This window comes from Microtus oregoni, unplaced genomic scaffold (assembly GCF_018167655.1).
Source record: "Microtus oregoni isolate MIOR12 unplaced genomic scaffold, Mior012 000006F_ref0000085, whole genome shotgun sequence".
NCBI classification, from domain to species: Eukaryota; Metazoa; Chordata; class Mammalia; order Rodentia; family Cricetidae; genus Microtus; species Microtus oregoni.
Window position 1 is genome coordinate 11,947,352 of NW_024543065.1, and position 144,179 is coordinate 12,091,530.

Below are 144,179 nucleotides of genomic sequence, written 5' to 3' on the forward strand. Positions count from 1 at the left end.
CTTTTTTCTCTGTTTCCCCTCCTTACAGAGTTGGGGGACCAGCCCATCCTAAGACAGGAGGCTTTGGAGAACACTTTGAGACACAAACATTTAGCTTTGACTTTGGGGGACAACCCTGTAACATAGAGGGCCAGGTCTGCTTGTTGTTGTTTTTTGTCCTGCCCAATACCCCCAGCTGTTTAGTCCCAGAGAAAAATCACACAAAGATCTCTGTAAGTTATAAAGCTGATTGGCCCATTGGCTCTAGCCTCTCACTGGCTAACTCTCACAACTTGATTAACCCATTTTTTTTTTATCTATGTTAGCCATGTGGCTCAGTACCTTTTTTTAGTGGGGCAGATCACATCCTGCTGCTTCGGTGATCTGGGCAGGAGTGGGAGTAATCAACTTCCTCCTTCCCAGAATTCTTTTGTTCTCATTACATCATTTCTACTTCCTGTCTGGTTTTCCCACCTATACTTCCTGCCTGACCAATCAGCGTTTATTTAAAACATGATTGACAGAATACAGACAATTCTTCCGCACCACCCTGCTTCTAGACCCAGCTTCCCAGTAAGCTCAAAAAAGCACATGACTGAAGCGTGATTAATAAAATCTCAGAGAGAGAAAATTGGGGTTCAACCTGAAGCTCCAAAAAGCAAAACAGCCAGCCTCTAGGTCTTAACTCAACCCCAGTCTGAAATGGTGATCCTGTCTCCAGAAATCTCAGAATGAGACTATCCCTGACAGCCGTCTTTCCCTGTCCTATATTCCTCTCTAGGTCTTGCATTAAAAGAGTACACCACTGGGATTAAAGGCATGCACCACCCAATTTCTACAGCAACTAGTGTAGCTACTGGGATTAAAGGTGTGTGTTATTATGGCTACAAGGATTAAAGGTGTGTATCATTGTGGCTACTGGGATTAAAGGTGTGTGTCACCATAACCTGGTCTATAAAACTGACCAGTGGGACTGTTTTACTCTCAGATCTTCAGTCAGTCTTTATTTCTTAAAATACAAGTGAAATGCCACTACACACAACAATTTGTCAAAAATAATGTACACTACAGTGCCTATTACACAGTAAATGGGTGTGTGAAAATTACCCCCTTAAGTCTCATCCCACCTCTTAAATACCTATCTGACTCTTTAACCTCTACTGCTTTTACGAAAACGTCATAACAAATGTAATTAATGTACCTCATTGTTGCCTAAGTCTCAACATTCCCATGCATCTCTTCATTAGCACTGCTCTATCCTTTGTGGCACTTATAACCTTATCTTGAAAGTAATAAATTTCTTCCCATCTTTATTTGTATGTTATGGAGTTTATTTTCCGATTTATTGTTCCATTTTGTTAATAATCTGCTCTCTTACATAAGAGGTCTCAATATTAGCACTATCTAAAAGATTTCTATACACTTGAGAAATACTGTACATTAGCATTAATAATCTTCCCTTTACTAGGATTCTTGCTTGAGAGTAGAATTTGAGAAAGAAAAACATTACCCTTTTAGAAAATAAATGAAAAAGACCAAAAAGGGAAAGCACATAGATACACAGTTTGAAAATACCACCAGGTGGTTGAGAATTCTGCCCCTAGAACAGTCTGTTTCCTCCCCATTACCTTCCTCCTCGTTGGGATCCATTCTAAAATTAGCATCTCTACCAATACTGGGAGCAAACAGATGTTTGCTGATTAACTAATCAGGAACAGCCAGGTTTCCCATGATGCTTACCACATTGCAATGTTGAAATATGTAGAGATCATTTTGCTTCTAGCCATATTGGAGGGATATAACCATTGCCACTCAAAGCACACACAGGCTGGCCACTTCGATATCATCTAGGAGTTTGATATAGATTCAAAATCTCTGTTCCCTACTCAACTTGCCAGACCAGAATCAATGGGTTGACAGATCCCTGATGATAGACCAAACACCCCCTCACATATATCAAATTTGAGGTGTAGTGGCATAAGGTAAAACAATGCAAGTAGCAAAATTCTAAACCAGACAAGGCTGTTAGTCAAGCCATCTGGACTAAATGTAAGTCATGGAACAGAGCTTCAGTAGAGGTAACAAGGGACCATCCAGTGAATTGCACTTTTCTAAGTTATTACTGAACATTGTTTTAAGATTTTAGTTTTAATTATGTATATATGTATCTGTGTGTGGTTAGTTTTTGCATATTTACTTCTTTGTTTTGTTGATTTTTTATTTTTTACTTTTTATTGATTCTTTGTGGATTTCACATCATGCATTCTGATCCACTCATTGCCCCATCCTCTTGCTTTTTCTATCTGCCCTTGCAACATCCCCAACAAAACAAACAAACAAAAATAAAACAGGAAAAATCTCGGTGTGGAAGCTGTAGTGTGGCTCAGTGAACCACACAGTATATCCTTTATTCCATACATCTTTACTTGCAAGTGTTCATTGAAATGCTCACTGGTCTTATTCGAGGCCTCTGGCTTCTGCTATTCCCTGGATACTGGGCCCTCACTGGCTCTACTCTTGGATATCCCATTGTTGCCTTGTGTCATAGAGATCCTGCAGCTCTGGATCTGCAGGTTGGTCCACATCACACACCTCAGAAGTTCATAGATGAGTTGGATGTTGGGCTGGTCTACCTCACGTCCTGGTTCTCAGCCTGGGTGGTAGCTAGGTTGGTCAGCCTGCCAGTTTTCTCTCATCACCATTACCTGGGCAGGCTCTCCAACCATGGCTTGCTCACCCCATGTAGCAGACAACAAGGAGCAGACTGGTTCTCTGCTCTCACACCCTCGGGTCTTGCTCACTCACACTCACAACACTAAGGCCAGTCCTACTGTTTTCCACTCTTTTGTCCAAGCCAGGTGCGAGGCCCTCTCTCTGGATTTTTTGTTTTTTGCACTTAGTGAAGGGTAGAGTTAGCTCAGTTATTCTGTTCTAGGCCACTCTTCTGTCATAGGTGGCAAGTAGTGGGGAAAGACATATTTCCATTATTCTTCCTACACTATGGCGTATGAGAGATAGAGGCAAGACAGCTCTCCTGCTCTCAGCCACACAGGTCAGCTCACCTGCCCCATCACCAACATCAATACAGACTCTAGCTATGGTTGTACCATGGACACAGACGTGGTCCTTGGCATCAGCCCTGGTCCAAATGTCACCATGGTCCCAGTTGAAAGTGCAGGTTACTCAGATCAGCACAGACTCAGCAGGAGCATGGCCCTTTAACTCCCACATGGTTCCTGGTGTGGACCCAAACACTGAGGATCTGTACAGGCTTCAGTGGCAATAGGAACCTCGGACATGAGGGCAGACCCTAACTGCAGCAGGGTCACAGAATCAGACATGGCTCCAGCAGTCGCTCAAACCCATAGAATCCCTGGCCCCAAGTAGCAGCACATGTCATTCAGGTCTGTATGGGCCTGACAGCAGCACAGCTTTTGGGTACCAGGAATGCCAGAGATGAAGGCCCAGATCCTGAGCATCAGTGTGGCCTTTGGTCACAACACAGACCATGGACATTAGCACAGCCTCGGGTTGCAGTAGGACCATGGGATTCAGGGAGGGTCCCATGTTTCTTGGCAACAGCCCACACATGGATGTCACTGTGGTCCTAGTTGGCATTGTAGATCACCCATCAGCATAGTCCCAATGGTGGTGTGGCTTCCAAATGCCAGCATGTCCCCAGGTGGCAGCCCAGACTTCAGGCGTAGGCTCGGCCTTTGAGAATAACAGGAGCCAAGGACATCAACACAGACCCCCGACTGCAGCAGGGCTACAGAACCAGACGTGGCCCAAAAGTCATAGTTTAGAGGACACTATGCCCTCCAGGCGGCAGTGTGGGGCACCCTGGTATGGCCCCAGTGGCAACTTGACTCTCTAAGACCAACATGGCCTCAGGTAACAGCCTGGTCTCCTGGCCTCTGCATAGCCATCAGTGACAAGAGCCACAGACATGAACTCAGAATCCTGCCATGGCAAGACGATGGACCCAGACATAACCCCCAAGAAGACTGGAAGAGGGCATAAGATCCCCAGGAAATGGAGTTACAGGCAGTTTTGAGCCACTTAACCTGGGTGCTGGGAACAAAACCCTGGTCTTCTGCAAGACCAGTAAGTGTTCTTCTCCATTGAGCTATCTCTCTAGCCCCTAGCCTGTAAATTTTAAGAGGCGGAATTCTCAACTGAAATGAATCTTTGAAAGAACAGCTGTGGCCAGTATTACTAAGATTACATTTATGTAACAGAACACCTATAATATGGCAAAGGGATCTTTGGTGACAAGATCTTTGAGAAGGTATCAATTGTCCTGGATGGAGGCTCTTACATATGTATGCATAGTTGAGTCTGTCAGATATATGTGTCTCTGAGATTTCCTCCATCTGCCTATTCGTCTGTCCCACCCCTACCTCCAACATGTGCTCTACAATTCCACCATTTAACAGGTACCCTCCAGTTCCTCTTGCCGAGAAGAATCAAAGAATGTTCAAATGAGTGATACTGTTTCTGTCTAAATTTTGTAACACTCAAGGAAAATGTATAGATGTTTCCTAGATCAAAACACAATTTAATTGGAGGTTATAAAAGTCAAAATTGTATAAAAAGTTATTTTGCTTTGATTTCCTTGGAAGAAGTTTTCTTTAACAGATTGGTCTCTGTTGTCCGTCTCTGGCACACAAACATGATTGCTAAGATTGGGTAATTGACAGGGAAATGAACTTTATCAGCAGGAATCATGAGCCTATGGTCACTGTCTTCCCAACCCCCAGTGAAGACTATGCACTCCTTCTACTCATGGCAGAAAACAGACAGACAAGACCACACCAAAGACAACCTTGGTTTAGGACTAATCCAAACCCTGGAGGGTAAGAATTTATTTGTTCTTACCACAAAAAGGCATGAATTTTTTTTCCAAGGGCAGAGCCTTCCAAAAGCAAACACCCCCTTAAAGATCTCACCAATGACATTATGGCACTGGGAACCAAGGTTAAGTTCCAGTTTTGGTGAGAATGAGCACACTCAAATCATAATACTCTCTAAACTGTAAAGATACGTTTGTAAAGTGAGACAATCAATTAGCATTTGATCCTTCTAGAAATGTTTAAATTGGGATTTGTTGGGTGATATTTTGATCACATTCTGTCAATAAAGTTTGCTTTGATTCAGAGGACAGAGCTAGCTACTACCTGATCAAAATTGGCCATAGAGCTTTTGAAGGACTGAGAATAGATAGAGAGATAGGAATTAGGAGGGCAGGGCATAGCGAGGATCTCAGCCTTTTGGATGGAGGAACAACAGAGATGGGAGGTCACTGGTCACTTCTGTACCACTTCTCTGACCACTCTGGTTCTCTCCCCGTACCTGACGCCCAATTTTTCATTGATAAAGAATAATTAGATAAATGTACCAGTGAGTGGTAACACAGACTGTGATCTCAGCATTTGAGAGACTGTGGCAGGAGGATCATGTGTTAAATGCCAGCTGGAGCTGCAAACATGACTCTTTCTCATAAGATGAATGGATACAGGGACATCTATATCACTTTACAACACCTGTCCCTTTAAGGCTCAAGAAACATCACAGAGGAGGGAGGGAAAATATGGACAGAGCTAAATGCTGGGGAGTTTGAGGATGGAAAAGTGACTTTGGGGCGTGACGGGGCCGTTGTACACATGAACTCATGGAAACTATGGTTGCCTACATAAGACCTACACAAAATTAAACCAGTGAACATTCCAACATGGCTGACTGAAGCGCATGTGAGTCCTACCCCTAGCTGGGGAACTGCTGACAGTTAGTTGATGGGTTCCAGAGGTGGGAAGTCATTTCTTTAGAATGAGGTCTCTGGTTGGTTGACAATGCTTCAGTGAATAGCCCCAAACCCACGTGTGTGTGGGCAGCACTAAGATTCAGTGGGCTCTTTTTAAAATAAAATGCTAAATAGGAAATGAAGCTGAGAGGAGTACACGAAGAGGGGGATCTGTGAGGAGATGGAAGTGGAGAAGGAGGATGAATGTGAGCAAATGCATTGCGTGCATGGACAACATTCTCAAAGAGTAAGTTTAAAATGGTGTATGATAAAAAAAATGTATTTGCAAAGTCAGTAAATAAGCAAATAAAAAATGCTTTCTAATCTGTTGCTTCATGGATATGTAAAAAATAAATAAATGAGTAGGTTTTCTTATTGCGTTTCCTCTCTCTACACACTTATTTCAACCGTATGCATCTGTTCACGGGCAACTCAACATCTGAATACACTTAAAATACATCATTGGTTGCAATCGTAAAAGAGTTTCCATCATTCGTTTAAAAATAATATATATCAAGCAGACTTTCTGGGTTGGAGATGCTTCTGATTTTTTGAAAGGCTACTTATGTTAAAGAGAACCTAAAGATATAAATGTTTTATAACAAACATTAGCAAATCCTGTTTTATCACTAATCTTGTCAGGAAACCAGTTTTTTTAAGTAACTGGTCCTAAGCAAGCTCACTACTAACCTATAGGTCAGCAAGAACTAATTCTGCTGTAGGCAAAGCTACAGTGTCTTATATTTTGTGCATTTGTTAGTACACAGTGTCCCACAATGTCGGAATAAATTTTCTGACAACCACAAAGAATTATATAACTCATTTCTATCAACATTGAAGGAAAGGAAATTTGTCCATCCCAGAACAAGTTTAGGCTTTTGCCAGCCAGCCTGTTGTACTGCGTTATACTTGGCCTATGAAGCCAAGACCCGGTAGAGAGGAACAGACATAGCAACAGAAATGGAAATGCTGAGCTGAACTTTCTACCCTATCACCACCCAAGGAAAGGACCAGAGCTAAATGGACTTACATAACAAAGTACTCCGTGATGGCAGGCTAATTCCAAAGACACGTTCCTTCTGCTATGTGTATCCTTTTCTCCACAGTTGTAAGAGAAGATCACAGCCTAACCACAGAATCTGGTCCAGAATTCTCTTATCAAACTGGCAAGCACTGCAACTCCCAGATGGAGACTTTGCCACTTCTTTCACACCTACACACAGTAACAGCTGTGGTGATGTAGTCAGCACCTGCTGCAGTTCTGGAGAAGATTCAGAGGAAGGCCAGAGACGAGTGGGCTAGAGCTAGCTGGTTCAAAAGAAATACGAATGCCCATTTTTATTAACATTAATGATATTATAATGAATACGCTTATACATATAGCTTTCCACCTCCATACCAAATGTAGTATTGAGAAATTGGCAAAAATACAGAATCCTAAGCTTTTCAGATACATCAGTATGGGTTGGTTCCAAGGGAATCTTTTTATATAATGCAATTTGTTTTCATTGCCCAAGTACAGGATTACACTCAGTGGTGACCAGGATTTGCTAAGGTAACAAGACAGTTTCCTACATTTGGAGGTCTCAGATGGAAGGTAACCCCTTTACTCATTGTGGTGGCTAATTTTCATTGTCAATTTGGAAGGATCTAGAATCAACTTGGAGAGCTAATCACTGGGCTTGTCTGTGAAGCAGTGGCTGCTGCTGCTGCTGCTGCTGCTGCTTTCTTTTCAGATTTGGTTGACTGAGGTAGAAAGTATCACTGTAAATGTGGGTGACACCGTCCCCTGGGCTTGGGCCCTATACTGGATAAAAAGAACAAATTTAGCTGATTGGCAGCAGCCATTGCTTCCTGCTTCCTAGATATAGTGTGAGCAGTTGCTACAAGCTCTTGTCTTCATGTCTTTTGCCCTATAGTGGACTGTATCCTCAAACTGGGATCCAAATTAAACTTTTCTTTCTTTAATTTGCTTTTGCCTATAATTCTGTAATAGTAACACGATAAGAAAGTAATATACTCTCTCTATTCATTGTTTTCTGGTGTTTTTTACATTGTACATGAAACACTCTGCATGTTAGAGAAAGTTCAAGGCTTTCCAAACCTTGAAAGATGTCTTGAAGATAAGTCCTATGTCATTCAAGGCAGGTAACTTTCAAGGTTCACTACAGAATGAAAATGTGGAGCCCTTCTTTGAAAACTCACAAAATCAAAACAATGTCAACAAAGAAGTAACCCCTGAAATCAAGCTTGGGGTCTTCTTAATTTAGGGCCCAGTAAAGTTACACTACCCAGTACAGGGAGTAGGGCTGGTCACGTTTTCACCCAGTGGGTATCTTCCATGATTACTTAGCCACCCAGGGTCACTCATCAGTTTAATTTCTCAGAAAGACATACTCTTGCTAAAAAGCAGGCAGTATTTTTTATGAAACTACCAGAGTAACTATTTTATATATGCCATTAACTGCATCCCAACACACTTTCCTTACTCTCCACAAAGGGGGAGAATATCCTTCAAAAGAATGATTTCATCATCTGACAGCAAAGAGTTTAAAATCCCAATAAACACACTTAACCCTACAATGATGAAGATCCACAAAAGTCTCATTGAAACACAAGCCTCATTCATTATTGCTGTTTTTCCAAATCCCACAACTTTCTCTATATGTCTAAGTGTTTGTTTAAAATAAAAATATGATATACTTTCATTTTTACAAGTTCTTTTTTAGTTAAAAGGGATCTGTGGCTTATGTGTTGACACTAAATTAAAACAATCAACATACAACTGAAGGAAGTCAAGCAACATGCTAACATTCAACAACCAAAATACATTCTATGTTCACTGCCTCCTTTTTCTATTACTTTTGGCTAGTTTTCATAAAAATGTATATTTGCTGCAATACAAAACCTTTTATGCTTCTAGCTACAGAGGAAAAGTAGAAACAAATATACATAAGATTAAGATAAATGAGTTCATTTAAGCTATAAGAGCCAGTTAGGAACAAGTCTATAAAGCTGAGCTTTCATAACTTATAATAGTCTCTTTTTCATTATTTGGGAGCTGGTAGCCCAAAGAAAAATCAAACTACATTTGGCTCCAATGTGCTGCAAGTATACAAAGCCCACTGCTCACAGCTCATTTAAGAGGTCCTGTGACTTGTTTAAGTGGCCCCACTATGAGCAGCCAATGTGCTAAATCTGCAGTGGGAGACTAGATAAAATCTCTTGCCACAGCACGGACCCAGCAGCTTTCCAGAGTTGTGATGGTTAGATGTAGTTGAGATAGTTAGGAGGATCCAAAGGGGACACAGTCAGCCACCAGCACCACAATCCAAAACCGCACAGCAGAGGGCCTAGCCAAACAGTTTAAGATTTTCTCACATGGTCAGAGAACACTTTAGGAGCTTAGTAAAGTCAAGTCCAGACCGAGAAAAAGAAATCCTTTTTTAATATATAGTCTGTTTGAATAGGCTTAGGTGCTGAAGGGGGAAAAAAGAAAGAAAATTGGTATAGATAGTCACAGAAAAAAATAATTTAAAAATAATAAACTCTCAAAATAAAAAAAATCTAAAAGAATAATCCATTAAAGATGGAAAATACACAAGGTATCTGAATCCTGCGTGGTGTTTATTTATTTTAAATTTTTAAATGTTAATGAATAAAAGCCAATCGCTGCTGAGAGACACTGGATTATGAAAATTGTCGGGGTCTGATGCCCCACCATAAAACTACTTTTCCCTAACTGGACCTGTGCAGAGGCTCAGGGGGTGGGGTGGGGAGGAATAAGACACAGTTCACACAGCAATAGGTAGGTGGAGTAGACAGAACAGAATGCTGGGAGAAAGAAGCCAAGCCAGTCAGTTGCCATGATTCTCCCACCTGACACAGACACAGGTTAAAAAAAAAACAAAAAACAAAAACAAGATCTTCCCTGGTAAGCCACCTCATGGTGCTACACACATTATTAGAAATGGGTTAAAGCAAGATGTGAGAGTTAGCCAGTAAGAGGCTAAAACTAATGGGCCAAGCAGTATTTAAAAGAATGCAATTTCTGTGTAATTATTTCGGGTAAAGTTAGCTGTTCAGGAGCCGGGCGGCGGGAACGCAGCCTGCCGCTATTACTACAAATGAGATGGTCCAGTCTCACAGATTATCTAGCCAAGACTTCAGGTAAGCCCTACACTTTCACATCACACAGAGACTAAACAAAAAAATACAGCTAGCTCTCCCAGGACTTGACCATTATCTCAATTTTCTCAAGCTCCCCTAAAGATGTCATCATCCCCAGACAATAGAAAGCAGTCTAGAGGGCATAATCCTCACAGCCATTGGAGGCAACAGGAGCCATAGGTGTCAACCCAGTCTCTGGCCACTATAGGGCCATGGATCCTGGCATGGGCCTTGACAGCAGTCTGGACCGCAGTCTGGATCCTGGAGCACCAAGGGCTCCCCTATCTATATGGCCCCAGCTGCAGACTCCAAGCAGGCAGCAGGTTGTGGCCCTGACCCAATGGCCTTCGTGTGGGCCCTAGTGGCAACATGCACCATGGACTTCAACACAGACCCTGGCTGTAGTAGGATCACAAACCCGGACATGGTCCTCTTCAGCAGCCTGGGCCTCCATGTCACAGTGGCCCCAGGTGGTGATGAAGGCCACCCAGGTCACAACATGGTCACAGGTGACCACCCAAACCGGGAAGTCAGCACGGCCCTCAATGGTAACAGGAGTCATGAACATCAACACAGACCATGGCTGCAGTTGGGCCATGTCATAATGCTTTCTTTGGACAAGTATTTTTAACCTCTCTTGATTTTTGCTTATCCATTATGGTTCACATATTTTTAATGGGTTTTATTGGGTGGGGTTTTTTTTTTGGCTTCTTTGTTTTTCTGTTCTTGCTTTGTTTTTTCTCTTACTTTTATCTATTTGTTTTGTTTTATTCTGGTTTGTTTGGTTTCTTATTAGTCTGGTTGTTTTCTAAAGAAATAGTTAAGTAGAGGTTGAGTTGGATGAGTTGGGAGATGTGGAGGGTTAGGAGAAAAAAAAGGGAAGGGAAACTGGGATCTGCATATGCTTCTTAAAATGTTATTTTTCAATTGAATAAAAAAGTGTGGTTCTGCCCCATGGCAGTCTAAAATATTCTTTGCAAGTAAAATTTACTCCAGGATATGAGTAAATTAATCTAAATTAGGCAGAAAAAAAATGCTTACATTAGCAACGAAAAGACCAGTATTAACGTTGGCCTTAGATTATTTAGTAATCAAATTTTGGTATAATTAAGCAGCTCTTTATTGGCTACCTACTCTATACTACAAACTGTGATATAGACAAGGGCTACCTCAGAATTTAGGATTATCCATTTCTGTGTCTTACCAAACACTTAAGCAATGTTAAAATTATCTGACAGTCAGCAAACATTTGCAAGGTGTCTTCTCAGGAATGGACTCCGGAGACCACAAAGACAAGCATAAATAAGTGAGATTTCTTCTGCATGGAATAAATTGGAAAGACTGGGAGATCAGAGCAGTAATTATAAAAGTGACCTCCAATGAAGTAGGACCAGGCTCCATGGAAGAGGCAGTTAAGTCTCCAAAGGTATATTCCACACAATCCAGTGAAGAATATGAAAGTACCCTAAATTCAATTATAACCATAAAAAACAATGACAACAAGAAAAGAAGCAGTAACATAGATGATACAAACACAGTAGACATTGAGGAGAATCATGGAGAAGACAAGAGAGTGGAAGACCAAAGTTAAGAGAGGCTACAACAGTGGTTGGGAATTTAGCTCGCTGGTGAAATACAAGCTAATAAGTACAAGACCCTGGGTTCATATCTAACACCAAAGGAAACTAGAAAACAAGTAGCAAGGACAGAAAGAAAATGAGCATAAGGAAAACATACAGAAGAAGGACAGAGAAAAAAGAATAAAAAGGTGTACAGCTATAAACTATATTGACGAACTAAAGAAATTATCAAGATCAAACGCCTAAAGAAAGTAAGCAATGGGGAAACATAAATGTCTCTGTGAGATGTCATTCTCACAAAAACAGGACAGCAGGCTTATTCAATAATTTCCTGGGACCATGGCTGAAAGAATCAGGACTAATTCAGGTGGGAAGGACATCTGTGGGAATGCTGTCTTTCTTGGATGACAGTGTTCCCTCAGGAATTGTGTAGGATGATGGAGCAGACAGAAGGCAGGATATACAATAGGAAGAGAACATCCGTTGTAACAATCAACCTGCCCTTTCAATATATATTTGACCTATTCCTCGAGAATTTCATAGATGTATACATTTTGCTCATATCCAACACCCCTCTTCCCAACCTCTAACTCCTCCCATATGATGCCAAGAAATCTCCCTCCAAATTTCATGTCTTTTCAAGAAAATTAGCATCCAATTTTTATGTCTATTTTATCTAATGAAAGTAATTTTTCAGTTATTTAGAATAAAATATGAATCAATTTTTATTACTAGATGGAAATCTCAACCATCAGTATGTAAGATCAAGGGTCAGTATTCAAAAACATTTATGATGAACCTTTTCATAGCCATCCAGGATATAAAGAAGCACTTGTCCATGGACCAAGTAAGTTTCCAAGGAGACTGAATCAATAAACATATCACTTGCTAAGGATGCCAGAATTTCTTATGGAACACGACATTGGCAGGCAGTTCATTTTGAATTATAACTTCATTGCATTTAAATCCATGTGAACAGACAGATCTCAACAGTGTCTGTGTAAACATTCTCTACCCTAAGTGCTTTGAGAATACATGCTCATGCAATCATCTACAACTACCAATAAAGAGAGCTACTCCAGTCAGAAGAATCAGGCCAGGCAACAATGAGTCTGCCTTCAGAAATATTTGTTAAACTAGAATGAAGATGTTGACACCAAATGCCAGTGTTTCATCAGTTCGTGTCATCTACCAGTGAACTTACAGCAAGATATAAATGCTAGAGATGATAATGTAGTACATTTTCTTTTAACTTTGTGTGTTAAAACAACATTGCTAGTCTCCAGATGAGTGTTAGGTAAACTAAGAACAGGGAATGTTCTAGAAATTGTAGCCTAGTACTCAGTGGGTTATGTTTGCTACTTACAATGGCCATGCACATACCCCTTCTACCACTGCTGCTGCCAAAACCAATGCCACCATCACCACCCTGTGTTGATTTCAGTTTCGCTTTGGTTTGCAGCCAAACAGCTTCCCACATTATACATTCATGACCATAACTGTTTAAACTGAAATAAGTTTTTCTTTTTTGCTCACCTAAATACTGTGTTTTATAAGACTAGTACTTTGAAACTGACATCAGGACCCCTGGCTGAATCTGACATATGTAAACTCTGAAGCATCTTCAAATTACACCAAGTTAAGAGTTGGAAGTAGTTTGGAGACCAGTGAGATGGTCAGATGGGTGAAAATGTTTGCCATACAGGCAGGCCTAGCGGCCTGAGTTTAAACTCTGAAACTTTCAGAAAGAAGGAGAAAGAGCATTAACTCTACAGGGTTGCACTCTTACCCTCACATCCATGCTGTGCCTTTCACGTTCCTGCACTCACACACACATACACACACAACAGTCATTTTTGAAGAGGTGAACTGAGGGGCTAGTTTTAACTATGCTTATCACATTTCTTGGAGATTGTATTATTTCAATTTTGAACAGAAATAAGATTGGGTTCTTTTCTACATAATGATGATAATTTATAGCATTAACCAACAATGTTGTATTTTGGAAAATATCCATAGGGTTGCTGGGAAATGCTCTAGGGAAGGAGCAGCTATTTTGACTCTCTCTCCACACTTAGTGCACCAAGTTTTCATGTCATCCTCACAAGATGCTTTTTCTGAATTTCTGTGGCAGCCTTTCAGGCAGAGAGAAAGGGTTTTTGTAAACTGAGATTAACTAAACAGTGTGGTCTAATCCCGTCTAGTTGGTGTTTATGCATGTTTCACTGTGGGACTTAGAGTCTTAGCTCCTGGAAAGACAGAAGAGCTGTAGTGAACACAAAGAACCAGGCTTTGCATTTCTGGAATGAGGATCAGGTTCAGGTGGGAAGCCATTGGGAGATCCAGCTGATAACAAGCTGTAGAAATGGAGAAAGAACAAATCTAAATTACTTGCTTTTCTGAAAGCCTGTTTAAAAGTCACCTCAGAAAAAGGGATAGGAGCACTCTGGAATACAGTCTCTATAGAGATGGACGTACTAACTGCTTTGCTCTATGGATGGGACGTCTTAGCCTTTTTTCCCTACAGCGGTTTCCTCCTTTTACGAGCGTTAGTTCCTATGCACAGAAATGCCGTGGCAGCATTAAATGTCTTCCTCTTTTTGCTTGTTTCTGTTTTGTTTTTTGACTCTTCAATGAATCTCAAATACTTATGTCCCATCAGGCTTGTCAATGAAGAGAGGATAGTAATTGACAGAAGGGCAATGGCTGTGTCCTGAAAGGTTAAGACCAGAATGCAAGCAATGTCTAAAATGCTCCCATCAAGTCCACGCTGCCTTATTAAGGTGATTCAAAGACTGCATTCATTCTCTCCACCCCAGATCAAGTTAACTGATAAGCAACGTTTATTATTTCTTCTCACCTGGATAAGAAAAGGTCTTCTTGTTCTGAGAGGTTCTTTTGTCAGATGGCATATGTCCTTTGAGCTCATGTTTTTCTTTGGTCTGTCATTGCCTTCTGGGTTTTACCAATTTTCCCTTCGGGAGAGCTAAGGGCAGCTAGCACGGGCCTTTGAAACCTTCCTCTATGTAAAGTCTGTAGAATGCATTGCTCAAAGGACAGCAGCGATAAGGAGAAGCCCTACATGTTGTAGTCTGAGTTCCATTCCCTCGCCTTCAATCATCATGTTGTTGAATAAACAAAACTTTTGTGGAAGAAAAGAAAAAGGAACGTTCCTTTTTGTTTAGTGTTATGAAAACAAATGATGAAATGTCTGATAAATGTACAGAAATCTTTCTGGATTTTGACCACCTAGCAATCAGAAATTATACTAACAACTTTCTGTAATGTGACATATAAAGTAACCATTAGACTATGTAATGGTCAACGATATTCAACAATGTGAGAAGATAGCCCTGATAGAGGATTAATTTAAAATATACTTTTAAGATATTTTCAACCTCTGGGTCACATGACAGACAGAAGAAAGCATCTCTGTGAAATCTGAAATCTCAAATTCCAGCAATATTTTCCCCTAGGGAATTAACCCAGAGTATGTACAATATAAGGCAAAACATCATTTTAACAGCTAGAGACAAACCGTTGTCTGAGTAGAGCAGAGGAGGAATAGTCATCAGCTGCAGAAAGAGTGACAAGGATGACCTACTTTGTTTAAATGTGTGGGTATTATATGTAACCCTTGTAATTAATGAAGAGGTCATAAAGATGAGAGAGGGTGAGGGGGACATGGGAAGAATTGGAGGAGAGAAAGGGAGGCACTAAAAAACATTTTAAAACTTTAAAAATACATAGATAGATAGATAGATAGATAGATAGATAGATAGATAGATAGATAGATGACAGAGATAGATAGATAGATAATTAGATAGATATAAGATAGATAGATAGATAGATAGATAGATAGATAGATAGATAGATAGATAGATAGATAAATAGATAGACTAGACAGACAATGCCTGGATATACTGAAACAAGGATAGACAAATAAGTAGATAGATAAACAGATCATGCTTGACAGTTTTGTACACATATGCAATATATTATGATGATGTTATGCTCTCCTATCACCCTATGTTCCTGCTAACCCAGCTAGTTTTTCTCCTACTTTTTTTTCATCTTTCTGTCTGCTAGAGAAAGTATGAAGGAGAGCAAGACAAAGAACCAATGTGTTTAATTGTGTTTATTTACCATAATTCCTGTATCACTGGGGATAAAAAGATACTCCCTCCCTGGTACCATTAACTGCCAACAGCTTTTTCAGGAAGCAGAGGTGTTGTGAAATATTATTTTAACTATGTAAAAGTGTGTTACATTTGTTTGATTATGTAAAGATGTGTTACATTCATTTATGCTGTATTTGTTTAGCACTGTAAAGATGTGTTGCTTTGCCTGTCTAAGGCACTGGATTAGTCTAATAAAAAGCAGAATTGCCAACAGCTAGGCAGTAAAAGGATAGGCAGGGCTGGCAGGCAGAAAGAATAAGTAGGAGGAAGAAGGAAGAGGAGAAAAGAGAGGATGAGGGAGAATTAGGGGAGATGCTTAGGACCAGGCAGGCAGCCAGCAGCCAGCCAGTCACAGAATAGGACATACAGAATGAAAGAAAGGTAAAAAGCCCTGAGGCAAAACATAGATGAAGAGAAACAGGTTAAATAAGTGACGAGGGGTAGCAAGAAACAAGCATAAAAGACTGAGTGTTCTTAACAATAATAAGTCTCCACATAATGATTTGGGAGATGGTTAGTGGTCCAAAAGAAAACCAGCTACACATCAGAATCTCATGAGTCCAGATAAATGATGGAAGGTTGACTGGATGATTTTATGCATGACTTTTATAGGAACCCACATTAGTCATGCGTATATAATTGCTGTGACCGCACCATATCCAGACGAGAGCATTTCATAGCACTCATTCAATTTTTTCTGTCCCTGCTTCCATGGTGTTCCCTAGGTCTTGAAGAGGGTGACATAGATTCGTTCTTTAGGGTTGAGTACTTGACCATCACAGATTCTTTGTCCTGAGGTGAGTTATGAGTCTACACTAACAGTCACTCACTGTCAAAAGCTTTTCTCCATCCCAAGTCTATGGCTACAATGTGAAAATTACAAAGGTAGTTTGGTTATGTGTACATTTAGCAATCCAACAGAAGTTGACTTCCTGCTGAGGTCTGTGACCTTCCTAGCAATAGGCTTTTGACTAACTTCATAATATGGAACCTGTGTGTTCTCCACTGGAGAAAGCCTGGGTGGAAAAGAAAGGACTAGAACCCCACAAAATATGGCACAGCTATACTTCCCTGGCCTTTAGTAAAAAAGCTATTTAGTTTCCAGTCTTCCATAAGATTTGTTGGAAAGCTGTGGTGGTTTGCATTGGAATTCCCTATATAGTCTCGAGCATTTGAACACTTGGACCCATTGGCAGTACTGTTTGGGGAAGCAAATTTGAATAGAATCTCAGAATACTTGGATTTTTACTTTCAAAAAACTGCATGATATTTTTTGCCTTTCTAATAGGCACAGGTATAAAGTGATGCCACACCCAGTCTTTTTGAAGATTTGGAATATTTGAAATTGTGCACCCAAGAGAAGAAAGAAGCACATTTCTGCTCATGAAACCAGTTGCAGTGGCAAATCAATCGGGTCAAGCTTGTAAAGACATAGTTTTGTATTCAAACTTAGCTAAAGCTCCTTAAAAGTCAGCACACAGGAGTTCTGATCCCTTTTTTTCCTGGCAAATCTCGTAATAGAGAGCTTTGACGCTCGTCATTGTTCTGATGACTTTCAAATTGCATTCAAAATTAAGGACATTTTTCTTAAGAAACTTCATTGCCTATTTGATGTTTCACAAGCCCTTTGAATGGGAATTATGGGCAGAGGGACATTTTCCATGGCTATTTCTTCAATTTTCCCTTGTTATAAAATCTCACACACACGCATACACACACACACACACACACACACACACACACACACACACACACATAAAGTTGGAAATTAAGCCAACTGCATGACCAGGCCTTTTATGAGTCGAGATAGATGCCACTTGCCAAGCTTGCCGTTCTACATGTTTTATTACTTTGCCCTACTGTTCTTTTTCTCTGAAATGGTCTCTCCTTTCTGCACTAATGGACTCTCACCTCCTTTAGGGCATAATGTGCTTCTCTTTCCCACCCAAGTTTTTGAAGTGTTCTACAGGCTCTGATATTTCCACTACAGCACTGTTCATCTGTATATTGTATAAATATTGGTCTCTCCAGTTTGTGACCAGCTCTTTCAAAGAAAAGACCAAGTCTTTGGTGTCTGTGTGGGTTCATTGTCTCTCAAAGTGTCTTGTACAGTGATTGTTCAGTGAGTGAGGGAATTAATGCCATAAGCAATTCACACAAATGTCCCAGGCTCTTGTTGATGAGGGGAACCTTCTCTTCATCATTTCTTAGGTGACATCCACATTTCTTCTTCACTCTCTTTCTCTCCGCATTATTGAATCTCTTGCCTCAACTGAAATCCCTCTTAACAGGCCTGTTTCCATGAAAAGCAATTGCCATCTCCAAAGCAATTAGTCTCTTTGTTTCCCTCCTCGGGCTATAGGTACAGAGAGAAATAGAAAAGCACAATTGTGTATCACATAGCATCACAGTCAGCAATGGACACCATGCAAGTTCTATAGCGCAGACACACGGTCATTACCGTGATTTGGGTAAGTATACTCTGGTGTTTACACAATGACATGAAGCAAGCAGTTCTCAGTAAATGTTGTTCAGGAATGTATAGCTGCCTGTCAGTGTAAAGATGAAGCAAATTAGAAAAACTAAGCCATTGTTTGCATAGTTTAAAAAATTCATAAAAGAGCAACGAATAGAGTTTGGGCTTGTTTGCATGCAAATACAAAAGCTGGTCATAGTAGTTCCTATTAATGCCATTTCCCAGAGATACACCCGACTTTGTGAATTACTTTTGAAATTGCTAACCTCACTTAACCCTAAACTATTAAATATTCTTTTATAAAAAAGAAAATTTATAGAACAAGGTTGGCATTCTGGTAAAACTTTACCAAGTCACTGCTTCTTAGTTGCCTGTAACCAATCAGTCTTGAACCTTAATCAAATGGTAAAAGCTTCTTCCTGGGATGAAGTTTCTTTCTCCAGATCTCAGTGGCTGAAATGCCCTCTGACAGGCTGCCTGTCTCGAAGCTATAGACAAACTTGCTCAGTCATGTGGGCCTTCTGCTCAGTTGACATTGACTAATGCTTTTATACCAATCAAAGGAAATTTTTAATTAATAAGAGTTTCAATTTAAGGAACACCTGAAATCTATGAAGCACTGTCCTGGACACTAAAATCTCAGCAAACTTTAGTAATGCTGATGGTATCATTGCTACAAAGAAACAAGGTCCTCCGAAGGAAAGCGCTTGGCCTAAACTTAACCAAGTAGTAAATGAGAGACCTACGCTGAGGTCTTTCTGACCCACCAAAGTGCACCATCAACCAAAACACCTTTTCAAGCTTTGGACACTCAAAGGCTGTTTTATGTTTTTGTGTGAAATGAACCAAAAAAATTACAAATCCCATAACACACACATCAAATATAAGGATCTACAACTTCTAAGAATTCATGACTGTTTTTCTGTTATTGCTTTCTATTTTTGCCTTTTTAAAGGTATCACACAGAGTAATGGGATTCACAAAGACATACATGCATTCATACAAGATTGTCCTTGATTCCTAGACAACCTCTCTCCCACTGTTTTCTCCAACCCCCTGTCCCTTGCTGCTGGTCCCCCTCCCTCCACCTTCTTTCAATCCGTTCATGTTTCATTATTAACTTCCTCCAGACAGAAAAGCAAGCTGACGTGGACACAACAGCTAGATTCAGTTAGTGTGTTGCCTCAGCTGTAATGTGTGCTCTTGACTTAATGAAAACTTCCTGGTAGGAAATTCAATCAGCTGTCAGGGTGATTTTGAAATTAGTTATAGATTAATACATGTGTCCAAGCGTCAAGAAAATGTGGCAGACTTAGCAGGGCTTCAATTTATAAATCTGTCTTCATGTTCCTTCAAGGCATGAACTTTGTTTCTTCCATTATGAATTCTAAATACATAATTGTTAGGTAAATTTATAAATGAATAAAAATTTCTGAGGTAATTTTATCCCACGAATTAAATCACTTTTAACGGAACTGAACACAAAGACAAGCTTTAAGCTCATTTCACAAGAGGACTGAAAGAACCCCTGCTTCTTTATATCCGCGCCACATTTGGGGATTGTCGGGCTTTTTTATTCTAGCCATCCTAGTGGATATAAAATGATAACTCATTATGACTTCAATTTATATTTTCCTGATTACCAGTGATGCTGAATTTCTTCTCATTTACACTTTAATATTCTTTTGTGGATTGTGCACTTAATTCTTTTGTCTATTTCTTATTTGTACGTCTCCATCGGTGGGAAATCTGCGTATTCGATGAGCCCTTTCTCAGCCATTTGTGCTCAGAATTGTTCCCCCAAATCTACAATGCGTTTGCCAGTTCTTCTTGTCCTTGCCCGAGATGTCTTGGCACACAAGTTCTTTCTGCTAAAGGAATTTATCGTGTGATATTTTATTTCCATAACCCATTCTTTTTACCCTAAGAAATCTGTGCTCAACCCTTTTCCCAGTTCAGTTTGTTAAATGCAAGGTTATGATGTGTTTCAAATTGATGTCTATTTGTATTAAATTAAAATTATGATAATTTTACTTATATCAGAGGTTCGAGTTCTTCAATAAATTTCCACTGCCTGGGTACTTCAATAAAAAAATATGGTTGTATATCTTTGATTATTTCTAGGGTCTGTTAGATTTTATTGATCTTCTTAATTTGGTTTGAATATTTGTAACCTAATAATAGACCCTAAAATAAGGCACTGAACAGCTTTACACTTGGCTTTTTCAAGACTGATTTGACTGTGTTTAATTCTTTGTATCTTAACTTAAATTTCAGAGTTTGTTAATTTCTTCAAAAGAGTTTAGGGATTGGGTTAGGTTAAGAGTTTATTGCTGGGTCTGGAGAGATGACCCAGTGGTTAAAAGCACTGACTGCTCTTCCAGAGGACCCAGGTTCAATTCTCAGCACCCACTTGGCCGTTCACAACTATCTATAACTCCAAGATCTGCCATCCTCACACAGACATACATGCAGGCATAACATCAATGCACATTTAATTAATTAATTATTTAATTAATTAATAGTTTATGGTTGGGTGAAGGATATGTATTTCCTGAGTAGAACACTTTTCTAACATGTACAAGGCCTTGAGTTCAATTTCTAATGCCACATATACACAAAAATAAATTCACTAGGCATATGACTGACATTCTTTTGAATATGGTGACAATTTACTATTGAGTTAAAGCTGCCTAGAACTCATTACATAGACCAACACACATTCTACCTCACTGAAATTCTCCTCTCTCTGTGTCTCAAGTACTTAGATTACAGGCATAACACCAAGCTGCTACATCTTAACAATATTGAATCTACCAATACACATGTATTACTTTTGTTTTTCTTATCAACTGTTTATAATTTTTTGTAAAAATACCAATGTTTTGTTTAAAAAAGTGCAACTTGCACATTTTTCATTTGCCTCATTCTTAGGTATTTGAGTTTTTTTAGTGTGATCCCAAAGAATATTTCTCAGTTTCTTATCCGTGTTTTTGTCAGGTTAAGGACATTTCATTCCTTATTTGCAGAGAAAATTTTGATAAAGAATAGGTAAGCGACTTTTACAATAAGTGGATAAATGGTTATTGCTATTTTTAGTCTTAAGACTCAATATCCAAGGTCATGATTGTTCACCCAGTACTTTGTGTGCTCTTCTAACAAGGAAACAAAAGATCATGAGGAACAATCGGAATCAAAGACCTTAATACAGAATTTGGAACTGTGCAAGAATAAATACCATGGCAAAAGTGATTAAAAATTAAGATATCTCTGGATAATATTGAGCAAAATTCTTACATAGGCAGTGAGAATCTAGCAAGCAATGTGAGTGAGATGTGAGATTTCCAACTCTGTCTAAGTGAAGCAGTTTTCTTCCAAGTAACTTTCCACTGGAACTTATCACTGTAAAACTCTATTTTATTGTCACCACAAAAACATCAAACTCTTTTTTGTCCAAAATTCATTGTCTAGTCATAATTTTTACTTCAATTCCCCACTTTTTGAGTTATACATTTCCAGAAATTCAATTAACCTATTTAATCAAATGATTTTGAAGTTTTACCTATAGACAAATGGGTACCATGCCTCTCCATAGCTTAACTAAAGGGAAAAGTGATTTATCTCAATGAAATGGATTTTGATTATTCTCTGCCCAAGCTCCACATGACTTTATCATTCACACCAAAATGGACAGAGTGGCTTTTCCCTGACCTATTAAAACTGCATTATGTTATTTGGCAAGTTATCAAAATCCTTTGTGAGCTCAAAGAAAGGTCAAAACTCTTATAATTGAAATACTTAGAATTAAAATATTTCTTCCTGAAGAATGTAAAATGCACATGACAGGTAGAAAATGTATTAATTTCTGAAGCTATAATCTAACTTTGTGACTTTTTCTACTATTTAATTATCAATTAACATACCAAAGGAGACAGAAAACAATAGAATAAAAGAATATGAGATGGAAATTAATAAAAGAATATGAGATGGAAATGATGAACAGGACAAGTTTTTAAATTAGAAAAATGTATGGAGGAACCAGGATCTAGGACATGCAGAGGGAGGCGGCTCCTCACCACATTCCTCCTTACATCCGAGAATGGGTGGAGGGTCCATAAAAGGAGCCTGAAGAGCCCAGAGGCTCCTGTTTGTCTCTTGAGGAAGACTGTAGGAGAAAGATAAACTTTATGCCTGTAAAAGCTGACCTAAACAGGTCACATTGTCTGTTCTCTTCACTAACAAATCATCATGACCAAATTAGTGTTTCAACATAGGGCTAAGGTATTTGAAGGTCATTTTGAATAGAGAAATAAAGTAACTTATTTCTAGAGGACTTCATGAAAACACCCTCATATTCCCCTGTTGTATTTTCTCTTATTGCTGACCTTTAATAGCTATATTCGAATTGTTTCTTTGAGTTTGAATATTCTCCGGTCTTTAATGATCCATGAAGAATGAAATGGTCTCCACCCCCCCCATAAAATGAATATGATTTTTATCTGAAGCTACTTGAATGTGTGCACATATTAGCCAGGTGTGAGACTATTGTACTTACAGCTCACAAAATTAAAGCTAAATAATTTCATAATCTAAATTAAGTGAAATTACCAGACAATAAAATAAAATTTATACAATTGATATAAGCAGATAGACATTAATTTGAAGCCAGAAAAACCACAGGGCAGAGACTTTCAGGCAAGTTCATTTGAGCTCAGTGTGCCTGAAGCACTGACAATGAATAATGTCTTAGCTTTCTTCTTGCTTTTCTCTGAAAGGGTTGTAAAATTGTCTTTAGAAAATATGTACCCCAATTTGTAATTTCAATTATGTTACAATTTATCATTTTAATTTTTCTTGAATTACCTTCAGACTTTAAGTTCCCATTCAATCAGGCTGGCAGCAGAAATCGAACCTTGATCTTCCAGAATATCAGCCCCCTCGGTGGTGGTAAAGGACAGTCCCTTGGGCAAAGGCCTCAGGAGAGCAGGGTGATGGACCCAGCTCTCAAATGTCAGTTGTCCCTGAAATGTTTGTCATTCCTTTCAGCTTGATGCCAAGCAGGCTGTTATCCTTGCCTCATGTTTTCGGACAGATGAATCCTTTGGGAGGCAGGCTTTGACTCTATTTCTGCCAAGTGACTTCCCAGCCCCTCTCCTTAGGGACACACTTCACAGCAATGCTGCCATAAAACCAGACACAGGGTCCCCTACTAGGGAAACCAAAGAACCTTCCTGTGGCATCTACTGGACCTGCAATATTCAGCTGCTGTTCATCATCTCAGGGATCCCAAAGGGTCCAAGGCTTAGGCCCAAAGCTGTACCCTGAAGGGAAGATCAAGAGTAAAACACAGGGAGAGGAAAGACCAAGGCTTATACTAAACAGATGGAAAGAAAAGGTCAGACAGAAAAAACTTCCATTCTGTGACATGGAGCCTCTACCCACACTCCACCTCCTTTCTTTGGTGGCATGACTGGCCAATCTGAATTCCTAGTTCCTCATTTTAAAATTAATTTTAAAATTAACCTTCTTAAACAAATAATTAGAGTAATACAAGTATTCGTCTCGACACCATATAAAATTCCAACTACTGGAGATTTCAACTGTTGTCATTATTGTTCTCTGGATTTGAAGGTAAGAGCATTGTTGCCGACAGTTCCTTTTAAAGCTAATATTTAGCCAGTCAGTCAGCAGAATCTACTAAGAAATGCAGAGTTGGAAACAAAACATGGCATTCCCTCTTTGCCTTCAGATTTGAGAGGTGTAGAATGAACCCAAAATTAAAAAGACCTGGATTGTTGCCCTGGTTTCCACAATGTGTGAGCTGTCCTTCAGAACACGTGACCCCTGAGTATCACAGCATGCCTCCATAAAGCACTGATACTGTTTTCTGTCAGGCTTATCTCAAGGGTAACCATAAAGTCAATTACTAGATTTTAGAACACCAATAAACATATCATATAATTAATGATTTTCAATATCAAAAAAGCATCTCATCCAATTCTGTCATTTGACCGATAGCAAAACATGATCCCAGGGTCTTTATCATGTGGTCCAGCAGCAAACAGTCCAAGCTGGGAACTGTGATAAGCAACTCCATCCAAGACGAAGGGTGGCATTTTGCTTCCTTCCCAGAGTCCCTCGTGCTATAAAAGGACCAAGCACCCTGAAGCACTCCTGCTAACCTTGTATTCTTGCTGAGAAGGTGGCAAGTTCATAAGGTAACCAGGGTTTACTGTCAGGAAAGGTTTCCTAAAAATGAACTCCCGGAGTAGGTACTCTACAGACAACAGCACCCCCTTTTTAGTCCCCTGCCTGGTCCCATTGTTATGAGGACAGCAATAAAGTCACAAGCACTTAGCACTTCTTAGGATCTCCTTAAAGGGCTCCCCACCCTCCAAAGCAGCCTAACAAGTCTAATTAGTGATTCAATCTTAGACCCTTCACTACAAGTCTTCAGAGAGCCAGGCACTTTATGACTGGACCAGTTGTTTCCTGCTTTTTATGGGGTGGATTATTTTCATCAGGACAATACCCCAAACACCTCTGCCCACTCTGGACAGTTCCACCCTGGCTCATCTGCAGACTCTGTTTACAGGAGAAAGTTTTACCCTTGGTCTCTTCGACTCGGAGCACATTTTGGAAAGCCTTGGCTCATAAAAAGTTCTCCAGTTCTTCTTGGCCTTATCATGACCTGAACATTTTGTTAACAAAGCACCCTGCTAATGTTTTGACCACAAGAACTAATGTGCTTAGGCTTGACAGTGTTGCCAGAGCGGCCCTTGCTCCTAAAAAGGGAAAGTTTTAATTCTATTTTCAAAATAAGTCATCTTACCCTGCTATATTAGGAAATGTCATCAATCAGTCCAAGACGCCTGCACTGTGTGGGTGTGAAAGTGTGGAAGCTAGGGGGAAAGGGTGTGTGAATTCTCTTGCTATTCCAGTTTCCTGGAGTCACAAATATCGCTACCCGGTAGGGGACAAGTGAAGCTCTTTATACGTGGGGTACAACAGCCCCAGTTGAAATGGTTCTGTTTTCGTTGTTGTTGTAATTATCAGTTTGCTTGCTGAGGATTGAACCCAGGACTTCAAATAGGCTAGGCAGCGCTCTACCATCAAGTTACATCCCCAGCCCAGACACTGGCTTTTTAATCATAGAAAACATAAATGCAATCTCAAAGGGTGCAACCAACAAGATACTCAGTGATGAGGTAGAAGCTGCAAAATGAATAAGGAGACATGAGGGTAAACGACAGGGTCTATTCTTTTCTTGGCAAAGCTGTCTTCGGCACAGAACACCACGATACAGATGGAGTCCAAAACCTGATTCCACTAAGAGGGAATTTTCAAAGCCATCTTCCTACCTTCACCAAGGATGAAGGCAATGATTCTCCATCCAAGGGAAAGTATTCTCTTTTGTCAACCCAGGGTGGTCAAAGAAGGAGGTTGGAAAATTCAGGGCGGGCTTAGGAAGCCACAGACCCCACAAACAAAGATGACACAAAGAAAATGCTAAAAACAAAACAACAGCAACAAAACCGTTGAGGGCTTCACCAATTAAACCTCATTACACAGAGCACAGCCATCCTGTGCTGGATTCTGAGCAGTGGGAAGAGTACTAATCCCAACAGAAAAGGCTACCAGGAAATTTCCTGAGCGTGAGATCTGTCTACCTCTGCTTGCTTTTCAACTTCTCCTCTTACCCTGAATCCTCTGTTAAAGTGGATGGCTGTCCGGAGATATGATTTGCTATGTTTTTAGCAGATCATATTCCTCATCCCTGAGTGTTGACCAAAAAAGTTATTACAATAAAGGGATCCGTAAAAGAAATAAAAGGTAATGAGCACTCTGGTTCAGGAAGCTGTTCCAACTGTCTCAGTTCTGAGAAACAGGTCGGGTCTAAGAACACATCGAGCTGGCAGGATGCTAGCATCCTCCCCAGTCTTGGGAAACACCTTCTTCCCACCCCAGAACCAGCATGACTGACACTCTCCCAGCCTTGCCTGAACAATGGTACTCTTCTCTAGTAGGTCAGAGTTCAGTCAGGCAACTTACATTCCTGACCTTCTAAAGTAAATGCTTCTCACTCCCCATCCAACCATTAAACTCCTTGGCAAGCAAGAATTTACAGTGCGGTGGAAACAGAGGCTAAAGGAAACTAAGCCGCCTAAATTGGACATGTCACCATCCCTGGAAGTATCCTAATGGGGGCTGGGCACACAATACTAGTGAGGATATCTTTCTTTGTCATGTGTACTTCCAAATATTATGGTTCGTGGCTACGGGAGGGGAAACAGATTTTCCAGGCAGATACTTCTACCAGCTCTATCACTAAGCAATAAGGGAATTCCACCCAGACAATGAATCCTAAATAAAAGCAATAGTTACAGGTGATATTTATACAGGAACCTCAAGGTGTCTTTGAAAACAGTAAATCCTTCCTCAGCTCTGGCGTTTAGCTTGAGAGGGTAGATTCCCAGAAACTCCATGATCCCCAAAGCCAACCAAGCCAGTGGCCTTCTGGCTCTTGTCTTGATAGTTCAAGGTGCTCTTTGGAAAGAAGTACTTTTTTATAGGCAACTTAAGAAAAAGAGAGAAGACAGAGAGGCTATGTATTGGGGGAGGGGGGCATTCTAGGAAGTGGGAGACCATTGAGCACCACTACCTTAGAGTTAATAAGGCTTTTCTCAAGAAAAGAAGGGGGAGATGAGCTGGTCAGTCCAGTTCCCGCTCCAGGTCTGGTGGTGTGGTGCATTTTCAGGCCTGTTATCAGGATAATTTCCTGGAAAAGGGCACTTTACTGCCTTAGGGGAACTGAGATAAGGAAAAACCAGGCTCCTTTCTGGCATCTCCACCCTCCAGCCATGAGGAACCAGAGACATTTTCAGTTCAAACACTTCTGGCATCTCTGGCCTTCTGCAAAGATGAGGCTGACTCCAGGCCCATTGAACATTTCTGGCATTAAGCCCCAAACAGAAAGCCATCGCTCTTCTTTGGGGTCTTTTTGTCCTAAACTGCCTAGCCAGTCCCTTCCTCCTATTTTCATTAATGTCATTTCTGTTACTAACCTTAAAGAAAGGACTGGACAAATAACCTACAACAAGATTCCAACATCAAGCAGTAAATGCTTTATGTGTTTACAGCCAGAGGTAATCACTAAAATATTCCTTAAGGAGAAAGAAAAACCTTGGTCTTCCAAATCTGTGTCCTATTTATGGAACAATGAGGAGCTCAAATGTTGAAAAAATTGTATTCTTGTAAATACTTATTACGTAAATAATAAAACATAAAGTAAAATATAATTTGTTTGAAAATTTCTAAACAAAAGATTTTAATGTTCAGGGAATACCCTTTGCGTTTTACACTATTAAATTAAGTTCTGTAATTAGTTGGGCTTTGTCATGCGAGTCATGTTCCTATTACGTGAAAAGACAATGGGACAGAACTTTAGCAGTCAGATTAAAACAAGCAAGTCCCAGAACTCATAAACTCTGGAACAGTGTGGCCAAAGACCGGAGCATCAGATCTGGCTCAGGCTCTTCTCACTGCATTAATATGTGAATGTTGAATAAAAATAGGCACTTGGTAATTTTGCAATTTTGTTATATATATCAGCCTCACTTCCATAAATTACAGTTCTGACCCAGACTTACCAGGATTTTTATATTAACCAATTAAATAAATATATACTGCTATGGCTTAGACCTTAAGAAAAAGTTATTGGTTCATTGTGCATAATATTCACCCATCTGAGCTAAATTCTGGTGTGAGTGCTATAAGACGTATGCGTGTATGTGTGTATTCATGTGCTTGAATGCAGAGGCCAGAGATCAATCACTGATGTCATTTCTCAGAACTTGTCCACTTTTTTTCTTTGGACACAGGGTCTTCCACTGTCCTGGAGCTCACTGATAAGGGGGTCTGGCTGGTCAAGGAGCTCCACATATCCATCTGTCTCTGTCTCCCCAGCATGAAGATTGTATACAAATGCCCCTGGGTCCAGCTTTTTCTCAGATGTGGATCTGGGGATTAAACTTAGGTTCTCACGTTTTCCAGGAATGTGTAAGTCGTCTAGGAAGATCATCCAAGAGCATCAAATAAAATATTTGCAAAATATAACTTCCTAGATCAGTGATCAAAAAAGCAATTAATTTCATTATCTCTCTTCTAAAAGTTTTTTTCTCAATCATTAAAAGAAATCAAATTATACTTAAATTTGACTGTTTTTTCCATACTTCATGAAAAAACCTATTCAGTTGTTAATTGCTTGAGTTTTGAGTGGCTTTGAGAGGTTTGTTTCTTCCATAAACTATCTTATAACTCATTACCCTTTGCAATGGATAAAATCTGGCATTTAGTATTCCAATTTTTCATCTAAGCACATCTACTCTGATGCTTCACTGTCATATTTTGATCTTTTATTACAGATAATTTGTTTGGGAAGAAATGAAAGTTTAAAAATCACACGGTGAAATGAAAAGCCAGTCAAACAGGAAGAAAACTGGCAAATATAAGGTGTTAGGAGTCAATGAAAGGTGGTCTAAAAAGAGGACCGATTGAACATTGTCACCTGCTGCTGACATGACACTGGTATCTTCAAATGTGTTCAAGCAAAGCATGGGTGTGTGTTTCTCTTTCAAATTCCATTTAAACAATAATAATAAAATTTTAAAAGCTATGGATATACACGATCAAAGAGAAAAGAGGCTGGGAACACTGCAGGTAAGCCACTTCAGTAAAATTACAAAAATTAAAATATTGTATATCTCACGTAGTGAGAAAAGTTAGTTCCAGTAATTCACAGTGGGATGAGAGATTGCACAAGAAACAACAATCTTTACCGTGGAGCTGTAAAAGGAACCATTACTTCAAGGGCAGTTCAAAGGGGGAGGAAGCTGATGAAACAAGAGTGCTAGAAAATCTGCATGAGGACAAATAAGATGCTCCTGGTCCTTTCACAGTCCACACGCCCAGGTTACCCTCCTGGTCCTTTCACAGACCTACACACCTAGGCTACCCTCCTGGTCCTTTCACAGTCCACACGCCCAGGTTACCCTCTTGGTGGTTTCACAGAACCGCATGTACCAGGTTACTCCCCTGGTCATTTCACAGAACTACATGCCCTAGGTTACCCTTACATCCATACTAATACTGAGCTTTTTAAATTATTTCTACTCACAGTCCTTTTCTCCTGGTTAATTTTTACCCATGTGGATGATATAAAAAAGTATACAAGAACCAACATATATAGATATATTAAATAGGTACACAAGTCAGACATTTAATGAAGACAAATACCTTTATTTTAAAACAATTATTTGGAATACATATAATTTTACCATTTACAAAAGATTAAAGAAAACCTGTGAATCTGTGATGATTGCGTGGATTTACCTATTTATTCTTATATAAAGAAGTAAATCTCTGCTGAATATTTGATACTGCAAGACACGTTTTCCAGAGTTTTTTAATATTTTATTTTATGATCATTAAGAGAGTTAAGAAAACTTCTTTGAATAAATATAGAGTACAAATGGCAGAGGTAAGCTTGCCAGGGTCATTTCAGAAACTGTTGTCAATTCTGTCCCAATCTTACCTCAAAATCTATACAATTGATTTTTGAAAATTCAAGTCAACAACTTAAAATAATTTTTAAAACCAGCAATCTAATACAATACAATGGAAAGATCAGATGATATATATGATAGACATGCTGAGAGACGATAGTAGAACATTACATTTTTGCTTTCCATGATTAAATAATTGGGTTTCCATATGAGCAGAAAAGCTGGCGCACTAAAAGTACTGTGGTTCAAAACATATACCTTTATCATGAGCAAAATTGCTTAAGAACTGATGCGTCGGTGACCCGTAGCATGGTGGTCTGTGCAGTGCAATGTGCTTAAGGTGTACTCACAACCCAGGCTGTAGTGAAGTCACAGGACACAACACAGGCAAGTGCTGTCAGAAGCACCTCAGAGTTACTGTGTGCTTGATTTTGAGTTAAGTTTTGGTTGTTGTGTGTTCGGAAATCTTTTAATGTTACCAAAAATTTATATGAGCCTCATATCTCGTCTCAGGACCCTATATAGGGACATAACACACAATCTCTGAAGCTTTGCCCTACTGAAAATAATAGTAAAGAGGATTTTGGAAATTATTTGAAACAGAGCCAAACAGATTGTTCCAGGTAGAAGTGAAACTGAGGGTGCCGTTCCACACTTAACGCACATTAAAATATTTATGGTGCCAGTAGACTGTTTAGCCCTTTCCCCCAATGACATCACAGAAAGCTGCTAATGAGGCTTATTCTCACCACCTAAGGAGAATGGTCTGAGCCATGGGGAAAGATCTGCCAGAGAAACAATCGGTTTCCTCTGCTTTTCCACCTTGGGATTAAAAAACAAATCAAAACATCAACAAAATGCATTCCCAGTACATGTTATTTTCAAATAAGGTCAGTTAGAAAGCCTTGAACAGAAATTGGATTCTAAAATAAACAAAGTAAGTACAGTTTAGAAGAAGCAGATATACTATATATAGAAAAACATCACAGTTTTGATTGCCGAAGACACACACCCTGAAATTGATTTGAGTGTACAAAGTGTTTACTGGGACACTTCTTTAGAAGAGACAAAAGCAAGATTGAGAAAATCAAGAAAAAAGCCAAATACCAATCTAAAGTCATAACAGCCTCAGTTTCCATCTCAGTCTCCAGAACAGCTCTTCAGTAAGACTCAGACCAAGTTGGCCCAAGATGGCTGAGGACTCAGAATCCTTGCATCTTTAGATACAGGTATCACCGAAAGGGGGCGGTCATGGGAGAGAAGTTCTTCAGTAACAGATAAGCTGAAGTGTACACCAAGTGTCTACCAAAACCCTTTAAAAAAAACTAACGTATAACTCCAGAGGACCAAAGGTGTTATTGCATTCAGTGAAACAAGGAAAGACCTAATGCTAGTGTTTTAATGTGGAGAATTCCAAGAATGAAGCAGGGCTCTTGAAACTTAAAAACGTGATAATTGAATTTTTAAATTTTACAGAGGAGGCAGAAGACACATAAACCATAATGCTAAATGAGAGATTTAGGGGGGGACAGCTTGAGCAATTCTTCTCAGCGAGGAAGATGTCTAACCAGTGAGAGCTTTAGCAAGAAAGGCAGGTAAAATGAAGGGAATATAGTATCATGTGACTAACATAAGAAAAAACACATACAATAATCATAGACAACCTTGTGTTGTGGGTTGAAAAGTTCCATTAAGTCTCGAATATAGTAAAGAACATATTGGGAATAAAATTTAAAACTCTGGAAATAAAGAGATCCTGGAAGCTCCCAAAGGGAAAGGGGGAAAACCCACATGCAGGATTAGCACTGAAAATACCCTTGGACTTTCAAAAGAGCAAAAATGAGAGTAAGGTGACATCTTTAAAATCCTTAGGGAAAATGGTTTCCAACCAAAGAACTGTACCTAAGAAAGCCTACATACACAGTGAAGGGAGAAAAGACTTGGTCTCCTACTTAGCTTTCATAAAAGGAAACTGAAGGACAAATAAAGGAGAAAAGAAGAAGAGGAGGAGAAAACCAAAAACTAAGTTCAAAAAGAAAAAAGAAAAAAAAACAGCCAAAGATGAAGAAAACCCTACTTTTCTCATTGGAGAGAAGACTTGAATGAAAAGATTAGCAGTGGGCATTTAGAATGACCTGTTTAACATAGGGCAAGCTAAAGATGACAAGTATGTCTAAAAGTTGAGGAAATAGGAAGTGTTTGCCAATGGCTTAAAAGGAGTCATTGAGACTGGGGAGGGTCGCTTATTTGAAAGAGAAAGTGACCGAATATGTCTGAAGCTTTATCACAGACATGTAAGAAAGAGCAGCGTGTACCTTCTTTTTGGTCTTTTTAGAAGTTTTATCAAGACAGAAGAAATAGCCAAACAAAAAGTTAATATGTTCACAACAAGGGTTGGGGGAGGCTAAACCATGCAACTGGACTGTTGTCTCTCACATGAATACTACAGTTCTATTTTCCTCTACTCTATGCCTTCATTGAGTTAATAAAAATAATGCATGAACATTTTATAATAATGGTTGCATCCAGTCCCTTTGAAGCATTTGCTTTCAGAATGCTATAATTTATTCTTCTTATTCATGTCTGCTTTATAATACCTGGGAAATAAAAAGATGTAAGTCAATGGTGCTTACACTAAGGTCTTCTTTAATGACTCAATTCCATGTTTTAATAGTAACTGATTTTCTGGTCTCTAATAAATACAATAACTTTAATCACTTTCACCATTTTACTTTCAGTCTCGTCTCGTGTTTCTTTGGTGACCATTAAAACAAGAAGCAGGAGCTTCTAGCATCAAGATAAAAGTCACTTTAGCTTCTATTTCCTTGTGAGTTCTACATCTAACCTGGATGTATGGATTCAGGGTTGAAGGATCATCATGTCCTCCCGCTGTAATTGATGCTGATTGCAGCAAGTGTATATTCCCCATACATCAGGCTGTCACGCATTGACACTTTTGCCAAGTAAACAATTAAAAGGAAGGACTTTTACAGTCTCTTTAGCAGGCTTCTTGTTCATTCATTTTATAGAAAGAAACTAAAGCTGAGTTGTGAAAATAAACCATCGACACTCTTTTAAAGTGATTTATCAAGGAGCCCATTGAGAGGGGTTCCTTTTATTTTAGTAAGGAAACAAGAGAAATCCACATGAAGAAAAGGCTCTTGTCTGAGTTCCTGAGATGTCTTTATACCCACAGATCACATGAGATTTTCAAAAACAAAAATTGAACATTTTTTTAAAGATAACACATCATCTCCCTTAAGTAGTCAATTGGATGACTTGCTTGTTTCCAGAACTGAGTTGTAGGGTTTTTTTGTTGTTGTTGTTGTTGTTTGTTTGTTTAACATGAAGGTCAGAAAAGTAAAAAGTGAAAAAGTGAAACAGCCAGCCACGGGCTCTTACCTCTACCTCAGTCCAAAATAGCGATCCTGCCTCCAGGAATCTCAGAAGGAAACTGCCTGAGAACTGTCTCCTCCCGTCTTACATTCCTCTCTAGTTCTGGGATTAAAGGCGTGCACCACTACTGCCTGGTCTCTGTAGTAAACTAGTGTGACTACTGGGGTTAAAGGTATGTGTTTTTGCTGCCTGGTCTGTACAGATGTGTACAATGTCTGCTGAATCAGATTCTGATTGCATTAACGAATCTATCAGCCTTAGTGGTGAAGGGATTGATTACATAGAGTGGCGCTGTATTTTGCTAGCCTTTGAACCCAGAACCTGGTATGTGCACAGCGATTGTTTGGCTGCTGAGCTACAGCCCCAGCTCTGGAGGCTGCTTTTCTTTTTGAAATATTTGCTTTTATTATTTTCAATTACGTGTGTGTCGATGGGGGTGGTAGATGGGAGGGGTCCAGTGAGGACAGAGGTGTCACAACCCCACAGAGCTGGAGTTATCCTATGGCTGGTTGTGAGTAGCCTAAACTAGTTACTGGGATGCTGTTCTCAGATCTTCTTCAATATAATATGTTCTCTTAATGTCTGAGCCATCTCTCCAGCCTCCCAGGGTCTGCTTCTCAGATGAGCAGTGAGCATTGTCAGAATTATGTATAGTTAGAGAGATTTTCTTTAGAGCATTCCATCCCAAAATTTCATTTCAATAGACACTTAGAAAAGTCAGCTTTAAGTCACCAAGGTGAACTTTAGTTCTAATTGTTTCCAGAGTAAACTATACCAACAAGGACATCTGTAGAGTATTAACTTAAATAAAGACAGAGGCGGAGCGGCAGCGGCCAGACGCACAGAGGCGGAGCGGCGGCGGCCAGACGCACAGAGGCGGAGCGGCGGCGGCCAGACGCACAGAGGCGGAGCGGCGGCGGCCAGACGCGGCGGAGCAACACCGCATACAGGAAGAGGCTTTCGGGGACCGGCGCAGAGGCAGACCCAAGCGGCGGGAACAGGCGTGCAATAAGGAGAGCAGATCGCCCTACTACAATCGAATCAAAGAGGTAGGCCTTTGGTTGGCCAGGTCACTGGCACAAGGGGAGCCTGGTCCTGTCCTGAAGATCCTTCAGAGGGGTGAGAGGGTTCTTGGCCTGCAGCAGGAACCACGAAAGAGAGTGAGGGCATTTTGTAAGCTGAGCCCTTGGCCAGCAGGGAAACCTGATCCGGTTTTTAAAGGACCCATTGGATAGGATCAATAGGAGGAGATGGGCAGGCGCCAAGGCAAGAATTCTCCCAATAATCCGAAAAACAACATGAAAACATCAGAACCCAATGATCTTACAACAGAAGTACTTGAACAACCTAACACAGAAGAAATGGAAAAAATCGACTTTATGAAGATAATAGAGTCCCTTAAACAACATGTAAAAAATGCCCTTATAGAAATGGATGAGAAGTATAACAAAAAGTTTGAAGAAATGAGTAAATACGTACATGATACCCTGGGAAACCAAGAAAAAACCATCAAACAGGTAATGGAAACAGTTCAAGAATTGAAAACTGAAATGAAGGCAAAGAAGAAAATACAAACTGAGGACCAGCTGGATATGGAAAATCTAGGCCAACGAGCAGAGTCTACAGAAACAAGCATAATCAATAGAATACAAGAGCTAGAAGAAAGACTCTCAGATGCTGAGGACACCATAGAGAAAATAAACGAACAGATCAAAGAAAACAGCAAAGCCAACAAATTCTCAACACAAAACATTCAGGAACTATGGGACACAATAAAAAAACCAAACCTAAGAATAATAGGAATAGAAGAAGGAGAAGAGTCACAGCTCAAAGGCCCAGAAAATATTTTCAACAAAATTATGGAAGAAAACTTTCCCAACTTAAAGAAAGATATTCACTTAAATATTCAAGAAGCATACAGAACACCAAACAGACTGGATCAAAGAAAAACATCTCCTCGCCATATAATAATCAAAACACAAAATATACAGGTTAAAGAAAAAATATTAAGAGCTGCAAAAGAAAAAGGGCAAGTAACTTATAAAGGTAAACCGATCAGACTTACACCTGACTTCTCGATGGAAACTATGAAAGCCAGAAGGTCCTGGATAGAGGTTCTGCAGAAGCTAAGAGACCATGGATGCAAACCCAAACTACTATACCCAGCCAAGCTATCATTCATTATCAATGGAGAAAACAAAACATTCCAGGATAAGAACAAATTTAAACAATACGTAGCCACAAATCCAGCCCTACAGAAAGTAATAGAAGGAAAATCGCAACCCAAGGAATCCAACACTGCCAACACTGCCTACAATAACCCAGGCATCTAATGACCCTTCACGAGCACATCTCAAAGAAGGGAGACAATCTCTACTACCAAAAGCAATAAGAATAACCGGAGTAAACAACCACTGGTCATTAATATCACTTAATATTAATGGGCTCAATTCACCTATAAAAAGGCACAGGCTAAAAGATTGGATACGAAAACAGGATCCAACATTCTGCTGTTTGCAAGAAACACATCTCAACCACAAAGACAGGCACCTACTCAGAGTAAAGGGTTGGGAAAAGGTGTTTCAAGCAAATGGTCCTAAGAAAAAAGCAGGTGTGGCCATACTAATTTCTAACAAAACTGACTTCAAACTAAAATCAATCAGAAGAGACAGAGACGGTCACTTTATACTCATAACAGGAACATTTCATCAGGAGGAGGTCTCAATCCTGAATATATACGCCCCCAATATAAAAGCACCTACTTATGTAAAAGAAATATTACTAGAACTCAAGGCAGACATCAAACCACACACACTAGTAGTAGGAGACTTCAACACACCTCTCTCTCCAAGGGACAGGTCAATCAGACAGAAACCTAATAGAGAATTAAGAGAATTATTGGAGGTAATGAAGCAAATGGACTTAACAGACATCTATAGAACATTCCACCCAAATAGGAAAGAATATACCTTCTTCTCTGCAGCTCATGGAACCTTCTCAAAAATTGACCACATACTCGGAAACAAAGGAAACCTCCACAGATACAAAAAAATATCAGTGTCCACCTGTGTCTTATCAGATCATCACGGATTAAAATTAGAAGGCAACAACCACGCTGCCCCCAAAAAACCGACAAACTCATGGAAACTGAACAGTCAACTACTGAACCACACCTGGGTCAAGGAAGAAATCAAGAAAGAAATTAAAGTCTTCCTTGAATTTAATGAAAATAAAGGGACAACATACTCAAACCTATGGGACACAATGAAAGCAGTGCTAAGAGGAAAGTTCATAGCACTAAGTGCCCACTTAAAGAAAACGGAGAATGCATACATTGGGGACTTAACAACACACCTGAAAGCTCTAGAAAAAAAAGAAGCAGACGCGCCCAGGAGAAGTAGAAGACTGGAAATAATAAAACTGAGGGCTGAAATCAACAAAATAGAAACACAGAAAACAGTCCAAAGAATCAATGAAACAAAAAGCTGGTTCTTGGAGAAAATCAACAAGATCGACAAACCCCTATCCAAACTAATTAAACGACAGAGAGAGAACACGCAAATAAATAAGATCAGAAATGAAAAGGGGGACATAACCACAGACACAGAGGAAATTCAGAGAATCATTAGATCTTACTACAAAAGCCTGTATGCCACAAAACTGGAAAATACAAAAGAAATGGACATTTTTTTAAATAAGTACCACATACCAAAGCTAAACCAAGACCAGGTGAATGATCTAAATAGACCGGTTTCTCGCGAAGAATTAGAAATGGTTATCAAAAATCTCCCTTCGAAAAAAAGCCCAGGACCAGATGGTTTCAATGCAGAATTCTACCAGAACTTCCAAGAAGAACTAATACCTATACTCCTTAATGTATTTCACAATATAGAATCAGAAGAGTCATTGCCAAATTCCTTTTATGAAGCTACAGTTACCCTGATACCAAAACCACAAAAAGACCCAACCAAGAAAGAGAATTACAGACCGATCTCACTCATGAACATCGACGCAAAAATTTTCAATAAAATACTGGCAAACCGAATCCAAGAACACATAAGAAAAATTATCCATTATGATCAAGTAGGCTTCATCCCAGAGATGCAGGGCTGGTTCAACATACGCAAATCTATCAATGTAATCCACCATATAAATAAACTGAAAGAAAAAAACCATATGATCATTTCACTAGATGCTGAAAAAGCATTCGACAAAATTCAACACCCCTTTATGATAAAGGTCTTGGAGAGAATAGGGATACAAGGGTCCTACCTAAATATAATAAAAGCTATTTACAGCAAGCCAACAGCTAACATTAAATTAAACGGAGAAAAACTCAAAGCCATCCCACTTAAATCAGGAACACGACAAGGATGTCCACTCTCTCCATACCTCTTCAATATAGTGCTTGAAATTCTAGCAATAGCAATAAGACAACATAAGGAGATCAAGGGGATTCGTATTGGAAAGGAAGAAGTTAAGCTTTCGTTATTTGCAGATGATATGATAGTGTACATAAGCGATCCCAAAAATTCTACCAAAGAACTCCTACAGCTGATAAACAGCTTTAGTAATGTGGCAGGATACAAGATCAACTCCAAAAAATCAGTTGCCTTCCTATACACTAAGGATAAGGAAGCAGAGAGGGAAATCAGAGAAGCATCACCTTTCACGATAGCCACAAATAGCATAAAATACCTTGGGGTAACCCTAACCAAGGAAGTGAAAGATCTACTTGACAAGAACTATAAGTCTTTGAAGAAAGAAATTGAAGAAGACACCAGAAAATGGAAAGACCTCCCTTGCTCTTGGATTGGGAGGATCAACATAGTAAAAATGGCAATTCTACCAAAAGCAATCTATAGATTAAATGCAATCCCCATCAAAATCCCATCAAAATTCTTCACAGATCTGGAGAAGACAATAATCAACTTTATATGGAAAAACAAAAAACCCAGGATAGCCAAAACAATCTTATACAATAAAGGATTGTCTGGAGGCATTACCATCCCTGACTTCAAACTCTATTACAGAGCTACAGTATTGAAAACAGCTTGGTATTGGCATAAAAACAGAGAAGTCGACCAATGGAATCGAATAGAAGACCCTGACATTAACCCACAAACCTATGAACACCTGATCTTCGATAAAGGAGCTAAAAGTATACAATGGAAAAAAGAGAGCATCTTCAACAAATGGTGCTGGCAAAACTGGATGTCAATCTGTAGAAGAATGAAAATAGATCCATATCTATCACCATGCACAAAACTCAAATCCAAATGGATTAAAGACCTCAATATCAGTCCGAACACACTGAACCTGATAGAAGAGAAAGTGGGAAGTACTCTACAGCACATGGGCACAGGAGACCACTTCCTATGTATAACCCCAGCAGCACAGACACTAAGGGCATCATTGAATAAATGGGACTCCCTGAGGCTGAGAAGCTTCTGTAAAGCAAAGGACACTGTCACTAAGACAAAAAGACAACCCACTGACTGGGAGAAGATCTTCACCAACCCTGCTACTGACAAAGGTTTGATCTCCAAAATATATAAAGAACTCAAGAAACTAGACCGTAAAAGGCTAATCAACCCAATTATAAAGTGGGGCACTGATCTGAACAGAGAATTCTCAACAGAAGAACTTCAAATGGCCAAAAGACACTTAAGGTCATGCTCAACTTCCTTAGCGATCAGGGAAATGCAAATCAAGACAACTTTAAGATACCACCTTACACCTGTCAGAATGGCGAAAATAAAAAACACCAATGATAGCCTTTGCTGGAGAGGTTGTGGAGAAAGGGGTACACTCACCCATTGCTGGTGGGAATGCAAACTTGTGCAACCACTCTGGAAAGCAGTGTTTCGGTTTCTCAGGAAATTTGGGATCAACCTACCCCTGGATCCAGCAATACCACTCTTGGGAATATACCCAAGAGAGGCCCTATCATACAACAAAAGTATATGCTCAACTATGTTCATGGCAGCATTGTTTGTAATAGCCAGAACCTGGAAACAACCTAGATGCCCTTCAACGGAAGAATGGATGAAGAAAGTATGGAATATATACATATTAGAGTATTACTCAGCAGTAAAAAACAAGGACTTTTTGAATTTTGCATACAAATGGATGGAAATAGAAAACACTATCCTGAGTGAGGTAAGCCAGACCCAAAAAGAGGAACATGGGATGTACTCACTCATATTTGGTTTCTAGCCATAAATAAAGGACATTGAGCTTATAATTCATGTTCCTAGAGAAGCTAAATAAGAAGGTGAATCCAAAGACAAACACATAGGCATCCTCAGGAATATTAACCTTCATCAGGCGATGAAAGGAGACAGAGACAGAGACCCACACGGGAGCACCGGACAGAAATCTCAAGGTCCAAATCAGGAGCAGAAGGAGACGGAGCACGAGCAAGGAACTCAGGACCACGAGGGGTGCACCCACACACTGAGACAATGGGGATGTTCTATTGGGATCTCACCAAGGCCAGCTGGCCTAGGTCTGAAAAAACATGGGATAAATCCGGACTAGCTGAACATAGCGGACAATGAGGAATACTGAGAATTCAAGAACAATTGCAGTGGGTTTTTGATCCTACTGCACGTACTAGCTTTGTGGGAGCCTAGGCAGTTTGGATGCTCACCTTACGAGACCTGGATAGAGGTGGGCAGTCCTTGGGCTTCCCACAGGTCAGGGAACCCTGATTGCTCTTCGAGCAGATGAGGGAGGGGGAATTGATCGGGGGAGGGGGAGGGAAATGGGAAGCGGTTGTGGGGACGAGGCAGAAATCCTTAATAAATAAATAAATTTAAAAAAAAAAAAAAAAACTTAAATAAAAACATATCCACTGATGTTCATGCTTTAACGGTAACATCTTCTCCTTGCGCGTTGTGTGTGTTGGATGTGCATGTGGTGGGGTGGAGATGAGCACATCCATGTGGAGGGCAGGGCATGATATCAGGTGTGTTTTGCCTCTTCTCTCCCCATTTCCTGAAACTGGGTCCTCACTGAACCTGGAACTCATCCATTGAGCTAGACTATCTGGGCAGCCGGACCCTGAAATCCTCTTGTCTCCGCCTCCCAGTACTGGGATCACATCTGAGCACCACACATAGCTGTTACACGTGGGTGCTCAGAATTTGAACTCGGGTTCACATGTTTACACACACAGCAAGTACTTTATTTAGCCATTGAACCATCTGCCCGGCAATATACAATCCCTTCTGTGTCCCGTTCACTCCTCAGGCTACTGGAAAGATTAAGGGAACTGAACCTCACACCAGCGTCAGAGCAAAACACAATCTAATGGAACTTTGTTGGTTTTAATTGTCTAAATAGTGTACACCTAAGGTTCTCAAGCTGATTTAAATAATCAGCTAAATCAGATATCTGGAGAATATTTTTTAGCTTTCCCCTTCCCCTCCCAGTCCCAATCACAAGATAAACTAATTCTTATACAAAAATAGCCTCTCTGGTATTTTGGCTACACAACTGACTTCCCAATGAAGCCAAACCTCTAGGAATAAAAAAAAAAAAAAAACAAAAGAAAGTCCTCAAATGCATACAAAACTTCATAAACCTCTGAGCCACAAAGGTTTAGGCTGTTGATTACTCTAACCCCCAAACAGATGAAATGACAGCAGAAGCTCATTCCTTTACATTCTAATCTACTTCTAAATATTACCAATCTCTCTTAACAGGGTTACTTGGGTTTAATTAGTGCTCAGTGCTAAAGTTCGTAGGCAGTAGGATTGTAGCTAATATAAAATATTTAGATACTTGTGTTCTATTGGCTAAAGACAATATGCTGATATTACAAGTGGGCTATTTAAAGTGACTTGGGACAGCCACCTCAACCACACATACAAAGGAATCCTTTTGATGTCACATCATTTAAGAGACCACTAATCTCCATAGTAGTTATGATCAACATGAGAAAACGTGGTTGAGCCTGAAGAGCAGGGCCATTCAAGCCTTAGATGTACAGGGCGGAAGAAGTCCTTTCAGCTACATCAAACATTAATGACATCTTTTTATTCTTCTCAAGAGATCTGTGATATTCAATGGGTCTTAATATTGTTTCTATTTTACAAGATAGGAAACTTAATTTATATTAGCATTCAGGGAGCCAATATCTTGGTTTACTTTCTGTGTGTAACATGCTATATAGGAAAGTGTGGTTAAGAGCTGCATTGCTTTGGGGATCTGGGACTGAGACAGACGTAGTTTTCCTCATTATACGGGTAGAACGCCATAATGAAATTTCCACATTTTGCTAAATTGAAGGTCATGGCAGCCAAACAGATGTCAAACAGTGCAGATTCAAACATCACACCCCAAAACGTCTAGAGCTTCATGTGAGGTTTGCAGTACTTAGCCAGCAGAGAATACAGATGTGTCTAAGATGAGACGGTTCTTCTGTTTTCACTGACTAAGACTGCATTTGAAATGCTAATTTAGATTAGAAGAACTAGATGTTGCATCCTGTCTCTTCTCCCAGCCCTCTTCTAAAGCTGTTCTTGAGGGTAACCTACCAGATACCCGTGACTGGAGTAAGCAACAACGGAACTGCGGGGAAGAAAAATGTGTTTCCCAGATCAGTGCTCCAAATTACAGAGGCTGGTCTCTGACACCCTGGAATCTGCATATCCAGCCAGTAGCAAGGAGACTAGACAAGGTTTCCTTATTCTTTTTATAGAGAAACAACAGTTCCCATCTACTTCCTTCAATGTTTATACTCTTAGATTCCCAGATATTCTGCTGGTCCAACACAGTGGTGACAAGATACACCACAGGAAATTCTGCCAGGACTCAAAACAAACATCTGAAGACAAAAGACAAACAGCATTCTTCAGTTCGCGGTGTGAGGCCATAGTTGCCCTAACACATTGGCAACCGCTGAGTTACTTTGGTCTCCATGAAAATAGCCACTGACAGTAGCTGTGTATTTAGAGTAGGATTTTAAAATCCACTCACGGCCCATTTGTCTTAAAGAAGCAAATCATGGGGCTGATTTTCCATGTGCTCCTCATCTCTGGGCCTACTCACCAATTGATTTCTTACTGTTTTTTCAGGATAGATGACATTCAAGATTCCTTGGTAACCAAAGCTGGAGAGCCTCTCCCATGTCCCAATAACCTCCTCATTCCGTTCATGTTCAAAGAATGAAAAGGGAGGCCAGATAGGCATGTGAGGATGAATAACAGCCAGAACCATAATGTCTGTGATCTGACAGAAAGGTGCAAACAAAGAGGGTATTCCATGTTACTCAGGGTTTTTTCCAACATGCTACTCTCTCTTCAAGAAGATTTGCCAAGAGAAATCATATATTTTTCACATGAACCTCTCTCATTTGTACTTTTTGATATAAACAGACTCCCTAAACATAACAAGGACAGGAGAACTCCCTGGTTCTAAGTTCAGTACTAACTTCTCAAAGCCAAGAATTGTGGTCAGGATCAGTAAATGCCTGTAGGTAGCTAGCAAACCCACAATATTAATGAAGGCACAGGGAGTCCTCATGACACTCTGATGAACCCCCTTCATCCTTATATGCTTCTTATACAGCATTCTTTCCAGGCCTGTTCTGTTTTAATAGTTCTTTTTCTGCCTGATTTGCTCTCTCCCTGCTATCCCAATAACGCTTCCTTGTGCCTTTCTCTTGCCTTCTTCTGACTTGCATGTGTCACAGACAAATTTTCACACAAGCGTAGGAAATGCACAAGTCATGACACTATTCTAGGAGTTCTAACCACAGCCACAGGGGGCTCATTCACATTCAGTGAGCAAACTTTATTTGAGGGCTGGGAACATCCATTCATTCCTTGCTTTCCCATTTCCAGGCTCAGAGCCACTTCCAGCGCTATAAGAAGTCCCTGTTATAGGTAATGGCATGTGATTATTCTGTGATGTGTTCACACATGAAATGATTAAGAATCACTCATCCTAGAAATGATTCTTTGTGGGTATAGCCAGGTATCCCATTTCTCATCTACTGAGGTCTGACATCTTTTTGCCGTTGGCCAATGTTCTTGGACCTTCCTCCTTACTCCAGAAGCAAGACAGATTTCTGCCTCCCCCTATTACAGGGCTCTCTGGGAAAGCAAAGTCATTGAAAAATGATAACAACAAAAAATAATAAATTAGTCACAGTGGCAATAAAATTCTTGGCCTTCCCGGGTGCCTGTTTCACATTACAAATGATTGCAGTAGAAGGAGGGGCGTTAAAGATGGGACATATGCGTCTCCTGGAAGAGGGAAACTTACTGTTGCTGCTCTCACTATCTTCAAGGATTATTAGGAAGTGCAGGTGGGTTAGCTTTTCTTCCCCATATGGCAGACTCCTGAAGATGGCCCCCTCTAACACAGGTTAATACACATGCTAAGATTCTGATTTGAGCAGTCTCTGGTTCCTTGATGGTGTGACTCAAACTTCAGGCCATTATAAGTTGTCATCAGTGTTTTTTATCTTGGCTACTTATGCTGGAGAGGTTGTGGGGTAAAGGGAACACTTCTGCATTGCTGGTGGGAGTGCAAGCTGGTACAGCTCCTTTGGATGTCAGTGTGGCAATTTGTCAGAAAGTTAGGAAACAACGTTCCTCAAGATCCAGTAATACTACTTTTGGGTATATTCAATGTATGCTCAATCGTGCCAGAAGGGCATGTGCTCAACTATGTTCATAGAAGCATTGTTTGTCATAGCCAGAACCTGGGAACAACCTAAATGCCCCTCAAACAAATAATGGATAAGGAAAATGTGGTACATTTACACAGTGGAGTACTACACAGCAGAAAAAAATAACAACATCTTGAATTTTTCAGAAAAATGGATAGAGCTAGAAAGAATCATTTTGAGTGAGGCAACCCAGACCCAGAAAGATAAGTATCACATGTACTCACTCATAAGTGGTTTTTAAACATAAAGCAAAGAAAACCAGCCTACAAATCACAATCCCAGAGAACTTAGACAACAATGAGGACACTAAAAGAGACATACATAGATCTAATCTACATGGGAAGCAGAGAAAGACAAGATCCCCTGAGTAAATTGGAAGCATGGGGACCTTGGGGGAGGGTTGGAGGGGAGGAGAAGGAAGGCGGAGAGAAAAATGTAGAGCTCAGTAAAAATCAATTTTAAAAAAGTTCTGACCATTGTTTCCACCCCTCTTATGCCAGTGGTGCAGAAAAGACAAATATTTGAGAGGCAGGGGGAAAAATATAAGCCACCCATCTCAAATGTTGGACCCTTTATTGCATATTTCTCTCTTAAGCCTGAAAGTAGTGGAAAAATTCCATTAGCCAGGGGGAAACCTTATGAACTAGAATAGTGACTGAAGTTTTCTTTAACCCACTGCAAATTTCAAATGCTCTCAGGAGAAATTACATTTGAACGAGTACCAAGTCTATTGTTGTTCTTTAAATTTTCCACAGTATTACAGAGTACTAGAGCATTCACAAGGCCAGAGCATGTTCTAAGGCAACCTAGCAGCATCCTTAGGAAAGACGAAACAGCGGAAGTCACTCGTGTCCCTCTGGATTGTAGAACTGGCTCGCTAGTTCAAGCTTATTACTATGGCTATCCCAGGAAAACAGACTGACTCAAACACCAGATATATGTATATATATATATATATATATATATATATATATATATATATATTTAGAGAGTGTCACCAAGTTAGAATCTAAAAGATTCCAGACCCATAAAAATAACATTTATAAAATCAATCTTATTTTTGTAACTGAAGATTGATTCTATGAAAAATGGAGGTATTTGCCTTTTTATAAAAACAGCTAAATTTTCACATCACAAAAACATGCTTTGGCTTCAAAGATTTAGAAAAAAATGTGGAAGACCTTAAAGATCAAAGTAATGGGAGATGATGATGGGCGTGCGTGATGTCAACGTTTAAGCCTTGTATTTAGAACACTGTGCCACAACTGTCAACAGTATCCTTTCCTCTATGCAAACGGAACCCTGGGAAACATGCCTTCCATTTGGAAATTTCTAGAAACTGGAAAAACTTTATCTTATCTATAGGATTATTTTATCTTAGGACTATTAAGATGGCTCACCAAGTACAGCCCCTTGCCACCAGGACTGACAATTGGAGTTTAGCTCCAAACCCCACAGAGTGGAAGGAGAGAATAAACTCCCTTGGCTTCTCCTCTGACCTCTATATAACACACATGAACTCACACCCAAACACAAATACACAAACTAAATAAATAAGAACATTAAAAACAATAAATTTCATTTTAAGTTCTTTTCTTTCAAAATGAGAGATGACTCAAGAAATATACTGGATCGCCCCCCCCCCAAAAAAAAGAAAGAAAACTAGCCAAGCTGTTGTAATCTAAATCAAGTTTTGATTTGTACTTTAACTTTTTTTTCTTTAAAACGGGGTGGAGAAAACTCAGGAGAAACAAATCTATCACATAATATAAAAGCAAGAGTGTGTGAATGACAAAAAGATGTCAACTTTGTTATAGCTTTGTCCAAATAAATGGGGAGTGGTAACCTAGTATCTGGAGAAGCTGAAGACTCTACTTGTAAACAGGTCCCACGGTGGCAGAAATGATGAATGCAGGGGGACACGGAGAGCTGTCTGCAAGTAAAGAAACTGTACTCAAATATTTTCTACTTTTGACTAGAACTCGATTAAATTGAAGAGGACATAGGTGCTCAGGTTTTATGTGATGCCCAGCAGTCTGTGAGGCATGACTCACATAACTACCAGAAACTCTCTTTAGATTTTGACAAAAGATTCTGCTTGGGGGTTCTGCCCCTGATGGGAAAGACAGATGGCCTACAAAATTAGTGTTCCTCTGTCACATAACTCCTGGAGTAACACTCAAGAGTAGACCAGCAAGCCATTAGTCTAAGGATCTCTTTTTGTCAATGTGACAAACCTTAGGAACACTCCTGCCCCCGGCACAATGACGGAAGCTTAGCTCCTCAGCTAAATTTAATGAAGGAGAAGTAATTAAGAGTCTGAAAACCGAGAAAAGAAGGTGCTAACTAAACAAAAACCACTTACCCATATTTTTTCCTTAATTTTGATCAAGCAATTCACTCACTCCAGGAATGTCGTCATCTACTTTAATGTCTCGCTGAGTACTACTGGAAAACATTTGAACTTTCAGAACAATAAATTGAAGACAAGGTTCCTCACGGCCTGATTGGAAAGACTACAACATAAAAGAATCTCCACTTAATAGCATTGTCATTCCCTGTACTCTTGTGTCAAGCTATTTTATGACTATCCCTTCCCTGTTTCTCACATTAAAGACTATAATGGCAAGCTAAAAAAAAAAAAAAAGAAAGAAAGAAAGAAATCTGTTTGTTTCAGTTTTCCTTAAATCAACTGCAATTTAACAACATGAAACAATTAAAAATCGGGCACTTAATCTTCAGTAACCCATCAACATCAGCAACAAGTTATAATGAAATGAAACCATTCTGCCACTGTCTCCACCCCAGCCTGCAGTTCTATGGGATTTCTGTGCCATGTCCTTCACTCACCTTGTGTTGATACCCTCCTTTAGCACAAACACCCCACTGTTAGAAAGTATCTGAGAAAATTGGAAGAGAACAGATTTGACATAAGCCTGGATTTCTGCTCCTTTGTAGCTATCTAAAAATACCTACAATGTTTTTCAATGATGATCTCCCTTTCTGTCCCCAGAACCACTCTCTTGAACTTAAGCAGATTGTTTTAAAGAAGATTGGCAGTTCTCTTGCCATAGGAATTACAAGCCTGAACAAGCAGCACGGATGGCTGGGAAGGAGGTAAGAGTTCCAAGGCTTACTGCAGTGGAAGGCAGCCTGCTAGGGAAAACTACCTACAGCATCAGAACATCCCCAGAGGGAAGAGTCCGTTGTTTGGAAAGGACACCCATCAGCATTACGTCAGAGCTTTCCACGCAATTCCACTGCAACTCTTTTTTTTCAATGTTTCCATTCAAAAATTTCCACTTCCTCGCCTCCTCCCATTCCCCTCTGACTCCCCCACTCCCCCTTTTCCCACCCCCTCCAGTCTCAAGAGAGGGCAGAGTATCTTGCCCTGTGGGAAGTTCAAGGCCTTCCCCCCTCCATCCAGGCCTAGGAAGGTGTGCATCCAAACAGACTAGGGTCCCAAAAAGCCAGTACATGCAGTAGAAACAAGTCCCAGTGCCATTATCAATGGCTTCTCAGTCAGCCCCCATTGTCAGCCACATTCAGAGAGTCCAGTTTGATCACATGCTCGTTCAGTCCAGGTCTAGCTGGATTTGGTAAGCTCCCATTAGATCAGGCACACTGTCTCAGTGGGTGGACCAACCCCTAGCGGTCCTGACTTCCTTGCTCAACTTCTCCCTCCTTCTGCTCTTCAACTGGACCTTGGGAGCTCAGTCCAGTGCTCTGATGTGGAAATTCACTGCAACTCTTACAAAGAAGTTTGCACAATTTTTTTTCATGTTGCAAATTATTTCATCCATTTCTCTTGTTAAAATAGGTTTACATTAATCATTAAAGCCAACACTGAAAGAACTGTGGAAGAGTATCTAATTTGTGCTTCTTCAACTTCCTTGAACACAAAATTCACTTCAGGATCTTGTTTTAAAAAAGAAGAAGTCAGTTTTGAGTCAGGAAGTTCTGGAAGAAGGGAGTCCTGACTTCCGTGGTTAGTTGAGGACACACTTTTGACTTGCCCTGTTGACTTTAAGGGATGAAGACTCTAGTAATTAAGTAGACAGCATGACTTCCTTAAGAGAACACAGTGGACAAAGGAGCAAATGTGATCTGAACCCAGAACAAGAACTCTGGTCTCAAGGTCAGCAGACAACCACTGCCACGTGAAAAGAACAATTTCTACTTTTGTTGAAAACAATTAATAAATCTAATTTTCCATAGAAAGTTTTGAAGGAAACTAAGTTATAATGGGATTTGGCAACGTAGAGTCTAAAAATTGATTTACAGTGTAGAGTTATTATAAGAATCCATTTTTGTGGGTTTTTTGTTGTTGTCTTGATGTATAATGTATGGTGAAAGGCTTTACAAACTGAAGAGCAGAGAGAAATAAGTCAACTGTACAATAACCCATGAAAGGGGTACCAAGAGAGAAATGAAACAACAATACTTGGAAAATAATAGACCCCGGGCTGACAAAGGAAAATAAGAATAAAGGAGAGAGCTGGAAAATTAAACACAGCTTCTAGAATAAAAGGAAAATGCAGTAGCATGGAAGGAAAAGCTAATGGGATGGAAGGATTCCTGGAAAAGGACCATACACGAGAGAACAGAAAGCCTGGGAAGACGGAGCACTAAGGAGACATGTGAATAGGTGTAACAATTTTCTGTCTGATTCAGTAGTAAAAATCCAGGAAAGGGGCTGTGCTCCATTTATCATGAGTTTTCATCATACAGTTTCTTAGGTTAAAAATTCTCATTCCTCCCTTCTCACTCAAACATAAAATGCTGGCATTCATAGGAGAAGAAGCAAAAGCTTTTGAGTCTACCATCTCCCTGAGACAAGAGAACAAGGTTCAGCAGAAAACAAAGGTCTTTCATTTTTCTTGTCCAGTGAAAATGATCAAGAGACTCAGAGGTGCTTCCCCAGCTGGGTGGCCATGTTCCGCTGCAGCCTGAAGCACAGGTTCTTTTGAAGCCAGGGATTCAGCTTAGCAATCTTTTCCAGACAAACAGCGCCCAAAAGAGTGACTTTCTGGGAAGGCATTTTTCCTTGAAACACATTTATGGAGGCTGAATGTGTACTGATGACCTAGTTCTGGCCATTCCTGAGCTGTGGCTCATTTCCTACTTTTACAAAACATAATCTCTAGGAAGCTGAAAAGAATGTGGTTGATGTTTTCTCACTATAGGTCAGACCTTGGCCATGCAAACCTTTGCAAAGCTAGCTCACGTCATGGAAATGGGTAACGCAGGCTTGAGAAGAGCTGACTTCACCTTCTCAGCTGCAATCAGCCATGTGCTATTCCTCCATGATGCTATCACTAGCACCAACTTCCCAATGATTCAAGAAATGCAACTTGTCATGTGCAGTCTCCGTGAAGTTTCTGGTTAGCTACATCACGTGTGTGGTTTTTGCAATCTGTATTTAGATCCTGAATTTTCTTCAAAGAAGTTGGTAAGATTAGGAGGTCAATACTTAGAAGATCAAAAGATAAGAGAGCAGAAGTAATGGTTGGTACAGAAAGCTCCATCACAAGTAATGCTCATTCATAAAAAGGCAAGAGTGATTCATATATTTGTGAGAAATCTCTGAAGGTGGAAGATAACAATTCTTACATCACGACCCGAGTAATTAGTAGGGACTACCTAGCAAGAAATCAGCCTCACTTCTGGCTGTTTTTCCCAAAGCTCTATCTATTAGAAACACTTGCTTAACTTCCACCAGTACACGCAATCATTCATAAATGTGTTTGGTTGCTGGATTTTAGCTTGGACTCTTCTGCAAGGTTCCTTTGGACCCTGGGTCAAAGGCTGAAAGAAGTCACAGAGGATAACTCACCCAGGCATTGATTCTGATTCTGCAGAAGCTGAGAGGACTGAGGCTCCAGTGTAAGGGACTTTCTGTAGCCTCGTTGTCCAGCATCAACGTTCACTGATAAAGAAAAGTGTTCTTTAACATGATAACCTCCCCTTAGGTCTCCTTTCCTGAGCCTCCATGGCTGCCTTTGAGAAGGTGTGTATCAGTCTTCTGAAACCATCCGGGTCACACTCCACTATACATGGGAGGCTCTGTCCCAAGTCCAAACACAAACAAAAATCCAAAGCCTCCTTTCTTTTCATCACGGGCTTCTGAATAATGGGTTTAGATTGGACAATGTTGTAGTTCTTCCAGATGGAATTAGAAACCGAAGTCACAGGGAGGACCTCCGCTTCCTGTAGACATCAGCAAGCCTAGCCTGAAACCATTTGAGGTGGAAGAGAAAAGGCAGCCTGAGTGGACAAACATCAGGAAACACATTTCTGCAAGGTACTGCTTGTATGCATTCGAGAAACATCCATGACTAAAGACAAATTTGTATGTAAGTACCAAGAATAGTCACTTGTAAGCTACCTCCTTGTAGTCATCCGTCCTCAAATTTACTTTTTTCAGGCTCACTACACAATAACACATTAATGTGTTTAGAACCAAAATAATGGATTTACCAGGTAGTCGTGGTCAGTGCCTTGCACAGATTGAGTCCTTTTCAATGAATAAGTTCTGTCTCAGCTTCTTTTCCTGTTGCTGTGATAAAATACTCTGATCAAAACCAAAACCACTCACATGATTATTGTAGCTTCCTGTTCAAGGCATGGCCCATCACAGTGGGGAGGTCAAGGTATCAGGAGTGTGGCTAGGAGCAGGCATCACATCCACAGTGAGGAAACTGACAGGGATGTGCCTCTCAGTTTCCTTTCTCCACTTCTGAGAGTCCAAGGTGCCTCTTAGAAAACGATGCCACCCACTGTGGCTGACTCTTCAGACCTCAGTTAATATGGTCAAAATAACCTCCTATAAGTATAGCGAGAGGCTCAGTACTCTGATGATTCTAGATCCTGACAAGATAACAATTAAAACGAATCATCACATGCTCTGAAAATAGAACTCCATTGAAAGAAGAACAAATGTATGAAAAAGAAGTTTTTCCAACATCAGTGAGGTCCAGCCTGCTATTAATGTAACCATTGTCTACTAGGTTTAAGTAATGCACAAACACCCCTCCCCCACAATGGGCAGTCACTTCTGCAAAGTGAATTGCATCCCACAAAAAAGATATGTTGGAGTCCTAAACCTTGCACTGGGAATGTGGTCTCACAGTGAAATAGGGTCTTTGCAGAAGTAATTAAAATGTAAATGAAGATGAGGTCATTCCAGAGTGTGCTGGTCACTTAATCCAATATGACAACGGAAGCCTCTGGACTGGAAGAAATTACATTGTCTCCTCCATGCAGAGTTATAGAAGTTAGCAGCACACTTAAAAGACAGTCTCAGGATGGGATCAGGAGAGCCCAAATGCTTCTTGGCCAAAACCAACAGGAATGAGAAAGACAGCCAAAAGCAGAGTCATGCCCGGGCAAGACAGCCAAAATTATAGACGGCCTTCATTCATTCTCGCTATCAGATGCCATGGAAGAAAACTGCCAGCCTTTGAAATGAAGTTACTAGATACTTCATTTTTGTCTAAAATTCAAGTGGATCAAATTATGACAGGGTGAATTTCAAGAGTAAAACTGAGATCAAATCTAAAAAACATATTTCTGCTTACATTGTGATAGATAAACTTCTACCAGCCACAGTATATTAAAGACTTTACTGCCATCACATGTTGGAAAAAAAATCATTTCTCCTATTCTTTAAACGTCATTCCATGTGTGTGTCTCTCTGTTTCTGTGTGCGTTTCTGTCTGTCTCTTTGTCTCTATCTATCTATCTATCTATCTATCTCTTTTGTCTCTCTTTCTCTGTCTCTGTCTCCCTCTGTCTGTCTGTCTATCTCTGTCTCTCTGTTTCCTTTTGTCTCTGTCTGTTTCTGTCTCTCTGTCTTTTTGTCTCTCTCTATCATTTTTGCCTCTCTCTGTCTATGTGTGTGTCTGTCTCTCTGTCTCTGTCTCTCTCTAGCTGGTTGTCTCTCTGTCTCTCTCTGTCTCCCTTTGTCTCTGTCTGTTTCTGTCTGTCTCTGTGTGTATCTGTTTCTCTCTGTCTTTCTCTGTGTGCCTCTGTGTGAGTGTGTCTGTCTCTCTGTCTCTCTTTATCTCCCTCTGTCTCCGTCTCTCTCTCTTTCTTATCACAGACAAACGTTTTCACATAATACAATCACAAAAATTACTAAGAAATCTTAAGTACCACAACTAATGAAATTTTCAGCCTCATAATGTTATAATTTATGTTTTCATTAATCAGCTCATTAGATAAGTGAGGGGGAACAAATTTTGTTCCTTTTGAAACTAAGAGGCTTCTATAAAGTGAAAGGCATGCATGGAACGTTCTGAACTGTTAGTAACCAGGGAGCAGCACATGTCCTTCTGAACTCCAGCACCAATGTGGAGGAAAGATGCCTGGCACCTGAATAACTGGCTCCAACACAGAAGCCCACACATGGGGACTTCCATGTTGATGCAGAAACACTGATTCACCCACAGTCTCCTCCCAGCCTTAGGTCTCATATCAGGTCTTTTCAGCCACATCAGCATACATGGTGAATAATCGTTAGCACATCACTTCAAAATACAGTGTGTAAGACACACAATGTGGAGCGCATTGCCTACAAGTTAAATCAGATGTTAGTAAGACTGAGGCGGTGAGTGGATGCAGACTGACAGTTTGAGTGGTCTTTTCCCACTTTATCATCTGTGATGTGGTTGTGTGCAGATTGGGTTTAATGAGTTTATAAGCAAATCAATCTGCCTTTGGTAACTATGAGATTAATCCAGCTAAATAAGGAATGTGTAACCCACTAAAAATGGTTCTTCGTGTTTTTTGAAGAAAGTTTAAAGTGACAGCGTCTTCAGAGTTCTGTAGTTACATTTTACATTATCATTTGAATTGTAAAATGTACATTTTACCCTTGGGATTTAAGGAAATGACGCAAAACAAAGCTAATGAGAAAATCTCCTTTCAATTTCCTCCATTGTCAAAAGTTATACCCAACAATCCCCATGAATTTGCAATATTTGGACTGAAACACACAGGGAAGTATTTAACTACTGCAAATTCATTTCAAATAAACGGCTACCAGACGTTTAAGTATAACATCTACTCTCCCAAGAACACAGGTTAGTAATGCCATCTACGGGACAGCAATCTTAAAGGGTCCCCTTTAAGTTCATGGACTTCTCTCTGATGTTTCTACGCTGTATTACCATTGATCAATAGATTCACAGCACTTTCAGTCAACATCCTTGCAGATATTTGAGGGGTAGCTACATTTTTAGAAGCATGTAGGATTATGAGAATTGTGTAGCATCATTGCCTCAGTGTTGCAAGTGAAAAATATCTGAGTCTGAGAAATTCAGTCACATGAATGAAAAGACCAGCACACAAGACCTTTCACCTTTGTCGTAACCTCACCAGAGCCATCCATCCCTTCTCCTCAGTACTTTAAATGTAACAATGGTAATCGTGAGAAATAAAACACACTTGCATTAAAATAGTGAACATAACTCAGTGATACAATGATTTCCAAGCATGCACAAGGCCCATGAGAGCTGAATTGATCAATTAATTAAATAAAATAATAAATCAAGGTTGACCTACCATACAATAGCCAAGCCATCATGACGCAACTTTGCTTTCCATGATGCATAGCTTGAGGAATAGAGAGTCAGATTTGGAAAAAATCATTTAAAACCGGACTTAGCACTGATTCCCACTTAGCCTGATGAACAATTGTTTCTATTTGCTCTGTAACTTGTTCTTCAACCTTAAAAAGCCAGTTATAATTATCTATCTATTAAGTTTCATTGTTTTATTAGTGCTCATTGTCTTCTTGAAGGGTAACGTAAGTAACTGCCAGCAATTTCTCTACCTGGGGCCTTAATATTCTCTCTCCTGTATGACAACTATTCTTGATCCCATCAGAACTCAGGACAATGGCTCTCGAATCACCATCCTGTCCACCTTGCAAGTACATTCTCAAGTTAAAGACAAATTTTTGCTTCTGTGGAGATTACAGTATTTTTGTGTCACTGCCCCTTTCTTCACCATTTCTTTGAAAGCTTTGAAAAATGACAGAATTGTGTTTATTCAGTTGGGGTTTTGGTGTGCGCATTTTGTTTTGTTTTTTGGGTTAATCTGGGGTTTTTGCTTCTCAAAAAAATTGCATCATTCACAATGAGTCAGCATACTTATTTTCTTTTCGGAAAGTTGTGAAGTTTCACTAGGTGACAGCTTCAAGCCCCTTGGCACAAGGGAGCATGTTCTATGATCATATTTACCCTGACCACTGCCAAAATGAGAAAAGAACCAAATAGAACAAAATAAGAAAATAAGTCACCTCTAACAGAATAACAACAACAAAATACAAGGACTGTGAGTAGATGGGCTCACAGGAGTGTGCAAGAAGGCTAGGAGGTGACAGCCTTTCCTGCCCAGCACTTGAAGGACAGGCTGGACATTCTGCTCTGCAGTCAATTCTAGGCCATCTGAGCGAAATGGTGAGAGCCATTTAAGAAAGAAGGGAAGGGAGGAAGGAAGAAGGGAGGGAGAGAGAGGGAGAAAGAGAGAAAACAAATGAGAGAGAGTACTAAGAAGTTAGGAAGAATAATGGCTAGATAAGAGAGACAAGGTTCAAAAAGCTCACCTGCACCTTATCCTGAGTCCCAAGGTAAAGGCAAAGATAATAGGAAGAAAATAAACAACTCCAACAAGAGCAAAGGGGAGCCATGATAATGATGAATGACTAATAATCTAGGCTATTTAACTCTTCCATTAGAGCCTCTATGCACATCTTTAATTACTAGGGCTTCCTACTGAAGGCTCATAAATAAAGGAAGGAAAAGTGTGTCATTCTTTCTCAAATGGCTTTGTGGTGTTTTAGTTCATAATTGGAAACTGTTGTTACCAATATTAAGAATGTCCCATTCAATAGTAATCCATAGGCTAGACTTGATGGCTCAGGTCTCTAATCCCAGCATTCAATCCTCAGATACAAAGGAATAGAAATTGAAGGCTAACCTAGGCTTCCAACCACCAGCTTTATAAAAATAAGAAAAGTCATCTATACATTAATTAATTATTAATATGTGTTTGAAGGATAAAAATGAAAAATGTCCATGATGTACATACCAATTCACAAGGAAAAATAAATAAGAATATCTAATAACTAATAGCTCAGAAATGAGAACTAGCAATGTGTGTCATTAGGAAGTCTGGCATGGTGTTCTCGCTCTGGCCGGCCATTTAGAAAACAGAGCACAGCTCTAGAAGGAACTCAGCCACCAAGGAATAGAGAAAAAGCTGGACTACAACGTGAAGGAACAGAATATAAACAATCTTAGGAAGCATCCAGGGCCCCAGCCATATGCCAGCAGCAGGGCTTTCCTTTCCAACACGTGCCTGGGCATCTACAAGGGCTCTGAACCACAGGGTTATCTGTAACTCAGAAAATGAGGAACAAAAAAGCTGAGTATAAGACACGGCAAACTCATGTTTTAAAGCTCGCATCCTGACTGTGACAGATAAGAAGAACCTAAGACAATGGGGATGTTCTATTGGGATCTCACCAAGGCCAGCTGGCCTAGGTCTGAAAAAGCATGGGATAAATCCGGACTAGCTGAACATAGCAGACAATGAGGAATACTGAGAATTCAAGAACAATTGCAGTGGGTTTTTGATCCTACTGCACGTACTGGCTTTGTGGGAGCCTAGGCAGTTAGGATGCTCACCTTACGAGACCTGGATAGAGGTGGGCAGTCCTTGGGCTTCCCACAGGTCAGGGAACCCTGATTGCTCTTCGAGCAGATGAGGGAGGGGGACTTGATCGGGGGAGGGGGAGGGAAATGGGAAGCGGTTGTGGGGACGAGGCAGAAATCCTTAATAAATAAATAAATTAAAAAAAAAAAGATAAGAAGAACCTACCCACCCACCACCTCCCAGTATTAACAGTGTTACCTGAATACCTATACTAACCCAACGCTATGCTGGATACTGCAAAAACAGAGGCTACGTGGGCTTCTCCTTCTCCGTCTCCTTCTCCTCCTCCTCCTCCTCCTCCTCCTCCTCCTCCTCCTCCTCTTATTCTTCCATTTTTATTATTGTTAAGAAAGGCAAACAGACTCCAAGGTTGTGATCCTCCTGCCTCCAACTCCAAATATTGAGATTATAGGCATGCACTACTATAAATGACTTCCCACATTATCCTGTGAGATATGAAATACAGCAATTTAACTGTTTCTATAACAGTTACTTAAAATATACAAACAAGACCTCCAAGTAGAAATTGGGGATGTGCATATTAGGTTTTCCTACATTATTGGAAGCAGTCAAGTGAAATCTCAATATATCACATTAGCATAGGCATAGCCCACTCAGAAGCAGGAGAAAATATTAGTGCCCTTCCAAAATGAGACCTTTCAGTTTTGTAACCTTGAGTATTACAGAATATTTGGCATCCACGATTCCTGGCAACAAATCCAGAAGCATCTTTTAATCCAGTGGTTCTCAACCTTCCTAATGCTTCAATCCTTTGATACAATTTCTCATATGGTGGTGAACCCCATAAAATTATTTTTGTTGCTACTTCATAACTGTAATTTTGCTCATATTATGAATTATAATATAAATATCTGATATGCAAATAGTTTTAGGCAACCCCGGTGAAAGGGCTGCTCATCCCCAGAAAGGTCACGACCCACAGGAAGAGAACCATTGCTAACCCAAGTACTTTACTGATGAATATCCCTTGACCCCTTTCAAGTACTCCTTAGAGTAGTGCTTCTCGGTCTTCCTAATTAACTTTTTAATTCAGCTCCTCATGTTGTGATGACCCCCATTATAAAATTATTTTCAGTGTTACTTCATAACTGTAACTTTGCTAGTCATGAATCATAATGTAAATATCTGTATTTCCAATGGTTTTAGGCAGCCCCTGTAAAAGGGTCGTTTTACCTCCACAGGTTGAGAATCATTGTCTTTGGGGCAATGTTGATCTACAATGAGGGCACGCCTCTTGTATGCTTTCTCTACACTTCTGCTAAAGAACTAATATAGCCTGCATATCAAGGTAATTGGAAGAGTTCATGTTTGACTCCAAAGCAATAAGAGTTCCAATCTCAAGTACCCAGGGGATATTGGAGATGATACTGAGCCTCAGTTTTTCCACCTGTAACTATGGGTGCTAATGATGCTCCAGAGGATGGACATATTAAAGAGCATAGGTAAGCACATCTCAGGAGGTTTCTAATTCAGGGAAGATGCCCGGTGAGGTTATCCTAATGGTACATAAGAGGAAGAAAGAATCTTCACATCAAAGCAACCCTCCAAGAGAAGAACGATTCATTCTGTGTAATCCAGCATCAGGTGTGATAACACAGAGGTTGCAACACTAAAGCTGAATGGCTTTACCAGATACAGGAAACTGAATGAAAATTGCTCAGCTAGCCAACTGGACAAAGCTTTCTACCTCATCAGCAACTATGCTTGCTCTCCAGAAACTCCAGCCCTAACCCTCTGAAGATTAGCACTCATCAAGGGAGTGTCTTGCAGACTCTGGTGGTAAAACTGAGGCCGGGGGTGCCATAGATACTACCTACTGACTTTTTCTTTTGCAATGACAATCATCTCACTGTCCATAAAGCAGAACCACACCCAGCAGCATATTTAATTCCCATACAAAACCTGCACTGCATGTGCCTCCGGCACCTAGATATACATGATATCACCCTCAGGTTAGAGACAAGAAGAAATACCAATGCTTGCTTAAGCAAGGACTATAATGTCTACAATGGTAACTAAATGAGGAATTTGAACACCAATCTTTATATGTATTATATAACTATTCATGTTGCCATACCATTGTTCATATTCACTATTGCTATCAGTTCCTATTATCAATTACATTTGGTGATGATTCACTATAAACTGTTCTATTAATTGATTTAAATAACGTTTAATGTTTATTTTGAGAAACAGCTTTGTGATAAATACTGTCATCTTCCTTACTTTACATGGACAGAAGCAAGTTGAAAGGACTTAGAGAAACTGCCCCAAAGACTACAACCCATGAGTAACAGAGACAGAGCTCCAGCCCACATTAGCTGAGTTCCCAACACACTATGCTGCATTGCATCTCAAATATGCTTCCAAGTGATGCCCAGATCCATCAGGAAACCTTTCAGGACAAGAACTTTCATGGAAAACAGAATGCTTTTGGCAAAGAATGCATGTAATTAAGTAAGTCACATCAGCTGTCCCTCTGTTTAATTAAGAAGAAGAAACCCACAGTGCATGCTTAATATTTACATTCACTTGAGTGAGTGCATGAGTGAGTGGCACTGGAGGACATCAAAGTAGCTTGGCCAGGTGAGGAGGCATCTGGTAAGAATCTTATTGTCCAGACTCAGGCCGTGAATCAGTCTGAAAAGCCAACAGGTTATGTTAACATAAACACTTTGATACCATGCCCAATGGTTATTATTAATATAAACAAGCTAGCAAAGGCTGCACTTACTACTAACTTGCCAAGTATATATGAGTTGTCATTTTGATATCACAGAGTTCTATGAGGTCAATTATTGTTATTTATATCATTAAATACACGGGGGGGAAATGATAACTCAGTCAGTAAAATGTTTGCCTTGCAAGCATGAGAACTGAGTTCAACCCTTCAGAGTCCATATAAGAAAAACTGTAGTCCCTGTGCTAAGGAAACAGAGACAGGCTGGAGCTATGGCAGCCAGTCTAGCCTACTTGGTGAGTCCAGGCCAGTGAGACAGCCTGTCAAATACACACACACACACACACACACACACACACACACACACACAGTAGATGGTACCTGGGAGGCAGCACCCAAAGCTGTCCTCTAACCTACACACACACACACACACACACACACACACACACACACGCACTATAGCACACACATGAGAATCTCACAAAAACATACACACACACCCCCAAACAAAATTAAAAAAAATAAAATGGAGGAAGGAAAATCACAGTTAGATTGGTTTGGTAGAGAAATGAGATGAAACAAACCTACTCATTCTTCCATTTCTTTTTCATCTGAAGCAAGTAGACTTCTGTACTGTGCAAAACACTTCTCAGGATGATGGTGTGTTGTGTCTTTATTGGAGCTGAACAAATTCTGCTTGTTAGAGTGGAAATTTCCAAAGTGATGGGCAGAAATGAAGCAAAATTCAGATGAACAATAAACTAGTGTGCTATCCTTCATTTTGGAAAACTATCAAAATTCAAAATTATCCCAAAGGCCACTGGACTGATGCAATTGTGCCATCTCTTAAGTCAGGACTTAGTCACTGCCTCCTAAAAATACAGCTCTTTGTCCTTCTGAACAGTTAGGCTTTCCAGGATTTGAAAGGAGGTATATTTGTACATCTCATTAAAGAGGATGCATGGAATATAATCACATGGGATATCTACTGCTGCAATATATTACAACTGTAAAGATGACACATTAAAATGAAGCGTTGGTCAGATTAAAGATTCACGTTGAAAAGATCAAAAGATGTTGAACTTCAGAGAGGAAATGAGTGAAACAAAAACCAGTAATATCTTAAAAAGTCATCAGAAGATGCGCTTAAACAAAGCTCTTAAAAAGACCGAACTTGGCTAAAATGAGGCAATAGAGGGTGAGGGGTAAAATGTATTGGAATCTGAACGAGAGAAGTAAACACTCTGAGATAGGAGAACCATGATCAGATCTACAACAGTGGCTTGTGATGACCGGAGTCCACAAGTGGGCTGTGCCTGACTTTACCACCACCCTGCACTTTCTCCTCAAACTCCTCCTTTGTCCCTACTGATGGAAACTTAACACTGGACAGCAAGAGGCCAGGAAGCCAAGATGCAGAAGTCAAGACCACAAGGACAAACTTCCTTTTCCTTAGTGGGTACCTGAAACTAAATGGAATGCTGACGTGGCATATCCTGGCTTTCCCTCACTGGAGCCTTCCTCCACTGCAAGTCCAGCATTCTCTACACTCTGGGAGCTTGACATAGGCGTCTTACCTTCCACCATTCTGTTTTACTCTCTGCTGTGACAAGAGGGGCAGTCTGGGGGACAGGCTAGAGTAGAAGTTCTCAACCTGTGAGTTGAACAGCCCTTCCACAGGTATCACATGAGACCCTCAGAAACATAGATATTTAGATTACAATTAATAACAATAGCAAAATTACAGTTATTAAGTAATAGCACAAATAATGTTGTGGCTGGAGTCATCACAACATGGGGACTGTGTTAAAGGGTCTCGGCATTAGGAAAGGTGAGAGCCACAGCTCTAGAGAGACTTAGGTCCCTAGCACTATCTACTCAAGATCTAACATGTGAATGAACAGCCAGTATAACAAGAATCTAGTTTGTATTCTAAAGTCTGGGGATGTGCATCGAAAGTCAGTTCTCCTTTTTTCCCATTTCCATTTTCTCAAAGTACATATTCCATGGTACTTATTTCATCATCCACTGTTTGCAGTTTGCATGGAATTGCTTCTTGTAGCCACCCAAAAGTAATCAGAACTGCAGAGAGAGAAATTTTCTTGTGTAATCTTTACAAATCATGATTGACAAGCCTAAGAATTGTGAGAATTTGCCTGATTTACTTTTTTTCATCGTCTTGAAATTTTTTTAAATTGCATGCATAACTTGATTGACCAAGAAGAATAAAAGAATGAATGTTATGCCTTTAAGACCTTCTTTGGGGATGCTGGAAAGAGGAAGTCAGACCAAAAGAACCTCTGGGTGGCAATGTCAGGAACTGGTGACAATTTGAGGCTGAATGGGTCACAGTATCATTGCAAAGCAATAGAAGAAAATTACCATTTACTTTAGGGGGAAAGTTTTTCAGTCCTCACAGCAGCTTCATCCATAGAAAGACTCCTTACTTAGAGGTTTCTAAATAACTCCCTTACTCCACACAGTCCCACCACAACAAACCAACACAAAAAGAAAGGGAAGAGTCTGAGTTAACACTAACTCCAGTCTTCACAGGGAACGGGGCCCGGTTTCATGTGCGGTGAGTTCACTAAGAACCTATTTGGACGTCAGTCTGTGGAAGTGATAATAACCCCATGGAATTCCCAACAGGAAACAGCTATAGAAATGAAAGGAAAACACCACCACTGTGTTTAAAGCTGAAGAACACAGAAAGACTGGGTCGAGCCTTACAAAGCGGAACAATAGGCCAAGGAAGACCAAAACTGTGGGAGCGCCAGACCGTGAAATGGAGAAACAATGGACGCTGAAGTGGGACTGGACACTCAAAAGCAGCTATTAATCCAGGCAAGATCAAAACAGAAATCGATCTACCCGTGTGACTTCCAGAAGATCATTAAAAACTAATTACTTTCTGTCTACCTCAATCACTTTGTTGCCGTAACTGGTACTGGGTGCTCTCTCTAGATTCTAAAGAGAGGAAAAAAAAACCCTGTTTTGCAGCTCAGACCATGGCATCGCATGTCCCTATCCCAGCGCCTAAACACTAACTCCCAAGTGCTTCTCAACACTCCTCTTAACCAGCATAAAGCTTATGTGTGTGACTAAGGACAGCTAATTACATAAAGCAAGATCATGAGTCATTCCACTTTCAGAAAAATGGAAAATAAAAATCAAAGTTTATGAGAAACATGCTGGAATTTCTCATACTTTTGTATATAACTGAATTGAGGGCAGGGAAATAACATACTTTGCAAAGAGGCAAGGAGTTTCTTTTTAGAACAATCTATGGTCAGTGAGTTAGAATGCGTCTTCTGCATTAGAAACTTCATTCTATTGTTTAGAAAGAGAACAATGATAGCAGGGTGATCCTTATTTCTTTCCCGTATCTGCTGCAAATATCAAAAATAAAACAGAAACAAAAAAAATTTACCATTCAAGCAAATATGTCCTGTTAAACTGCATTTTTAAGACACGTATTATCATTAAAAAATAATTTCTAGTGATGATTGCTATATATTATTTAATCCTGGCAAATAATTTTATTTTTCTTTAAACCTATAAATTTTCACTCATTTTCATTAAAATAAATTTCAGTCTTGTCTTTGTCATTATGTGGATATATTTTCTACAGTGTTCCAACAGTTCTACCTTGTTTCTTAGGATGCTAGGCGTTTTCTAGCGATACATGATTACATTTATAAAAGAACAAATGCTAACACTTGGAAAGAAATACCTTTTCAGAATCCATTTGTACAGTGTCATATTAAAATGACTGAGGATAAATGTGTAGAAAGTGGTTGAGGTATCTATTGGGAAATATTAAGAAACCATTCTCTGAAATGATTATTCTGTTTGCAAGGCAAAATAATACTATGCAATATTAGTGTCTAAATTAGTATCTTCTTAAAAATCTCCCTCCAGCTTATGTTTCTTTTTTGTAATTTTTTAGGTATATGCTTAGTCTTTTCTCATTGAATAGGCATAAAATTTCTTTAGGACAGATGTTTCAGTTAGGCAATAACTTCAATATCTTCCACAGTTAGGAAAACCAAGACCCGGATACTGGGGATGACTCAACAGTGAAAACATTAACCCTACAAGTGTGAGGAACAGAGTGCACACTTCCTGAACCTACAGAAAAGCCACACAAGTGTGATAGTCCACATGTGATTCTAGTATGGAAATGGCAGAACATGGGGATTCCCCAGAGCTAACTGGCTGGCAGCTAGCCTTCTCAGCAAGCTCTGGAATTACAGAAGAGCCCCTCAATGAGCACAGTATAGAGTGATTGAGGAAGACTCCTAATGCCAGCTTTGGATCTTCACTGGCATATATATACATACATATGGCCAGAAACCCAGGAACATACACATAAACTCTGACACATACACACATATCTGTGCATATGCATACCTACATATATGTACATGTATTAGAGCAAAAGAAAAAACTATTATGAAAACTACCATAAACGCTTTTGAAGAAATAGAACCTAGATCAGAACATGAGTGTCTCTGCTTGCAGAGCTGTCGATTTGACTATTAAGGAAAAGAGGAACAAGCCAGTATTGAATGAAGGTCATTACGCACCCAGCATCTTGCTACTGTTTTACAAAGTACATCTCATTTGACCCTTGCTGTAGTCTGGTGAGATGTCTATCACCATCTGTGTGGAATTCACTACTGAAATTCATCATTTGATAAATTTAACTATTTCTTCCAAGTGAAATGTACAGATCTAGGATTCTAAGATGGATATTTGAAATTAAAATCCTTGTCCTTCCTCTTAGGCCATGATGTTAGTCCTATCTACATTTGCTACATAAGATTTATGCTTTGCCCCACCCACTGATTTAAAAATAAAGCAGGTGGTATTGATAGTCAGAAATCAAAACAATACCAACACAATCAAGCGCAAATGTCATACCCAAAACAGGCAACATTTATGCCCCTTCTGATAGAAGCCTCTCTTAAAGATGTATCATGACTGGGCTGAAAGTCTGCCTCCTATTCAATAATGAAAATATAACTTTCTTAAGCCCTCTTCTTTCTCTAATTTACTATTTCTTCTCTCTGTGGGTCACCCCATTCTTTTACAGAGGTAAGGGGTTGAGATATAACCCACACACACATAGAGAGAGAGAGAAAGTCAAACTTTATAACCCAGCCCATATTTTGTTGTTGGTAGTGGTGTCTTCTGTGTGTGTGGTGTGTGTGCACGCGCGTGCGTGAACACAACATGACACGGTGAATGTGTGAAGGACATAGGACATCTTGTGGGAGTTGGTACAACCCAAGATGATGTTTGGGCTCTCAGTATCTGCAGCAAACACCATTACCGGTTGAGCCAATTTTCCAGACACACTTTGAATTTCTCGAGGAGATAAGAAAGAAGATTAATAGGGGGAAACCTCTCAAATCTTTGAATCTGTGTTTTAGATCTGATTTTAGAGTAAGCCAATATGAAGACAGTCAAGGCAGTAATAATCCTCACTGTGAGCAGTGAAAAAACAGTTCTGTAACTCCTCAAGATAGAAGACATTTGTCTTGTTATGTGCAGAAGTTGATAACCCAAGACTCAATACATGTGACATATCTGATTCTCTATTGTGATCTATTTCTGTTGTTAATGACATACCCTGATCCCCATAGAAGAGCTGCTCCTGATTCTTGACTTCATTTCCTGTTCTCACACTGCCTTCTCTGAAATTCTGGACTTCAGAGATAGAAACAGAACTTCTCTCTCTAATGAATTAACTTCAACAATAGCAGAAATATCTGCAGGTACATATCTGAGCAGTGTTTCAGACTTGCTGCTTACACAGAATCACTGAAAAACAGTCAAGTGATTTACATGTAAGTGAAAACACGAATATCTTTGGCTACTTCACTTTCATGGTTGATTATATTAATTAAAAACATAATTAACAACAGCAAAGGGGTGCACAAACCTTTTGTGTGGTTGGTTGGGTGGTTTACTGTAAGCTTAATAGTTGGCTTATGTTCTACTCTGCTACTTGATTTAAATTATTAGGCAATAACCAAATCCTCACATTCAGTTCTAATTATGTGAAAAAGAAAACTCTTATGACAATACATAGATTAGTATGCTAAGGGCAGTTCCTGTAAGTAAACTATCTAGATTGCAAAAGCACTCACCTCCACTCTACTCCTAAAAAGCAGCGTATTCTCATGTTAGCTACACACGTAGTGAGGGATAAAGATATCACACATAGAGACATAAAAGGACAGCATATAGGGTCAGTTCCTTCCTTCCACCATGTGGATTCCCAGGATCTACTGGGACAAGCTCCTTTACCCACCGAGCCATTTCATCTACTCATAAATGTCTACAATGAATGAAAAAGGTGATAATTCACCTAGTCCTTTTTGAAAATATAGAATTGTTATTAAGTAAGACAAAACAACACAGAACTAGATCACAGACTAATAACATTTACAAATAAAAATATATACCAATAAATTCAATACTCAGAGAACAGTAGATGAAATTTAAGCTAATAAGATCAAAGATTAAAAAGATCACATACTTATAAATACACATACGTAAGTATTTAACTTTTCCTACAACTTTATAATAATGAAATAATAAAGTGACCATAAATTCAGGATAATGAAACAGCTTTGTTTTAAAATAAATATATTGAAGTCACCTCAGTGCTAGAGTTACAGTTGTGTGCCACCAAATTCGAATTTTTTTAGACAAGTTCTTACATGTAATCCTGGCTGGCCTAGAACTCACAGAGTTCCATTCACATTTATCTTGTGAGGAAAGACAGGCACCACCAAGCCCAGGTAAGTTCCACCTTTGACGTGAATGTTGCAGATGGGAATGAGGTCCTTATGCTTGCAACACAAGTAATTTACTGATTGAGCCATCTTCCCAGCCCTTCTTTCTCTATTCTTTTCCTCCCTCTCCCCCACGTGCCTTCCCAGTCTCTCCTTTCCCTGATACTCTGCAGAGTTATGGGTGATGACTCTAGAGCCTTTAGTAGACTTCTAGTGGGATTGTGAAATCATTTTCAAGAAGTTTTGAATCTCAGCAAATTTCTGGAAAGAATGAAAATGGATGAACTTAAGTAGAGTATACATAGACAACATCTCTGAAGGGTTGGGAGGTAGTAAACAAAGAAAACAAACAAAACAGACCTTCAAATGAGCAATGACCTAAAGTTATAGCTTTGTTATCTTAAAAAAGAATTGTGCATTTCTACAAATTTTACCTACCAACTGAACCTCAATATATATGAAAAGAATAACTATTTCTCAACCAATCATTTTTTATAGCTGAAATTGACCTCTGTATCCCAGAACTCCTTGAACAAAATTTCTAGAGTCAGTTAAAGTTCTTGACATTTTCCTTTTCTTCTCATTCAAGTGGACACAAGAATAGAAATCTACTGGAGCGAGGCTGAAGAGATAGCTCAAAGGTTGGTCAAGGGTGATTGGTCCAGAGTGCTTGCTGCTCTTCCAGATGACTAGAACTTAGTTCCATCAATTAGGTCCAGTGGCCCAAAACTATCTGTAACTCCACGACCAGGGAATCTAATAGTCTCTTCTGGCCTCCATAGGCACCGTCCTCTTCTGAACCAATCCACACACATACACAAATAATATAAAAATAAAAACTAAAATATTTTTGAAATCGGTTTGAATTATGGAAAATGAGAGTGAAAGCAAACTTAGTTTTCAATTCACAGAAAACATAAAATCATGTCTGATGCTTGGCCAGGTGACATAAATAAAACTCTCCAGTCTTCATAGTCTGAGCAGAAAGAATAGCGTTTTCCTATAGGAAATCAGGTGTGTTTTATGTACATTTTACATCTCCCTTTTAGAAAAAGCATGTGTTTGTTCTTTCAGCATTGCATGGAGAACAGGCATCTTGTGAAGTATCCATTGTGGCTAATGACAACAGTCAAGTGTTGTAGATTCTAAAAATACCTACAATGAAGCCACTACCACCCATTTCAGAAATTTTCCTGATATTTAAATATCTTTTCTGGGAGCAGAGGTCTAATATTCTCAACATTTTTGGGCTTTTAGTGAGTTCCCAAAGGAAGCTGTTACTAGACTCCACCTCTGAGAGGCAGAGTTGGTGATGCAGGAAACTCTTGAAAAGGCAATCGTAAGAACACTGTTCTAATAATCTTGATTAAGGGTTTTTAATTTTTTGAGATAGGGTCTTGCTCTGTAGCACTGACTGGTATTTGTCACGAGGACCAGGCTGGTCTCAAAATCACAGCAATCCTGCTTCACCCCCCAAGTGCCATGAATACAAGGAATAAATATATGGGGCTTTCTGGCCAGCAAGTCTAGCTAATCTATGAGCTCTAAAGAGAGTCCCTGCCTCAAAAAATAAAAAATGTGAAATATGACTGACGAAGTCACCTAACATGGACTTCTGGCCTCCACATGTGCACGCATACATACCTGTACAAGAAAACATGAACACACACAGAGAGACAGAAAGAGAGAGAGAGAGAGAGAGAGAGGAAGCAAGAAGGCTCTAGAAATTCTGAGGTTGTAGCCAGAGTGAGCAAAACAGTTGTACCAGAAGCACCTGGGACAGTGCTTCCAAGAACAGGCCAGGCAGAGGTTCTCGTGGAAAGTTAGTAGGGAGAGAAAAGGCATCTTCGAGTTTCAAAAGCATAACTTGACATTAACCTCAAAAGGAGCTTGGCACTCACTCCTAGTGCATGCTTTTTATGTTTTGACTTTGATTTTATGCATAATGCTAAAGATATTTTGGGAAACAAACATTCAGACGTTCCACTGTAACATAAAAATGTAAAGGATGATCAAATATAGCATCTCAGGCAAAGCATATTAGTATTTAGAAGTAACTTTAAAAATTGCAAGAGAAGAATGTGTTCTTCAAAGTTAAGTTTAGCGGCTCTCAAAAAAAAAAGAACCTTGTACATTCTCAATTTGCATCCGAACCTAATTATTTTGTGGGTTCAATGTCTGTTTCCAGCAAAACACAACTTCGTAGTAGTGAGGGAGAAAAAGACTTATAAAATAGATTTCGTGGAGCTCAAGTAACTCTTAAAAACAATATCTTGATGAGTTAAGTGTAAATGAGCCAAAACATATGGATTAAATGTCCCTCTAAATACACATGGCTTTAAAAATTAAGGGAAAAAAGGTTTTGGTAAAATGTGTTTCAGATTTGGTTGAAAGAAAACATTTGAAAGAAATAGTTTGAAGGACTGGACTAACCCAAAACATACCTGAGTTCCTCTAACCTATGCAGCACAACCAACTCTAAAGCATATGTATTTTATGCTATAATTCCCTGACCACGCCCACCCTAAGTTCTGAGTTCTAAGTTTTTCTCCCAGTGTTGGAAGTCATTAAATACTGTCATGGTGTCATTACTGTTCTGGAGACAGCATATTCTAGTACTGTGATCAGTTTCAGTCACACAGAGGGAATGGCTTATTGATCATAATGCTACAAAACTGACAATAATTTTTATTTCAAGCCTTTAATTCATACTTCCACCCACTGGATGCTAGCATAGCATCGGAGACATGCATCAAGGTAGGTATTAGGTCTAGTCAGAAAACCAAGTGATAAGACACCATGCTGTGGCTCTCTACCAAACAGAAGCCAGGTAACAGACAAAAGATCAATAGAAGACCACAGGATAGTCTGAATAAAGCCAAGACATTTCTCCCTGTTCAAAACGCATGTGTTCTATATAAGAGAAAATAAAAGTGAACAATTCAGAAGTGAGTCCACAGGATCAATTCTAGGACTAGGGACACCTAATCCTTATGTATGTTTTCAAGTTGCCACCTTACACACACATTGAAAATGTATAGCTTTAATCTCTGCTGCCTAGGAAATTTACACTTTTAATATCGTATTTTATTATTTTTTTGAGAATAGAACATATTTTATTTGTGTTCGGCTCTGTACTTTTTTCTCCTTAACTTTATGGAGGCCCACCCCCTCCCAACTTTGTGGTGTCTTTTTGTCCTTTTAATAACCTACCAAGTCCAATTTTTGTTCCTATGTATTCATGGCTATGGGACTATCCACTGGAGTGATTGACCTACCAACGACCACACCCTTAAAGAAAGATTCTCCCTCCCTCAGACGCCACCAATTAGTCATAGCTCCTCAGTTAGATGTGGAACCTCCTGAGATACCCCACTACCTCTATCCCATGCTGGAATGTTGATTGGCTTGATATCCTGCAGGTCTTGTCCAGGTAACCACAGTTGAGTTCATGACTGCATCCAGAAGATGCTGCTCGATTCTGCTTTTTCCCAACCCCTGGCTCTTATAATCCGTTTCTTCCATGATGGTCCCTAAGTCTTGGAGGTAGGGGTGATATAGATACCCTAGCTATGGTTGGGCACTTTGGAGATAGTTATTTTCTGCACTTTTATCAGCTCTGTGTTAAACACTGTCCATTGAGAAGAGACACTTTTAATGTGGAGAAAACCAAATCTCTGGGCAGTGGGTAGATTATTGTTAGCTTTGCACATTTAAAAAAAAAAAGTGGTACATTTATACAATGGAGTACTACACAGCAGAAAAAAATAATGACAGCCTGAATTTTGCAGGCAAATGGATGGAGCTAGAACACATCATTTTGAGTGAGGTAACCCAGACCCGAAAGACAATTATCACATGTACTCACTCAAAAGTGGTTTTTAAATGTAAAGCAAAGAAAACCAGCCCACAAATAACAATCACAGAGAATCTAGGCAACAATGTGGACCCTAAGAGAAACATACATAGATTTATTCAACATGGGAAGTAGAAAAAAACAAGCTCTCCTGAGTGAATTGGGAGCATGGGAACCTTGGGAGAGAATTGAAGGGGAGGGGAGAGGCAGGGAGGGGAGCAGAGAAAAATGTAGAGCTCAATAAAAATCAATTAAAGAGTCTGCTTGTGGCTATATCATTTTTTAATTTTTGTTTAGATATTTTTAATTTTATTTTATGTGCATGAGTGTTTTTCCTGTGTGTGCGTAGCAGACAGCATGTTGTATGCCCAGTGCTCAGAGAGGTCAGCAAAAGTAATCAGATCCCCTGGGACTGGGTTTGTGCTCATAAGCCACCATGTAGATGCTGAAAACTAAGCCCCGTTCCTTTGCAAGAGCAACAAGTACTTTAACTGCAGCAGCATTTTTTTTTCAGCCTTCCTTTACCAGTTTCATTCTTTTTCAGTTAAACCCATTGACTTTTATTCCTTCTATTGAGGAAGGTAATGTGCCTTCTTATCTAAGCATTTTAGTAAATATGTCTCCAATGCACAGTCACTTTTTTTTGATAAGTCCTATTTATACTTACCAAATAAAATCTACCCAATCACCATCACTGAAAACTTTAAGGCAAAAAAAAAAACAGAAATGATAAGTTTTTTGAAATTACTTGAGAATCATTTCAACTTTAGACAATTATAAGTATCTATATAAATATTCAAATCATTATTTGTTTGGGGTCTAAAAGAAAAATAGAGTTTGACACTGATGTGGCAGTGGAAAAACTAAGAGGACCATGGACTCAACCAAAAAAAAAAAAATGAGAGTATCTCAGAAGTGACTACAATAGACTGCCAGGTCAAATGAAGAGTTGAAGGGTGGATTTGTCTCCAGGAGGCTTGTTCTGGCCTGGCTCCCCTGTGCTAATTTCCTTTTGAAGGAGTGGTGGAACTGCAGCTTTCTGCGCTGAGTTGAGGATTTACTTGAAATACACTTAGACATACTGCTTCTACACGGGGGAATTGATGCACGTTCCAAAGATTCCTGCAGTCCTCTCTTTAGGGAGCAAACACTCTATCGCTAAATCCCATAATGTACCACCTTGCCAATACTGCTAAACCCCAGCTCAGTTATCTCGTCTGTGGCCTGAGCTCTGTCGGGGGCGAGGTTCCAAACTTAAGAATTTTCAGAGTCTGACAAGGTCGAAATTTGCTGTAACAGCAATTCTCTTGTCCAACATAAAATAATTCCTTTATATTTTATGCCTGTCTGTTGTCTCCAGACATGGAAGCTATTATTATTCCTTCTGTGGTAAATTTTTTTTTGAATTTAGTCTGCCTTGCTTTTCCACAAAGTATTTTTCAAAACTGTGTTTGCACATGTCTGCCTAGTGAAATAAATATAAATATCAATAAGTATTGATACAAGTAAACTTCACTCCAAGAACTAGCACTTCCCCCTGCAGGCTCAGTAATTATAGAATTTCTCCTGCAATCTAATAAGTAGTGACCAATATCGTCCAGCTATTATATTTCAAACTTGTTCATGGGGAATGCTGTGGTGGTGGCTTCCTCCTGCACGGGAGCAAAGCTTCTGAGTCCCTCATTTGTCACCGCTAATGTTTTCCCACCGAGTTGGTTGAATGTGGGGGGAAGATCCCTTGTTCCTTCTAGAAGAATCCTGAATGTCGGCTGCTGTGCGGTTAGCTGGGAGGTTGTGGCAAGAACCACCATCTCATAATCATATGCTTGGAGCTTTAAATCATGGCTGTTGAGAATTCAAAGCTGGAAAATTGTGGATCACATTGGAGAAGCAGAAATACTTTTCAGCCTAATAATAAAATCAAGGGAGCAAGCAAAAGAACTCTGCATTTCACCCAACATACCTGTGGTAAAACATAGTCTCACAGTATCCAGTTTAAAGACATTGGCACATGTACCCCAGGCCCATAATCAGAAGACCTCTATGACTTCTTCTCATCAACAAGCTGCGACTTGTCACTCAGGCTTTCTAAATTCAGTTGACTTTTTAAATTTGAAAAGAAAAGTTAAATAAGGAACTAGAGAGATGGGTAAGCAGTTAAGAGCACTTGTTCTTCCTAAGGACCTGATGCTCAGGTCCCAGCACCCACATTTGTTGATTCACAACACCCTGTAACTCCATCTCCAGGGAATCTGACGTTCTTTTCTATCTTCTGTGGGCACCCACACACATGTGCACATATTCAAATATAGACACACGCATATACATAAATAAAAATGAAATATTTTAAATGAAATGATATTGCTGGTGGATTAATGGGTATCATATATGAACAGAAGTTTGCATGCAATCAATCATTATCTTCCAAGCATTTTACTCTCAAAATCCCTAAACCATAACAAGCAATTGTAATGCAACTTCCTTGAGACTAAAGATCCATTATTTTTCTCTTCCCATTCTACTCTCAACTACCTCTAGTGGGACAAATATTCTCATACATACACAACTAAATCAGTACTTGACATAGATAAAATTCACAATATATCTTATTAAACTAAAGCACAGAATTGAACTGGTGGAGTTCACAGTTATGTCAATACCATACACACATCCTAAGCAAGGTAGAGAGGTTCTGGAAGATGAGCTGTTTTTAACTGTGCCTTTCACTGGACTATCAGATTTGGATATCTGAGAGACCACTTCTCTGTGTATAATTTTCCTTGTTAGTTTACTTGTGAGCTTTATGGGTATAAGGATGAAGAGTTTCTCCATGATCTCTGAACACGAGACAACACTGCAGAAGTCAAAGATTAGTCATGCCTAAACAAACACTGAGTAAGGGATAAAGATGTCACATTGTGACTAAGTGGGTGATCAGAGGTATTCTGTGACCTAATACAAATACAATTTCACATGTGTTTCTTGAAATAAGTATTAAAAAGAAAATGACATGGGGAACCTTGTTGTAGGCTGCTTGTTGTTTCCCGGCCGCCCAGACTTGAAATACCCACACAGAAACTGTATTAATTAAATCAGTGCTTGGCCTATTAGCTCTATCTTCTTATTGGCTAGTTCTTGCATCTTTATTTACCCATTTTTATTAATTTGTGTATTGCCACATGTCTGTGGCTTACCGGCAAGGTTTCGTCCCACACTCTGTCTCTGGCTGAGCTGCATGGCTTCTCTGGACTCCGCCTTTTTTCTCCCAGCATTTAGGTTAGTTTTCCCTGCCTACCTCTATTTTGCCCTGTGCAGGCCCAAGACGGTCCTTTATTAACCAATGGTATTCACAGCATACAGAGAACCTATATCCCATACATTACCTATACCAGGTACCATGTCAAGAACCATTCAAAAAAATTATTATTATTATTACTATTACAAATTTTCACCTTCTCCCCTCCCCCTGCCTCTCCAGTCCAAACAACAGTCAGGGTTCCCTGCCCTGTGGGAAGACCAAGGTCTTCCCCCATCCATCCAGGTCTAGGAAGGTGAGGATCCAAACAGAGTAGACTCCCACAAAGCCAGTATATGGAGTAGAATCAAAACCCAGTGCCATTGTCCTTGGTTTCTCAGTCGGCCCTCCTTGTCAGCCACGTTCAGAGAGTCCAGTTTGATCACATGCTCCATCAGTCAATTGGAGATGGACTAATGAATTTTCAACAATGCAAACAAAGTAAATGAGTTAATATTGTGATCGGTGTGTATTCCACATCAGACCTTGCTCCAAAACTCCACATTTACTAACATATTTAACACCAATCACAACCTTATAAAATACATAGCTCTCATTTTCTAAGTTAGAAAGCTGAGTCACACAAAGATTAAGTTACTTATCTGAAGCTGTACACGTAGTCAAGAGTAGAAAGGAAAAGGACAATGACATAGAAGGTGAGAACCTCTCAACTTAGTAAAGTCAAAGATTATTAGAGTGAGTGGGTTCTATAATTCTCCCCATGGATGAGGAAAGTAAGATCAAAATGTTTGATGTTTAGATTAGCATAACATTGCTAGTAGGTGGAAAACTAAAAAAGAACCATATTTCCTGTCTGATATATATATATATATATATATATATATATATATATATATATATATATATATATCTGCACATAAGCCCTGGAAAGAGTTGTTGCAAGCCACAAACATAAAGACTTGGATGTGGGAACATGCTACACACCTCTTCTTCCCATCATGATCCTATATGTTCAGAACTATCATCATCATCTTCTGGCATAGTGATAGTCATCTATAAAAGCTAAAAACAATGTCATCTACTCTCGAAAGGGACATATGATCCTTAATATTCTAGTCACACTGGGGTACACAGGACATAAGTAATTGAGTTTATGATAAAAAGTCATTTCAAACCACAAACATCTATTGAGCATCACTCCATGCTGAGAAGGACAACTGGTGTTGTGGGCATCACAGACATGTGCAGGACAGATTCGCCTTTGCCATGCCGTGGGAGAAAGAGATGTATTCACAAAGAAGCATGCTCCAGTCAAAACATAGTAAGTGGCCCAGGGACTGGGGAGAAAATTAAGAGAACGCAGATGGAGGACATTAGAAAAGGCTTTGGAGAGAAAAATTAATAAAGCTCAATTTCAACCCATATGAAAGAAATGAGGCTAAATCATTTAATTACAGATCCTCTTAACTGAATTTTCCAGATTTAGCATATTCTTGATTTTAAGTGATAGTGGGAAGGGGGTATTTATAGCTTCCCCTCTGAATTTATCAGGATATCAAGAAGCAAATAAGTAAATATTATTAGGGATTAGCCGACATTTAGGGTAAATGACTTCTGTGTGATTAATTTATACAAGCAGTAAAATGTGTTCTAATAATCTATAGATATTGTGATCTAGCAAGGAGATATATTTTACCTGTATGTGTCAGACTCAAACAGATTTATTTGCCTATTAGCAATGTTAGAATCTCATTATTACAACTATAAAAAAATAAAAGCCACACCTAGAGTATCTAAAAACACACACAACATTGTAACTTCAAGTTTCAAACATACAAGAATCTCTGTTAGAGCACATGCAAGCTCCCAGTCTCAGACTAGAGGGAACTCTATGTGGTCATCTGCTGTAATTACCCATCAGTGAGCCCATCCCTGCTACAACACCCCCACCAAGTGGTCACCCATTTTATTCTTGGTTGTCTAGAGGTCCAGAATCTTCTCCATGGGCAGAAAATTCCAACTTTGATTTATTCCCCCTTAAAAAGAAATAGTAGGACAGTGAGAAGAAGAAATGAGAAGTAGGTGGCAAAAACAGGTTTTTTAAAGCCCTCCCTTGTATTCCTAATGTATTCTGTGTCAGCTTCAGTCCTTGAGAGTCATCTGCTCACTCGTTCTCCTCTGAAAGCGTCTGTGCTCCCCAGCTTCTCTCAAACAACTCCCCAATCTTAACTCTCCCATGCTTGCTTGTCCCAGATTTTTTAGCCTTTACTTACATGATTATTTTTATTCTGGAGGCTGTCTTCAGAACAGCCCTAATATAGAAAGACAGATAGCCATAGATATGAATATAGCTATTTCTGTTCTTTGGTAGTGAACAGCACCAGGTTCAGTAAGTACAGAGAACCCTGCTGAAAACAGTCAGTGTTCTCCTTGTAATATTAGCCTTCTGCTATACATTTGCAATATCACATATGCTGAAGAAATTTAACAAAAGTAAATTGAGTAAGGACAATGAGTCTGAAGTATGAAGACAGACAGACAGACACACACACACACACACACACACACACACACGCATGCATGCACACTTCAAGGAGGGAAATAAAGCAAGTAAAAAATAAAAATAAATAAAACAAATAAAAAAAAGTCTTCATGGACTTTCTATAAAGAAAGCTCAACTGTTTGAGTCTATCTTAATATCTCCAGAGTGCTCTCCTTAACCTGATAACCATCATAGTACTCTGGGGTTAAATGATGTCTGAACTTCTCTTTTTAATCTTGAGAAGGGAGAGATAACCAAAACCACACACACACACACACACACACACACACACACACACACACATAGCTGAAGTACAGAGATAGGGAACAGTCTGTTGGAATACAAAAGTTAATGGAAGACTTTAAAGGACTGGAACAATGAGCTCCATGCTGGCTATAGCCCAAGGACCAGGGAGAAAACACAAATATGGTTTCTAGCAGAATGTGGCATTGCGTAAACAGGGTCACAGGTTCAGAGGTGAAAAACTCCAGTGCCTAAAGGCAGAGAGTGTGAATGTATAAAATAGGCATGTACACTACAGAAGGAACTCCATGAAATGTGCAAATAGTTTAGCCACAATACCTATATCAGACAAACAAAGCAAATTGCACATTGCTTTCATCTCTTCATATCACAAAATCTGGTTCTTAGTGTCTTATTCAAGGATAACACTCCATTCCTACAGCGTAGAACATTCACATAACAGAAGCAGGAATTCCATCACAAAGCAAGTCTACTCTGCCATCAGGGACTTCCCCTGTTTATTTGTGTGAACAGCAACATTGGAGTGGGGGTAGTGTCCAGGGCTATCAAGGTTGCAGCATGTCTTAGGCTGATCCATCACTTCCCTTTTTTGCTGCCGACTGTGTTAAAGTCTGTCTGTGGTGCATTCTTTATCTCATTGGCATCTGGTAACTTGTTTAGCGCCTCTGTGTCCCTTGACTAGTGCTGTGAACAAATCCAGGTCACTAAAAGACACAGTCTCCAAATCATGCACGCTTCCTCCCTCAAAGGATGGCACATGCTCTACAGAGGGAATTGCATTCACTTACTAGAATATGATGACTCTACCAAATACTTTAAGAACTCAAGCCTTTAAACCAAATTCCTAGAACTATGGTTGGTTTTGCTGACTGCTTGCCCTACTCCAAGCTCTATTTTGGGCAGTTAGTGAACATTAGCTCACCAATACTCTTTAAGCAAGTCACCAAGGTAAGGTATTTTTATAATCCCACATAATAAAGAACACCAGCAATAGAAAGGCTAAGTATAGCCTCAGGGTTGCTTTTGGTCATTGTTTTGATTTGTTTCTAACATGTATTCTTTTCTCTTATATTAGGTCCAGAAGTCTCCCACCACTCCTCCCATTTCCTCCTCCCATCTCCCCTCTCCCATAGATCAACTCCTCCTCTGTTTCAAAAAAAAATGGCCTCCTAGGAATATCTACTAAATATGGCCTATCAAGATACAATAAGACCCACTAAAGAATCTTGCCTGGAAGTCTTTTGTATAAATACTATATATATATGTATAAGACTGTGTGTATTTGTAGATTATATACTGATGGGGAAATAGACTTTTGTTGGAAAGACTGAATATTCCAGTTTTCATTCCTTTAACATTTTCAAAGAAACTGTTTGAGTGTAGGGAAGTTTAGTATGAGAGGAATAGATTTGTGGTTTAAGAAGATTGGGTCCAGAAATTAGTTGGCCTGAAAAGTCAAAGGAGCATAATGCTGATTAAGAATATTGTCAGTAAGATATGATGAATGCTTATAATCTCAAGGAATATAATGAAGACTCTTTGTAATCCCAGAGCTTTGCAGGCTAAGTCAGATGGGTCAAAAATAGAAAACCACTGGGCTTAGGAGAGATTTGATCTCAAAAAGACAAACAAAGGAATGTTGATGGCTTTAGATGCAGTGGACCTTCCGTCTGCACAAGGAAACAGACCTTCTCTGTTGGCCAAGGTTCACACCCAGTTATTTCTCATGCTGAAGTCCAGCCAGCTCTTTTCTTCTCTGTAAGGACAATAAATCCACATGGAGTCCTAAATTGAGTTGACGGCTCTGTGTTCCCTCATTTCAGCCCAGAGTCTAGAAAGATACTCTACTGAGAAAATTCGAAAACTTCCTTGTGGTGATTTTTGAGAGTCAACAGATGGGATCAGATGGAAATTGTGTGAAGTAGGGAAGTCAGGTTTTGGGCCAGTCAAACTACCTGATTTCTGAGAGAGAGAAAAATCAGTTCTAAGATGTACCAGGTATGAAGAGTCAAGTTGAATTCTTATGCATAGAAATTGCACAGTTTAGTACAGTCTTTAAAAAAACAACACCAAAAGCATGTGCGAAAAACATTCAAAATAATAAGTGATCACCTTCCTTTGGGGTAATGATAAAGCCTCAAAGAACTTACTTAACATAGGACAAAATATCCTGAAGAAAGAGAAGTATGTGATGTACGCTGGGTAGAGAAAGGGGACAGGCCCACTCTCTACACATGACAGACAGAACTGAAACACTGAAAGCAAAATGAACATGAGAATAGACACAATCTAACAGAGCTTACACCTGCGTTTAGCAAACACTAAAACTGTTACCTATACATCTGAGCCTAAAAGGATGTAATTTCACATGCTCCCCTGACTTCTTAGATGTTTCTGTCCTTGTCCAGTTCTAAGAAAAAAGCTGAGAAATATTTCTTTATACTAATTTCCACACAAATTGTGGGTTTTTTTATTATCTCAAATTTATCAACAGTGAGCTACAGCTTTACCCAAAAATGAAACATCTGGTACCAGATTTCTTACTACATAGCTAATGTTTTATAGAGACTTGCTGGTCATGAACATAAAGGACCCAGACATAAGGGCAGAGCTTACAGCTCTTCAGTGACTCTCTGGGAATTGGCTGTCCAGCTATAGTCAGTCTCATCAAAGGACACACGTTTTTTAGGTTTATAATTTTTACACAAACACTTCCTCTTATAGGAATTTTTAATATCATGTTTTACTATATTTAAAAGTAGTAAATGGCCATTGTGGAAAAATTTTTAAATATAAAAGGAAATAAAGAAATACAAGTAGCATCCATGAATAATCATTACTAAAATTCCTCTATGTCTGCACATGGGTTCTACATTCTGGATATCACAGTGCTAACATATTTCATAAACTGTTTTAGCCACTTTTACTTCATAAATTTATTTCCATAGTATTGATTCCCTATAATAAATGTTTGATTTGTTCTAATGCTTTTACTATTATAAGTAATGTCCAAGTGAACATCTTTGAGCTAAAAATCTATTCATTATTTTTTATGATAAACCTCTACAATTATGATTATTGTTTCTAAGTATGCAGATGTTCTTTATCCCCTTGGTAAATATTTCCAACTTGTTTTTCTAGAAAGATTCTAATATATATATATATATATATATATATATATATATATATATATATACTTAGCCAATGGTCATGTGAGTCTTTGAAAAAATTAACATCATTCCAGGTATACTGAATCCTCACTGATAAATTCAAGACATGTAATAGGCTGACTCACCCCAGTCCCTCTGTATTTCATTTTCCTCTTCATGAATCATTTTGCTTCTTTCAACACATTCTTCCTGTTAGCCATTTTCTTTCCCATCTTCTTCTTTTCTCTGTCAAAAGGATAACAGTATTATAAAACCACACATACTACAATATCAAAATTTTCCCAGAGGAGATGTTGGAGAGAGAGAGAGAGAGAGAGAGAGAGAGAGAGAGAGAGAGAGAGAGAGAAATAAGAATGACGTAGAAAAGCCTCTTGTAACCCCTGGGAGTAGTACACTGTGGGACATAGAACTCCAAGAGAAAAAGTGCTTGAGACAAAATGCTCAAAGTCCCTTGAATCACACCAGAGTCAGCCACATGCTTTTAAAGGACAGCCAGCTTGCTTTTGCCAGAAGAGACAAGTTCTGTTTGAAGAGCTTTCAATGTGCAATTCTCCATATTCACAGGCTTATCTAGTGACTAATGGCCATGCAGAAAGTCTCCACAGAAAGGACTATCTGGGACCAGCCTTCAGAGAGATGAGAAAGCTAATTCTAGGAAATGGGTGGCATATATTTTGACCTGGGGATTTAGATGTAGAACACTGTGAAAATAAATAAAGCAAAAGGCCATATCTGCAAACTTGACCCTTTGGGAAAGGGCATAAAACCCTACTTATCTAAGGAAGTTTTTATAAAAGAAGCTTGGCAGCTCAAATAGTTGTCACACTACTCAGTAATGAATAGGTGTGTGCAAGCAAGCTTTAAGAAAAGAGGTGAACAGCTGTTGTGGTATTATAAAGAGGCCTTCCTTTGAGCTTTGTCTCCTAAACAAAGTACTTTCTGCGATTTTTCATTGGTAACTTCCTTATAACAAAGTGTTTATGATCAAGGGAGAGGAAAGTTGATTTCCAAACTGTTCTTAAAGAATCAAAAATTTATGTGTATGTAGGTGTATGTATGTGTATACACACATATAGAAATAAATCCAGAAAATAGCACGTTGGAATTAAGTCAATTTCAAGAAGTGCAAGAACATAAATTAAGGGGTTCACTTCCTAAACTGCCTCTTTATCGGCACTTTACCCCACACCTGGCAGATAGACACATGGGGAAGGGAGTCCTCTACCTCATTCAGATGACAAGGGCTCATTTGGTCCCTATTTGTTTGGTTTTGTTTAGTGGATTCTGTTGTCCTCGTGAAAGAATATATGGTTTGTTTTTCCCCAGGAGCCTTTTAGAATTCTCAGGAGATAAGACAACATCCCCTGAAGTACTGGAAATGACTAAGGTCTGACAGCCTCCTAGAGCGTTATCATGTTCTGAGAGGGCCCGCCGCTGGTTTTGTGGGCACTATCTGTACAGTAGCCGGCACTTAGTCGCTCAATGTTATTTGAAGAGACTTAAGAGGCACTACAGCTGCTGCGTCTCTGGCTTCTATTTTTATTGGGATGAACTTAACATGGGCCTGAATCTCTTCAAGAGAGAGACTCTCGGGAAGCGTTTATGGTAAATCTACTAACAGCAGAAGAAAAGGAAGATAACTCAATAGTGCAACCCTCTGAGGATGAAGTACTTCTCCAGTAAGTCAGCCTAACCAGATGGGTTGGAGGAATTTCCCAAGTGGTAAGAGTGGGTTTATGCATAGCATCCTGTGTTTGGAATTACAAAAGGGGACTAAGCTGCCGAGAACTTAAGTGACATGACTGTGACCACACCGTCCATAAGCAGTAATGCTTTCACTACAGTCCACACTTCCTGATTTCGTTTACAGTGACATTTCTAGGCTCAGTGCCTTTTAGTGGCATAGAAGCTAAAAGAGTTTATTGCCTTATTTGTTTGATTTTCCCCATCATATGTCATAGTTACAGCTAAGTATTCTTATTCTTGTTATGGTAGTAGATATATGTGGGGTCCCATTGTGCAATCAGGGAGTCACAAGGAAAGTCTCATTGAAGGTCAAGGTAACACAAAGACACTCTGACATAACCAACCCCAACTAGAGTTAACAAGTCAATACTGGAAATAGGGTTTAACCTATCAGTTTAAGGTCAAAGACAATGGTGGTAAGGAAGCTTTTTCAGGCTGCTAAATGGAAAGTGACTCTCTGAGAAAGAGTGTAAAAACTGCCTCAACAAATTAATGTTTATTCACAGGGAAAAATTTAAAACTCAGACAAGAAAATTTATGAGTTTGTAGTTAATGTTTTCAGATTTTTTTAAAGTTTTATTTTGTATTGCAAAGATTTTATCTACGTGTATATATCTATACCACATGTGTGTCTTGTGTCTGAAGATGTCAGGAGATGGCATCAGATCCCCCAGGAACTTTAGTAACAGATGGTCGTGAGCCATTGTATGGGTGCTGCTAACCAAACTCAGGTCCCCTACAAGAGCAACAAGTGCCCTTACCCACTGAGCCAACTCTCTATATCCCAGAAGAGAAACTTTGAACTAGGAAAGTAGAGCTGCAGCATAGGTTGGTCAAAGTCACAGATTCTAAAAGAGTAACGTAAAGAATTAAGAACTCTTTGGAGACTCAAGAGTTGTAGGACTTATCAAAGGAAATTCAGGTGTATAAATTTCCCATGAATATCCTGAGTAATAACCATCATACTTCTTTAATACAGACTTAAAATGTAGCACAGGATCTCAAAGGCGGACTTTCAGTAAAGCACATAACACATGTCCTGTGTTAATATTTATGATTTCTATTACTTATTAATAACCCCCAAAGGTCCACTTATATATTTCGTAGACCAGGTTTGTCTATGAACTGGATTTGAATCCCCAAATTAATCCTAAACAGTAATCCCAAACACTGTATCTCAGCAAGATACACTTTTCCTTACATTACTGCATATAAAAGTGCATAACATTTTTTTCCCCTGAGACAGAGTTTCTGTGAGAGACAGTCCTGCTGTCCTAGAACTTTCTATGTAGACCAGGCTGACCTTGAACCCACAGAGATCTGCCTGCCTCTGCCTCCTGAGTGCTGGGAGTACGACATGAGCCACCACCTGTGTAACATTTTTAAGCATAAATAACTCCACATGTCAAGTTAATAATGGTGAAGCCCTAACGAATGCATGCAATCTCTCAAAGTTGCAACCTATGAAACCACACAGAATACACATCTAGATTTCTCCATGACAAACATTTGCTTTCATTTTCACACTGAAGTTAAACTGTGAAGAATAACTTTAACCAATTCCTTCTACAAGCTACTACCCTCAGAAAATGTGCAGAGGATCTAGGAATATAAAACTGAGATTTCTGTGCTTTTCACAGATATTGCTGCTAGTCAATTCCTTAAGATTTATTTTAAAACTCAAAAGACTGGTGAAGAATCTGAAGATCCCGATTGTTGAAACTGTTCCCTTAGAATATTTTCCATTTCTCATTGTTTGGTATAATGAGAAAAAATACAAGTACTATTTACTGTTAGTGGAAAGTAGAAACCACTCCCCAAGAACCTACTCTACGGTGTACATCATTCAAGCAAGACAACGAAAGAATTCCTCAGATATAAACATGTAACCATCACACCAAATTAAATTAATCACATGTGTGGGATTTGGCTTATCAATAAGAAGGCCATATAATTTATCACTGCTGCTGGATAGTTTTATGTCAACTTGACACAAGCTAGAGTCATTTTGGAAGAGGGAACCTCAACTGAGAAAATGTTACTACTAGGATGGTTTGTGAGCAAGCCTGTGTACACTTTCTTAATTAATGATTGAAGTGGGAGGATCCATCCCATTATGAATGATGCCACCCCTGGGAGGTTGGTCCTGAAGTATTTAGGAAAGCAGGATGCACAAGCCATGGGGACCAAGCTAGCTCTTTTACAAGACCTCAACATCAGTTCCTTCCTCCAAGTTACTACCCTGCTTGGATTCCCTCCTTGACTTCCCTCAGTGACAGAGTGTGATCTGAGGGTTGTAAGCTAGAATAAACCCTTTCCTCCTCAAGCTGATGTTGGTCTTGGTGTTTTACCACAGCAATAGAAACCCTGACTAAGATATAATTCCAGTAATTACCTCAAGAGTAAAAGAAGACCCTCTCAACTACTCAGACTGTCCAGAAACCAAGACACAGAGTTTCTTTAGATTTCAAAATGCTGTAACAAGCTACCAACCAATATGGAGGTGGCAGCCACAGTCCGCAAATAACATTGTTTATACTTTTGTTAATGGTACTTGGCACATTACATAGTGACTGCTTGTTGAAATGCCTAACTTCTCAGCTGGAATGCAATTGCCTGAGTAAGGATGGGCTGTCGGTTTCACTGGTAACAAATGAGGAAATGCTGGGAAATAGAGCCTAGCTATGCCTGGCATTATTGCCAAAATGCAGAATAATTAATAAGGCACACGTTTTCCAAGAACCCATTCTACACCCAATGTTTATTATTTCTGTAAGAACTGATCATGGCAGATGGCAGAACTGGATGATCTGTAACTCTGAAAAGTGTCCTGAGGGTGTTCTTGGCTGGCATCTAGCTAGGTTTTGCGAGAGGAGTTAAGCTTAGTATCTCCGTTGTGTCAGAGCTGAACCAGCTGAATGAGAAGAAGTAGCATTCAGAGACCCATTTAAAAAAAAAAAGAGAGAAGAGAGAGTACAAATTTAAAGGTAGATACAACCACAAAAGTTACTTCACAGATCTTAAGAGGCAGACCCATTCCTAGTAGACATTAGCAAAGGATGGTGTGGTTGAGAGTTTATTCAAGTCCTGTGCTGAGGTGCAAAGATGAATATCACTGAACAAATAAAATCATTCCCTCATAGCATCATTCACTCATCAAGGAAGGAAGAAAAGAAGAGTGAACACTGAGCAAGAGCAGCTGAGCTAAGACATCAAATCCTCCTGCAGGATATGGATTAGTTTGGTTTCTCTCCCACCGTGTGTGTGCCTGTGTGTGCATGCACACACAGTTGCAAGTGCACTTGTGTTTGTGCAGAAACCAGAGGACAATGTAGGTATCATCGCTCTTCAGTAGCTATCCACCTTATTCTTTTTTTTTGTTTGTTTGTTGGTTTTTCTTTTTTTTCTTTTATTTTTTTCTTTATTTTATTTTATTTTTTTTATTGAGAAAGGAAGAAAAAAAACATAAACAAAAAAAAAACAAGTTTCCACCTCCTCCCAGCCTCCCATTTCCCTGCCCCTCCTCCCACCCCTCTCCCCCTCCTCCCACCCTTCTCCTCCTGCCCCCACTCCTCTCCCCCTTCCTCTCCAGTCCACAGAGCAGTCCGGGTTCCCTGCCCTGTGGTAAGTCCTAGGTCCTCCCCCCTCCGTCCATATCTAGGAAGGTGAACATCCAAACTGGCTAGGCTCCCACAAAGCCAGCACATTAAGTAGGATCAGAACCCCGTGCCATTGTCCTTGGCGTCTCATCAGCCCTCATTGTTCGCCATGTTCAGAGAGTCCGGTTTTATCCCATGCTTTTTCGGTCACAGTCCAGCTGGCCTTGGTGAGGTCCCAGTAGATCAGCTCCACTGTCTCAGTGGGTGGGTGCACGCCTCGTGGTCCCGACTTCTTTGCTCATGTTCTCCCTCCTTCTGCTCCTCATTGGAGCCTTGGGAGCTCAGTCCAGTGCTCCTGTGTGGGTCTCTGTTTCTATCTCTATCCATCACCAGATGAAGGTTCTATGGTGATATGCAAGATATTCGTCAGTATTGCTCTAGGATAGGGTCACAGACCTCAATATCAGCCCGAACACACTGAACCTGATAGAAGAGAAAGTGGGAAATACCCTACAACAAATGGGCACAGGAGATCGCTTCCTATGTATAACCCCAGAAGCACAGACATTAAGGGCAACATTGAATAAATGGGACCTACTTAAACTGAGAAGCTTCTGTAAAGCAAAGGACATTGTCACTAAGACACAAAGGCAACCTACTTACTGGGAGAAGATCTTCACCAACCCTGCAACAGACAAAGGTCTGATCTCCAAAATATATAGAGAACTCAAGAAACTAGACTTTAAAATGCTAATTAACCCAATTAAAAAATGGGGCACTGAACTGAACAGAGAATTCTCAACAGAAGAACTTCAAATGGCCGAAAGACACTTAAGGTCGTGCTCAACTTCCTTAGCAATCAGGGAAATGCAAATCAAAACAACTTTGAGATATCATCTTACACCTGTCAGAATGGCTAAAGTCAAAAACACCAAGGATAACCTTTGCTGGAGAGGCTGTGGAGGAACGGGTACCCTCATCCATTGCTGGTGGGAATGCAATCTTGTGCAACCACTGTGGAAGTCAGTGTTTCGGTTCCTCAGGAAATTCGGGATCAACTTACCTCTGGACCCAGCAATACCACTCCTGGGAATATACCCAAGAGATGCTCTATCATATGACAAAAGCATTTGTTCAACTATGTTCATAGCAGTATTATTTGTAATAGCCAGAACCTGGAAACAACCTAGATGCCCTTCAATGGAAGAATGGATGAAGAAAGTATGGAATATATACACGCTAGAGTACTACGCTGCGGTAAAAAACAATGACTTCTCGAATTTTGCACCTTATTCTTTGAGGCAGGCTCTGTCACCGACCTGGGGGTCAGTAGATGAACCTCGCTTACCTGTAAACCTCTGGGATCCACCTGTCTCCATGTCCCCAGTGCTAGGATTTTAAGTGCGCATCACCACATGTGGCTTTTCTTATGAGGGTTCTGGTGATCAAACTCAGTTTCTCGGCTTGCACTAACCCATAGTACATAACTTCCATGCCTTACTGGATGAGAAGTCTGAAAGAAGTTGAAGAAGACAGGAAATAAACTAAGAGCCATCATCAATTAACAACAGATAGTATGGCAAGCATATCATCTCACTTAGAATTTAACCATATTTGTAAGTGGGCATCATTGAGGGAACAGAGGGGGCAGAAGTGCATGAGCCAAAACTAAGGATGTATTTCAAACTTTATGGAAACTAAGTACTTTGCAAGCTAATTAAAACATAGAATTCCAAGAAGAAAATAAAGGAGGGGCATGGAGTTCAGGTACCCTGAGTGAGTGGACAATGCTTTCTAAAAAGACAGTGGTTTATTAAATAAACATCTCCAAGCCAGGATTAGATACCTCATTACAAACTCATTGTTGATCGGGGCCTAGAACCCCCCCCCAAAAGAACAATGCAGGATGTTGTCATTGCTTTTGGTTGCCCACCAGAATAATGTGGTAAGACATTATTGCTGAAGACATAACACACTTTGGTTACAGGATGTAACGGCGTAAACGAATGCAGACAGATTGTAAATATATATATATATATATATATATATATATATATATATATATCTTTAATGTAGAAATAGACTTACAGAACCATCATTCCCGCGGAGACCAGGAAAGCAGAAGCAGCTGCTGGGAGCATGCTCGCCAAATTTATAGGCAGACATTAGCCCGAGGCGAACAAGCCCCCCAAGGGGCGGGACTTATCTCTACATCTCCCCTTTTTGTCTAAATAAGACAGAACCAAACCAAATACAACTATATACAATAACAACAAATAATAAATATAACAAACAATATTGAGAACAAAAGTTTTGCTAAACATTCTATCTCAAGGAGTCCAAATAATGTAGAGAGTAACTACAATTATATAATCTTCAACTCCGTCAAAGACCTGAGAAGGGAATAAACACTACTCAACAAACGAGATATATCCAAAATGTGCAACAATTGACAGAGACAACTGACTACCTGGGCAATCACCCAAAGTCTCGTTTGCAACGTTGAGTCAACCAACATTGGCTAAGGCCTAACATAACTGACATACCATTATTAAAGGCAAGGAACTTTTCAAAACTATCTTACCCTGTCTTGGCAGGATTTGACAGTCCTGTTTTATCCATTGATGCACGCTCTGTATCTCTGTCAGTGGTTGAGGTATGGGCATTTCTTTGCCCAAAGGCCAGTTCTGCCAAATAGAAAGGCTCCAGGTGGAGTGTCTTTGGTGCTCAACATTCTCTTGGGAATAGAGTGGTGTTGCCAGGAGCAATTGTGTCCCACTATCACGAAACTCTGAGTTAGATTAAAGGCCATTTTCTACAGCTCTTTGAAGAGGTTGAAGATTATCTATCTATACTGAGTATAATCTCTATATATCTAGAGAACCTGATTAGTCTAATTATAAATGACAAACTTAGATGACTATTTATCTATATAATTCTCAATATCTATCAAACTTAAAGACTAAGACAATAAACAACTGTGTAACAAATGAGGATAATAACCTCCAAATATAAACACTGTACAAATATACATTGCAATATGGCAAATATATATCAATACACAAACATTATATAAGTATCTTAATCAGAGGTAGAAATGTACACTGCAATATGGTAAATATATACAATATATATATATCAATACAATATATGTCAATACATAAAAATGTTTTAAACAGACATAGAAACATGCATGCATACAATAGTCAATATACTTTAACTTTGTATCAATATACAAGAATCAATATCAATATATTTGTCTAAAAGCAGTAACTCACAATTATGAATCTATTATCCCATCATTCCCTCTTTTTTTTTTTTCAAAATGATCCCTGAGCTTATAAAATTCCTCCCCCAACCTCCCAACCCCTAAATGATGTCCCTAAACCCAGGGGTAAACTTTACTGGGAGAGGGGACATCGTCCTCTAGAATTACTTCCAGCTGTCATGGGGGCGACGTTCTTTCTGGGGGATCCTGTGAAAGTAAAATGATGGTTAAATTTCAAGATCAATGTCTTTTAAAATTGCAAATAGTCTCTGAGTATTTTGTGGAGGTCTGGCCAGAATGTTGTACAAGATGTGCACCATTTCAGCTAACCAAGTTGGGATCGTCTTGTGCAGCCGGTATCCAAAACAGGTCTTGTAGTAGAGCTATCAGTATCATGACGTAATATCAACCAGGTAGAGTTGTTGTTGTGGGGCCCCATCTTCTTCCTGGAAACTTCAAATGTCACTTCAGGAAAAACTCATTGTTCATTGTGAAAAACTTAAACATTAATCATATAGACATATATAGACATACATATATATATATTCAATGAAAGGCATGATAGATATGAAGAAAAGCAAAGATGTTTTCTAAACTCATATTTCTTTTTGTCCCATATCATGGCTCTGGACATGAGACAGAAACTTCAGAAACTCTGGGTTTTTCTCTTACTAACAGGCTTGGAATTGGAGAGGGACTGAGCCAGAGTCCAACTTCAAAACCAGCTCTATATATTTATAAAGAAATGTTTAATAAGACATGTATATATAAATTAATACTTATAAAATGTGTCCATCCATCAGTAATTAAATATTCAGGGTCCCTCAATTTCTTTGAAGATGAGTATTTTCCTGTGGAGATAAGAAAAGAACCCTGCCTCCAACCTATCTGTATTTCTTACCGTCAGTATGTTCGCCATCCTTATGCAAGAATTGTTATTTATCTTTTCCAAGTGGCTTCTCTTCTACAAACCGAACCTTTATTAATTTTGACGGTATCCACAATTTTTCCTCACCTGTGGAGATAAGAGCAAAACCCCTTCCCCAACGTAGCACATCTCCTGGCTTCCATTGTGAGGTCAGCACATCCTTGAAATAAACTGGTTGATTTAGTTCAGTAGACTTTTCCATTATCCAATGTCTTTCTGCAGCCGTCGTTCCCTTCTCATTAGCATTGAGAAAATTCAAGGTTAACAAAGCATTATGTAACCTATTTCTGGGGGTGTTTTCCACCCCTTTCTGTTTGTTCAACATATCCTTTATAGTTCGATTTGATCTTTCTATGACTGCTTGACCTGTAGGATTGTATGGTATACCTGTAACATGCTTGATATTGTAATAATCAAAAAACCATTTCATTTTCCTAGAGACATAAGCAGGACCATTATCCATCTTTATTTGTAGGTATACCCATGATAGCCATGACTTATAATAAATGAGTGATTACTGAATCAGCTTTTTCTGAACGTAAAGCAGTTGCCCACTGAAAGCCTGAATAAGTGTCAATGGTGTGATGAACATATTTTAATTTGCCAAATTCTGCAAAGTGGAACACATCCATCTGCCAGATTTCATTCTTTTGGGTACCCTTTGGATTAGCCCCTGCAGGCAGTGGCGTTTGGTTATAGAAAGAGCAAGAAGGGCATTTCTTTACAATCTCCTTAGCTTGTTGCCATGTAATTGAAAACTCTTTCTTCAAACCTTTGCTATTAACATGATGTTTTCTATGAAATTCAGAGGCTTGTAGCACACTACCAATCAATAATTGATCTATTTCTGCATTACCTTGTGCTAGAGGACCTGGCAGACCCGTATGGGATCGGATGTGTGTTATGTACATAGGGCAAAGCCTGTTCCTGATCAAATCTTGAACCTGGAGAAACAATGAGGTTAGTTCTGTATCATCAGGTATAAATTCAGCAGTTTCAATATGTAAAATAACTCTTTCTGCATATTGTGAATCAGTGACTATATTAATAGGTTCTTTAAAATCCCTTAGCACCATAAGAATGGCATATAATTCCGCCTTCTGGACAGAATTATAAGGACTTTGTTCCACCTTACCCAAGTCTTCTGATTTGTAACCTGCCTTCCCTGATTTATTGGCATCAGTATAGAATGTACGGGCTCCAGTTATTGGAGCATCACGGACGATTCGAGGAAGAATCCAAGAAGTTCTCTTTATGAAGTTAAGCCTCTTGCTTTTCAGATAGTTGTTATTAATGTCTCCCAAAAAATTAGCACAAGCTCTTTGCCATGGTTCATTATCTTCCCATAATTTCTTTAGTTCATCAGCAGTGAAAGGCACTATAATTTCTGCTGGGTCTATGCCTGCTAGTTGACAAAGTCTCAGCTTGCCTTTTATAATTAACTCAGAGACTTTCTCCACATAAGTTTTCAGTTTCTTACTTGGTTTATGTGGTAAAAAGATCCATTCCAAAATAATATCATCTCTCTGCATTAAAATTCCTGTAGAAGAAATTTTTGATGGTAGTATGACGAGAATACAATCCAGCTCTGGATTCACCCTGTCCACATGTGCCTGTTGTAATTTTTCCTCAATCATTGCCAGTTCCTTTTCTGCTTCAGCTGTTAATTCTCTGGGACTGTTTAAATCTTTATCACCATCCAAGGTTTTGTTCAAATGAATTATTAGATCAGGTGTTATTCCAATAGCTGGTCGTAGACTGGAAATGTCTTTGAAAGTCATTAAGAGTCCGTAGGCAATCTCTCCTAATTTGTGCTTTTTGTGTCTTAATTTTTTGCAAACCTATTTTATAATCTAAATAATTAACAGAATCTCCCTTCTGAATCTTTTCAGGAGCGATTTGCAATCCCCATTTAGGTAAAAGTATCTTTATTTCTTCAAACAGTCTGTTCAAGGTATCCATGTTTGAATCAGATAACAAAATGTCGTCCATGTAATGGTATACTATAGATTTGGGAATTTTCTTGTGTATTATTTGCAATGGTTGGTTCACAAAATATTGGCACAGGGAGGGGCTATTTAACATACCCTGGGGGAGAATGGTCCAGTGGTACCTCCTCGAAGGTTGAGAATTGTGATAAGTAGGCACTGTGAAGGCAAATTTTTCTCTATCTTCTTTTTGCAAAGGTATAGTGAAAAAACAATCCTTTAAATCAATAACTTTGAGAGGCCATCCTTTTGGTAATAAAGAGGGCAAAGGAATTCCAGATTGCAGAGGGCCCATAGGTTGAATAACCTTGTTGATGGCCCTGAGATCTGTCACCATTCTCCATTTACCTGATTTTTTCTTAACCACAAATACAGGAGAATTCCAAGGGCTGGTAGATTCTTCTATATGTCCAGCATCTAATTGTTCTTGTACCATCTGTTCTAAAGCCTGTAACTTTTCCTCAGCTAAAGGCCATTGCTTTGTCCATATTGGTTTCTCAGTCAACCATTTTAGAGGCAAGGCTGTTGGTATCTCTGAAGGGACATCAATTGCTTGTTCTTGTACAGCCCGAATGGCCGGTTTTCTCTGTTTGTAATATCTTTTAATATTATTCTCAGAAATATAGGCTCTAGATGTTGCAGGAATGTTAATTTCGGTATTCCATTGTTGTAATAGGTCACGACCGCATAAATTCATTGCGATATTAGCTACATATGGCTTTAATTTTCCTATTTGTCCCTCTGGCCCTATACATTCAACCCATCTTGTGCTCTGCCTTACTCGAGATAGGGTTCCAATTCCCAGGAGCTGAACATTTACATTCTGAAGAGGCCAATACAGATGCCAAGATTCTGGGGTAATGATACTTACATCAGCACCTGTGCCCAGCAGGCTAGTAATAAAAATGCCATTTACACACACTCTCAGTTTAGGTCTTTGATCATTTATAGAAGTTTGCCAAAACACACGTAACTTATCTTTCTGATAATTATTGCTTGTAACAGTAGGCATGGGGCTTCCTAATTGTCCTGACGAGGCACGTTCTCTGCAGAAACTGGAAATGACTGAACCATGTTTGCCATGGGGGCCTGTGAGGCCCCCCCTCACGTTTCCCATCTGTATCAGGTTGCCTTGTCTATCTCTTGTAGACCTGCATTCATTCGTCCAATGTCTGCCTTATACACATCTTCTACATAAACCTGAAGGCTGAGTCCTCCTATTTCTGTTATTTCTGGAAGATGCATTATTATTATTATTTCTGAATGATGCATTATTATAATTATTATTATTATTTCCGAAAATTCGTTGTCTACAATTCCTTTTCATATGACCCATTTTTCCACAATTAAAACATTTGGTATTCTGGTGTCTCCCTTTCCCATTGGAAATTGCTTCTTCTACCTATGCTTCAGTGCCATAATCAAATGTATCAACATTGAGTGTATGCAAGACCCATTCTTCCAAAGGTGCTGATCTGAGCTTTAAAGGCCCCCAAATCATTTTACATTCCACATTTGCATTTTCATAAGCCAAAGACTCAATCATTATACGTCTTGCTTCTGGGTCAGATATCCCTATTTGTACAGCCTTAGTTAATCTTTGTAAAAAGTCACTAAAGGGTTCTCTCTGACCCTGTTCAACTCTGACAAATGATTCCATTCTCTGTCCTGGGTCTTGTACCCTGTCCCAAGCCCTTAAGGCTGCTGTAGTACACATGGAGAGTGTGTTTTCATCCAAATTAGCTTGTTCCTGAGGGTCGTTAAAGAGCCCTTCACCTAGAATTTTATCTAGGGAAATATCAATTCCCTTCGCTTTTTCCTGCTGTTCTAAAAGTCTAGCCTCTTGCCTGAATAAGCATTTCCATTTCAATTGTGGTCCACTCTCAAGTACCGCAGAGCTCAGCTGGAGCCAGTCCGAGGGGGTTGCTCTGCTTGTCGTGGCCCATGATCTTAGCATCTCTTTAACAAAAGAGGCTTTCATCCCAGAAGTCATGACAGCCTGTTTTATTTCCTTGAGATCATTCATAAGGACAGGCTCCCATGTATCCTCCTTGATGACCCTAGGGTTTCTGGAACCAATCACCTTCTCTGTTGTTATTACTGGAAAGGCAGGTAGAGCTGTAGGTAGAGCTTTGTGGAAATTGTCCTGGAGAGATTTACCCACAGATGTAGTTAAAATTTGCCTTGCTACCCTTTGCTCTTCTTCATCAGAATTTAGAAATTCCTCAATCTTTTCAATTCTATTCACCATTGCCTTCTGCAATGTCTGAATCTCCTGTCCAGAATTATGTTCCAAAGCCTTCACTGAGGATTCTAAAGAATGAAGTTTGTCCGTTAGAGATAACATCTCATCTTTGGACATAATTTTTATGGCATAAACCGTGCCTTCTTGTATTGACAATCTTTCCGTCAATCTGTCATAAGCTTTAGACAAAATCCGATTGACACATTCAGCAGTTTTGATTCTCTCAGTTAATGTTTCATTTCCTACAGAAAGGGACTGAATCTTATGGTCCAGATCAGCTGTTCCCTCTTCCATACTAATGAATTTCTCCTTAATATCAGCCACTAATGTTTCAGTTCCTACAGAAAGGGACTGAACCTTACGATCCAGATCAGCTGTTCTCTCTTCCATAGTAATGAATTTCTCCTTAACATCAGCCTGAAGAACTTCAAACTGATTCTTGAGAAGATTGTTATCAGCCTGGAGAACTTCAAACTGATTCTCGAAAAGATTGTTATCAGTCTGGAGAACTTCAACCTGATTCTTGAGAAGATTGTTATCAGCCTGGAGAACTTCAAACTGATTCTTGAGAAGATTGTTATCAGCCTGGAGAACTTCAACCTGATTCTTGAGAAGATTGTTGTCATTCTCAATTGTTTTTAAGCGTTCAATCTCTACCTTAAGAATCCTGGATTCGTCTCGTAAAGACTTTATCATATTTCTATTATCAAACCATTTGGTGCCAATGAAAACTACGAATCCCAGAAGGATCCATAGATGTGGGGTGATAGACACCTCTTGTAAAATCTCCCACGTGGTACAATTAAAAAAACTGTTAAATTCTTGAATACTAATGTGTTCAGACATTTTATGTATAAAAGAAAATTTTTTTATCTGTGATTACTGGTTCCTGCCAGTGGTGGTCTCTGTGTTTTTGGAGCCTGTCCTGGAACTAGCTCTTGTAGACCAGGCTGGCCTCGAACTCACAGAGATCTGCCTGTCTCTGCCTCCCAAGTGCTGGGATTAAAGACTTGCGCTACCACCGCCTGGCCAAGTCACTTTGTATCAGACCAAATCTGCCACTGTGGCAGCTTTTGTTGCAAAACCGCAGGTACTTGAGCTTCTGCTAATTCAGGCAGTGGGGTTCTGCGGCAAACTTAGCCAAGGCAGGCAGAATGGGCCTGTGTGGCCGAGTATGTCTCGGACTCAGCACTGGGGCCGGAGTCACGGAGTCACAAACTAAAAAACAGCACCCGGGAGGGTGCTGTGTTAGCTAGTGGGCTACCCGCTTGAGTCGGGGGCAAAATAGCCCACGTTGGACGCCAAAATGTAATGGCGTAAACGAATGCAGACAGATTGTAAAAATATATATATCTATAGCTTTAATGTAGAAATAGACTTACAGAACCACTGTTCCCGTGGAGACCAGGAAAGCAGAAGCAGCGGCTGGGAGCACGCTCGCCAAATTTATAGGCAGAAATTAGCCCTAGGCGAACATGCCCCCCAAGGGGCGGGACTTATCCCTACAACAGGATATGTGGAAACATCTGAAAACTTGCTCCCCGGTGGCTAACTTTTTCATTGCCATAGTCATATTCAGGCTGTGGAGCAGAAAAATCATCAATGGTCTTAATTAGTGGTGAGCCATAAATACTACAATGTTGACCTTCTAGACAAGTTGTATCTACTTTTGCGATTGTGGCATGAAGGTATGAAAGGAGCCTGTCACTTTCTGGTTGGATTTGAAGTCTGCTATATAAGGAAAAGTTTGTGGTTGTTATTGCAATTGCAGTTCAAAGCCTGTGGTTCTGGAGATCATGGACCTTTCTGTTGTTTGCTAAATGAACATGTTGTAAACTACCTTCTACATATTTGTGTTTAAAATGCCCCTAAAATCCAAGTTGGCCAGAGAAGCTTCTATCTGCAATGAGCAATAGTTAGGACAGATATTCATAACTGGTCAAAGTGATGAGAACAAGTAAATATTGGGTGCTCAGTAAATTTGTAAATAAGTAAATATGGCTTACCACTGGTGTGTGTGTGTGTGTGTGTGTGTGTGTGTGTGTGTGTATAGGTGAGAAAGCCATGGAACATTGCAGAAGAGGGGACAGAAAAAAACTTAAGAGTTGGAGGATGAGTATGGGGAGAAGTGTTCGGACATGACATCATCCATGTTGTACTCACGAAATCACTGTAGCCAAGCTTATGTGAACAAGAGCTAGCCAACCACATCAGGCAACATCCCAGTAGCCATCACTAATTCAACTGGACACAGTAGGTTTCAAATAAAATAAGAAAGGACACCACAGCCAAGCATTAGGTTGATCTCAGGGAATCTTGTGGGAGAGGGGATGGAAGGATTGTAGGACACGATGATGTCAAGGGCATCACAAGGAAACTCAAAAAACCAAGTGACCTGGGCTCATAGGGGTTCAGAGCCTGAACCAACAACCAGGGGGCATGCATGGCACTCATCTAGGCACTCTGTGTGACAGTTGTATGGCTTCATCTTCTTGTGAGACTCTTGACTATCTTTGATCATGTTGCCAGCTTTTGGGACCTATTCCTCCTACCAGGTTACCTCTTCTAGCCTTAATAGAGTTAGAGGGACCAAGTCTCACTGAAACTTGATATACTATTGCTGGCTGATATCCATGGGATGCCCATCTGTATTTGAAGATAAACAGCAAAGGAGAAGTGGATGGGTTGGGGAAGGGGGCAGAGGAAAGGGGGTGAGGAAAGCTGCAAAGACAGGAGGGAGGGGAATCTTTGGAATGCAAAAACTAAATAAATAAATTAATGAACAACAACAACAAAAGAGAGGACATGTTAGTCGAAGGGATATGTGTTGGGATGTCCAGAGGGCATTTGAGGGGCAGTAAGGGATGAACATGACCAATATACATTGTATATGTATACAAAGTTGTGAAATAAAAAAAAGTTAAAATAATATTTTTTTAATTTAAAAAATTAATTGAGTGAAAATAAAAACACAACATAAAAAAATCTATGGTACACAATGTAGGCAGTGAAAAGAGGAAGATTTATACCAGTAAGTGCCAATATCAAAAAAGCTTTAGAAATGTAAAATTAATAACAATGTATCTGAAGTCCACGTAAAAATAAGAGCAAACCACATCTAAAAGCACATAATAGAAATAGGGGCTGAAATCAAAAAATATAAAAGAAAAAATGCACAGATGATCAATGCAAATAAAAAATACAATGATGCAATGTAATAAAGAGGTAGTTCTTTGAAAAGATTATCAAATTTAACAAACCTTTAGCTGAACCAAGAAAGAGAAAGAAGGGGAGAGAGAAAGAGGACCCAAATTAATAAAATTTAGAGATGAAAAGGGAGACATTCCAACAGTCACTGAGGAAATTCAGAGACTCAGAAGGACAAAGCTTATGAAGTGTAGACATACACAGCTCAAGTTTACAGCTTTACATCAGACCGCAAAATTGAAAAGAAATGGGTGAATTTCTAGACATACACAGACCTACCAAAGTTTAGATAGACCCATAACATCCAATGAGACAGAAGGTAGAATGAGATAGATGATAGAACAAAAAAAGGATGGTCGTTCTCCTTAAATTTTTCAAGTCTTAGCTAGAGCAATTAGACAATTGAAGGAGCTAAAAGAGGTATAAAAAGATGTAGGGAGCCTTGCTTCAAATGGATCCAATGACCTGGAATGGATGTGTGAATAATTTTTAAAAAAATAAAAGAAACTGGATATCATGCTGCCAGTGCAGAAAACCAAGAGGGAAGGCAGTAAGAAAAGAAACTTCCCCTCACTCCAACATTGCTGTGCTGGGCATCTGGATATGGGTCTTTCTTTCCAATCAAAATAGATCTAGCCATTCCCACCATTGCTAGTGGACACCGGTAGAAGGCTGCTGAATTGGAGTTTTACTCAAGCTCTCTTCTGGGATGCAAAGACAAACATCACTGAATGAATAACCGAGCGCTGGAGCCACATAACCCCAGTTAAAATCTCCCCCCACAGAATCCATGGTTATATAATAGGCAGGGGGAAAAAAGCCATATTGTTCACTGTGAGCACTTGTTCATTCCAGCTGCCAGAAATGATCACTCAGAAACTATATTAATTACAACACTGCTTGGCCTATTAGCTCATGTATATTTCTAGCTCACTCTTACATTTCAAATCAACTCATACCACATCTCCAGTCCCTTCTGAGGTTTTTGGAAATGGCCGTGAGCCATCCCCAAGCTAGACATCTCCATCTCCTCACACATTCTTTATTCCTAACTGCATGGATCAAACTTGCTTTACCCTTACCTACCTATCCTGGGAATGCATTGTTCAATAGTTCTGCTCTGGAATGCTCCTCATCTTCCCCCACACACACACTTTGTGGCTTTGCTATCTAATTTCAAGCATAACTTACTAAACAGAGCTAACATCGAGTTCCAGGGTCTGTCCAGGAGATGGTAGACATGCAATAAATGTTAAATCGTGATGACAATAGACCTAATAACAGTGTAGCCATAGAGAAACACTTCATTTTCCATTGTGGGAACTCAGCAAAGCTGTGGCCCCAGAAAAGTTCTGTGTGCATATACACACAAACACACACAGTTGTTTCTACAATTTCTGTTACTATTCAAGGAGGTTTCACTCTGCCCCACTGTATGTAAACACACTGCATCAATGCTGTGGTCTCTAGAAACATGATATAAACTGAATGAGCAGCAAATGTCAGGGTAGAGAGTAGGCTCACAATCAAGGAAGCCAAATTCCAGCATTGAACTGTGGAAGGATGGATGATAGTGATAGCTTTCAAAGAAAGTATTTTCTTTTTTTTTTGGGGGGGGGGGGGATTTTCGAGACAGGGTTTCTCTGTAGCTTTTGGTTCCTGTCCTGGAACTAGCTCTTGTAGACCAGGCTGGCCTCGAACTCACAGAGATCCACCTGCCTCGGCCTCCTGAGTGCTGGGATTAAAGGCATGCGCCACCAACGCCCGGCTAAAGAAAGTATTTTCTAAGATAATTTCATCCTGATAATTTTTTGGTGTGTGTATGCTTCAACCCATTGAAAAATTACAATTTACCAGACTAAAGTAACTGGAGCAACTGCCCCTGTTCATTCCCACAGCATCTGGATAGCCAATTCAGTTCAACAAGAGCCAATAGCACAGTATTTCCTCAGCTCAAGTCCTGGGGAACCCACATTGCATATTTCTACCTCTGCTTAAGATATTTGGTATATTGATGCAATTTTAGGATATGTTTATCATATTGCACTATACATTTTTACCTCTGAATAAGATACTCATATATATTGTTTATACTTGGAGGTCATTGTCCTCATTTGCTGCACATTTGTTTAAAGATTGTCTAATATTCTAATATGAAGTCTTGGTCTTTAAGCTATATAGGAATTAAAAATTACGGGTCAATAGTCACCCATGTTTGTCATACTTACAGTTAGACTAGTCAGGTTCTTTAGATGCATAGAGATTGTATTTTGCATAGATAGGTAATCTTTAAACACTTCAAAGAACTGTAGAATATGACATTCAAATTACTTAGGATTCTGTTGATGTGAGACACAACTGCTCCTGGCAGCACCGATCTATTAGTGAGAGAATGTTGGACACCAAAGACACTTCACTCAAAGCTTGTTTTCTTTTTGACAAAACTTGCCTTTGGGGAAAGAACTGCTCCTCCCTCAACTACTGACAAAATACACTGTGTTCAAACTGGACAAGCAGGATACAATCAAAAACAACTGCCAAACCTTGCCAAGACAGGGTAAGACAGTTTTACAAATTTTCTTGCCTCTGAAAATGATCTGTCAGATACTCTAGGCCTTAGCCAAAGTTGGTTGCCTCGATGTTGCAAAAGAGACTTTGGCTGATGACCCAGGTAGACAGTTGTCTCTGTCATTTCTTACACCCTTTGGAAGTTGCTTGATTGAACTTCCTGTTTACTCAGGTAATATTATTTCCCTTCCCAGGTCTTTGATGGGGTTGGAGACCAGATAGTCATAGTTATTTTCCTCTCATGACTTAGCCAGGCCATTTTTAATATAAAACTTAGACTCCTTAGGTTAGGATTACTATTGAAACATTTAGCATATGTCTCTTGTTTGTTATTGTTCATGCTGGTAGTAATTCTAATTTTTATGTATGTTTTTGCCCTACTTTTTCCTGGACAATACTTGATATTTGTTCTTATTGTATATAGTTCTGTGTTAGACTTAGAACTCTCTTATTTAGATAAAAGGGGGAGGTGTTGTGACTACTCCTTCAGCCAATAGCCTTTAAGATAACAACCCACATTGGGCGTGGTCTCATGTACCATAAGTACAGAGGAAAGCATGCATGGCCCCTTTTTTCTGCTGGATTTAGTTCTAGTTCCCAGTGCACACAGAGGACTGCAGGTTGCTACCCTCACTGTGAGTTTATCCACACATAAATAAGCTTGTCTTATACTCCCTTCTGGTCTACTGTGGAACTCATTGATAATTCATCAATGCATGCAGCCTCTCACCTCCATCTCCCACCTGTCTGACATGCTCATGTTTCCTGGAGCTCACATTCAATCAACTGTAAACTGATACTCAGGAGAGAAAGTGCATTATCTTGAACAGAGTCTGGCAGCATGGATTCCCAATGAATCAGCCAATGAATTCGATAGCTGTTTCGTCCTGAGTAACTCTGTTCCCCCATATCTAGAATGAAAGCACCAACCATCCTTACTGCAGAAGGTTTCTGTGATGCTTCGATGAAATACCAATGTATGTGACTGGCATGGAGTAAGTTTACAACAAATGTCACTTATTTGTATTATTATATAAATAATAAACAAATATTAAATAATAAATTTCTAATTACAAAGAAGAAAATATGAAAGTAACAGATTTCCATGAAGCATAATGAATTCACGTCAGTAGGACACACCAGGCTAGGACTCAAAGGAAAATGTAGATTCAAAGAGTTGTTTATCCATGACCGAATTAGGAAATGCCCAGCTCCAAAATAACAGGAGACATGAGCATATATAAGTAACTTAATTCCATTTTAGAGCCATGACAAATTTAAAACAAAGTGGAAAATATAGACCACACCTTAGGGGAAAAAGAAACCAAATAACAATACTTAGTGTCCCGGTGGAAGACTTTAAAGAGATAGGGAGGAATATTTGATTAGGAGACAAAGCCATGTGTAACTGTCTCACTTCCTTTTCATGAGATGCTACGCCGCCATTGTCTAAGCCCTAAGCTGGGCTGAGGACACGTCAGATGAAACTAAGCAGTCCTGACTGTCTGGTGGGACCCGTAAAGTTTACAAGAAGCCAGCGAGCAGCGTAAATTGCTTTCCTTTCAACCTGAATCACGCAGCAGAGTTCATTTGTTTCCTGAATGCTGATCTGACAGTGAGAGATAAAGCCAATAAAAGCTCTGGAGCTCGGAAAGAGCCTTGTTTGCCATCCAGGGCATCTGTCCTCGTAAGGAAAAGGTTATTGGGCCTGGAGCCACTGGCAATAACATGTGTACCTAGAGTGTTCCCTTTGATTTGCTGAGTGTTGTCACCCACCGTTTGCTTATTCAGCCTCTCTCAGTGGTACGAAGGAATGTTTTTGTGCAGCCCCCTCGGCCACAACTCGCCTGCTGTGCAGTGATTTAGGACTGAGATACCATTAAGTGAGTCGTATTTTATTTGGAAGAGCTGGGTGGCCATTGCTTTAGTACTCTGTCTTTTGACCTCCATCACTTCTTTACAGTTTGAATATTTAGGGAGAATAGAACCTGTATTCCCATTCATATGCTGTCTAAATAGCCTACAAGCCAATCCAAGACAAGGGAAATGCTTAAACTCCAAGAGTCTTCAACTGTGTTGTTTCCCATCTCTAGCAATATTCTTCTTAAACCAATAGTGTGTTTCATTGTAGCTACATAACTGAAAACTCTCAGGAAGGAATTTCTCGTCTCGTGAAAAATAATAGATTTTAGACTTGCTCTACGTAGCATTGTGCTTACAGTCCTCGCTAGAGGTCTGGGATCGCAGACACCACATTTAGAAGTCAGGAGAAATGTAAGCAGCACTCTTGAATTTTGAGATTCTCCTAAGAGTCATCATACCCTTCAATATGAGGATCCCAAAATAGACCCTGAGAAATTAAAGAATGGGTTGATCTAAAACAGCAGCAAGTCTTTGCACACACCATGGTCACGCTGCCACAACCGACTCTGAATTTTAACATAGAAGTGAAAACTGCAGCAACTGCTGTTTCATAGGCCAATGTTATTCATAATAATTACAGTTTAATTGCAGCTGGTGTTTGGTGACCACTTGCTGGAGGGCAGCCCTGGGGTAAGCACTTGACCATGAAAAAAAATCACTTAAAACACTCACTTCTACCCAACGAGATGGGCACCTCTGTGGCTCTCCACAGCACAGTAGAGAATGGGATTCAATAGGGGAAAACAAGCTTCCCAAAGACATAGAGCCTGTCAGTTACAGAGTCTTATTTAGTCACATCTCAGCTGGAGCTCGAGATCAAACTCTCAGCTACACCACCTGTATGTTCCATGTACCCAAGAGTAAAACTCACTGTCACTGTGAATACTAGAAATGCCCCCACCCAAGAAAAAAACATTGGTTTGTTTGTCACTATGTAACCCAGGCTGGCCTTGAACTCATGTTCATCCTGCCGCAGTCCTCTGAGTTACTAGGGTTACAGGTGAATGTCACTACAATCAGAAAAAGCCACTTTCCTTAGATTTGTCTAGTGTTCTAGTTGAGAATAATACAAAGACTAGAGATGTTACATGGGTGGACTAAGAAGTGGCAAACAGGGCGTCTCTATAAACCCAATAATGCTGTTTGTTAGAAATTCCAAAAAATATATATATATCAATTATCCACTATGTATCTGGTCCAGTTTAAGACACTTAAACTCGTAAATTCTCTGTATTCTCATTCAGGCTTGAGGTTCTGTACTGGGGCATAGCCACTGTAGGACCTCAGAATCCAGCACAAGTCTGGCAGACCAGAATCAGAAGCGAGCTGTTCTTTGTTAATATTGTGCATCCCCCATTGTTGCCTTTCTCCTAAAGAGCAAGGAATTCCACGTGTGGTCACACATGCCATAAACATAGAACTCAAGAAGATGAGGCAGAGGGATCAAAAGTTTACTCGGGCAGCCTGGTAAGTAGAGCAAGCCAAAGCAAAACAAAACAACATAGTTAACCCCTGCATCTACAATCTTTGAGATACTGATATGGGCCTTGACAATCACTCTCTAAGAAGTAAGGAACTAAGAACAATTTTCAACCATAGTTTCAGAGTGTGTAACGGCTGAGGAGGACCTTGTCAACTTTTCTTGCTCTGAGTATCTTGGTGAGGGAACTGAAGGCCGCCTTATGGGGAAAGGTGGGGAGACCTATGGTTCTGACACCTATTTGCTTCCAGGAATACTGTTCTTCCCCAGTGCACCCCCCAGGGCTACTTCCAGCATTACCAACCCATGTCCCTTCTGCCTGCCAAGAGAAAATGAAAATTTTTATTATTTATAATTTTGGATAAGTTGCAATATTGCAGGTTCATATAAATTCACTCACATATTATACTCAATAAACCCCGATGAGCCATTTAAAGTCCCAGTACCACCCCCACTCCTGCTGGGAGGGCACGATGATGAAGGAGCAAGAGGAGGCAAAGTGGGGGAAGCTCATAAATTATGTGAAGCAAAGGAGTGATTTCATCAAAGTGCCAAGCTCGGTCCATGGAATGTTTCAATTGTATAAAATTTATAGTTTTCTGAGGGGGGGATGATTTACTGGCCCTAATTTTCCACAATAAAAAGCTCGGTGGGGATTCTGTGAATGAAATATCTTTTTAAAAATAAGTTTAAAAATGGAGTTCAAAATGAGGGTCAGTGGTGCCATGTCTGGAGAATAACTCCTTCTCGGATCACCTCCAAACATGAGTCACAGGAGAAAGACCCATAAAACATGCGCTAGTTAAAAAGGCATAAAGTTGTAAAATAAGAAAGCAATATGTCGAAAAGCACATCCCGTCCAATCTGTTCAATGATAGGATTATATCTTTATCACTGGATTCCAATGAAATAAAGAAAAACAGAATAAGAATTATTTTAACTGATGGGAAACAGAAGGGAAACAAAAAACGTGGTAGCATTTCGAATGTATTTTAATAAATAAAGACTGCCTGAAGATGTGAGAGTAAAAACAGTCCCTCTGGTCAGCCTTACAGACCAGGTTATGGTAGCACACACCTTTAATCCCAGTAGGCACCATGACACACACCTTTAATCCCAGTAGCCACCCTACTTGCCATAGAAATCGGGCGGTACATGCCTTTAATTTCAGTAGTGCTCATCTTTGATCCCAGCCCTAGAGAGGAATATAAGACGGAACAAGACAGCTCTCAGAAGCAGTCTCCTTCTGAGATTCCTGGAGGCAGGATCGCCATTTTCAGATTGAGGACGAGGTAAGAGCCAGTAGCCAGCTGCTTTGCTTTTTGGATCTTCAGGTTGAACCCCAATTTCTGACCCTGATTTTTTATTAAACATGCTTCAAAAAAGAAAAGCAATTATTAAAAACAATTATGTACCACACATTCAGGAAAATATGAATATATGTCACTTCTTGCAAATTAAACCAACATAGAATTAAAGCCTAGATCTTGTGAGACAATTCTTAGTCCCTTTCCTCAGTCAGAAAATTGTAAGCACCTCCCTTCAATATTGGCCCTAGGGCTGGGGACAGGCCCACTGTATCACAAACATCCTCAATCCCAGCTTTATGTTGGTCCATTCTTCTCAGCCTCGACAGCCTCAGCTTCTTGCTAGTAGCTTGCTTCCCTTATAGTTCTATCCCTGGCCTTCCAGGAGGAGGTCCCAGCAAACTGCTTAAACCTTCCCAATTTTACTTCCTGAGAGATTAAATGCACACTGGTTCTATACCCAGTTTCCTGTATTTTAGCCCCAACCAGAGGACAGCTTAAGCTAACAACATCACTTTGGCCTATGACCATTCCTAGCAAGGTATCATACACACACATTCCAGTTGATACATTCTTAAACTCCGTCTTAGTAAGCTAAAACCTGATGTTTAACGAAAAATCACCCGAATTTCCATAGTGATGTTTTAGCCACTGGGGCAAAATGATCTATATCTGTTTTTTAATCTTACTTCACGTACTATTACTGATTTTCTACTTAAGTTCAAGTCTCAATCGTGCTCATTCCCAACTTCTTTCTTTTTATTGGAGAATCTTATGGCAATCCTGCCATGGTCCCAAATTCTTGCAGGTCACACCCTATGTATTTCCATTCCTTCGAGAATGAGTTTGGTCCTGTGATTGTCCTAGAACCAGCAGGATACAGCAAGGATGGATGCCACCTCCAGAATCTCACTACATTATGTAAGACTGTCTTACTAGCAAGCAGCTGGAGGCTTCTCTCTAGATCTGGCTTTAAAAGAGAAAGTCCTGTTTTCTGAAAGAGGGAATGAGAGAGCGATATAGCAGAGAACTGGTCTTTTGTCGTGTCTAGTTGCAGATAATGGCTACCATCTGATAGACAGCAGAAAGCTGAGGTTTTCAGCTCTGCAACCACAAGGAAATGACTTTGGTCAACAACACGGAGGATAAATTATAAGAGTTATTGGAGACACAGATCTGTGGCCGCATAAGCCCCCAGGTGAGAACAGTGCTCAGCAACATTGCAGAGGACCAGTTAGGATGCATGCCAAACACCCACTACACAGAAAGCATAAGGAGAAAAAGCAACTACATGTGTGTTGTTTAGAAGGTTTGCTACATTTGTGGTAATTTATTAAGCAACTATGCCTAAGCAATTAAATATCTATTCAAATCTATATAAAGAAACTAATCATAGTGTCCTCTGCAAGCAGAAGTATAAAAAAAGACTCATTTTTACTCCCTAAGATCAATCACCACCTTGAAGCAATGCACCATATAAGTACATAAAAGTAAGCAATATTGTGATGATGATAATGAGGGTGGGCGTGTGAATGGCAATTTAGGATGAATTGCTAAGTAAATGAGATTAGTGCAAATTTCTGAGCACATTGTCAGGAGAGAAGTGCCAAGATACCAGAAAGCTTTTACAGAAGTAGAGGGAGTCCCAGAAGAGTAGGAAGAGGTATGTGGGTTAATTCGACAGAGATTTAGAGCCTACTGCAAGACGTGCAGGACGCATCCTTTATCACCCATCAGCTTCTGTTTGTTTTGCTTGTGTCATTGTCGTTTAGGGTTTTTTTTTGTATGTTTGTTTTGCTTTTGGTTTTGTTTTTATTTAAATGAGATAGCTGTATAGCACAGGCTGACCTTGACTCCCGTGTAATAGATCACAGGAATGAAGCACGTTGTCCAGCTACACCCTGGTCTTTGTAAATCAAAAATGTTAGTCTATGGAATGAAGAATGTCACCACCTCAAAAACAGGTGACTTGGAGCAAGCTGTGTTTTTCTTTCTAAACCTCAGTGTCTTTGGCTATATTACAGGGACCATCAGGGTGTCTTAGTTGTTTTGCAAGTCAAATTGCAAAAAATAAAGTAACATGCACAGCATTTGTAAGAACCTGATAAAAGTCTGCTCTGGTTATTTCCAGTGGAGCTCCATGCTCTGCGGAAGAACACACTGTAGGAAGAGCAATTCCTTTCAGTCAATCCTGAGCCAGCTTGGATGCAGACTGAGCATCTGCTCCCTCCCGACATCTCCCAAACCATCCTGGGTTTCCCTCAATTCGAGCTCCTTCCTTTGTGTTGGGGGCACTTTTATGACAGTGTACGGTGCCTGTTCTAAAATCTTGAGGACTTCAAAAACTAAGGCTGTCTTTATTTCTTTTTCTCAACACCCACTAAGCCCAAAGTGAACCAGGTGAGTAGTATATCCTTTTAAAGTGATTTTGTTTAGTGTTTGGGGGAGGTTGAGACAGGGTTTCTCTGTGTAACAGCCCTAGCTATCCTAGAACCTGCTCTGTAGAGCTGGCTGGCCTTCAACTCAGAGATCTGCCTGCTTCTGCCTCCCGGGTGCTGGGATTAAAGGTCCACATCACTACCACCCAGCCTGTGCTTTTATTTAATAGTGATTAGACCTGCATCCTGAGAGGCTGGCAAAGAGGACAAGATAAAGACAGACACCGCTCAAATTCCAGCCTTCATCTCATGCCCATTGTAATATTGTTTGCAGTTCTAGAATTTACCCTGTCCAAATTCAGGACTTTCTGGGCCCATTTTATCTAGCTCAATTTGTTTGTTTGGGTGTTTGCTTACTTGTCTGTTTGTCTATTGGCTATCACATGTTCTTTTCTTCTTTTCTGTAAGAAATGTTTCTTAGTCATATATTTCTCCATAGTAACCAGTTGCTACAATTAGTAATGACAGCAACAAGGTAAGGAACTCTCATTGATTGTTTCACAAAGTCCCTCTGCCTCCCTTACAGAGGCATACCTACCTTTGCTGTGCCAAGAGGCAGCTTTCGCAGGCACCGTATCTCTGGGGTATTTATAAATATGAGGCATATGTGAGTCCTCTGGTTAGCTGATGGGTTTACAGGCTTCCTGTTATGCCGTGCTCACTGTGGAGCGGCAGTCCCCAGGAGTTTGCTGGAACACTCACATATGGTCCAATATTACACATACACTTGGCATCTTCATACATTTGAGATTCAATGTGTTTTCACACAGACAACTGGCATCTGGCTTGAATATCTAGAAATACGGACGGGAAAAGATGCCAGTCAGAAATCAAAGGAGGAACAGGGAGAATGGCCTTTCTTCCAACCCAGCGGGAAATGTTACGACTTCATCTGACGATCAGCGTCCAACTCTGAAAATTCTGTGTGCCTTCAGGGTACTGTTACTTAAAATTAAACCAGAATGTTGTTTCCTTAAAATAAACGAAAAAGACCTGAGCAGCAGAGCTGATTTATTTTGAGATTCGAAGCCTCTAGGAAGAGGATGTGGTAGAAAGGCCTCGTGTTTCATCTCTGTGAGTCTCAGCTGTGTGTCCTTGGGCAAGCTGCAGAACCTCTGTGCCCATTGGCTTTCTCATCTATAGAATGGGACCAGACACACTGAGGCTTTATGCACTCGGCAATCATGATAACAGATGAAATCGCATCACCTGTGTAGTCTCAGACGTCATTTGATTACCTTCGCTGAGCTGTTTTGTGTGACATCATCCTCAATTTTGACATCATTGTTATTACCTGCAGAAGACATTTTTTGTTTGCCCAAGGGTACGCTTAGAAATGATTTTCACAATATTTTATCTTCCCCTCCCAAATCTAGCTTCATCGTTTAGTCTACCATGATTCCAGCCTGAGCCGGATCATGAGGACAGTTTTCATAAGGCTTGGCCACTTTTCTGTCCCCAGTGTAAATAATACCAAAAGATCTAGATAAAGATAGTAAATTACACACAGCAATTTTTCTTTGTTGATTTTTTTAACAATTTGACGATTTTTATTCAAGATAATACTTGGAACAACAATGGGATGGGATGCCTTCAAGGAAAATTAGTTTCCACCTGAAAACTGTTTATATTCAGCATTCAATGGATTCAGATTGAAAGTAGAGATCACAACAAAGAGAATTGTTCAAGATGAGTTTCTATCACCTACAACAAAGACCCATAGTAAAGTTAAAAATTAAATAGTAAAAGTTAAAAATCTAAACCAATAGTAAGTTAAAAATTAAATGCAATAAGAAGGATAATATTGTTAAGATAAAAAACAACAGAAAGGGAGGCTACGTAGGAGACAGCTGTGCAGAGCTGTAGAAATTTCAGTTTTGTCAGGACCACACACCATAAAGCAAGGTACAGCCATGGTGGTTAACAGCATCTATAAAAAGGAATTGGTTTGAGATGCTCATAATGCTCATCATGCAGAAATGCTCCTGCCTCTTATTTCATTAATTATAACCAAAAGCAACTCAAAAATACCACAGCAGCCTGGTGCTCCACCTTACCTTCCGCTGCATCATCCAAGAACCCTACAGGGCTTAAACGACCCTGAGAGGGGAGCCACCTAGCTTTTAAAGGAAGGCATACCGAGTGCTCTTAATTGGCAAAGTTTCTAGAATGGGGAAGAAGTCAACAGGATTCCTTCCTTGGCATCCTCCTTTACCAGGCTGGTCAACCTACCAGACCCACATCCAGCAGCTGCTCACCGCAGTGCCCCACTACCTCCCAGGCTGCTGCTGGTGTCCATGTCCACCAGACACAAAATGACTTCTCTATTTCCAACCCCAAGAACAACTTAACAAGCTTTCTTCTTTTCCTTTCCAATCCCTGGAGTTAAAAAAATAATAACAATGTCTTCTTCGGTTCTTTTCTATGATTCTAGAGCTAGCAGCAAACACCTTAACCTCATCACTTTCAATTCTCTGGCCTGATTTGCCACCAAGAATTGCCTCCACCTTAAACTTTAAGCCTGACTGAGCTCCCCTCCCCATTTATGAAACACTAGTCATGGAAGCCCCTCCCATAATGCAGACCTTAAATCTGTTCTGCTTCTAGACCACAGACTCTTAAAATCTAGGAGGGTACTTTAAATTTTCTTCGTGTCAAGCATCTCCATCACTCTCCCAACATATGTAGACCATAGTGAAGTGGCCAGCACTTAATCTCCTCTTTACGATGTTTGCAAAACACGAAGTAGAAGCTTTTTACCAAAGAAGAGAAGCCAATGAATTCTGGCCTTTCTTTAGCTACCTCTCGGATCTATCTCAGTGGGAATCATTCTTTATGGATAGAGACCAGGCCTCTCGTTGACCACAGAGAGACCATTCTTGCATTTTTGTTGCAGCAAAATGCTAGTTCTCAGATGAAAACAAGACTACATAAATAAAGAGGGAGGCGTGTACTCACATGAAGAACACAGCCCACATCCAGCGTGATTCCTAAGCCAAGGAAGGATGATTCTCTACCTCAAGTTTAATGATATATTTTACTCTCCGTCTATTATATCTGTCACTTTTAACTAGGGAACTCTTGCCACCTTATGCTGGTAGCACCACTAGAAGAGAGATGTTTAAGATAGGATTACAAGATCCTTGGTACTGGCATGACGTCTCAATATCACTTACACCCCATGCTACAACTGTCGCTGTGTATCACAAGAGGAAATCCTGGAACTGTCGCAAAACCTTCTTCCAAAATGAAAAAATCATATATAATAAACTCCTTTTAGAAATCTCTCAGACTGCAAGGCATTTTCTCAATTGTTTCAGTGTGAACTACGAAGTAATATTGACAAAATTATATTTGGCATTTTAAAAAAGTTATCAGAAATACCTGATTTTTTATTAGATAGAAAAGCGCTTATAGTTTTATATTAAATTAGTCACAAAAACCGTTTTAATTGCTCTCTCAACAAGGAAAAATACCCTTATATTGGGTTCACACATTCAAGCACATATACTACATAAAAACTCCATAGATGCTTAGTAATATCAACTTTTCTAAAATCTAATGTTCCTCTCTGGTTTTTACACTCACTTTTTCAAAGATGTAAATAAATGGCACAATTTTTAGAGTGCATTATTTTCTTTTTTCCTCCTTCAAACATATTCAAGAAAATATTATCCACAAATGATTGTTCTCACCCCCATCAAAGAAATATCTCTTTGCAACAGATAAACTAATAAACACAGAGTCCTGGAACACAGTCCGAAATGATACATTTACAACACAACTCCTCTACCTAAGGCTCAGGGATCACTACACAGAAGGGAAATGGAAAGATTGAAGAGCCTGAGGGTCAGAGAGTTCGCTGTGAGACTGTCTCCTGGTAATTTCTTTTTTTTTCTTTTTTTTTTAAATTTATTTATTTATTAAGGATTTCTGCCTCGTCCCCACAACCGCTTCCCATTTCCCTCCCCCTCCCCCGATCAAGTCCCCCCCCCCATCTGCTCGAAGAGCAATCAGGGTTCCCTGACCTGTGGGAAGCCCAAGGACTGCTGAAGCTGTATCCCTAAAGTCTCACCAGCATGGCTGCCTAAAATAACCTGAACAAAGAGGACACCAAAAAATGTGGAAGGGGAAAAGCTCATGATGTCTCAACCCTAGACACAGAACTACAGGCAAAAAAGAAACACTGAGAAAGGGAAAAACGGTCTTCCCCAGAGAAGAGCAGACCCATTGGTTATATAGTACCACATGGTCATTTCTAAAAGCAAAATACAATAACATTGTGCAGACTGAGAAGGTTGAATATATTTATTTAGGTATTTAGAGACCCGTGTGTGTGTGTGTGTGTGTGTGTGTGTGTGTGTGTGTGTGTAAAACAACAATTAAAAAAACAGAGGCCATGAATTTGAAAGAGAGCAGGGTTTGGAGGGATGGGAAAAGAATAAAATGTAATTACGTTATAATCACAAAAAATAAAAAAATGATTTAAAAAATAAAAGAAATAAACTAGGGACACATGGGAGGAGTTGGAAGGCAAAAAAGGGAAAGAAAGTGATGTAATTAAATTTTAATTTCAAAAAATTGGGAAAATAATTTAAAATAATATTTTAAATTATAATGAAACCCACTACTTTGTATGCTAACTTATTTTTTAATTTATATTTCAAAACAATATAGTATGCATGATGAATACCTAGAATTTTATGTCCCTTAAGAAATACCTTAAACATACATAGAATTTTTTATTAAAACATTTAAAGAACCAGAAATGATGATAATTCATTTATTTGCTTTATAATAATGTGACCAAAACACCCATTTATCTAAAAGAGAAGAATATTGGAGCTAGAGAGATGGCTTATTGGTTAAAAGTGTTAAGAGTGTATATTGCTCTTACAGAGGACCCAAGTTCAATTGTCAGCACCCACTGTGCAACTCACAAACATCTGTAGCCCCAGAAACAGGGGATCTGAAGCCCCTGCCTTCTGCAGACATCGGCGCTTACATGCGCATACCTGTACATGCATAGACACACACACAATTTAAAATTAATTTAAAAAATAAGACAAAGTCTCTGAAACTATATGACTTACATACAACTAGTTCTTAGAGGGCGTGGGGAAATAATCACCAGGAAAGGCCCCTAAAAACAAACACGACAAACCCCACTGAGAATCGGTGTGCAGTGTTCACTGCAGGACTGACACCTGTCCGAGGGAAGCCCTGCACCTGGCCAGTGAAAGCGGGAATGGGACATAGTGGGCACATGGCATAAAGGCACACGGAAGGCCCCAACTTAGTGGGCAGGGAGGTGTCTCGGAAGAGAGCTGGCTGTTCAGAGAACGTCTCAGCCAGGGTGGCCTGCTGAGTCTGGAGATGTGACCTGTCCAGAAAAACAGTAGAGAACTCCAGCCCAGACCACACACCCTTCCAGTCAGCGTTCTGGAAGATATTTTGAATAATTCTCTGGTCATTAAAGTCCACAGAAAATTTTAGGGAAATTGTCCTACCCAGCACTTTATAAAACCACTTACCAAAAGAATAAACAGTGAGCATTTGGAGATGTTCCTTTAAAAGGCTAAGAGGCATTCTTAAGTGCCCTTCTTCTCTTCCTCTACTTATAGCCACACCCACCCCCTACCCCTGACCCAAGAACGCACACAGGAGTTCAAAAATAAAGAGCTTAAATAACTTTATAAACCACTAAATCTCTAAGGCAAACGACATAAAGATGAATAAAATCTTGGTTCAAGATTGGATTTTATTTCAATTAATTAACAAATTTAAAGATTGAAAAAGATTTTAAGAAAAGTTTTTATTTCTTAATCAGGCACAGTGGTACATGAATATAATCACAGTACACAAGAGACTAAGAAAGGTGATGGCAATGAGTTTGGGGCTAACATGGACTACACAGTGAGTTCCAGGCTAGCATGTGCTACAGATTGAGACCCTGTCTCCAAAAAGAAGAAGAAAAAAGGAGGAGGAGAAGGAGGAGGAGAAAGAGGAGGAGAAGGAGGAGGAAGGGGAGGAGGGGGGAGGAGAATGAGGAGAAGGAGGAGGAGGAGGAGGAGGAGAGGAGGAGGAGGAGGAGGAGGAGGAGGAGGAGGAGGAGGAAGAAGAAGAGATATTGATTTATGATCCAGTAAGAAACCATTAATATTTTTTCATGCAGATAATCAAATAATGAGATGGAACTATGGAACTCATGGTGTGTTTTTCACAAAGCCATCATAGGAAATCTAAAATGATGTGAAATTCAGCTTGGCACCTTGAAAATGAATTCTCTGGAATACACTTGATTATTTTCAATGATTACAATGTATTACTAGACAGTCTTCTAGACACAGAATGTAGGTCCTGTGACAGAAGCATTGCTTGCTATTTTTTATTTTTAGCAGTCATAAAAAGAACAATGTTGATCATAAGAGAGGACGCAGCAGCAAGATTACTTTCCGAAGTGGTCCAGTCATTTTTTGCTTTTCTAACATAGTTTATATAGTGGTGGTTGTAGTAGCAGTAGTAGCAATAGATCATGCATGTGTGTGTGTGTGTGTGTGTGTGTGAGAGAGAGAGAGAGAGAGAGAGAGAACATACAGTGGCATTCATACGGTTGTTCTTGTTCTTCAATTCAACTACATCTGGAATGAACTAAAAACCCTAGCTACTGGGCACACTTGTAAGAAATTTTTTGTTAAATAGATTATTTGAGATTTCAAAAAAGTCACTGTAAATGTAGTCCACACCTTCTGGTATCAACCTTTAGAAAGAACAGGGTAGAAGGAAGCTTGTTCTTTTTACCTACTCGCCCTCACTCTTGATAGCAATAGCTTTCATTCACTGGCATTAGAGCCTTCTTCTTTAACAGAATTCAGGCCTATCTAAAGGCTAGCTGAGACCTCAGTGTCATGAACTGAACAGGAACCAGATTCTTGGACTTCAGTAGACAGCCATTTTGGGGCTAGCTGAACCACAGCTCATAAACCACTCTAATAAATCCCCTTTATTCTAATCTCTATTGGGAGTAGAAAAAGATAAGATCTCCTGAGTAAATTGATAGTGTGGGGATCATGGGAGAGGACAGAAGGGGAGGATGGGGGAGGAAGGGAGGGAAGCAGAGAAAAATACATAGCTCAATAAAAAATAAATAAGTAAATCCCCTTTATATGTAGAGAGATTCATTCTATCAGTTCTGTTCTCCTGGAGAAACCTGCCTAACACAGGAAATCAGCAATCTTGTGGCTTCTATTCTCTCCCTGTAGCCTTATAAAGGTTCTAAGGACCAAACTCAGGTTGCCAACAAGTGTCTTTACCACTGAGTCATTGTAGCAGCTCTGACATTTTCTATTCAAATTATTCTATGAGAAGCCAAAAGAGAACTACCTTCTTCCCTGGAAATAATTTCACAATATTCCTCTATTTCATGCATTCCACCATTAAGTTATATAGGAAAAATGCATACCCTCTCATTCCTTGATCTAGTTATCTTTAATATCATGGATTAATATCAAACTTTGATACACAAATATCAAATGGAATTTGAGAGGAAAGCCTGGCAATCTGGAACAGTCTGGTGTAACCATTGCTTCCTACAATTACAAATGATTGCAGCCATTGACTGTGGTTATAAATCCCTGTTTATGTCTGCAGCTCTGACTCATGCCTTGAATTCTCCTCTCTACTTTCAAGCTTTCACTTCCCTGATATAAATTTCCACTTGCTTTAATAATGTTTCCAACAAAGCTGAATCCATTGAGACCGATTTATGCCAATCGTACCAAATGTGAGCACAATATATTTCTGATTGAACTCAAAAGTTTATAAGAGAAATAACTGGGAATTCATTCTTCAGTGAATGGTTACAGCAACCCATCATGCCCACAGGATTGTCGGCTGCATAATTCAGACACATGTTATGAAGTCATCCTCCCGTTATAGAGGTTAAATATCGATACAGACAAGGCTCCATGAGCCACAATTTCCTCACACTCCCAGCGCATGGCACCTGATTTCCCTGAGAAAGAGACTGAAAGGGGATGGATTTGGACTGCTCGGATCAGGGAGGCACGACCAGGAATCGAGCCTCAGAATGCTCCTGACTGAGAGCTCCTGCCACGGTGCTTTAGGAAAAAAGACACGTTGCAGAAGATGCCCTATGAGCCCCAGAAGGGGTTTCCATTGCACACATCCAGAAAACCAAGAGCTCTGGAGATACCCATAGCCTATTAAACCTGGGGTGGGGGTGGGGAGAAGGGAACTGACAAAATTTACAACCGATTAAATGGCAAACGAGAACATGACCAAGTTACACTGATAATTCAGGTTCGTTTCTTTTTAAATCAGAGTCCTCTAGAGGGACAGAACCCATGGAATTTTTATAAATTATAAAACAGAGTTCATGAAATTGACTTAAGTGAGAGGATAGTATAGCAATATCCATCTGCACCTAGAAAGACAGACAGCTAGATCACTGCTCAGTCCATGAAGTTGGAAAGATGGCTCAAGTCTGGATCTGGTGCTGAATAGCTAGAATCCCAGCAGAGTAATGGTTATTCAGTTCATGTTAGAGAGCCAAGAAGCCAGACTGGCTATAAGTGGAGGATGACAGCAAGAACAACAGATGTACGTGCTCAGACCAACTGAAGACAGTCAGGCAGGCCACCGTGATTTTTCCTTAGGCCTCTGTATCTGGGATACCTGTTTAAAGATGCTGCCCACATCAAGGCCCGGTCTTCTCTTTAGCTAGTCCTCTTGAAAATCCCTCCAGAGATGCCCTTGGCAGAGGTGTGTCTCTTACATTGATTCTAAACCTCATCAAGTTGACTAAGTCATAGCATCACAGTTACCATGGTCACCAATGAACCAGGAAATCTATACATCCACTAGCTGGAAAACAAACAAAGACTATAGTTAAAGCCAAATGCTCTTTGTTCATTAACTGATTTCTGAAGCACCCTGCATCTCCCCATATGAAAGCCCTTACTATTCATCCACAGAATAAAACCCAAACCTTGGTGAAGAAATACGTTACTCTGTGTCTGAAGCCAACTTGGCTCATTTTAGCTCTCCATCATTTTTTTTCCTTCTTTGTTCCTCCATGTCTCCCCGTACACACTTCCAAAACTTACCCCCAATCACACAAAACCTACCATTGTTTTCTCAACAAGCCACACTTTCTCATAAAATCCACAAGGAAAATTCTCTCTGTTCATATTGTAAGAGACAGATTGTCCCTTCTTGGAGAATTTTTTGATTATTTCCTTTCTTGAGTGCCGTGTAGCTAGTTGTTCCATTCAAATTTTGTACAGACTTCTTTATAATAGATACCTCACTCAAAAATAATTACTGGATTTCCTTTCTTTTGAGGCAATATGACACTATGCAGCCCATGCAGGCCTCGGATTCATGACCCTCCTGCCTTAATATCCAGTATGCTAGATTACAGGTTTAGATACAGACAAGGTAATCCAAACAAACCATAAGGCCTTAGGAACAAAAACAGAGAGCCCATTTTTCTCAACTCTGAACATCTAGATCTCTTATATTACCTTTTCAGAGATGCGAACAACTGTCTACAGATTCCAGCTAAGGAACTGCAACAAACTACTAAACTACAATTTGTCAAAGAAATAAATTTATTGGGATTACTTACAGAGGTATGAGTGTGGGACTGCTTATGGGAACATGGACCATTCAGCGGAAGTTGCATCATCAAAATCTCACTCCAGCACGGGTGATGACTCCCCAGCACTTCAATGCTGGAGCACTTTGCACATGTCAGTAGGCGGACAGGATGGGGAGTTCCCTCTCCCTTCAGCAGTGCTCACTGCTTGTGTAATCTTGGGAGAGATGTGTCTTGTAAAACTGGGGTCAGGAACTTCCTGGAGCTTGTGAGTTGTTTGCTTCCTGAGTCGTAGGGATCCCTCCTCTAGGATGTAATTTTTTTCAATAATGAGGCCTAGCTCTTGCCTAACTCAAAAATAAAAAAGTTTCCTGGCAACTGTTATGGACTATTTGTCTGATTATGTTTTGTTTTGTTTTGTTTTGATTTTCGAGACAGGGTTTCTCCATAGCTTTTGGTTCCAGTCCTGGAACTAGCTCTTGTAGACCATGCTGGCCTTGAACTCACAGAGATCCACCTGCCTCTGCCTCCCGAGTGCTGGGATTAAAGGTGTGCACCACCACCGCCTGGCTGTCTGATTATGTTTTTGTCTGAAGATGTGTTACGTTTTTTCAATGATATAAATATGTACTGCATTTGTTTAATGATGTAAAGATGTGTAGCTTTGCCTGCCTAAAGAAGCTGATTGATCTAATTTAAAAAAAGCTGAATGGCCAATATCTAGGCAGAGGATGGATAGGCATGGCTGGTGGGCAATGAGAATAAGTAGGAGGAAAAATCTAAGCACGAGAGAAAAGAGAAAGAGGGAAGAGAGAATGGGATGGGGAAGAGGGAGATACCCATAGTCAGCTAGCCAGAAAGCTGCCAGCCAAACACAGAGTAGAACATATGTCAGACAGAATGAAAGGTAAAAAGCCCTGAGGCAGGCAGAGATGAAGAGAATCAGGTTAAATTAAGTTATAAGAGCTAGTGATACAAGCATAAGATAAAGTCAAGCATTCATTACTAATAATAAGTCTCCATATCATGATCTCAGAGCTGGTTGGTGGCCCAAAAGAAAGCCTGTTACAGACAACCAAATGAACCTGCACTGAAAACCAAGCTGGAAGGTGTGCAGTAAGAAGAACAAATGCATTAAGTATTCCTAGTGAGCGGGTCATTCCGTAATTCCAGCATTGTATAATCCACTTGACACAGATCAGTGTGGCCACAGTTCTCAGTCCCTTAAACTGTGTAACCCTGAAGAATTCCTGTAAATAACCTTCCTCCTTGTCATTCATCAGTAGGCAATATCACTGAAGAGGTGGCTTGCTACTTTTGCACTCTGCAGGTTTCCTGCCTCCTCAGGGATGATTTGGTGCTCACACAGTCATGTAGAAGTAGTCTCTCATCCATCATGTGCTGAGCGCTGCTAATATCTAATTCCAAACATTACTAGCACTCAACATTTCAAGTATATCATCCCTAAATACTGAAGGGGCATGGTATTACAAACCTTAAGATATTCCTGACTACATGGGAAAGTATAGCCTTAAAGAAATAGTCTCTCTGTTTCATCAGTTTATCTCTCTAAGGAATGAAAACAACGAATCTTAGAAGAATATTTACTTGAAGATAAAACTGAAGCCATGAAAGCAGTCTCTGGTAGAACTTACTCTCAACCTCGGATCCTTTCTCCGAGGTTTCAAAAAGCAGATATGCATCTCTTCCTCAAAGTCATGAAGAAGGTACAATAAGTCGGTATGTACTGTTAATTAACATATACAGAAGTTCTTTAAAAAAATCTATCCAATGTTAATTAAATAGGGAACAGGACATAGTTAATGTGACCTGCAATGTTTGCCCTCTGAGTGTTCTCGAACATTCTTCTCACACATCATCAATAAAGAAACACAAAAGGTGAATTAGGGGTCTGGAGAGATGGCTCAGTGGTTAAGAGTACTAGCTGCTCTTCCAGAGGTCATGAGTTCATTTCCCAGCAACCACATGGTGGCTCAAAACCATCTGTAATGAGATCTGGAGCCCTCTTCTGGCGTGTGGGCATACATGGAGGCAGAATGTTGTGTACACAATAAATAAATAAACCTTTTTTAAAAAAGGTGAATTAGTTGTCTCATTTCTTTCTACATCCAGAAGCAGGGCAGCCCTAGGCAAGCTCCTTTTATCTATCAGTCAAGAAGAAAATGCTTCCTCTGAACTACTGAAGGAAATGTGGAAACATGTACCCACTGTGAACTAGAGTAGGGCAGACGACCTGGAAGAAACAGCAAACCACTGGTTGCCTGCTTCTCAATGACAAAATCAGGAGCATCAAAACCACATGTCCAGGAATTTCGAGAGCTCCTGGAGACCTCATCAACACTGATCCGTAAGTCTGCCATTAGATGTTGTACTTATAGCTGTTTCATTTAACACTGTAATAGAAAAGTTCTTTTCTACAAAATATCTTTCTCCATCCTTGTAGACATGTGTGTGTCTCTTTTTATTCCTGGGGACACTCAGGATTTAATGATACCATCATATTAAAAAAAGACACATGCTGTTTCATTTTTCTCACTGGGAAACACAAATTCAGTGTTTTGAATAATTATTCAAATTCAATTTTGAATAATTGTCAATAGTGAGTATACCACTCCTAGGCATATTTCTACAAAAGAAATAGTCACAGCCAAGATCAATAATATAATTCTATTTGTTTAGTGACTGTCTCTACATAAAAGCATCATTTCCTTAAACCATGTTGGTGCAGGAGGTCCTTCTGTCTGTGTGTTGCTTCTCTTGGTTAACGAATAAAGAAACCGCCTTGGCCTGTCAATAGGGCAGAACTTAGGTAGGTGAAAAGGTGGAACTGAATGCTGAAAGGAAGGATGGAGTAAAGAGATGGCATGGAGCCGCCAAAGTCAGACATGCCAAATCTTTGCCAGTAAGCCAGTGTCACATGGCAATATACAGATTAACAGAAATGGGTTAAATAAATATAAGAGTTAGCCAATAAGAAGCTAGAGCTAATGGGCCAAGCAGTATTTTAATTAATATAGTTTCTGTGTGGTTATTTTGGCTCTGGGCAGCAAGGACGAATAAGCAGCCTCCTCCTACACCATGTGTCTTACATGACAGTGCATCACATCATGGGGCCAACAGCTCAAGAACACAGAGACCTCCCTGGTAGAGTGGCACAGGTCTACACTCCCAGTATTGGGTAGGTTGAGGCAGAAGAATTTCAAGTACAAGGGCATCCTGGGCTACAGCGAATGCCCTGTTAAGAGAGAGAGGAGGCGGGGGAATAAGGAAAAACAGGTGGGAAAAGACAAGAGTAAGCTCAATATTGTGGTTTCCAGAGCATCATCCTCCTGCTGCTTCTCCTTACACTTGGAGAGAAAACATCCGAGCTGAATGAAATTTTCTATTTAAATCATCAGTTGGAAAAAAATTCTTTTAATTATTCCTATGATGTGGGATGTCCTTCTGTACATGTGTTGCTTTTATTGACTGATGAATAAAGCTGCTTCAGCCAATGGCTTATCAGAGTAAAGAAGGTAGGAAATACAAAGAGGGATATATAAAAAAAGTAGGCGGAATCAAGGAGACACCAGCTAGTTGTGGAGGAAACAAGACATGTAGAAAATTAAGTAGTGCCCCAGCCATGTGACAATACACAGACTAATAGGAATGGGTTAATTTAAGATGTAAGCGCTAGCTAGAAATAGCCCGAGCCATCAGCCAAACAGTGTTGTAATTAATACAGTTTCTGTGTGATTATTTGGGTCTGGGTGGCCGGGGGAAAATAAAACACAGTCTCTGTTTATAAATGGCACCTCTGTATGTTTCTTTGGGACTGAACAATAACAGGACCAGGCAGGACAGAAATTTCTGTCTACATTTCTAACATCTAGAAATGTAATTTTTATCCACTGACTTTTGTCCTAAGAATATGCTAAGTCAGCATATTAACTTTAGGGAATACACATGTATGACAGGTCTCAAACTACTTGAGTACTTGATTAACTGTACTTTTCAACCTATCATATTGAGTTTGTAATTCATCTCTAAGGATCAACCTTGTTCCTATGTGCAAGTTCTTGAGTGAATCCCAGCCCTCAACCAATAAACCAGTTGTTGTAGACTTTTAGTGTTAATAAACAGCAGCACTAAAAGTTTATTATTATAATTGTCATTATTATCATCATTATCAATATTATTATCATTATCCTTATTATTGATAATTATCATGTATTAACATGTATTATTATACAAGTTTCTTTTTGTTGTGGTTAAGTTGAAAAACAAATCCATAATAATAACAAACTGCAGGCAGAGGATTCTCTTTTGTTTCCTGGCTGCCCAGACCCAAAATAACCACACAGAAACTGTATTAATTACAATACTGCTTGGTCGATTAGCTCACGCTTCTTATTGGCTAGCTCTCATATCTTAAATTAACCCAATTCTATTAATCTGTGTATTACCATGTGGTTGTGACCTACCGGTAAGGTTCCCTCTGGCATCTGACATCTGTCTCCTGTGGAAGCTACATGACTTCTCTCTTACTCTGCCTAGTCTCTCAATATATCTTTTCCAGCCTGGTTATATCTGTTAAGTCATTCATTGAAAACAGCTTCTTTATTAACAAATGGCAATAAAACATATCCATAGCATACAGAGGGGAATCCCACATCACCTCCACATCTCTGTCTAAATAAAAAGGAAGGTTTTAACTTTAACATAGTAAAATTAGATATACAAAACAGGTATCAAGCAAGAATTGCAGTTACAATATTTATATCTACTTTATTTTTATCATAACTAAGGAAAACTATAATTATAGATATCTATTCTTCAACTCCACCAAAGACTCCAGAAGAAAGTAATATTATTTAAGTAAATAAGAAGTGCATTGTATGCAACTTCCAAAACTCTAGAATTGGCAGAGACATCTCACTGCCTGGATAGTTGCCCAAAGTTCTTCTGTAACATAGGGACACCCATCTTCAATCTACAGGCCCATAGTATCCAGCAAACTTTTCTTTGAAGTAAGAAATTTCAGAGATATTTCCACCTATATTAGCAGTTTGTCAGTCACTCTTGCCTAGACTGTTTGATGCATGCTGTATAAACAGGACATGCAGGACCCACAAAAAAATGACTGCAGAACTTGCCTAAAGGTGAGGCAGTACTTCAGGGTTCCTCCTTAATAAGAGAGACTGTCAGACATTCTGCAGGATACAGAAAAAAAGTGACTGACAAACTGCCAATGTAGGTAAAACTGTCTTTGAAATTTTCTGCTTTATGGAAAAGTCTGCCAGATACTATGGGCCTGTAGGTTGAAGATGGGTGTCCCTACTTTACCGATGAACTTTGGGCAACCTTAATTAAGAGCAGAAATATACATATAAGAAAATTGACCTTAAATTTGTGTCAATAGATCAAGATCCATACCAGTGCAAAGTATTCATCTCTATATCATATTCTCCCTTTAAATGTAAACAAACATTTATAAATAATCATTTATAGAATTTGGGCACAGTTCTCTCCAAACTACTTCCTGCTGTTTTTTTAGGGAGAAGTATTTTTTAGGGTTCACAGAGACTTTTCAGGGAGTCTTAGTCCATCAGACCATATTAGTCTAGAAGGAATCCACAGGTTCTCATCTTCTGTGGAAATAAAAGCAGAACCTCTTTTCCAAAGCAGCATATCCTTAGACACCCCACCAAAAAAAATATAGCTACCAAGATGCTGCACCAAACTCTGTTTTTTGTGTTTAGATTTTTTTAAGTTCTCTCAGGTTTTATGTGGCTATATTCAGCCACATGTTGGCACACAAATTTGTAGGCAGAGGCTACTCATTCATTTCCCAACCACCCAGACCCAAAATAACCACACAGAAACTATTAATTACAATATTGCTTGGCCTATTATCTCGCACTTCTTATTGACTAGCTCTTATATCTTAAATTAACCCATTTCTATTAATCTGTGTATTACCATGTGGTTGTGGCCTACAGGTAAGGTTCTGTCCAGCATCCAGCATCTATCTCCTGTGGTAGCTACATGGCTTCTCTCTGACTCTGCCTATTCTCTCTATATATCTTTTCCAGCCTGCCTATATACTGTTAAGTCATTGGAAGAAGCAGTTTCTTTATTAACCAATGGCAATAAAACATATTCATAGCATACAGAGGGGAATCCCACATCAACAAACAAGTTGCAAGTTCATGGTACTTACTGGTCTCCAAACTCCGCACTCCACATATTTACATCGTAATGAATTGTGAACATTTATCAACTATTTATCTTAGAATTCCATGTACACTGCAGAGCAGAAAATACGGACAAATAAATCTTGAAGTACCACAGGAAGAGACAACTGTTCTTATTTCTGCCTCTCTTGTATCTGTGGTTCAAACATAACAGTGTAAAGAGTTAATACACTTAGAGAAAATATTAATTTATGTTTTAATTTTACACAGATAACTCAAAATTATGATGGGCCAGATGTGGAGATGACCCATAAAATGCTCAAAATTGCATTTATACTTGTAAGAAACTAATGTAATAACTTCCCAGGAAAATATCTCCCTCTTTCTACCCCCATTAAGTAAGCAATGTGGAAAATGTTTCAGAAATAATCAACAGTTCATGGGGCAGGTTAAAATATGAGCTTCTTTTTCACACAGAGGAGCCTGCAAACATAAAGAAATGGAGCAAGAGGCGCAGGACACAGTAAAGTAGCCATGGACATTTTCACAGACATGAAATGGGTCATTTATCTTCAAGAATGGCAGAGCTCACACGTTTTCTAGAATGGAAGTGGTGAATGTATCATTTCCCACTTGTTTGTGAGAATTTCCAATTTCGTACCTATTGATCGCCCAGCAAACAATCGGTAAAAATTCCTGACATTTCTGGAAACTTCCAGAACAAATGCAGTTCACAATTACCATGTACTCTAAATATCACAACAAAGTAAAAAAAAAAAAGCCTCATGATTGGAAAGAACAAGAAGGTTGGATAGTGTTCATGGCATTCTCCAGTTCCTCCTAACAGAGTTAGAAAAACCAGGTGTGGTCCTTGAATCCAAACTGAAACTAACCCTACAGAGAGAATCAACCACCATGAGTAAGCAAGCATAACTAATCATACCAAATAAAGTTTTACAAGACTACACTTATTCTGAGTCATCTGAGTCACTGTAAAAACTAACTGTTTCTTATTTTTTGCACGGCTTCTTAAAGTATAAAGTCATACGATCACATATAACTCAGACTTTCAGAAATATGATCACATATAACTCAGGCCCATAGATGTAGGTGATAGGTTACTTTTCACACCTCTATCTGGACAATGTAAATTTACAGGCTACAGGCTATATATAGACAAGTTAAAAAAAACATAATTTGAGAAAACTACAAAGATTTTAGGATATAAAATTAATTTCCATGAGGGTATTATTAGACTGAGAAATACTAAAAGAGAGTAACCTATTTGGCTTCAAGTTATATAGTATTCATTAGTCTACCTCCTTTTTTAGAAGTGCACCTTAAACCACGCATTCTCCCATGCTAAACAAGCATTCAACCACTGAGTTAAACTCCCAGTCTAATAACTGTTTTTAAGCTTTGTTATTTCAAAGAAAAGGAATGCAGCTAGCACTGTTGAGACTTCCATGACAACAACAAAGCCACCACACTATATGGTTGTGCTGCATGACGTTGAAGATGGCAGATGGGGGCCGAGCCAGGGCAGCCAAAGGCGTTGCCCCAAATCTCTCTCCTCTGTAGAAGAGAACACATCTGTTTCAAAGAAAAGCTTTGAAGAATAAGACTGGATTCAGATGCCATTTCCCATATAACAAACTAACACCACACCACACATGTAAGGATTTCTTCGCAAAGCAGTTAATTCAGTCACGAAACTTCACAGATGAATATCAAGACGAGGCAGTCTAACATTTTAGGGCACGTGGTGTTATAGAGATGACTCAATATAGTGCAACTTAATACTACATAAGTCAACTTTTCAAATGATAAACTGACCATATGATACAAAGTCTTACATTTATACATTCCCATATCCATAAATAATTGTTTGGGAAGAAGCCTTGACTTTTATAAAGTTTTATACATATTTATTAATATACCACTATTAATGACACCAATACTTCACTTGAAGATTTGTTTCTATGAGGAAAACTTACAAATGGAGGAGAAATCTAACCCTGTCAGTTTGAATGCTCTTCAATTTCCACAATAAAGTCTCATGTAAATTCTAACCTGTCTGTATCATAATACGTTCAACATTTTAACAGTCTTTTATCAAGTAGATACTATTGGCTAGGTATATAAGGGTCATGAACAAACTTCTATTTAACAAATACTGGCACAAAACAGTTTGAAGAGACAAGAAGTTTATTTTAGCTCACTATTTCAGTCCATAGCCTGATGGTCACTGCTGTTGGGCCTCACTGTGGGAGCATGCGATAGAGGAGACTTTCATCCATGATGGCTAAAAACAGCAAGAGAACAAAGAGGCCAAGATCTCAAGGACGCACATATGATAACCTAATTTCCTCCCATTGTGTTCCACCTCCTAAAGGCCCTATCATGTCCCCAAAGTGGCACAGGCTGGGGACCGTTCTTGAACCTTGGACAGACCCTTATCTAATCCATGACTGAACTTATGGAGGAGGCTTCCTACCTCATCAGTAAGATACATGAGAAAGAAACTTCTATGAGACCTTCCAAAACAGTTGCTAAGGAACAAATGAAGAAAGGGGCACAAAGGAAAATGTGTTTAAGCCCATGGGGAGAGAAGTGGAAGAGTTATCCAAGGGAAAAGATACTTGAGCATCTTGGAGAAGTTCCTGGAAAATGACCTGGAGATCTGGCTACGGTGAGGAAAGCACATGGCTGGAGGGAGCTAATACCACGTGTGTGCAGAGCCAGCAACAACACCAGATGTTCAAGAACCAGTAGTTGAACTGTCATTGATTTGAACATGAAAACAGTTGCATTAATACATTCTATAATTTTCACATAAACAAACCATGCATTACAGCCACACTGCTGCTCCACTTCCTTATTTAACACTGGTGGTGTTGGGGGGTGGGGAGGATAGTCCTGTAAATTTTCTTTGAAATTCTACAAGATCATCCAAAACACATTCTTGTGGAAAGTTACAAACACAATTACAGTAGACATAAATTCATGAATGACTTACAGTTGAACTTAAATGAAAAGGAAAACCCCAGCAATTTATTTCTTTTCCGTCACCCTTGGATTTCGGGTTGAGCAGTTCATTCCGTTTTGTTGTCAGCAACACCAGGTGGTGGAAGTTACTCTTTAGAGCCTAGTGCAGGGTCAACAACTCTAGAGCTGGACAGATTCAGGTTTCGTTCCTGTCTTAATTTTGCAGGAACTGGGGACCTTGGTGAGGTTTCTCCTCATCTCTACCTCAGTTTCCTTGGATATAAATCAAGACCTACAACACTGTGTAGCTCGAACAGCATGTGAAATAAACAGGGTTATGTGTAAAGAGCTTTGTGGAGTGTCTGCTATGTAGTGGGAGCTCAGCGAGTAACTTAAAATAACATAGTGAAACAAACAATTGAAAACTCTCTTTGTCAATAATTAAATAGTCTAGATATTAAAAGCAGGGTGGGTTTCAGATGAACATGGTTTGAATTTTTTTCTGGCAAAGTGATTTGGTTCTCTTCCATCCCTTGCTCCTTAAGTATAGAATCAATTAAAACTGTTCTCACTAAACTCTCTAAGCTTCTTGGATTTGCATTCCTCTATTTTACTCTATAGTTTTAAAATATTTATACTTGGGGCTGGAGAGATAGCTCAGTAGCTGAGAATGCATACTACTCTTACAGAAGAGCCTACCCCCCAGGACCTGTAGGACAGTGTACCTGTAACCCCAACTAGGGGATCCAACATCCCCTTCTGACCTCCATGGGCAACTGCATCCATGTGCACATAACCCCCACATATAGATACGTGCATGCACATAATTTAAAATAAATGAATAATCTTTAAAATATTTATGCTGTTTACTATACATTTAGAAGAAATGTACTAATAAACTAAAGAAAGGGGTATCTGGATATTTGAAAAGCCTGAACACTCATACTTAAATTGGTACATTTCAGGCAATCACCAAGTAGAAGCCCACAGCAGCAGTTACCATGGTGAACTTGAAGAGATTAGCCCTGGTATTCAGTGAATGCTGTTGATTAACTAGCTCATCAATGATGTTGTAGATTTTCCACCATGTCTACACAGTAGAAACACTTAGGATGTGTGTGTTTGTGTGTGTGTTTACATTCACATTCAGGTTTGTGAATGCGTGTGTCCATGCCACAGTGCATGTGGAAAGGTCAGAGGACAACTTCAGATGCGTGTCTTCACCTTCCATCTTGGTTAAGACAGAATCTATTTGCTGTTTTTCTGTCATATACACCAGTTTAGCTTGCCTGCATGGTGCCAGGGATTCTCCTGTCTCTGCTTCCTAATGCATGATAGCCATGCAGGCCCTGGTTCTGCTTCCTATTGCATGAGAGCCATGCTCTGATTGCAGATGTTTGAACCATGAGTGTGGCTGTTTCATCAAAAACTGTTCACACTCTGTTTCTCATGTTTGTGTGGCAAGTAGTTTTACCCATTGCTCCATCCCTCAAGCCCTGGGATTTTGCCTTTTTAAAGACTCTGTGTCTTCTACCTGAGTTTAAACTAGGAAGAGTGGTATTCTTTTTTTAATTCTCAGGCATTTGATGTATATTCATGTTTGAGAAACAGTGGTGTGATAGAAAATAGGTATCCTCTGCAAAAGCAGAAGAATAAACAGTATTTGCTATATAAAGAGAGGATAAAGATGGTAGTATATTGATTTTTGTTTGTATTAATAATTTCAAAAGAGGAAAATAATCTTTCTCATGAAATGTCATTTGTTTAACTTAATCCAATTGATTTTTAACATTGAATAAATGCTTACTATATACATTGCACATTGTTCTAATAACTGCCAGGAGTACTCTTTCAAAGTTAGGAACTCTTCGTGGTAGAGAGAATAATGCAATTACAGAGACAATGTCTACACACAAAAACACAATGATAGATAACTATAATGCAATAATATGGACAATTAAATCAACTGATTCCAAAGCTCTCAGGGAGGCCAAGAGGAATAGCCAAAACAGCTAGACTCTGGGGAAACTGGAAGCTGGGGGAAACTGAGACAGAGTTTGAAGTGGTAAGATTTGAAGAAACATAGCAAACAAGATGAAGGAATTTCAGCATTTCTTTTGGGGTGTACATTGCAAAGAATCTAGCTTTCAAGTCCTTTTTCTAGCCGGCCCCCACTTGTTCTTTAAAAGTATGCCCAGCCTGCCGTTGCCTCCTACAAGGCTCTCCTTTCTTCATAATTCATCGCCTGTGTGACATGTGAACAAACACATACCATGATAAAATGACAGCCGGAGCCTCTCCCTGGAAATGAAAAGTCTCTAAGATCGGCTTAGGAAGAAAAACAAGCAAAAATAATGGAGCAATCCTATAGAAATCAGACATTTGTACAACTCTTGAATTTGTTTTATTTTCTCCCTTTGTCCGAATGGGCTTCCTGGCATTTTAGGCTCTTGGCTAATGTGCTTTCTTTTACCATTTGTCTTCACTCCACAGTCTTGCTCCCTTTGATTTGACCGTCTCCTCCCTTTGACATGTTAGCAGCATTTACTTAATATTGGCTGAAAATTTTGTTTCTTTAATTTACAATTTGTGGTTGGGAAATGATCTGCTTTTGTTTCAGGTTGTTTAATGTTTTCCAATATAATATTCCTTCTTGCACTCCAGTGGGTTCATTTACAAAACATTTAATGTCATTTGTGTCTTTGAAGAGTCGTGTCTTTGGTTAGAACAAAAGTGAGTTCCTCCATAGAGCTTGTGATGCCTTGTAATTGGTAAAGATTAACTTCACGAAGTTTGTGAACCAATAAAGGAGTAGGAAACTTTGGATATTTATTCTTTTTCTTTTATCTATTAACGTTTCATTCAGCAAAGTATTTATTGAGACACCATCGTTTTAACAAATTCAAGGCACAAAGAAGGTTAAGCTCCTAAACCAAATAGTGTATAAGTCTTTAGGGGCACCGGAGGGAGAGAAGAAAAATGGGGAGTGAGAATATAATATGAATACAATGGTAAACACAAAAGGTTATTGGGAGGTCAGAAAGAGGTCAGCATCTCAGAGAGAGGCCTCCAGTATAGGCAAAGGTCATCCCAGGTTTTCAGTGGATACTGTATTACAGAAGGCCAAAGTCATGAAATGTCATTAGACTTCGGGTATGAAGAAAATGACTCAAAGGTAAGAGGTAGGCATGAACCTGACCCCAATATAAAAGGTGTGAACTCAGCACTATAAATAGCGTCAATCTGTTAAAGTGCTTTAGCAAGGAGATGCATTGCTGGCTTAATGAATGTCACAGTGGTTGGGAAAGTAGACTGATGGCTGGGGAAGCAGAAGCAGCGATGATCAGCTTGAGGGGAATGAGATTGTGTGCAGAGTACCCGAGACTCACATGCTGGATTTGGAAGAGTAGAAAGTAGAGCTGACAGAGCATGTTGATTGGACGGGTTTAAGGGTGGGCATAAGACAAGAAGGAGAGCAGACAAAGTGATGTCTAGGTGTCTGGGTTGGGAAACTGGTGACTGTGATTTCTATATCTAAGCATTCTTCTCTTATATCTGCCAGTGCATGAATAGGGTTTGTTCAGAACTAAGTTAAACATGTGTTCAAGGAGTAAGGGAAATTTACACAAGCCATTTACAATTCAATGCACAAAATTTCACCTACACATTTATTTGTATGATATCTGAATGAAGTACTTTGTAGTAGTAAGGGCGGCGGGGCTGCGTTCCCAGCACCCCGGCCGCCTGCCCGGCTAGCTTATGCCCCGAAATAATTACACGGACACTGTATTCTTTTAAATACTGCTTGGCCCATTCTTTTCTAGGCTAATTCTCACATATTAATTTAGCCCATTTCTAATCATCTGTATGTAGCACCCCAAGGTGTGCTTACCGGGAAGATTCTAGCCTATGTCCATCCTGGGTCGGACCTTCATCACGTGTGTCTGCCAGGGAGCAGGGCATGGCGTCTCTGCTGAGGCATCTGCTCCTGAGAGGAGAGCTTTCGAATCTGAGCTCACTTCCTCTTCCTCCCAGCGTTCTGTTCTGTTTACTCCACCTACCCTACCTATGTCCTAACCAATAAAATGGGCCAAGGCAGTTCCTTTATTAGCCAATGACCTTCCTCCATCAGTACTTCTTAATTTCAATCTATTGCTTTTTAATAAAACAGCACAAAAATTGTAAATGAGAAAATGCATTATTTTAAATGGATTGCTTAAGGACATGTTCTTCCAGTTTATAAATCATAGACATTTGATGACAGTTCTCACTCATTTTTTGTTTCATAATTATTACTGTTTTTTAAATATTTTATTTTTAGAACAGTTTGGGTTAATAGCACTAGGATGGGAAAGGTATGGAAAATTCTCATATGCACACTCTTCCCCCACTTGCAATCTCTCCTCTATGATATTATCCCCTGAGATACACTTGCTACAGCTGATGAGCCTACATTGACATACCATTATTACCCAAGTCCACATTATTTTAGGGCCCTGTCATGATGCTGTACATTCTATGTGTGTATGCAGATGTATAGTGACATTAGTCCATCATTAGAGTATCATAAAGTATTTTAATGCTCTAAATTACTCAGCTATTTTAACACCTGAATACAGAGAAGAGACTTCCCTATATTCGTCATCACACATTCAGCTAGGATAGCAACTGACCTCAGAATCCCATTGGGTAAAGATTTGGTCTAGTGTCGCTTACTGATACTTGCTGAATACTGGGAAAACATTAACACACAATCAGAACAAAAGGGGTATCTTTCCTAGTTTAAAAAACATTGTGCTGCCATACTTACCAATCATTTTCAAATGCTCATTGTGTTTAAAACGTGAAGGAATTTGAAACATCAAAAAGCCAAAGGAAAATCTATTCTTCCATAGGTAACAAATGGTCCAGAACAATGTGAGCTACATGTTAACTGAAATTATATCAGGAATCAAGTCAAGAGTGACAAAGAGTGGTGGAGATTCTCATCAACCCCACTGTAAGACAGCATCCACACCTTACTCTACTGATCCTGTGTTTCTTTCCAATAATTTCCTATTTTTAGTTATACTTGTAGCTACAGAGTTTTAGGGACAGCTTCTTCAAAGTTCTACTGTTCTGGGCTCTTTCCATTTTGACAAACTGATTTCCCACCTTTCTCTCTAAGACGTGGCCTGAGCCCCAGAGACTTCACTGAAGTGGAGGCCTCTAAAGTTTTGTGGTTTTGTCCCGCCACCTAATTTATGTATGTCTAAGATACTTTGCTTCTTTCTGCTTATCATTTTTTATCAATATAATATTGTTAATATAGAAGACCAGTGTGATGTTCTGTACAGCATCAAGACAATCCACTTCTCTGCTCTCTGTTAGAGCACAGAACGACCCTGGGACTGGATTAAACAGGAATATTGTAGATATCACTCTGCAGATTTCCAGGATTGGGCAGTGACCTCAATTATACAACCTCACATGAGATATTATTTTTGCTTACTACCTTTGCAAGGATGAGAAAATCCCTTGGTTTCCAGGATGCCCATCTAACTGTAATGATGGTCATTCTACAGGTCAAAGAGCAAAGTTGAGAGCTCTGGCAGTGACCAAATACATCTATTTCAACTACACACTAGAGCCACAACACTGACTGGTTCTCCAGTAGCTCAAAAGCTTGGGTCAAGATATCTGTGTCTTCAACCACTCAAGGTTCTCATTTTAACAAATTGGTAAGCTATGTGGGCCAGTTCGGCCATGGTAATTAATGTGATTAAGTAAATATTTAGTAGTTCCTTAAAGATACAGAATTCTGTATTTCCTTTACTGCCTTTTCTTTTTCTTTTCTTTTTTTCCTTTTTCCTATTTTCTTTAAGGTACGAGGGCCTCATACAGGCTAAGCAAATGCTCTATCATTGAGCCACATAGCCCAGCCCTAGCTGTTACATTTTCGAAAGTGCAGGGATAGCTTCAGGCCTTCTGGAGAAATGATGGTCTTCTCTTGTAATGGTAGGCTCCTTCTTCAAAGAGACCTGCACTTTTCTTCAGTCAGGACTCAACAGTAGTAAATCGATTAGGTATGGGCCCTTGAGGAGTTGTCTCAGCTCCCCATTATGTCAACTCAGGTTGGAATTTTGGACACCATAAGGTGGCATTTCTTTATTATTTAGGTATATTAATACTCTAACAGAATGTCCATCTCTTTTCTTTGCTGGGGATGCTGTGATACTTTAGACACCACCACGGACCTCAGCAGCCTGATGCATTCTGGTCCATAGTGTTCCTCTGTTGTTTTAATTAAGTGCACCCACTCTAACCTTGGTTGATGGATGCTGCTGCTTTACCTGTGCTATCCACAGAACAACCATCTACCTGGAAGTCAGGCCTCCTGTCTCTGATGTGCCTGGTCTACAAAGAGGTGAATCCATAAAGCATAGCAAGAACACTAGTACTCCCCTTACTGGTGTTCCCTTCTTTATCATGGTGAAGGTGTTCTTGTGATTTCTAGAGTGTTCAGTTTGGATTATGCATGAAGTTTGTTCATGGCATGCCCATTCCCATCCCTAAACCTTTGAATTCCCTCATAACAATGAAGAACCTACGGTGCCATCATCCTCAGATACACACAGCCCATGGTATGTGCTCAAAAGACCAGAGTTAGCTTATTTTTTTAGAAGTTTTTGAACCTATTGTTAAATAAATAATTACTTTAAAAATTAAACATATAAAAAGAAACAGAAAGCCTATGTGACAAAAAACCTTCACACTACAGAGAGACAAACACCACCTTCCTGTGTTTTCTTGGGATTTAAATTGTTACAATGATCCTGTTCAGAGATATATCAAGGCCCTATCTCATACAGATTCAGAGTTTTTATTGATTATCTTATATTTCCATCCAGGTGCTCATTGGATGAGAAATCAACATGCAACATAATTATTAGGGTACCAGTTTGCTCATCAAAAAGATATAAATAATATTGGCTCCCCTCAGAGGATTGCTGAGAATTGCACATGAAAACATAGAAAGGTACATGGCCCGATGCAAGGCACACAGAAATTTCTTCATTTTCCAAATTATTCAATTTATTTTCGTTGCTTCTCAGCCTTTGGCTAAGATCAAGTGTAAATTCACTTACTTGTTAATCATTTCTGAATAAAATTAATCTGTGAAGTGTTCTCATGTGAATTTAAACAGAGATAGAGAAAAGAGACCCACACTGGAGCACTGGACTGAGCTCCCAATGTCCCAATGAGGAGCAGAAGAAGGGAGCACATGAGCAAAGAAGTCAGGACCACAAGGGGTGCACCCACCCATGGAGATAGTGGGGCTGATCTATTGGGAGCTCACCAAGGCCAGCTGGACTGTGACTGAAAAAGCATGGGATAAAACCAGACTCTCTGAATATAGCGGACAATGAGGGCTGATGAGAAGCCAAGGACAATGGCACTGGGTCTTGATCCTACTTCATATTCTGGCTTTGTGGGAGCCTAACCAGTTTGGATGTTCACCTTCCTAGACCAGGATGGAGGGTGGAGGACTTTGAACTTTCCACAGGGCAGGGAACCCTGACTGCTCTTCAGACTGGAGAGGGAGGGGGAGAGGAGAGGGAAGAGGGGGAGGAAAATGAGAGGCTGGGAGGAGGCAGAAATTTTTTTTTCTTCAATAAAAAAAAGTCTGATAATTCAAAATAAATAAATAAAAATGATGTGTGTTTATTTATGTGCATATGTGCATTCACATGTGTATACCTGGCAAGGCCAGAAAAGAAAACTATAGAATTGGAGTTACAGGTGATTCTAGACCATTCAACGTGGATTCTGCTAAGCAAACTTGGGTCCATAAGAGCACTATGTGCTATTAGCCATTGAGCTCTCTTCTCCAGCCCTACGAAATGCTTAATTAATATTAGCTGCAACTCTCTTATAAGTGAATAATGTTAATACCATCAATTCTGCATGCAAAATTCTAACACATGAGTCAAACACTGTCCAGAGTATTAGGATGAAAGCTCTCAAACTCCACAATTCCCTGGGAAAAAAAAAGTCAGTTTTTGCCCCTTTTCTTTCTTGAAGCAGCTGCACTCACTCAAGCTGACCAAAGCTTTATACCTTCCTCTCCTCAGCTGGGCTACGTGCATACCCACAGTGCTGCCTAAATTTGTCCCCAAAGCAGCTTGACTCTGTAACCCTAAGTAAACTCAGCAATGTGAGGCCTGTGATAAATACAAGTAAGGACGGCATTAGAGCTGCTTGATTTATTTTGTCTTATGAAATACAAAACTCCTCGCATCATGGGAATTAGTGATGGAATTTTAAAAAGAATAACAAAATGAAATCAGGAATGGAAGAAAAAAATGTCCTGGTCCAACTTTAAAAAAAAATAAAGCTTTCTAATAAAAAATGCAAACCAGATGCAGCTAGAGATGACTGATAATTAAGGATGATAAATGGCTAATGTTTTCTATTGAATTAGGCAGTACAAACTATTGTTTCTTCTAAAGGAACTATGTACATATGGTTGTTGGGCTATCTTTTTACCTAAATTTGATTTCACAGGCAATTCTCCTGATCTCCATGTGCCCACTCCACTGTAATCCCTGTATTTCAGAACCGTCTTTTATAAGAATAAAGAAGGATAGACTAGATTGTGAATCAATGTCCTCTCCAGTGATTAAAGTCCTTCCATAATAAAGCCATAAAACAAGAAGAATATAAACCCTGCTTCCTCAATGCAAAAACGTATCAGCACAAGGGTACCTATATCCCCAAATACTGTCCATTGTGACAAAAGATACATATTTTCAGGCACATGTAGAAGTGAGATGCCCAGCCTTTGATGAAGCATTTGCTTTGGGGCTAGAACGATGGCTCAGTGGGTAAGAGCCCTTGCTGTACAAACATGAGCACCTGAGCTCGATGCCCAATACTCACATAAAAAGTCAATACATGCACTTGTATCTCCAGCACTGGGCAGAAAGGTAAAGACAGAGAGGCTGTCTTTGTGGCTTGCTAACCACTAGCCTATCCAAAAAAAAAAAAAAGAAACAAAAAAAGATGATGAACTCCAGGTTCAGTGAGAGCTATTGTAAAATAATTTTCTTTATATACTATGAAAATGTGTCTCTGTTTTACCTCATTTTTCTAAGGTTCATTCTGATTGGTTTAATAAAGAGCTGAATGGCCAATAGTAAGGCAAGAGAGGATAGGTGGGACTTCTGAGTTCCTCCAATGGTGCTAGTCAGTAATTAAAATTGAAGTTAATAATTTAGTATTAACGGTGTGTGGTCTTTTCCTAAAACCCATGGCTTAAGCTGTGCTAAGATTATTTAGACTAAGGATGGAGCTGGTCTGTAGCCTCCGTCCACTTCACATCATATGGGCATACAGATTAAGGGCTGCCCAACTTCTAACACTGCGATATAATGTTGCCGTTTACAAATGTATAGCATTGCATTCAAAGCATATACCCAACAGCCGCACTGGCACCTGATTGTAGAGTATCCTCACCTGTAGTTAGTGATTGGCTGACAAGGTTGCATTTGCTTCAAAGTGGCTATGCTAAAAGTCAACTAAGATAACTAGCTCAAGTTTACTTTTGTTTTTTTTTTAAAGGGAGGATGGAAATAATTAATTATATACAAAGGAATATGTTAATAAGGGGGAATAGCTAATAGTCAAATAGTGACTTCTTTCTAACCCAGAAATGCCCTATATGAAACACAACATTGGGCTTCTCCAATCAGAGTTGCTACCTAGCAATTATTGTGGGTTGAACTTGAACTTGTCATCAATGTGTTAAATCTTCAGTGTGTGTGTATGTGTGTGTGTGTGTGTGTGTGTGTGTGTGTGTGTGTGTGTGTAGACATAGGGAGAAGGAAGTATTTATATGTGTTTAAGGTATAACCATTCTGGAAAAAAAGAAACGATAAAAACTTCCTGTTGGTAAAGGAAATTTGATTCCTATATAACACCCACCCTGCTGGGACCAGCTTGTCCTTAGACCTCAGAGCAAGAAGGGGTGAGTTGAATTTGAATCATGTAAGGACATTCTATGGGGAAAGAATTAGAGAATATTTCACGTGTTTTCTTATTCAGCTCATTTAACTACTTTGGTTTTATTGTCCTTTGTTTCCTTGCTTGGGAAGGAGGGCATACTCGGCTTTCCAGACAGGTTTCCAGAACATGTAGACCGAGTAAGATGAAAGAAAAAACACAGGGGAGGAATGATGTGATTAGTCAGAGCTTCTTACTCCACTGTGGATGCCCGCATATCTGGTTTGATTTCCTACACACACGTCTCAAAGCCCAGATGTTGTATATCTGAAACAGAACAGGTTGGGTGCAGTGGCGATGGCAATTTTGAAGGAAAGTCGCTCTTCAGCACAACAGCAGACAGCTAAGTTTCTCTGTTGGTTTGAAATTTAAAAATTGGCACCAGATGCTCTGACTTCTTTTGGCTCCTGATTGAGAACACTAAATAAAGACAAATAATTGATTGGGCTATGGGAAAGAAAGAAAGAAAGAAAGAAAGAAAGAAAGAAAGAAAGAAAGAAAGAAAGCAAACAGCTTGTGAACTGGAGACAGAGGTTAGCAGAGTTTGGGCCACCAGTAAGTTACTGCGTATCTTCTTTCAGCCTTCATTCCTGAAGTGTTGGATTAAACAGAACAACTTGGCCCAATCCTCTGAAACCCTCCACAGGGCTAAGACCTGGCCATAGGATCCAAAACTCTCTTGTGCCACATCCAGAACAAACATTACCCAGGTTTGCTTTAGAAATTCTCAAAATTTTCTATCAACTAAGGGTCCGGTTTCTGATGAGGTGGTGGGAATGAAAGGCAGTCTCTCCCTTAATATTTTCAGAGCCCAGTTTTCATATTTTGTTCTTTAGAGGTGGAAATAATTAAGTGTTAAAATATAATTCATTTGATCAAAATAATAATCAGCCAAATAATTATAACAATGAAGACTCTAGTAATGGCTGAACTAGGATTAGAAGTGACATATATATGACAATTACTTACTTTGCATTAATATGGCACTTATATCACTAAAACCTTAATTATGAACTGGGAAGATATCTCAGCTTCTAGAGCAAGCATAAATCCTCAGTTAGATTCCGCAGAACCCACGCACAACAAAGATTAGCACAGTTAATATGCTTTTAAGCCCAGCACGTAGGAAGCAGTCAAAATGGATCCCCTTGACTCACTGGCCAATCAGTCGAGCAAAACTCAGGGGCCTAGGGACCCAGTCAGAAAGCCTGTCAAAAAAAAAAAAAAAAAGGTGGATGGTCCGTGCAATGTAACACCCTACATCGACCTCTGGTCTCCAGATACACATGTGCACTCATGCATGTGTGTGTACAAGCACACACATATGTATGCACATCCGCAAAACAACAACTATACAATGACTATATAGAGACTATAATTATTAGTATCTTGTTAGGCAATTGCTACTTGGGATTTTCAGCAAAGAAGGGCAAGAAGGAAGAAGTGGCAGCTTTTCTTTTTTATTTGCAAGTAACAAACTTAACTAAACCTCCCTCGGACTAAGGAAATGCCTGGCTGGTGTAAATAGGTACTGCTGGGTGTGGAGATCCTGCCTCCCTTGTCTTTCCCGTCAGTCTCTTGACTTCATTTTCAATAACACACATGCGCGCTGGCGGCACTGCATTGGACAGCTACTGGCATAATGGGCATGCATAGCCCGTAAGGCTGAAAGGAGACCTCCTCGGTCGCATAGCTAACTGGAGATGACTGGTCAAAACTAGGGCATATGCCCATCGCTGGAATGGATGGAGGAGGTCAAACCACAGCTCTATGGCCATAAATTAGAGGACGGGTGGCTCTTAACAGAAAGTGTGGGCTCTACTACCAGGGAGAGTGATAGACTTAATTCTATGTTTTTGTCCCAAGTTTTTCCCTTCCCCTTGCCCCTCATTACCACTAGCAGCATACTATCTAGATAGTCAAAAATGGGTAGAGAACCCCCCAACTCCTGAAGCTTACCACCATGATGTCCTTAAGATGTGGGATATTTGGGAGGGGTCAAACAGGCTCCACTTGAATGGATGCGTTAATCTTAGAAGTGAGTTCATTATGGAGAGGGTAGCTTTGTATGCCATTTTATCACTGTTTTTTAGTCTCTTGCTCTTGCCTCTTGCCTTCACCTCTCACACTCTGGTCCCGTGATGACCTCTCTAGTGACAAGATGCAGAAGGTGTTCTAAACAAAATTCTTCCTCAGACATGGCCTTACCACCTGAGATTCTCCAGTCTCCTCAGCTGTGGAAATAAACTGCTTTCTCTCGGTCTTCATGCTCCAACCTTCTGCTAAAGCAGCAGAAAGCTCAGTCAAGGTGACATTTTGCTAATGTACTGCATACAACAATCCCATAACTAATACTGCACTAAGTGGCAAAAACAAAAATACAAAATGGGAGCACACTTCTTTCCTTTGAAATCTAAAGACAGGGGTGCCCTCTCTCTTCACCTTTATGTTCAATATAGTGTGCAAAGATTTAGCTAGAGTAATAAGAAAAGAAAAAAATAAAAGGGTACATAATTGAGAAAGGCAAAAATCAAATCATTGCGATTCTCAGATTACATGACTTAATCAATAGTCTCTGAAAACTCTACAACCTGACAAGCGCTGTCAGTAAAGTAGTTAAATAAAAGTTTACCATGTTTTTTTTTTTTTAAAGCAGCTTTTCTATATAAAGATAGCAAATTCACCAAGATAGAAATTCGGGGGAAATCCTGTTTATGATGCTCTAGCAACAGCAACAACAACAGAGACAGAAATAAATTTGACCCAATGAGGTAAAACACACCTGTAGTGAAACTTTAAGACACTTAAGGTAGAAATCAAGGAAAATACTAGAAGATATAAGACCTCCCATCTTCACATATTGGCAGTTAATATTGTGAAAATGGCTATATTACTAAATAAACATTCCACAGATTCAATGCAATCTCAAGCCAAACCTCAATGAACAGTTATCATAGAACAAATGAAACAACCTTAAAATTCATATGGAAGCACAGAAGTTCTTGGATTGGCAAAGTAATCCCGTGTAGAAAGAGAAATGCTAGTGATATCACAATATTTGGCTTCAAATTATGCTACAGAGCTTGGTAACGAATGCAGAAAGGTGCTGGAACAAACACATGTATAGAGACCAAAGGAATAGAGGATACAGAGGTAAACGCACATGGGAACAGCCATCTCTTTTTTGGCAATGCTAACAAAATATACATTGGAGGAAAGACAGTCTTGAACAAATAGTGCTTGGAAAACTGGATATTTCCATGTCAAGGAATGAAACTAGAGTTCTTACTTGCCCTACACTGAAAATCTAATCCAAAGTGGATCAAATGTAGCAAATTAGGTCGGTATGATCAAAGACTATAATGTCTGAACTGCTAGATAAAAGTTGGGTAAATGCTTCAAGATATAGGAATAATCAAGGATTTTCTGTGCAAAACTCCAATAGCAAAGTAATCCAAGAATTGACAAATGAGATTGTGTAAAATTAAGAAAGTTATACACAGCAATGGAAACAGTCACTAGGGAAACGCCTAAGAGCAACCATCTCTGAAGAGACAGCCTTCAGGGGGCAGGAATTCTTTGTCCACCACAAAGCAGGCAGGGGACTGATATCCAGGATGTATAAATAGCTGAACCCCAAACCCCAAATCATCCACTCAATAAATGAGCTAATGTTACCTGGAGTAAACCAAAAAAGAAATATTTGTTTAACGTCTTTTATCATCATGGAAATGCAAATGAAAATTGCTTTGAGATCCCATTCTACCTCAGTTAAAATGGCCATCTCCAAGAAGATGAATGACCATCCTGTTTCAGAATGAGAGAGAAACCTTATTCACTGCCAATGAAAATGTAAACCTTCATACTACCTATGGACATCAGAATACAGATTCCTTCAGAGAGACGGGAGAGGAGAGAGAGTTGGGGGAGGACAGAAGATGAGGTGATTCAGCAGGCAAAAGCCTTGCTGTGCAAACCCAACAACCTGATTTTGAACCCAGAACCCACAAGGGAAGAAAAGACTTGAGGCAGAATATTGACCTCTGACCTCCACACACTTGTAGTAGTATGCCTACACTCCGTGTCTCTTCCTCTCTCTCAGACCAGAGCATTAAATGTTTCACACATCATACACATAATAACAATAAAACAAAAATACCTTTAATCCCAGCACTCAGGAGGCAGAGGCAGGCAGATCTCTGTGAGCTGGAGGCAAGCCTGGTCTACAGAGCAAGTTTCAGGATGGGCTCCAAAGCTACACAGAGAAACTCTGACATAAAAAAACCTAAATAATAATAATAACAACAATAACAGTAATAATATTTTCATTGAAAACAGAGTTACTGCATGACTTACATATTCTTTGGGATGTACCCAAAGGATTCTAAGTCAGCATACTATAAAAATACTTGTACATCCATATTTATAGCTATACTACTCACAGCAACCAAGAAATGGAACCAGGCTAGCGGTCTGTCAACAAATGAACAGATTCAGAAAATATTGCACACATACACAATGGAATTGTATTCAGTCATGAATAAAATGATGGCGTGAAATTTTCACAAAAATAAATACAACTGAAAATCATTGATGGTAAATGAAATAAGCCAGACTCAGGAAGACCAATACTATACATTTACTTTCTAGTATAGAACCTTGGTTAAAATTTATACATATGTGTGTTTCTCCATGTATGTGTTTGTGGGTCAATAGGCTGGAAAGGAGACCGTGAGATGGGAGAAAGAGATCTTAAGAGAGACGGCAAATAGAGAGGGCAGTGGAATATCTATCACAGGGAAGTAGGAAAGGGGGATGACTGGGAGAAGAAAGGGAGCAAGAAGGTGGTGAAGAGAGAATGCAAGTATTGACTACAGGGAAAAATATATAATCACAGAGAGGAGACGTGATGAAAGCCATTAGTTTGCATGCTAGCCTAAAAATTAATAAAAATAAGTAAATAAGAGGGATTATTAAACTCGATTTTGATACATCATCTCCATAATGTGCATAGATATGCACATAAAAGCCCAAAAGGCATAAAAATCCTTAGGTCTGGGTTCTGGGTATTATTCAGTGGTAGGAGACTTTACTAACATGTACAAGGTACTTGATTCAATCGCAACAGCAAAATAAAAATGTTTAAGAAAAGAAATCAAAGAGAGCATTTACACTAAAAAAAATGTAGAAAAATAGACATTACCCTAGGGCTTCCCTAACAAAATAATGATAACAACAATAACACAGCAATAACTCAAAGCCCTATTGTTCTTTCTCTCCATCTTAATGACTCTTCTGACCATCTTTCTTTCACTCAGCTCTCCCCGCCCACACCAAGATGAGAAAAATCTAGACACTGTCTGCTTGTGCACACGTAAAGTCTGTGCCTAGAAGTTAAAGTGGTTGGAGTTTGGTGGAGTATGTGACACCAACAGGCACTGTCACTAAGTATGAACTACTAGGAGGTCATAAGCACACAGTGTGTGAGAAGTCAAAGATCTCCTGTGAGTAAAGGATGCTACTTGCAGCTTAGCTTCCCAGAAGAACCAGCTTTCTCCAAATGTGAATGAAGACCATTCCAGCCACAGACCTCAGCACAATAGGAGTAGGCCACAGACCTCCAGCACAGACGGGGAGGAGGCGAGAAGGTCTGGAGGGGCTGGTAGAATTTCCTACATAATCAAGACACTTAGGAATCTACTTTGATTACCAGGTATCATGTAAAACTTCTTTTTAAGAAGACACGATTTATAACCAAGAGAGTTGTGTCCTCTCTCTCAGAAGGACAACTCGTGGGTATCATCGGGATCTTTGCCTTGGGATTTCTAGTGGGCCACAAGTTCATCTGAGGAGGTAAGACACATAGTGTCCACATTACTCCCCACGCAAGAATGCTCAGGAACCCCAAACAAGCTAGGCAGAGACAGACAGTGACCTGCAGGTTGAACTTGTTGACTCTCTCCTTTAGCATGAGTCTTGAGTCCAATACCTACAAGGTCCCATGAGCCCCCTTCAGCTCCTAGACTACAAGTGGACTCTTTTCTTAGCTGTGTCAAGACCCATGTGTAGCTAAGGGAGGGTATGTCTGCCACCTTCATTAAACGACCACAGTTGGTTATATGAAGAGCAGCATGTCTTCTAAGAAGCGCACAATTCTCTATCATAAAGATCAACCCTGAAGAAAACTATAGGAGAATTCACTGTATTCTTCATCTTTCATTCAGTCTCTCTCATTTCTTAACAATCCACTTCAAGTCACCACATACAAGCTTCTAAATTGTTTTGTTGTTGTTGTTGTTTTTAATTATGTATATGTATTGTCTTGTGCATCGAGGATGACCTGTCCACGTGAGTGCAGGTGTCCTCTGGTACCCCAAGAGGGCATCAGACACCCTAGAGCTGAGGTTGCAGGCAGAGGCAGCTGGAAACTCGAGAAAGGGCCAAGACAGGTCCTAATCACTGATCCACCTGTCCAGGCACTGGCACAGGCAAAAAAATAAAAAGGACAAAACCATGACTATGACTATTAATGCCACATGCCACATATTCTTTCTTGTTTTCATGGGTTTCTTGGTAGTTGATAGAGATAAATGACATAAAAAGGGATAACAGCTAATAAGAGACATGTGCTTTTTAAAGAAAAATGGTTACACGCTTATGGTTGCATTACAGACACAAACTTGCTCATGTATTCAAATAAAAAATGTCTAAAGATATGTATATGTATAGTAAAAAAATATCGAAACATTCTGGATTGGTTGGTTTTGTGTTCACTTATCCTTATTTTCCATATATTCTAAGACAAATGTAGGTTATTTTACAATTATGAAGTTTGTTTTGTGAAACAGATGAGAAAGAAATAAACATATACAAGGGCACAACACTCAGTGCCCCTCTTACTGCATATATTTTTGTTTTGTTTTGCTTTGTTTTCATTTTTTAAAACAGAGCTTAGCTGTGCATTCCCAAGCTATCCTCAAACTCATTTTTCTCCAATTCTCCATCCTCCCATTCACAGCGGTTGTTGTCTGGATCATATTTGCAAATTTTTGGCATCTTGGTCAAAGAGATGAAGAAGCAGACACAAATGGCAAAGCCACAAAGGATTGTATTCAAAGGCAAAGCGAGAGAGGAGATAAACGACAAGGGAGCCAAGTCCCCCAGCAAGATTGCTCAAGAGCCTCAGGTGACCTCTCATGACTTTCTTTTGTGGGTCCAGGAAGAGGAAGGGCTGGTTGCTAGGGCTGAGGTATGGGTGGTTTGCTGTTTTGATTGACAGACTTGAGTTTTATAAGCCTTTTATGCATCTCTTTTCCCATGCTGCATCTGATTTTAAACATGCATAGCAGTAAAATAGTAAATAGGGGATTTGTCGAAGTTTGTCAAAGGACAGTTGACCTTACTAAGGGCCACTAAGGTAGTTCTAAGTGTTAGTAGGTGGCTAGTTGCTTTGTTGAGAAAGGCATAGCTCTATGCAGATGGGGACCCTGGGTTGCTAAACGCTTCGTTGGCAAAGGTGTGTGTGTGTGTGTGTGTGTGTGTGTGTGTGTGTGTGTGTGTGTATCAAGCCAATAGGAGTCCCAGCTTGGTAAGTCTATGTTTATCTGCCTCCTTCATCTTCCTCCCTCCTGCCTCAACCTCCCAAATTCTGGGATTACTAACATCGAGCATATACCACCACAGCAAACAACTTTACCATTCACCTGTACCCTCAACCCTAGTTAAACATACTTCAGACAGATGAACCACAAATATTGCTCAGGCTGTCTTACAGCTACATAAAGAGAGAAACTCCACTGATGGAAAATTGATATTAAGATTAAAAGAAAGTATCTGTGGCTGGAGTTGTGGCTCAACTGGTAAAGTGCTTGCCTGTCATGCACAAAACAACTTCGGGTTCCCTCCTAACACCCCACAAAACAAGATACAGCGATTCATATATTCTGGTGGAGAAGGAGGGAGGATCTGAAGTTCAAGGTTACCACTGGCTGCATTGCAAGTCTGAAGTCAGCCTGGGCCATATGAGACACTGTAATACCAAAAGAAACAAAGTTTAGGAAAATGACTGATTTTCCTGATACTAACAATTTTTTAACTCCTTTCAAAGTCCTCCTTGAGACACTACGAAAATATTGTTGTGACTTACGCACATTCATCAGTCATCCTTTTGATGCACAGTGGCTGCAAATTGAAGAATAAAATAGGTGCTATGCCTGGCCCTTGAGTTCCACATCTATGGACGGCAGCAAATCAAAACTAATCTATAATGGCAAAATGGGATTGGGACACCAACCTAGCCACATAACTTTTGACCTACAGTTTGTCCTGCCTACAAAATGTGCTGGAGGAAAGATGGCATGGAAATTGTGGGAGTGGCCAAATGATGACTAATCCAACTTGAGATAATATAACACGAGAGGGAGATCACCCCTGATCTGCCTGGAGGGTCAGGATCCAGAGGTGGGGTAGTCCAGAAACCTAGGATAGAACCAAACAAACATAACTGACAAGAAGTCAGTCAATTATTCTGAATGATATTCGATCTACTCATAAGCCTAGGCCAGCTGTCGTCGAAACTTCACCCAGGATCTAATGGAAACAGATGCAAAGACCCACAGCCAAACATTAGGCAGAGCGTGAGGAATCCTATAGAAGAGGGGGAGGCAGGATTGTAGGAGCCAGAGGGTCAAGGACACCACAAGAAAACTCTCAGACTCACCTCACCTGGGCTCATGGGGACTCACAAAGACTGAACTGACATCCAGGGATCCTGCATGGAACTGACCTATGGTCTCTGTATATGTGTGACAGCTGTGTAGCCCTCTTGTGAGAGCAGGGGCTTGCTCTGAGTCTTTTGCCAACTTTTGTAATCCTATTCCTCAACTGGGTTGCCACGCCCAGCCTTAATACGAAGAGAGATGTTTAATCTTGCTGCAAATTGATACTCATGGGAGACCTGCCCTTTTCTGAACAGAAACTGAGTAGGAATGGATTGGGATGGGAGCAGGAAGAAGGTGGATGGAAGGACTGGGAGCACATAAGGAAGTAGAAACTATGGTTTGGATGTAAAATTTATAAATAAATATCAAAAATATTCTATAAAACAAATAGTTGTGATTTTTCAGAATATATATTGTTTCTCTGTCCTTGATATTGGCCCCTAAATAATGCAGTATAGCAACTGTTCACACAGAATTATATTGCATTAGGTATCTTCAGTAACCTAAGAATTATTAATGTATAATATATTATATATAATGCATTTCTGTATAAATACACAAAGATGCATACAGATTATATGTAAATGCTATGCCATTTTATATAAGAGACTTGAGTATCCATGGAGTTTGGCATCCAAGAAGATGGGTGCTGGACCCAGTCCTTCCCACCAAGGGGGAACTCCACTTTCTATTCATATCACATGAAATGTTCAGTTACTGGGAAAGTAAGTGAGTAATTATTCCCAAAGTGGTTTTATGTTGTGACTTTGTGATTCATGTTCCCATCTGAGAATGAATAAACAAGAGCAAGTCACAATTTTCCACTAAAAGGATTTCATTTATTAACTAGAATTTTAAAAGGCAATTTCTCTAACAGTTAAAAATTGTATCATGGCTAAGGATGGTAGTGTGTGTATCCAGCACTAAAGAAGTAGAAGCAGAATTGAGTCCTAGGCCAGTTCAAGCTACATAGTAAGATCTTATCTCAAAATGAAAAACCAAAAGAGAGAAATATCAAGATAAAGTTAGTCTGCAGAGTTCAGTAACTCAAACTGTAATTAATTAAAGAAATGCATGCTCAATGATCTCTCTTCCTGTGGTAAAAGAGAGGGAAAGAACCATATTGTCCTGGTCTCAGAGTAGGCAAAGTTCCTTTAGAGGACCAACCCAGGCTTCACAACATGCCTGTGCTTACAGAAAGCCACATTTTCAGTGAGCTCTGGGATGCAGCCATCTACAATTGCCGGAAAAATGACATAGTGGCTCCCAGAAATCCTAGTAGGGAAAATACTACACCATCTTATGTGGGCTATTCCCCAAGACTTGAGCTCAAATGGCTATTACCATATCCAATTTTCATAAAGATGGAACTGTTGTGGAAGGCTGCTTGTTCGTTCCCAGCTGCTCAGCCCCAAAATAACCACACAGAAACTGTATTAAATAAATCACTGCTTGGCCAGTCACTTAATCATATTGCTAGCTAGCTCTTGCATCTTAATTTAAGCCATTTCCATTATTTTATCTTTTACCACAAGGCTTGTGGCCTATGGGCAAGGTTCCAGTTGGCAGCTCGCATCTTTCCCTTATGGTGGTTTCATGGTGTCTCTCTAACTCTGCCTTCTTTCTCTCAGCATTCAGTTTAGTTTTCCCTGCCTAGCTCTATTTTGCTAAGCCACTGGCCGAAACAGCTTCATTACTCATTAACCAATAAAAGCAACACATATACAGAAAGACATCTTCCCAAACCATGGAA